The following is a 144,179-nucleotide window of genomic DNA, read 5'->3' as shown; positions in this document are numbered from 1 at the left end:
AACTTACCTCAACATAATAAAGGCCATATTTGACAAACCCTCAGCCAACATCGTTCTTAATGGTGAAAAACTGAAACCATTTCCACTAAGATCAGGAACAAGACAAGGTTGTCCACTCTCACCACTATTATTCAACATAGTATTGGAAGCTTTAGCTACAGCAATCAGAGAAGAAAAAGAAATAAATGGAATCCAAAATGGAAAAGAAGAAGTAAAGCTGTCACTGTTTGTAGATGACATGATACTATACATAGAGAATCCTGAAGATGCTACCAGAAAACTACTAGAGCTAATCAACGAATTTGGTAAAGTAGCAGGATACAATAGTAATGCACAGAAATCTCTTGCATGCTTATACGCTAATGATGAAAAATCTGAAAGCGATATTAAGGAAACACTCCCATTTACCACTGCAACAAAAAGAATAAAATACCTAGGAATAAACCTACCTAAGGAGACAAAAGACCTGTATGCAGAAAATTATAAAACCCTGATGAAAGAAATTAAAAATGATACAAATAGATGGAGAGATATACCATGTTCTTGGATTGGAAAAATCAACATTGTGAAAATGACTATACTACCCAAAGGAATCTACAGATTCAATGCAATCCCTATCAAACTACCAATGGCATTTTTCACAGAACTAGAACAAAAAATTTCACAATTTGTGTGGAAACGCAAAAGACCCTGAATAGCCAAAGCAGTCTTGAAAAAGAAAAACAATAAATAAATAAATAAATAAATAAATAAATAAATAATACAATCTATGTTAAAAAATAATAATACATTTTATTTAATCTAATATATTCAAAATATTATCATTTAATATATAATCAACATAACTTACTGATGAGATTGTTTTCATTTTTTTTTCTTACTAAATCTTCAAAATTAGTATGTGTTTTAAAATCACAGCACATGTCAATTAGGACTAGGCACATTTCAAAGCTAAATAGCCACGGGCAGTTAGTAGTAACTTATTGGTCACCACAGTCTAGAACATTAAACAGTTGTAAATACTAAAGCAAGATGCTACAGCACCTATGTGAGTTTTGAAAGTGATGTAGCCATCATATTAGCCCATTTTTCACCTCTAAGGTCTAAGAGATGTAAAAGGCTGGCAGGGAAGGAGTAATTTATCAGAAAATTGTCACTCTGCTGCTCTACACTTGCCATGAGGGTGGGGAGGGTTGTCCCCATTCACCCTTCACTTCAAACAAGGTGAAAGGGGCTTCAAGAGAGAGATTGAACTGCCTCTCCTGGAACTTGAGAGTCACAAGACCTGTTTTCTGAGCCTCATCTGCAAAAAAGCCTAAAGGTGAGAGATTGTGTTGATACTGCCCTGCCTCATGGAAGAATAAAGATACAACTTTGGAAGCAAGTTGCTGTTTCACTGATTTGAAGACTGGCCAGTCAGGAGGAGGTAGTACAAAAACAAAAGGTTCCACTCACACCTGTCCCAACTCCCTGCAATTTCCTAGTCTGAAATAATCCAAGGATGTCAAAGAAGATAGTTTTTAAAGGTAATGATATTTGAAGTTTTGATTATTACATTGGGCTGACCAATAGAAGTCCTGGGATGAGATTGTTCTTATGAATAAAATGTGCCAGAAAGCCATGACACTTGTTCATCCAAGAAACTGGTTACCTGAAAGGAGTTTCACTTCTTGTTCCTCTGCCAATTTTTAAATCAGATCATTTCTTCTTTTGATACTGAGTTGTGTGAGTTCTTTATATATTTTAGACTTCAACCCATTATCATATATATCATTTGCAAATATCCTCTCATTCAGTAGGTTGCCTTTCCATTTCCTTGATCGTTTCCTTCACTGTGCAAAAGCGTTTTAGTTTGATGAACTCCCATTTGTTTGTTTTTGTTGCCCTAGTCCGAGGAGACAGATCCAAAAACTATTGTCAAGACCAATGTCAAAGAGTGTACCACCTACATATTCTTCTAGAAATTTTATGGTTTCAGGCCTGACATTTAAGTCTTTAAAATATTTTGAGTTTATTTTTGTATATGGTGCAAGGAAGAGGTCCAGTTTCATTCTTTCCCATGTAGCTGTCCAGTTTTCTCAACACCATTTATTGAATAGACTGTATTTTCCCCAGTATACTCTTGGTTCCTTTGTAACAAATTGACCATATAAGTGTGGGTTTATTTCTGGGAAATAAATTGATGTTGAATTTTGTCAGATGCTTTTTTCTTCATTTATTGATATAATTTTTATCCTTCGTTTTGTTAATATGGAGTATCATGCATTTGTGAATATTGAACCATCTTTGCATTATCTGGAATAAATCTCACTTAATCATGGTTTATGATCCTTTTAATGTATTGTGAAATTTGGTTTGCTAATATTTTGTTGAGAATTTTTGCATTTATGTTCATGAGAGATATTAGCCTGTAATTTTCTTTTCCTGTAGTGTCTTCAGCTGGTTTTGGTATCAGGATAATGCTAACCTTGTAGAACGATTTTCAAAGCAGTCCTTTCCCTTCCATTTTTTGTAATAGTTTAAGAAGAATAGGTGTTAACCCTTCTTTAAATGTTTGGTAAAGTTTATCTGTGAAGCTGTTGAGTCCTGGACTTTTGTTTATTGGAAGTTTTTGATTACTGATTCAATTTCATTACTGATTCAATTTCATTGCTCTGTTCAGGTTTTCTATTTCTTCTTGATTCAGTGTTGAAAGATTGTATGTTCCTAGGAATTTATACTTTTCTTCTAGGTTGTCCAGATTTTAGTGTATAAATATTTGTAGTGATCTCTTATGATTCTTGGTATTTCTGTGCATCAGTTTTAGTTTCTTCTCTTTCATTTCTGATTTGATTAATTTGAGCTTTCTTTTTTCTTGATGAGTCTGGTTAAAGTTTTATCAATTTTGATATATTTTTATTTTGTGTATTGCTTAACTAATTATTTTTGAGATATATGATTTGATTACTTTGTCTCATAACCTTTATACTAGATTTATAGGTGGTTGATACACTACCTTTACTATGTGTCTGCCTTTAGGAGTGAGTTTTTTCTTTCATAATTTCCTTGTTTCTAGTTATGACCTTTTCTTTTCCATTAAAACAAGTTCCTTTAACATTTCTTGTAAGGCTGTTTTAGTGGTGATGAACTCTTTAGCTTTTACTTGTCTGAGAAACTTTTTATTTCTCCTTCAAATCTGAATGATAACCTTGCTAGGCAGAGTATTCTTGGTTGCAAAGTTTTTGTTTTTTGTTTGTTTGTTTTCCTTTCAGCACTTTGAAAACATCACTTCAGCCACTTCTGGTCTGTAAACTTTCTGCTGAAAAATCATCAGTAGTCTTCTGGGGGCTCTCATGTGGTTAACTAGCTTTTTTTTTTTTTTTTTCTTGCTGCTTTTAAGATTCTATCTTTACTTTTTTTTAATTATTTTTTATTGGAGTATAGTTGATTTACAATGTTGTGTTAGTTCCTCCTGCACAGGAAAGTGAATCAGATATACATATGCATATATCCATTCTTTTTTTAGATTCTATTCCTGTATAGGTCATTACAGAGTATTGAGTAGGGTTCCCTGTGCTATACAGTAGATTCTTATTAGTTATTTATTTTATATATAGTGTGTGTATATGTCATTCTCAATCTCCCAATTTATCCCTCCCCCCTTCCCCTTGGTAACCATAAATTTGTTTTCTACATTTGTAAGTCTATCTCTGTTTTGTAAATAGGTTCATTTATACCATTTTTCTTAGATTCCACATATTAGTGATATATGATATTTGTCTTTCTCTGTCTGACTTACTTCACTCAGTATGACAATATCTAGGTCCATTCATGTCACTGCAAATGGCATTATTTCATTATTTTTTATGGCTGGGTAATATTCCATTGTATATATGTACCACATCTTCTTTATCCATTCCTCTGTCGATGGACATTTAGGTTGCTTCCATGTCTGGGTTATTGTAAATAGTTCTGCAATGAACATTGGGATACATGCATCTTTTCAAATTATGGTTCTCTCTGGGTGTATGCCCAGGAGTGGGATTGCAGGATCATATGTTAGCTCTATTTTTAGTTTTTTAAGGAACCTCCATACTGTTCTCAATAGTGACTGTACCAATTTACATTCCCACCAACAGTGTAGTAGCATTCCATTTTCTCCATACCCTCTCCAGCATTTATTGTTTGTAGATTTCTTTTTTTTTAATGATGGCCATTCTGACAGGTGTGAGGTGATACCTCATTGTAGTTTTTATTTGCATTTCTCTAATAATGAGCAATATCAGGCATCTTTTCATCTGCCTCTTAGTCATCTGTGTATCTGTATGTCTTCTTTGGAGAAATGTCTATTTAGATCTTCCACCCATTTTTTGATTGGGTTATCTGTTTTTTTGATACTGAGCTGCATGAGCAGTTTGTATATTTTGGAGATTAAGCCCTTGTCAGTTGCATCTTTTGCAAATATTTTCTCCCATTCTGTAGGTTGTCTTTTCATTTTGTTTATGGTTTCCTTTGCTGTGCAAAAGCGTGTAAGTTCCTTATCTTAGAGGAAATGCTTTCAGTTTTTCACCATTGAGAATAATGTTTGCTGTGGGTTTGTTGTATATGACCTTTATTATGTTGAGGTATGTTCCCTCTATGCCCACTTTCTGCAGAGTTTTTATCATAAATGGTGCTGAATTTTGTTAAAAGCTTTTTCTGCATCTATTGAGATTATCATATGGTTTTTATTCTTCAGTTTGTTAATGTGGTGTATCACACTGATTGATTTAGATATGTTGAACCCTTGTATCCCTGGGATAAATCTCACCTGATCATGGTGTATTATCTTTTTAATGTGTTGTTGGATTCAGTTTGCTAGTATTTTTTTGAGCATTTTTACGTCTATGTTCATCAGTGATATTGGACTGTAATATTCTTTTATTGTGATATCTTTGTCTGGTTTTGGTATCAGGATGATGGTAGCTTCATAGAATGAGTTTGGGAGTGTTTCTTCCTCTGCAATTTTTTGGAATAGTTTGAGAAGGATAGATTTTGACTATTCTCAAAATATTTGATAGAATTCTCCTGTGAAGCCATCTAGTCCTGGACTTTTTTTTTTTTTTTTTTCAAATAAAGTCCTTCAATCAGTTCTTTATTTATTTATTTATTTATTTATGGCTGTGTTGGGTCTTCGTTTCTGTGCCAGGGCTGTCTCCATTTGCGGCAAGTGGGGGCCACTCCTCATTGCAGTGCGTGGGCCCTACACTATCGCGGCCTCTCCTGTTGCGGAGAACAGGCTCCAGACGCGTAGGCTCGGTAATTGTGGCTCATGGGCCCAGCCGCTCCGCGGCACATGGGATCCTCCCAGACCAGGGCTCGAACCCGTGTCCCCTGCATTAGCAGGCAGACCCCCAACCACTGCACCACCAGGGAAGCCCTAGTCCTGGACTTTTGTTTGTTGGAAGTTTTTTAATCACAGTTTCAATTTCAGTACTTGTGATTGGTCTGTTCATATTTTCTATTTCTTCCTACTTCAGTCTTGGAAGGTTGTACCTTTCTAAGAATTTGTCCATTTCTTCTAGGATGTCCATTTTATTGGCATATAGTTGCTTGTAGTCGTCTCTTATGATCCTTTGTGTTTCTGTGGTGTCAGCTATAACTTCTCCTTTTTCATTTTTGATTTTATTGGTTTAAGTCCTCTCCCTTTTTTTCTTGATGAATCTGGCTAAAGGTTTATTAATTTTGTTTATCTTCTCAAAGAACCAGCTTTTAGTTTCATTGATCTTTGCTATTGTTTTCTTCTCTATTTCATTTATTTCTGCTCTGATCTTCATGATTTCTTTCATTCTACTAACTTTAGGTTTTGTTTGTCTTTCTTTCTCTATTTGCTTTTAGTGTAAGGTTAGGTTATTTATTCTATCTTTAACTCCTGACATTTTAATTATAATGTGTCTCAGTGTGGGTCTCTTTGGGTTTATCTTATTTGGTACTCTGTGCCTTCTGGACTTGAATGTCTTTTTCCTTAGGTTAGGGAAATTTTCAGCCATTACCTCTTCAAAAAGAGTTTCTGTCCCGTTCTCTCTCTCTTTTCCTTCTCAGACCCCTATAACGTGAATATTAATATGCTTGATGTTTCCCCAGAGAGCCCTTAAGCTTTTCTCAATTTTTATATTCTTTTTTCTTTTCTGCTTGGGTGATTTTTAATACCCTGTGTTCCAGATTGTTGTTCCCATCTTCTGCATCCTGTAATCTGCTGTTGATTCCCTTTAGCGTATTTTTCATTTCAGTTATTGGGTTCTTCAGTTATGATTACTTCTTTTTATATTTTCTATCTCCTTGTCAAAGTTCTCACTGAATTATTTATTCTTTTCCTGAGTTGAGCATCTTTATGTCTATTGAAGTCTTTATCTGGTAAATAGCTTATTTCTGTTTCATTTAATTCTTTTTTTTTTTGCACGGTTTGATCATGTTTTTTCATTTGGAAGGTGTTCCTTTGTTGCCTCATTTTGCCTAATACTCTGTGTATGTTTCTCTGTATTAGGTATATCAGCTACATCTTCTGGTCTTGAAAGAGTGACCTATATAAATGTCCTGTGGGGCCCAGTGACGAAATCACTCCTTGTCAATAGAGTGCTTTAGGGGTATCCCTTGTGTGGGCTGCCTGTGCCTTCCTGCTGTACTTGGGTTGCAATTGCTTCAGGCACGCTAGTGGGTGGAGCTGGCTGCTGGTGGGCAGACACCCTAGTGGGAAGGGCTGGTTCCCGGCAGGTTCCCTGGATATCCACAGACCTGGTTGCAACTGTTCTGAGCATGCTGATACACAGTTCTAGCCCCTAGTATGACTGGCTGCAAGGCCTAGCTGCTATTGTTGTGGGTGTGTTGGTGTGTAAGGATTGCCTTCAGGAGCAGGAGCTGCTTTGGGGGGATGTTGGTGCTGGCTGAGTCTGCCTGCTAGGTGGAGAGGGGCTGGCCACCTGGAGCAGGAGCCATTTTGGAGGGTAGCTGATACCGGACAAGGCTGCCTGCCAAGAGGTGTGGGGTTGAAACTGCATTGGAGGGACCAACTGGGGTGGATGAGTTAAGCTGGGTGAGTTCTCAGGGGAACACTTGGGCAGGGCTCATGGCGTTAGGTAGGTTGATTGAGAGTGACAGAAATATCACCTGCCCATGCCAGGCCAGCTAGTTGAAGGGAAAGTAAAAAATAAATAAATATACAAATGTCTCTTGCTAGTTCCTCCATCCCCAGAGAAAGTTCTATCAGATTCCTGCCCCTTCAGTACCCACCTTAATATTAGTCAATGTATCTCCTCAAATGACTCAGATGCTTTTCAACTGTTGCTTCTGCCCTGGGACTTGGAGTGAGTAGGTTTGTGTGTGAGTCCTTCAAGGGTAGAGACTTGGTTTCCCACAGCTCTCCGACTCTCCCAGATATAAGCCTCACTGCTTTTCAAAGTCAGACATTATGGGGACTCATCTTCCCAGTGCAGGGCCCCTGGACTGGGAGTCCAATGTGGGGCTCAGATCCCTCACTCCTCAGGGAAACTCTGCAATTGTGAGTTATCACATCGAGGGTATGGGTTGTGACTAGACTGCATCTCTGTCCCTCCTACCCATCTCAATGTGGCCTTTCCTTTGTATCCTTAGTTGTAGAAAATCTGTTCTGCTAGTCTTCATGCTGTTCTCAGAGGCAGTTGGTCTCTATGGAGCTGTAGTTTTGGTATGTTCATAGAAGAAGGTGAGCTCAAGATTTTCCTACTCTGCCATCTTGAACTGTAGTCCACAATACAATACTGTAGTCCATGGAATACAATACTGTCGTCCACAGAATTTTATAAAAGTCAACATTTGCCCTGAAAATATGACATTTGGGTGTTACTGAAAAAAGGAGTAAATGTTAACCTTTGTGGCAGGAGGGATAGGAAGAAGCAAAGAATTAGAGGGATAAATAGCATGAGCTGTGAAAGAAGATTTTGGAGGTGGAAAATAATTAAGATACACACTTTGGAGATAGAGGGATTTTGGTAATTGTTTGAGAACCTTTTATTCCTTAGATGAAAAAATTTGGTCAGATGATTGCAGTGTATCTCATGATTACTTAGTAGTGGGCCCATTAGAAAACCAACGAATTTTGACTTCTTATTCAGAGGTTTGTTTTTTTTTTTTTTACCAGTTAAGGGAAGCTGTAAATTTTTCCCAAGGAAGTGTCTTTCATTGGCTACCATTTTTTTCTTTGGTCATTCAAAGCCATGTCAAAGCTATATGTTCTATGAGACTTTGGCTCTTTTTCCCTTTCTGTCTCACTGCACTGGCTGGGGAAGATTGTATTTTTCAAAGACAGACTCAACAACATTCTGTTATGAACTGAATGTGTCCCCCTAAAATTCATATTTTGAAGTCCTAAATCCCAGTGTGGCTGTTTTTTGAGATGTGGCCTGTAAGAAAGTAATTAAGATTAATGAGGTAGTAAGGGTGGGGCCCACTTTCAATGGGATTAGTGTCCTTATAAAAAGAGACACCTGAGAACTCTCTCTCCATGCACACATATTGAAGAAAGGCCATGTGAGGACACAGAGAGAAGGCAGCCATCTGCAAGCCAAAAAGAGAGTACTTGCCAGAAACTAAATCATCCAGAACCTTGATCTTGGACTTCCAACCTCCGGAACGGTGAGAAATAAATTCTAACTGTTTAAGCCAACCAGTCTGTGGGCTTTTGTTATGGCAGCTCAAGCAGACTGATATACGTCACATCCCACAATATTTTATATGTTGCAACCTTCCTATTTCCTCATTAAAGCAGGGTGTAATTGTCTCCCCCTGAAGCTGACTGGCCTTAGGAACTTGCTTGTAACCAATAGAATGTGGTAGTGAGAATGTACCAGAGACATTTGCAGTTATGTGCTGTGAGACTCCTGAGGCCTGGTCAGAAAAGGCCATGCACTTCAGACTGTTCTCTCAAAACACTGGCTCTTCAGATGCTTCCTCTTGAAGTGCTCCGTTTCAGAACCCAGCCTCCGTGCTGTGAGAAACCCAAGCCACATGTTGAGACCATGTGTGGGCACAAGGGCAGAGAGCCCCAGCTGAGTTCAGCCAATCTGGGAGCCAGATGGGCCCAGATGGTTCCAGCTTACAGCCAGTCAAGCCACCCCCAGTGTTTCAGATCCTCCCAGCTGAAGCCCCGGAGCTGTGAGCTCTAGAAAAATGTCTGAATTTCTAACTATAGAGTCTGTGAGCATAGTAAAATAGCTGATTTAAGTCATTAAGTTTGGGGTGGTTTTTGTGTGCAGCCATGGATAATTGGAACATGGAATTTCTTGCTGTAAAATTTCTTTAGTGGTGGTTGTCTGACTAGCCCTGTTAATTCTACTCCTTATGACTTGTGAGATTCAGGAAGAGCCAAGATGAACATGGGAGAGAAATCTTCCCATGGCTAAGCTAAAGACAACTTTTGAAATAGTCCATAATCTTTCTTACTTTTATTCCTTTGCCCAACTTTATACTTGACGATGAAAGATTCCGAATTGCTGACTTTAACTACAAGTGTCTGTGAGCTTCTGACATTTGGTTATTTATATTCAAGACTAGTTTAATCGTCCTAGCCATATTGAAAGTTGAAACTGTCAAAATGATCAAAGTGCTCCTTGCTAGGTTAAACCAGCCCAAGTTGTCATTGTCACCAGACAGAAATCAGAGTGCCTACTAGGGCGTGAACACATAAGGTAAAACAAGGGTAGATTTGGTCTCCCATTAGAAAAAGATAACCTGGGCTCAGAAACACTTTTGCAACTAACTCCTTGCCTGTTAATAAGTTGATTACAGTATAGTTAATTGCCCAGACTGGAAAGGTGGCACTATTCATAATTACACTGGAACAATAGATATGCATACTGTATCATTCCATTTATGCAAAATTCTACAAAATGCAAAATTTCCTGGTGACTGAAAGCACTAATGACAGTGACTGAAAGTATATTAGTGTTTGCATGGGGTTGGGGAGGGGGAATTACAAGGGGAACAAAGAGACATTTGAGGGTGATGCATGTGTTCATTATCTTGATGGGGTGATGGTTACACAGGTGTATATATATGTCAAAACTTTCCAGCTGTACACTTTAAATATATGCAATTTATTGTATGCCAATTTTCTCCATAAAGCTGTTTGAAAAAATCTCCATCATAGCCAAGATCATTGAACTTTTTGCTAGTTTTTTTTTGTAAAAGAAATAAAAGTATTGCAGAAATATTCCTACCTCTCATCTCTCCCCTTTTACTCCCTCCCCCTTTGTCGTTTTCATAAAGCAACCCCTGTCAAGATGTCAGTGTATTTCCCATGCAAGATTTTATACATTATCTCTGAGTGTGTACATTAAATTTATTTTCTTTCATGAGTTCAAAATATTTGCATAAATATGATCATATTGGGAAAAGTACCTATTTGTGATCATTGAGAGGGGAAAAGAAACTCTCCTTTTCCATCTTCTTTTCAGGCCTAGTGTACAAGCTGCCAGCCTTGTATTGCTTTACATGCACACTTTGCTTATGATCATTATTTCTTAAATGCCATGTATTCTCTTTTGTTGGATTCTTTTTATGTTTGTTTTTCTATAGTGTGTTCTCAAAGAATCTTATTTTATGAAAGGTACTTTGGTAGGAAGTAACATTTCCAATCCTTCTTTGCATGTCTAAAAGTGTCTTTTTTATTTTGTGCTCATGTTTGATGGATAGCTTGGCTGGGAATAGAATTTTAACTTAAAAATCATTTTCCCGAGAAAATTCAAGCATTGCTCCATCATATTCTAAAAACTAGTGTTATTGATGAAAACTCTTCTGGCAATCTTGATCTTCTTTCATTGTAGTTCATACACCTTTTGCTTTTAGAAGATTTTACTATCTTTGTTTTATTCTTAATTTTCTGAAATTGCTCTTATTTTTCTCTCATATTTCTCATCTCTTTGTACTTCATCAATTTTTTTCTTTCAATCAGTTCTATTAAACTGTTTTATTCAGGTAGCATGTTTTAATTCCATGAATTGATTCTATTTTCTGATTTTTTAATCTGTCTGAACAGTAATCCGTTCTTAGATTACGGATGTAATTTTTTTCTCCTCTTACTTGATTAGAAATTTAAAAATATCTCTTTTTTCTCTGGATTATCTTCGTTTCCCCTGGGGTCAGTTCTGCTTGGCAAATCCTGCCCTGCTCCACCTTTTTTCGTTCTTTTCCCCCTCTGATTTTTTTTCTTGAACTATGTATTTATAAATAAATCATAGGTTTGATTAACTTAGACAGTTCACAAGAATTTACTCTAATGTTACTCATTTATGACTTCTCCCCAGAACTTGAGGACTTCTTGCAAGCCTGAATATAAGTGAAGTATGTCACCTGGCAGGTTTCTTTAAGGATATAAATAATGGTGAGGGAAAATTGGCAGACATCCCCAAGCCTAAAATGTCAAAGAAAAAGAACGCTATCTTAAGCACCTATTATTTTAAGAGCCTTAACCCCTCCTACTCAGGTATTTCTGCCTTCACTCTGGGAGTAAATATAGGTTCTGGGAAAGAAAGTTGGGAAAAGCCTACCATGACCCCTACCTTATTCTCATCATTGCTATAAATTTATTCTACTTTATATGTTTCAATCTCAGGAGTACAACCCATGTAAACCACATACATTAAAATCTGTCATTGGATCTACTTTGAGATGAACCCAAATTAAGTTAATCTCCTGAGTTCAACACTTAATCCCAGAATCTGAAGATTTTCTTTCTTTGATTCATCATGTATGTGCTTGTAAAGATTTTACCCACAAATTTGTATTTTTACAGGAAAATAGATGTAAACTTTAGTGCTGCCAGAACCATTACTGTCTATTTTGTGATACTTTTTTAATGTAGCCATTTTTACTTAGCGTGAATTACAATCTTCCTTCTTAACCCTCCATGCACTAATCCTAAACCTTCTCTCCACAACAGATCCAGAAGAAATAATTTCATAACCTAATAGAGTCCAATTACCTTCGACTTCTGGACAGCTCTGGTTTTTGTGGAAGATTTTCCCTCTATCCTCCAAAAACCAACTAATGAAATGGCATACAGCATTTGCTCTCTCCATCAAATTAGTCCTTAATGAATGACTGAACATCTATTTGATGTCAAGCAGTTTAGGAGATATAAAAAAATCTATAATCACAGTGCATATTATCACAAAGTTTACAGTCTAATGAGAAATACACACAAAGAATAATTATGATTTGTGAGATAAAGGCTGTGAGAGAAGAGTACAGTGTGCCATGACAGCTCATGGGAGGACACTGGTCCCAGTCTACAGCAACTGGGAGAGTTCCTGAAAGGAAGTGATACTATTCTGAACCTTAAAGGGTGGGAAATAGAGTTTTGCTAGTCAAAGGGACCAGGTGTTTCAATCAGAGAGAAGAACATTTCTGAAATATCCCATCTCATCTGCTAGATCCGTGATTTTCAATAAATTTTTTAAAGGGGGCAGAACACTTACTTAAAGGAGAACCTTCTTGGGATACCAATTAGGTACAACCAAGATGCTCCGGGACTCTAAGAAGCAGAGCCGAGAGACACCATTCAGTTCTGCCAGCTCTGACATATCACCTTCTCCCCATCCCAGGCAGCCCCCACACAAGGGTGACCCATAGGTGACACATACAGTGAGTCCACAAGGGTGACCCAAGGGTGACTCATACAGTGACTCCATAGGATGCAGTTACGGCTTCATAAATTAAAGGAAATCATTCCTATTACAGACAATCACTAGATGGACCACTCTAAAATACTGTAGAAAGAACTTCAATGGCTGGTACTAAAATGCCCTTTTGAAGGGGGGCTTTCCTTGATTAGTCACATGCACAGCTAATGCGGGTCAGAGAGAGAATGGGTTGGCAAGAAATAGGAAAGCAAAGATTGTCAAATTATTTTCCTTAGGAAAATGAGATTTTGAAAACGTATTCTAAATTTTATTTACTATTCCTGAAATGATGGGGACAGAGAAGTCAGAAATGGGGAAGAAAGATGACTTGTTGATCTGGAGGCAAAAGTCACAGATGGCTAAAATGGCAAAGAAACAATATTTTTAAGGAGAACAGATGTGTAACATTTAGTTTTAAGTTATTTGTAAAGCATACTGGTGCCAGCAGTGGTGGCTGGAGTCTGCTCGTACTGGGTCACAAAAGCCAATTGTTAAATTGTCAGGAATTTCACAAGCTGGTCATTAAACTTAGCAATTATTAGATATTAAATAACAGAAACTCACAATAAGTAAAACACACTAAAATCAAAGGTAACATATACTCAAAACTTATCACTTCCTAATTAGTTTACTACATTGTACACCTGTGTTCCTGAGGTTGCCTATATCTATGGCATATGTACCATATAACACTGTAAAGTATCATGTGGTGACATAATACACAGTGATCTCTTCCTGACTGAGCCAGGGATGGCATGCTGGTGGCTTGAAGTATTTACACCACAGGATTTGGCAAATGCTTCACATCAGGGCGTTTCTGTTTGGAGAGCAGGTTGTTAAACTTTTACCAGAGCACCAGCTGGTCAAGGGCACATTTGCCTGAAAGCAGCCACTCAGAGTCCTTGCTCCATCATTAAAAAGCTGTGTGACCTGAGCAGTTACTTAATCTCCTTCTGCCTAACTTTTCTCTTGTGGTTATTTTGAGAAGTAAATGAATCAGAATGTAATTGTTATCCATTATTGGTGTTTTGTTGTTGTTGTTACTTTTATTTATGTAATAATATTAATAATATGCATATCCTATATAAATGCCTGCCATCTTCCTAAACCCTCAGAAACACACAAAATCCTGGCTTTCCCCTAGTATTCATTTACCCAGTCTTCATAGTTAAAGAACAAAGAGCTGTTAGCTGTGCATATAACCCCTATAACAACGACAACATTCCTCAGCTTCCTTTGTTTGTTCTAAGTAACGTTTTGAAACCCTAAGTGTCACAGAACAGCTGTTTATAGCCTTCCTTAAGACTTGCCTCTGCTTCTTCAACCCTTCCCCCTCTCTGCTGGTTGGATGTAGACACAATGGTAGGATCTGCAACAGGCATTTTGAACTCTAAGGAATGCAGGCTTCATGATGGAGCAGCAATATGGAAGTTGCCTGGGTCTCCTCACACTCCATGGAGCAGAATTTCCACATCAACCCTTTCCTGGGAAAGAAAACTAAGTGTATGTGCTATTAATGCCCTTCTACCGCAGAGTGTGTTCCTTGAAACAACAGATCTTGTCAGAAATTCCGAATCTCTACCTCAAGGCTGCTGATCTGCGTATTAATAAAATCTGCATTTAACACAATCGTTGGGTGATTCTTTTGCATATTAAAGTTTGAGAAGTGCTGGGGTAAGTCGTTTTATTTTGGCCATTCTTACTTTCAACTGAGTCCATCCTAACTGCTTTTATTCTTGTGGGATCAAATCTGTGTAGAACAACCAATGGGAAGCGTAGTGCGCATACTTGGGTCCTCAGGATGAAAAGGAACAACAAAACATGGTGTGGTAAGGAAAATGGATGAGCGGCAGGAAACTGGAGCCTCGTGCCACTAGCAGATACAAAGTTCTTCTTGGGGAAAATGGGGGATTACTCACTTTTACCCAGATCTTGAAATAAGATTGCAGTCTTATCCACCAGTCTGTCCCAGCTGATAGCTAAGTAATAGATTTAACATCTCACTCCTTTTTACTCAGCTAGCAGTTCTTCCGGGATCCTGGATCCTGGAAATCTGATTCCAAGGATTGAGCTATTTCATCTGGAACCATGTTTTAGGGCTATCAGATCAGAGTAAGTTCCTTATTCATTTTCTCTCTCCCCTCTCAAGTCTGTTATTTGGCCTTTCTTGGGAGTCTCTCACTATCTGTCTTTAGTACAATTTAAATTAGTTATTCTCACCTTCATATTTTTCATTTCTACCTAACAACAAACTGTGGCCCTCTCCATCATTTCTCTCTCTTCAAGCCTTCTCAGAAATAGTAATGCTGCCATCTTGGTTGATTGTCTTGTTTTCCCCACAGTTCTTTGCCTCCTCCAGTCAGTGTGCCTATCAGCTTCCTTTACTCTTTTGAATCCAAGGTTTCACAAGACATAAATGCCTGGGAAAGGAAAATCCCACTGGTTCCCATTACTGCTAAAGCTAGTTTGGAAAGTGTTTTAAAATGTAAGCTTTATTATTATTTAACTATAGTGAGGCCAATAAATGAGGAGATGGAGACAACTGCCATTGAAAAGAGAGTGTGTTACTTACAGTTCTCCAGAGGAGGTGTCATGCCATGCAGGGCCACGGGGGGAAGCATCAGGGTCCGTCAGGAGACGGAGGGAAAAGGCAAAATGTGGGCAAGAACCTGTATTGTGATTTTCATGGGAAGGAATGGGCAAGACAGAGTAAGCATGATAAACAGATTTAAGATTGGCTAGTTTGAATAATTTCATAGGGCTCTAGGGTGTAGAGGTTGCCCCGAATTGGCTGGTACCTGGTCCGAGGGTGATTAGGGCAGAGAAATATAGGCCTGGAGAGTGAAAGCGTTATAGAGGAGGTATGAGCTGGATTGGTTAGTTTGCATATGAATGGCACCCTTTTGAGTAAATTGTTTGCTATCTCTAGGAATTAACTAACCCTAGGAGGAGCAGTCCCTTCCTGGTCTGCAAGGTCCCGGTTGCCAGAGTATCAAGAATACAGAAAATGAGAAAATATAATAAATCCAGGGAGGCTTAGAGGAGACAATAATTTGGCCTCAAAGGAAGAAGATTTGGTTTAGAGATAGAGAATATTCTAAGTCAAGTAAAAACACAAAAGGCTGACCTTTGGGAAAGATGGCATTGAGGATGAGGAAGATGGTTCAAGACAAGAGCTGTCAGCTGCCTGCTAAGAGCTGCAGCAAAACCCTTGTACCTTTATGGTAGCGAAGGGAGGTGGGCAATGCTGGAGGGGTGGAGCCTGAGGCCTTCACGCCATTGCTGAGTGGCTGAAATAAACTTGGGATGGTCTAGCTCCAGATTCAGCTTCCATGACAGTGAGGTGTCACTCTTGCGTAAGGCACAGTTAGGTTTGTTCTCTGACACCTGTCCTGAAAGCTTGAAATCAGTAAAATGAAAGCAGGAGGCTGGGGGGATAATAAACAGTTTGGGACTGGTAAAATCTGACCCGAATACTAAAGGGTTGAGGGAAGAGCTATGATCATAATATTTTTATAAGATTATTGTGTCAGTCATGCATAAGAGAGGAAATAGAACAAAAGAAAAATATCCAAAAAAATAAAAAATATATAACACGAGCGGAGGAGGATCCAGACAGTGAAAATACAAAAGAATAAGGAAGTCTGAGAACGTTTCATAGCATGGCCACTGAAGTTGGTGACCCTGGGTAAGAAGGGAAACTGTTTTGGGCCCCTGTGAGCAGGACAGTGCTGGGGCCTCCCAAGGAGAGTCATCAGTAGAACAGGCTCGGGGAGCAAGGGCCCCACAATCAAGCAGACGCAGCCCAAGCCCAGGTCTCCAGGCAAGCCCACAAGCTCCTAGATGCATATCACATGCCACAAAAGACCATGCAAGTCTTTTCCTCATGATAAAAAGGAAGGCAATATTTTTGACCTTTGAGAACAAACATGTTTCTGGAGTAAAGGAAGGTTGCTAATTAATTGAGCACTGATTCTCTGCCTTCCCAGAGCGGGGATTACATCGTCTCATTTTTTCTTACCATAACCATGTTCAATTATTGTCATCGTTTTATTCACAGTTTAAATATGAAGAAATTGAGGCTCAGAAAGTGAAACTTACTTATAGTCACACAGCTGAAAGTGGGGGAGCTGGTAGCAAAGCAACTCAGTAGCCACGATACGCATTTGCTGTGTGACAAGCACGCATGATGCTCTAAGAGGATCTGAAAGTCTCTTTTTCAATCTGGCATTAAAATCTTTACCTACTGTTTTAATGGTCTTAAAGCACCTCCGGATTTAGCCAGAGACTCATTTTACTCCAGAATTTATAAATAGCACTGACAATTTTTACCAGGATGAAATATAGAACAGAACAGATAATCTCTGTAAACACAGGGATTAACTTTTTATTTTATCTTTATGGCAGGATCTGGATCAAAATTTTTATGAATTTAGGGTCCTACATTTCAGAGAAGAGTTGGGAAAGAATGCAGGGGAGAGTCAGTGGGAGTTTGTGGAAGATGGTGGGAGAGACAGGGCTGTTTATGGGCAGGATGGAGCATACATTTATTTATTTACCGTCTGTAGCCTTAAACCTTACAGACGGAGAAAGGAACCAACCCACACAGGTTCAGGTCAGAGAAGCTGGTTAATAGCATGCCAAGCAACTCAGGTCACCCATCTGTCTAGACTGAGGGTCCCCTATCACCCCGGCAAACACATTGAGTTTTCTCTCTGTGGATCTGTGCAGGAGAGGATGAGGAAGCTGGCATCCACCTCATCAAGACAAGTCTCTACTGGGGCTTGTTCTAGGTAAGCAGCTCACCTGGCTAGTCAAGACCAGGCAGCCCTCTTTGTTCCTCTCTGTGGTGCAAGGGACCTTTTGCCTGGGCAGAAGGCACTGTGTTTTTTTTTTTTTTTTTTTTTTTTTTTAAAAGGGGTGACAACGTTTTTATAGCTACTTTATTTATTTATTTATTTATTTTTGGCTGTGTTGGGTCTTCGGTTCGTGCGAGGGCTTTCTCTAGTTACGGCAAGCGGGGGCCACTCCTCATCGCGGTGCAGGGACCGCTCTTCATCGCGGTGCGCGGGCCTCTCACTATCGCAGCCCCCCCCGTTGCGGGGCACAGGCTCCAGACGCGCAGGCTCAGCAGCTGTGGCTCACGGGCCCAGCCGCTCCGCGGCACGTGGGATCCTCCCAGACCAGGGCTCGAACCCGTGTCCCCTGCATTAGCAGGCAGACCCTCAACCACTGCGCCACCAGGGAAGCCCCGGCACTGTGTTTTTATCGTGCGTTATTCATGAGCCCTTGCTCAAGCATCAGCCTGCGGTGAAAAACACAGGCAAACACATCCAGAGGCATCCTGTGATCCACACCCTCTGAGCACTGGCTTTGGCAACCAGTGGATGGCAACTTAAACCAAGAGCACTAAACACTGAGTGAAAACAGAAGGCAAAATGTCCTTTTATAAGGAAATATGAATCAAAGGCCCTATTGCTAGATGAGCTATGTGAATTGAGCATGGACTTCAGAATATAAAATGGATGACTCTGGATAGAGATTTTTAAATATCAGCCTGCAAACATCTCTCTAAGACCTTTGGCTTCAACTTTGCCTTGCTCCCTGACTTTGCAATGCTCTCATTCCTGAAGCCGCTCCCAGGCCCCAACCCCCTCACTCCCTGTCCATACCTGGCAGGCTGCTCCAGACCTTCCCAGAGCTGGCTCCTGCCATTCCCCCAGTGATTCCAGCCGAACCGCAGCATGTGACATTGCCTGATGCTTTTGGCCAGCAAGGCCATATAAGAATTCTCTCAAACCGCTACAGGACCCTGTGTTTTCCAGAACCCAGAGGAGTTTCCTGTTGCATGACCCAGATGGTTCTTGCTATCTCCTACCCAGCTTGTGGGTCAGCTCCTGCCAGGTTTAATGTATCTGAGTAAGAGCTTAATTCCCAGGTGGCTGTTATCAGATCTGCCAATTTTAGCCCTGTTTTCTAGGTCAGTTGGATAATGGACCTCATTTACTGGTTGATCATTACCGCTTTGTTTTTGAGGTGCTATTATTAGCTTCCTAGGGCTGTCATAACAAAGAACCACAAACTGGGTGGCTTAAAACAATAGAAATTTATTGTCTCCCTGTTCTGGAGGCCAGAAGTCTCAAATAAGGCTGTCAGCAAGGCCATGAGCCCTCTGAAGACCCTAGGGGAGAATACTTTCTGCCTTTTCCAGCTTCTGGAGAGCTCCGGTGTTCCTTGGTTTGTGACTGCATCACTTCAATCTCTGCTTGTCTTCACATAGCCATCTTTTTCCTGTGTGTCTGTGTCTTCAAATCATGTGTATATGTCTGTGTATATGTGTATACGTGTGTGTGCAGGTAAATGCATATGTGTATGTAGGTATGCATACATGTCTCTATGTGTATGTCTGTGTGCATGTGTGTATACATGTGTATTTGTGTGTATGTATGAATATGTGTGCATGTGAATGTGTCTATGTGCATGTGTATGTATGTATATGCATATGTGTGCCTGTGCATTGTGTGTTTAGTCATAACCCTAAGTAAGACAGAGCATGGGGAGAAGGTAAGGACTAGGACATAGGAAAGGTGAACCACAGGACAGTACTACCTGCAGCCTGCCGGGAAGAGGACGAGCCCAGGTGCAGACCACCTGGCCTCTTGCAAAGCAAAATAATGAGATAAATTATTTTAGGTGGGACTTGGAACCCCCAAGCCTGGTCTGGAAGGAAGAGACTGAGACGCCCGAGGGGTTAAGAAATTTAGGAACCACAAGGAGCCTAAGAGAAAGGTGATCACTGGATGTCCCATCAGTGGTCTGGCTGGAGGACTTTGAGAACAGAGACATCAAATCTCCATCCTAAGTGATGTTTATTTAAGTGGTGTGACTGGTGCTGGTACAAGTAGAGAAATCAGATCACTCTGCCTCCTGGGAGGGTGGCCTGATAAAATACAGGCTGCCCAGTTAAAATGTGAATCTGAGATAAATAATTAATTGATTAGTATATGTCCCAAGCATTATGAGACATACCTGTACTAAGACATTTTTCAATGTCTATCTGAAATTCCTGTTTAACTGGGCATCTTGTACTTTTATTTGCTAAATCTGGACACCCTACTTGGGAGGGCCCTCAAGGTTCAAGAAGACCACCAAGATGGGGTAGGAGCCAATTTCATTGGATTCTCCAGACATCCGGAGTTTTAACATATTTAGTACCAACACAGTGAGAATGAAAGAGGGAAAGAGACAACGAACCCCATCTGATACTAGGCATTCACTAAGGAGTATCCATGGAGTCCTCGCTCAGGGGAATCCTAAGTACAGATGGGGAAATGGGAAGCTGGTTAATGGGGTGTAGGGATTAAGTAATTTGTCAGTAATTAGTAAGTGAAGTGAAGGGACCATTAGAAAGTGAAGGTGAGGAAGGGACCAGGGTGTCTCTCCTAAAACCAACTTTACCTACCTATGTATCATTTTTCTCCTAGAGTCACATTAGCACCATCTATCTGCCCAGCCTCCAAATTTGCCCAGGTTGAAGCTCAGCCTAGTTCTTAGCTCCTGCCTTGCTCCTCCACCCATCAGTAATTCCCTGAACAATGCTACAGTCATAAACAGAATGCACAGAGTCTCGGCCTTCACTGGGGGAGGAGTGTATATGGGGCTGGATGCTCTAATGGGAAAATGCAGAATTACTTGATGGGAAAGGGGCAATTAACTTTAGTGGGGTGGGACAGCAAAATGGAAGGATTTTCTCAATACTCGACATTTAAGCTGAGCATCAAAATTGAATAGGAGTTGCTTGAGCAAAAGCCTGGGAGAAAGGGATTGGGGGAGTCCCAGGTATAAGGAACAGCAGGTACTAAGGAGGGAGGTGGGGAAGCCATGGTGTATTCCAAGAGCAAGAAGGCCACCCCCACAGCTGAGAGAAGGAGGAGGGTGAGGGGTTGGAATGAGACTGAGCAAAAGGCAGAGGCTCAGGACTGAGGTTGCTGAAGCCATATTTATCTAACCGGAACCTAGTCCAACAGTTCCTCTGGTTGCCTTTCTGGAGCCTCTGCATTTGCCCAGCCCCCAGCTGCTCAGTGTCCTCTTCCAGGGCCATCTGCTAGGGTCCCCCTGCAGACCTCTGCAGGGAGGGGCATGATGCTCCCAAATGGTTTGAGGATCCTGGATGAGGCCTTGTGACAGGGTCCCCTTGGCATCCCCTGCTGTTCTGTCCTGCTCCAGCAAGCGGGTTTCTATCCCACCTGGCCCACTGTCTCCTACAGTTTCCAATATGACCTCATTCCCTGCCTCATGCCTTATGCCTACATCAGACTCCCCATTCCACCCCTTAAAGGCCCACAGAATACCTGCTGATTTTGTATATTTCAGGGCAGAGAAGGAAAGAAACATAAAGAAAACTCCTGTCTTGTTCCATGTGATTCCTGGAAAAACAGTCTTTCTAAAGTGGGAGGATGGGGCCTCAGCCTACCTGGGTGCTTTTGGAAAGTCATTGCTCTGGTGGCTGATGGCAGGGTGGGCGTAAATTCCAGCAATGCCATTCACTGCTTGGGTGACCTCCTACAATTATTTAGCTTCTCTGTGACTCATTTCCCCACCTATAAGATAAGGTCAACCACAGTGACCAGTGCACAGGGTCATTTGAAGATTAAGTGCAGTGACCCATAAGGACCCGTAGCACAGTCCTGGCCTGTGGTCTTCACCCTCAGACAGTGAGCAGAAACAGTGGGGCTCCTGCCAGTACCAAGCCTTGAGTGAGGATGGGAGAGGTAGAGCTGGGGCTGAGACACTCCTAATCCACTCTGCTCACCAGAGAGGAGTTTGCATCCTTGAGCAGAAATCTGAAGGGTGGAACGGGACAGAGAGAAGCTGGGTCTTGCAGAGAAGAACAGGAGATGATAAATGTCTTTCAAGTTAAAGAAAATGGGAATGTTGAAGAGATGTTGGATGTGTGAAAACATATCCTTCGATTGAAAATGTACAAGAATCACAAAAGTGTGAAGGAAAGGGGCAAGGAGACTGAACACTGGATCACCAACAGTCAGTCCATGAGGTTGCAAGCAGAGATTAAACCCTTGCTCTCGGTGCCTTCCCTATGACCGACAGGTGTATGGGGTCTCAAATCTCCCAACACTCCTGAACAAACACCACTCAGACCCATGGTGCCCTTTTGTTTCTGTGGTTCACATCCAAAGTGGACCTTCTTCCTTAGGGAATACTGTCTATTGTTCACCTAGGTGTGGAGAAAGGGAAGGTAACAGACCAATTTACCATGGCTTGTCCTGCTGCATTTTTCTAGGGGTGGAATTTCTAGGCTGCACTGAAGATGCAAATGTTTATTGAGACATATTCTATGCCAGCACTTTAGCTGAGCAGCTAGGGATAAAAAGACAGCTAAGAACATAGACATGACCCTCATGCAGCTCACAGTATAGTGAAGGAGGCAAACTTCTAAACTTATCAGGAGGAAGACCACCCCAGGAATGACCAAGAATGAGGTGCATGCAGAAAAGTTGCTTGCCCACCTTTCCCCAGGACCCAGACTTGGCATGGACCTGACAGCAGAAGCTGATGCAGTTAACTCTGATAAGGAAAGGTAAATGTTGTGTGAGGTGGAAAAATGTTTGACTCCATGATACCACTGAGCCAAATGCAGAGTCAGGGGGCAGGAGATGGTGTGCAGGCAGCAATACATCCTGCTCTCTCCCGGCTGTAGCAGGACAAAGTGCACAGTGATGTCTGGCAGGAGAGGAGGAGAGAAGATGCAGGGAAGGCAGGCCACATGGACCCTGCAAAGTGAGATGGGGCCACAGACCATGTCAGGGAAAGGAGCCAAATGGACACATTAGCATCTTTAGAAAGCTCCTGTCTACAGTGGTAACAATGTATAAATTTTTTTAAATGATCTAAGCCATCTCTCATCTGGCAAAAATCAGAACTTGGAAAGGGTGAAGGGACCAAACATTTTGATGAGGAAATATACAGACACAGTGGGAATGCCAGAGGCAGACAAGGCTGGTGGAGCCCATGGTGAGCAAGAAAGTAATATGGGATGCAATGGTGGCCTCAAGTGGATTGACCCTCTTATGCACTAATTGTGTCCCCCCAAAATTCATATGTTGAAGTCCTAATCTCCACTACCTCAGAATATGACAGTATTTGGAAAAAGATCTTTACTGAGGTAATTAAACTAAAATGAATTCATTAGAGTGGGCCCTAATCCAACCTGACTGGTATCCTTAAAGAAGAGAAGATTAGAACACAGACATTCATGGAGGGAAGACCAAATGAAGACACAGGGAGGAGGTGGTCATCTGCAAGCCAAGGAGAGAGCTTTCTTGATCTCAGACTTTCAACCTCTAGAACTGTGAAAAAATATATTTTTTTTTGCTTAAGCCCCCCGGTCACTGATATTTTGTTATGTCAGCCCTAGCTGACTAATATAGACTTTCTCCTACTTGTGTCAAAAGCCAGCATGACACCAAGTTGAGTTCATAAAAGTGTATTTTTAAGATTTTATTTTGTCTCAGAATATCACTATTTTTATTTGACTAGTAAAACAGTTGTTCTATCCTTTGTTACATAACCAATGTATGATTGATTAAATAAAAGTATATTAATATGAACTCTCAGAACATATTTTCCAGATGAAATAAATAATAAAATTCCCCTTAAGGGGTTGGAGGAGAAATAGAAGCTGGTAAAATTCACTGTCATTTGAGGACATTACCTTGAACAGATCAAGCTCTCTTAACGATTGTAATCTCTTCTCCAACACAATTTAATTTGCTCTGTTGGCTTTACTAATCATACTTTAATAAATAGATTGCCCAGTTCCCAGTTTCACTCATTCCTTTTCATTTCTCCTATTGAGATATCCAGCCACAGAAACAAATACCCTAATGGAAATGTGTTTGTGTATCGGGTTTTGGTATTGGTATGTTGGAGAATTGTGCCATCTCCCAGTTTCTTCTGCTTTGTGACATCTTTTGAAACTCCTCCTTTGAGAAAATGTAGTCCCAGTGCTGTGTGTTTTTTTTTCCTTGGTTTCAAAGTAAGCTTATTTAACTTCTGCTTCCAAGAAGATGGAGTAGCTGTATGTTTCCCTGTTCCTCCCACCAGGTACAACTGAAAACCCTAGACATTATATAAACAACAACCTAAGAAGATTCTGAAAGGTGGAGAGAAGAAGGCAGGCCAGCTAAGGACCTTGGGACGAGGGAAGCAACATGGTAGTAGTTTCTGGGTTTTCTTTTTGCCTCATACAACTCCAATTTGAAGCTGAATAATATGCAGACAAAAATACCTCAACAAAATTATTCCTTCTCTAGCCAAAGGACAAGGGGACCCAGAATAGCAAGACAGAAGCTTTCAGATGAAATTCTCTCCTCTTAGTCAAATCGCACTTAAAACTGTGGCCTAACACTCACTCATGCCAGCAACAACCAAGTGGGAAGCCTTGACTTCCATGCCCTCCAGGCAGTAAAGAGGCATCCTAAAAGACCCTGCATCCCATTCCTCCACAGTGTCATGAAAGCCAACTGAAACGGAAAGCAAATAACATCCAAATTCTCATACCATAGTCCCCGAATTTCCAGGTTTCAATAAAAAATAACTCATCATTGATAGATTTCAAACTAAATGAAAAAAGATAATTAATAGATCCTAACACCAAGTTGTCAAATATGTTAGAACTCTCTGACAAAGACTATAAATGTATCAACATAAAAATGCTTCAATAAACAATTATGAACATGCTTCAAACTTATGAAACATTTGAAAGTCTAAGCAAAGAAATAGAAGATGCAAAGAAGACCCAAATGGAAATCTTAAAACTGGGAAATACAATAACAATAATAAAAAGTAAATGGAAAGACAACAGCAGAATGGAGGGTACAGAGGAAAGAATCAGTGAACTGGAAAAAAGCCCAATCCAAGCAATAGAGAGGAAAAAAAGACTTAAAAAATGAAAAGAGGCTCAGGGACCTGTGGGACTATAACAAAATATCTAATATTTGTACCATTGGAATACTGGAAGGAGAGGAAAAAGAGAGTGAAACTGTAAGAGTACTCAAAGAAATAATTGCAGAAAATTTCCTGTATTTAGAAAAAAATACCATCTATAAACCTACAGGTTTGAGATCTGAGAGAATCCTAACAGTAAAAACTCAAGGAAATCCACACCAAGACACATAATAATAAAACATCTGGAAAATGAAAATAAAGAACATGTATTGAAAGCAGTGAAAGAGAAATGACACCTTACCTATGGGTGAAAAATAATTCTCATGACAATGGATTTCTCATCAGAAACCATCAGAGAACAAAAAGAAGTGGCACAACGCTTTGCAAATGCTTAAAGAAAAGAACCGTCAACCCAGGATCCTGTATCCTGTATATGAACCCCTCATATAAACTAATCCTGTAAATGATTCCTATATCTATGAATAAAGAAAAAATAAAGACATTTTCAGATAAAAGAAACCAAGGTAATTTGTTGCAATCAGAATTACCCTAAAAGAATGGCTAAAAGAAGTTCTATAAACAGAAAGGAAACAAACAAAAAATGAATCTTTGGTACATCAGGAAAGAAGGAAGAACAGGATAAGCAAAAATATAGGTAAATATAATAGACTGTCCCTCTCTTTAGTTTTCTAAATGTTTGACAATTTAAGCAAAAATTATACCACAGTCTGATATGGTTCTAAATATATTTAAAGGAAATATTTAAGACATTCATGTTATATGAGGGGGAGAGGGTTTAAGGTTTCTACACTTCACTTGAACTGGTAAAATGACAGCACCAGTAGACTGATAAGAAATGTACGTATAATGTAATATCGAGAGCAATTATTTTTTAAAAAAAGCTATATCAAGAGGCACACTCAAAACGCAATTGTTAATTCAAAATGACATCCTAAAAAAATGTTTGAGTAACCCACAGAAAAGCAGGAAAGAAAAACAGAGAAAGGGACAACTGAGAGAACAAACAGAAAAACTAATAAAATGGAAGATTTAAGCCCTGACATACCAATAATTACATTAAATATAAATGATTTAAACACATCAATCAAAAGATGGAAATTAATAAAGTAAATTAAAAGAGATTATTTAACTATATGCGGCCACACTTCAAATAGCTGATGTAGACATGTTGAAAATAAAAGGATAGAAAAATTTTTATCATGCAAACATTAATGAAAGCAGTAGTGGCTATATTTATATCAGATAAAGCAGACTTCAGAGCAAGGGAAATTTCCAAACACAGAGAGAGTCATTACATGATGATAAAATTATCAGTATAGCAATCTTAACTTTCTATACAATCAACAACAGAGGTGAAAAATATGTGAAGCAAAAACTGACAGAATTGAAAGAATTCCACAATTATAGATACAAATTCAAACATCCATCTCTCAACAATCAATAGAACTAGACAAAACAAACCAGTAAGAACATAGAAGAAAAAACTCAATAACACCATTAACCAAGAGGTCTAATCCATATTTATAGACTCCTCTACCCAACAACAGTAGAAAACATATTCTTTTCAAGTGCCCACACGATATATAACAAGATAGCTAATATCCTGGGCCATAAAACAAATCTAAGAAAATTTAAAAGAATTTAAATCATGCAGAATATGTTCTGTGACAAAAATGAAGTCAAGCTAGAAATAAATAACAGAACAATAAGAAGTAAATCTCCAAACACAGACTAAAAACATACTTCTAAATAATCTATGGGTCAACAAAAAGTCTCAAGGAAAGTAAAAATGTACTGAATTGAAGGAAAATGAAAATACAACTTATCAAATTTTATGGACAACCACTAAAGCAATAGTGATAGGAAAAGTTATAGCATTAAATGTATACATTAGAAAAGATAAAAAGTATCATAGTAATAATCTAAGCTCCCATGTCAAGAACCTAGAAAAAGAAGAATAAAATAAACCCAAAACAAGCAGAAAGAACTGTTATGTAACTATAGTTACAGACTGTGTGGTATTGGTGGGGGGATAGATAGATCAATGGAACAGAGAGATAACCCAGAAATAGACCTGGGGAAATACATACAACTGATTTTTGACAAATGTGGAAAAAGAATTCAATGGAGGGAAGACAGCTTTTTCAATAAATTGTTCTGGGGCTTTTGGACATCCTTAACACAAAACATGAACCTTCAGTAAATTCTTACTTCATATATAAAACAACTCCAAATGGTTTATGAACATAAAGCTTTAAAATTTTTAGTTAAAAAAAAACAAAAAGGAAAAAAATACCTTCAGGATCTAGGGCTAGGCAAAATTTTCTTAGACTTTACACCAAAACATGTTGCAGAAAAGGAAAAATTGTTAACTTGGATTTCATCAAAATTTAAAACTTCTGTTCTGCAAAAGTTTTGCAAGAGGGTAAGAAGACAAACTATAGACTGGGAGAAGATATTTGCAAACCATGTACCTGACAAAGGGCTAATATCTAGAATATATAAAAAAATTATCAACACTGAACAGTTAAAAATAATCCTTAGAAAATGGGCAAAAGAAATGAAGAGACATTTCACCAAAGAAGGTATACAGGTGGCAAATAAGCATATGAAAAGATGTTCAACATTAGCTTTTGGGGAAATGTACATTAAAATCACATAAGATATCACTACACAACTGTCAGAATGACTAAAATTTAAAAAAAGAAAGTGGTGACAGCACCAAATGTAGGTGAAGATGCAGAGAAACTGGGTCACTCATACATTGCTGGTGGGAATATAAAATGGAACAGAACGCAGTTTCTTAAAAAAAAAATTACGTGACTACCTTATGACCCAGGAATTATACTTCTGGGCATTTATCCCAAAGAAATGAAGACTTAAGTTCACAGAAATACTTGTACATGAATGTTCATGCAGTTTTACCTCTAATAGTCAAAAACTGGAAATAACTCTGATGTCCTTCAATGGGTGAATGATTAAATAAACTGTGGTCCTTCCATACCGTGGAACACCACTCAGCAACAAAAAGGAAGAGATTATTGATACAGCAACAACTTGGATGAATCTCCAGGGAAATATGAGTGAAAAAAGATTGAAATCACTGTCTTTCTATAGCCCAATCTAAGAAGTGGCATCCTATCACTTTGGCTATAATTTATGGGTTAGAAGTGAATCATTAGGTCCAGCCAACACTCAAATGGAGGGGTTTTTACAGGGGTGTGAGTTCCAGGAGGCAAGACCATGTGGGACCACCCTGGAGGCTACCCACCAGAGCAGATAACCACACTTCCCTGCTGAGGCAGGTCAAAGGATCCGAGTGCTTCTGGTGGAATTGATGGGATGTTTGGGGGAGAGACAGCTTGTCTGGAGATGCCTTAAGTCTCCCTAGAAGGATCACCTGTCAGGGGTCCAGTTCCCTGAAGGCAAGAGTTAGCAAGTACAGTGGACAGCTGGCAAAACCAGGACCTGAGGGAGAGCAGCTGCCCTCTGAGAAGAGGCACCGCCCTACCCTGAAAACCACAGCTGCAGAGCCCAGCAGTGGAACATCGCTGCGAGAACCACAGAAAGTGCCTCAGAGAAAATCCCAACCGTACCTGTCCCAGAGGCTCCCTCAGCAGATGGAAAATGAACCCACACATCAGACTGAGTTTTCTTCCCTTTCTTTCCTTCCCCAGGCTCACCCTGGAGGATCCGAAACTGCAAAGTTGGATGGAGAAAAGAGAAAAATAAAAGGATGGGAAGGGGGGAATATATGGTTCCTTCTTCAAGCAATCAGCCCACAGTGCCAGGTGGGCAGGTGGAGGGGAAGATTGATTCCAGTCTGGGATTGGACACCTTAGGTGTGGATGAGACCCCGAGACAGTGCGCATGACTCCACCCACTCTAGGACCCTCCATTAGGTGAGAGGGAGCACAGAGGTCAGCGGGCCAGCTGGATTTTCATCCAGAGGTGGGGAAAGTATTCCCATCGTGTAAATTTCATAGGGACCACAGAAGATGAAAATAAAATCAATCGTGATTATATCCTGTAGGCAGAGTTTGAGCAATGTCCCAGTTACGATAAGGAATAGTCTGCCCCTGCTTGGCCATGCTTCACCACTGGGAATTGATAGCTACAAAAGAACACTTTCTATTGCATAAATGTAAGCCACAACTGTCCCTTAAATCTCCAGCAACCCTTTCTTGTAACACTGTATCCAGGTCACAAATGCACTTGCTTTGTGCGTTTCACATTTGTCCAGTCTGGTGGTGTGTTGAAGGATGTACCTACCAGAGCACGTGAAGGGGTGCTTCCACAGCCCTTAGAGCACTGTTGGGACCAACTAAGGATAAAAATGGGGCATAAGAGTCTTCCCAGAGGATGCCTTTCTGTGGAAACCCCTGGGATTCCAGGAAGGCCACTCTAGCCTGACACCTCTCACAGCCCTCAGAGAAGCTGGGAGGCTGCACATCAACCTACATTCACCTCTGACTCATATTAAGTGACATTCAGTTTCAGAAACAGCCGATGCGGTTACCTCTCTTGGACGTGCCTTGGAATTTTGTAAACAGAGAAGTGAAGACTTTGGATCCAGACGAGCCATGAAATCTGGGTTCTGCCACCTACTGGTCCCAAGTCCTCCAGTGGATGGCTCAATCCTGTAGCCTCAATTTTCCCAGATTTAACACTGGAGGTAAAACAGCACCCCCTCCATAAAGGTCTTATGAGGGGTGAGTGAGGTGACACAGGGAAAGCATTCAGTCTGTGCCTGGCTTGCAGGAGCATTCAGCAGCTGCCACCTCTTAATTAAAAAGCCAGGACAGGCAAGCCAGGTTCTGCTGGCCATGCTACCCGGTTACTGACCACAAGAAATTGGCTGCCTCTGTCCAGGAACCAGCCCTGGAGAAGGGTCTCTTCTCAACTCACCCCCCTCCATGCCCATTCCTTGAATCTTTTCCCCTGAAGCAATCCTGGGACACCCTTGGAAACCAGAGATACCAGCTTCTGATAGAGACAAAGACCTGCATTTGTCCCTGCTCTCAGTAGAGAGGACTTTGTCCTGGTCAGGTCAGTGTTCCCTCAGGAGGACCATGCTGATTGGAACCTAGATCTGCCCCTACCCACTACCTCCCCTTCACCCATTAAATAAGATGACGCATTCACGGGGCAGTTCCTTGTCAGAAAAGAGGGAAGCCAAGTCCTAAGGCATGTTCCAGCTGCTAAAACTCACTGTGAACATTTGTTTCCAAGGATGTTGGCTAACATCATTCTTTATCTTGATGCTGATAGGCAGCTTCTAAAAGGGACCCCAGGGCCTGCTGGAATCTACAGCTTTGTATCAACCCCCTCCTTGAGTGAGGGCTGGACTTAGTGACTTGCTTCTACAAAGTGATGGGATGTCACTTCCATGTTTAGGGTACAAAAGATCTTGCCTTCTGTCCCTGCATTCACACTCTCTTGCATTTTGGTAACTCACTCTGCAGGAAGCCAGCTGCCCTGATGTGATCTGCCTCACGAGAGGCCCCTTAGCCAAGAACTGATGATAGCTCCAGCCAGCGAAGAACAGAGGCCTTCAACCCAACATGTGCAAAGACCAGAATCCTGACCAGAACTATGGGAGTGAGCTTGGAGGAAGCGCCTCCCGTTTCCCTCCAGTTCTGAGAGAACTGCAGATTCTCCAACACCCAGATTGCAGCTTCTGCGACCCTGAACCAGAACCACTCATGGAAGACACACCTGGATTCCTGACCACCAGAAGCTGTGAGATAATAAAGATATGCCATTTTAAAGCCACTGAGGTTTGTTAGGCAGCAACAGACAACTAAGACCACTGTGTTAGGTTTTAAACCATCCTAAAATCTTCCTCAAGTTAATCCTTCATTCCCATTGAAATACTCCCATTAACATCAATAAATAACGCATGAGAAATTGACAGACAATTCTAATGCCTACACACCAATCATGAGTGAGTGTCTGACATTGTACCTTGGTTACAAAATGCTTACTGTTCACCTTTCATTCACAGCCCATGTGGCAACCTAATGCTTCCTTAATCTACTTTTCTACTTTATAAAATGTTTTTAATGGGGTTAGGCTTTTGAAAAAGAAATACTGAGTGGCGCCTCTTACAATACCGCCAACCATCAATGAATTAGAACTAGGTGTGTGGTTCCGGTGCCGATGTGTTTACATGCTTGTACCCACAGGACGCTGTAGAGTTTTTCTGGGTGAATCACCCCATTGCCTTTCTCCAAAGCTTTGGGGGATGATTGAAAGTGTCCTCTGCCTTCAGGCACATGGCAGAGGGAGGTCGTTGTCTCTGGGGACAAGTCATGGTTTTTCTTTCATTGTCTTCCCCAGACTTAGGTGTTCCAATTTATCCTTTTCATGAGTTTTTTATCCCATTATTGGTTGTCATTTCTGTCACTTCCTCCTTGTTGTCACAGCACAAATGGAAGCTCACCAGTCACCAGGGATCTTTTTGTGTCTCCTGTCACCTGGGGTCCGCACTTAACAGACTTTAAATGATTAATTTTCTGTTTTCAGTCACAAAGGAGGACAAGAGAGTGCTTAGTCACCTTGTAAACCAGGGTCCAAAGATTATTTTTACAGTCCCTTTTTTTTATTTGTGGTAAAATATGCATGACATAAAACTTACATTTTAACCATTTTCAAGTCTTCAGTTTGGTGACATTAAGTGCATTCACATCATTGTGGAACCATCAACCACCATCCATCTCCAGAACTTTTTCATCTTCCCAAACAGAAACTCTCTCCCCATTAAACATTAACTCCTTCCCCCAGCCCCTGGCACCCACCATTCTACTTTATGAATTTGACTATTCTGAGTCCGTCATATAAATGGAATCATACAGTCCTTTTGTGGCTGGCTTAGCTCACTTAGCATATTATCCTCAAGGTTCATCCATGTTGCAGCATGTGTTATTTGTATATACCATATTTTGTGTATTCATCCATTAATGGGCATTTAGGTTATTTCCATCTTTTGGCTAATGTAAATGATGCTATTATGAATATGGGTTATTTTCACAGGCATCTTGACCAGAAATAAAAGACGTTTGCTCCACCTACCATTCCCAGGACACAAAGTCCCCCTTCAGCCCTCATTGCTGACTGAGGAATAATAGCAACAAGGCAGAGGCCATGTGGAAGACGGACTTAATTTGACTTTTCTCTTCCTCCCTTTCTTCCTTCTTTCTGTCTATCACCCACTTATAGTCCAAGGCACTGAGTTGGGCACAGGGGTGCAGAAATAAACATGACAGCACCCTGTGTCATGCACTCCAGGCCAGGAGGAGAACCCCACATGTACTGTGGGGCTGTTGGGCCTATGGGGTGGGGCTGAGTCCTACAGAAAAGATACAGCCTGACTCAGAGCAGATCTGGGAAGACTTGGTCCAGGACCTTGACAGACAGATTTAGAAGCAATGTAAGGCAGAAAACAAGAATGTGGCATTGGCACAGTACAACTTGTCCCAAGTGGCTGAAGCACCAAGAAGGTATGTAGAAAGACTGACCCAGTTAGAAAGGGAGAATGAGGCGCATGAAGAACGACCTTGAAAAGAAACCTGACCAAGCATGATCAAATAATTAAAATACTTTTTACTTTATAGCAAACTTATATTGAAGTAAATGCTGAAGCCCTAAAGATAATAGAGAAGCAGCTATGACATCACAACACAATTAAGTTTAACAAAGCCATCATAACATGACAACAAATGCAGTGTGGTACCCTGAGTTGGACCCTGGAACTGAAAGAGGATATTAATAGAAAAACTGGTGAAATCCAAATAAAATCCACAGTCTAGTTAATAGTAATGTATCAATGTCAGTTTCTTAGGTTTGACAACTGTACCATGAGAACGAAAGATATTAATGATGATGGGAAGTCAGTGAAGGGTATATGAAAATTCTAATATTTTTGTAACTTTTCTGTTAAATCTAATATTTTTTCAAAATAAATTTTATTAAAAAATTGAAGTCCCAGAAGTTCACAATCCTATCCTTTAATTGAATCTCTTTTCCCTTTTCCTGTGCATATTCATTTTTTTATCTGTAAAGAAAGATACTAAATAGACTTACTATAATCAGCAGTTTTAGTTAACATTGCTCATGCTTATGTTTCTCCATTTTGTTTCAGTCTCTTTATTTCTTGTCTCTCTGTCCCTCATCCTTTTAACACCATCATGGAACAGGTGTTACACACTTTTCAGCATGCCCTGTACCTCATATACAAATGTGTAGACACATGTACATCAATGGCAAATGTCTTTGATGAGTTTTATCATAAAGGAATCATACGGTAGATGATAGAAAGATAGGTAGATAGATAGATAATCTGTGCATCTTCTTTCCTTACTTCACAGCATAGACATCCCTACAATTCAATAGATGTGGATCTAATTCAAAATGTTTAATAGCCAAATAACATTCCATGTAATGTATGTTGCCATTTTATCCAAACATTTTGCTTTAGGTTAACTTCTGGTTTTGTGCTGCGATATGTATCATTATACATGTTATATTAGAATGGATGTCCCGTCTTTCTTGAGTCAGGGTTTCCTAACCACGATGGTTCCAAGACTGACCCTCAAAACCCACCCTAGGGAAGGAGCAAGGCCTGACTGTTTCCCTCTGGCACGTTCCCTGTGTGGCTTAGGTCTCCCGGGGTGGGCAGGTTGGAGGGACAATGTCTTACCTTTTTCTTATCTCACTGGTGATGTTTTACTTGGACATTGGTGCCACTTAGGTGACATTAAGTATAGTCACATGGCTGTGCAAGCGTCACCACCACCCATCTGCAGAACTTTTTCATCTTCCCAAACTGAAACTATGTATCCATTAAACAACAAACAACTTTCCATTCCACCTACCCCAGCCCTGGCACCCTCCTTTCTCCCCTCTATTTCTGTTTATTTGATCTGAATCTTTATTTTTGGGAGTTCCCGTGGGTTCTCAGAAGAGGCCTTATGTCCCTAGGACACTAGTAGAGTCAAGGACAACATGGGGCTGTCCCTACCTGTTGGGCACCGTCTCCCAGGGTATGTCCCGTGGGCTCACTGCCTTGATTTCCGTCTGCTCTCACGAGCCACGCAACTCAGCCTCTACCCTTCTGCCCTCAGAACATCCTTAGCCAGTTCCTGACTCTCAGATTTCACCAAGCAGGGGTTAGACAACAGCTTGGGAGTGCACACACCCAGTTTTCTAGGGATTCTCTCAAATCACGCTGATTTGGCAGGTGCTGAGGAAAACAGCCCCTGCAAAGGCAAAGCACTCTGCAGCTTCTTCAAAGAGACTTTCCCTCACCCTCCTCACCACACTGGCCTTCCCTTCCGGCTCCATCCAAGGACACAGACAGGTTCTGATGCCTCCTTGGCAGGTGTCCCTGGAAAGTTTGCCCTCTTTTAGAAGGTATGAGCCCTCTGTTCTCAGGACAGCCTGAAATCGGAGGAGTCCCCATGACAGTCTGCTGCACAGGGCTACATCTTCCCTTACGGATATAAAATGAAGATTCCAAGAGTCAAGGCAGAGTGTGGGGCTGGGTGCACAGTGGGGAGGTGACAGATTCTCTCTTTGGCCAAATTTTACTCAGGATTTTCTGAGCTTCTTTTAAGCGAAGCCTCCACTTGGGGACTCTGCATTGTCCAATTTTAGCAAGCATTCTGAGAAGTCTGTTTAGCCATCCCTCCTCCCCATCCTCCATATCTGATCACACTCAATATCTGATCAGCTTCCTCATCCTCCACCACCTCCCCCCCAACCCCATGGTGATGTGCAATCACCCTGGCCTGCCTTCAGCAGGAATCCTGTTTAGGATGGTTTAGCCAGAATCCCCCCTCATCCCCAATGATTTTCATAGTGATTTTTCATCCACTGACCCCCATCCTCCTCCTTGACCATAAATCCCCCCTTGCCCATACTGTATTCAGAGTGGAACCTGATCTCTCTCCCACACTAGGAAACCCCATTGCAATAGCCCCTGCCTTGAATAAAATTGATCTTACAATTCTTTAACAAGTGTCAGGAATAAGATTTTATGTTTTTAATGAAATATAGTTGACATACAGTATTAAGTGAATCTCAGGTGTACTACAATAGGATTTGACATTTGCATAGGTTATGAGGTGATCACCACGATAAATCTAGTAACCATCTGTCCCCATACAAAGTTATTACATATTGTTGACCATATTCCTTACACTGTGTATTGTATCCCCATGACTTATTTATCATATAACTAGAGATTGGTACCTCTTAATCCCCTTCACCTACTGTGACCAAACCCCCACACCTCTCCCTCATGGTGACCATCTATTTGTTCTCTGTATCTATGAGTCTCTTTCTGTTGTTTTGTTTATTTTGTTTTTTAGATTCCATGTATAAGTGAGATCATGCAGTATTTGTCTTTCTCTGGCTGACATATTTCACTTAGCATAATACCAATTCGATCCATCAATTTTGTTGCAAAGGCAAGATTCCCTTTTTGTGGCTAATAGTCCATTACGTCTGTGTGTGTGTGTGTGTGTGTGTGTGTGTGTGTGTGTATGTATACACACAGCTAACATATTCTTTATCCATTCATCTGTTGATGGACACTTAGGTTGCTTCCATATCTTGGCTATTGTAAATAATGCTGCTCTGAACATTGGCATGCATATATCTTTTCAGATTAGTGCTTTTGTTTTCATCAGGTAAAAACCCAGAAGTGAAATTGCTGGATCATATGGTAGTTCTATGCTTAATTTTTTGAGGAAACTCCACACTGTTTTCCATAGTGTCTGCATGAATTTACTTTCCCACCAAGAGTACAAAAGCATTCCCTCTTCTCCTCATCCTTGACAACACTTGTTATTTGTTGATGATAGCCTTCCAACAGGTGTGAGGTGGTTTCTCATTGTGGTTTTCATTTGCATTTCCCTGATGATTAGCAATGTTGAGCATCTTTTCATGTGTCTGTTGGTCATCTATATGTCTTCTCTGGAAAAATGTCTGTTTAGCTCTTCTGCCTATTTTTAAATCAAATTATTTTGGTTTTTATTGATTTTGAGTTGTATGAGTTATTTATATATTTTGGATTTTAAACTCTTATTGAATATGTCATTTACAAATAGCTTATCCCATTCAGTAGGCTGCATTTACATTTTGTTGATAGTTTCCTCTACTGGGCAAAAGTGTTTTACTTTGATGTAGTCCTATTTATTTTTGCTTTAATTTCCCATGCCTGGCGAGACAGGTTCAAAGAAATATATTGCTAAGGTCAATATCAAATAGTATACTACTTATATTTTCTTCTAGGAGTTTTATGTCAGGAATTACAATTAAGTCTTTAATCGATTTTTAGTTTAGTTTTGTATATAGTGTGAGAAAGTAGACTTGTTTGATTATTTTGTATGTAGCTGTCCTTTTCCCCATTACATATTCTTGCCTCCATTGTTGTAGATTAATTGACCATGTAAGTGTGGGTTTATTTCTGGACTCTCTATTCTGTTCCATTGATCTATGTGCCTGTTTTTTATGCCAGTACCACACTGTTTTGATTATTGCAGCTTTGAGTATAGTTTGAAATCCAGGTGTGTGACACTTCCAGCTTTGTTCTTCTTTCTCAAGATTGTTCTGGCTATTTGAAGTCTTTTATTTCTATACAAATTTTAGAATTATTTGTTATACGTCTGTGAAAAAAATGCCACTGGTATTTTGATAGGAATTGCATTGAATCTGTAGATTGTGTTGGGTAGTATGCTCATTTTAACAATATTAATTCTTCCACTCCATGAGCATGGTAAATTTTTCCTTTTCCATGTGTCATCTTCAATCTCTTTCAACAATGTCTTATAGATTCTGAGTTCAAGTCTTTTACCTCCTTTGTTAGGTTTATTCCTAGGTATTTTTTCTTTTTGGTGCCATTGTAAACAATATTGTTTTCTTAATTTCTCTTTCTGATAGTTTATTGTTAGTGTATAGAAACACAACAGATTTCTATATATTAATTTTGAATCCTGAAACTTTTCTGAATTCATTTATCACTTCTAATAGTTTTTTTGGTGGCATCTTTAGAACTTTCTATATGTAGTATCATGTCATCTGCAAATAATGATAGTCTTACTTCTTTTCCAATTTAGATTCCTTTTATGTCTTTTTCTTGTCTGATTACTGTGGCTAGGACTTCCAATACTATGTAGAATAAAAGTGACAAGAGTAGGCCATCCTTGTCTTGTTCCTGACCTTAGAGGAATTGCTTTCAACTTTTCATCATCAAGTATAACATTGGCTGTTTGTATGACATAGGTTTGTCACATATGGCCTTTATTATGTCAGGGTATGTTCCCTCTATATTCATTTGGTTGAGAATTTTTGTCATAAGTGAATGTTGAATTTTGACAAATACTTTTTCTGCATCTATTGGGATGATCATATGATTATTATTTTTCAATTTTTTAACATGGTGTATCAAGTTTTGCAGATATTGAACCATCCTTATATCCCTAGGATAAATTCTACTTGATCATGGTATATGATCTTTTAATGTATTGTTGAATTTTGTTGGCTGACATTTTGTTAAGAATTTTTGCATCTATGTTTATTAGGGATATTGACCTATAATTTTCTTCTTTTTTTGTGGTGTTTTCATCTGGTTTTGGTATCATGGTGAATATGGTTTAGTGGGATGAGTCCATAAGCTCTCCCTTCTCTTCAATTTTTTGGAATAGTTTGAGAAGAATAGGTGTTAACTCTTTAAATGTTTGGTAGAATTCACCTGAGACCAATCTGGTCCTAGACTTTTGTTTGTTGAGGTTTTTTTCTAGTACTGATTCAGTTTCATTACTGGTAATCCATCTGTTCATATTTTCTGTTTCTTCTGATTCTGTCTTGGAATATTGCAGATTTCTAGGAATTTATCCATTTCTTCTAGGTTTTCTATTTTATTGGTATATAATTGTTTGTAATAATCTCTTATGAATCTTTGTATTTCTCTGGTGTTGTTGCTAATTTCTTTCTTTTAATTTCTGATTTTTATTGATTTGGGCCTTCTCTCTTTTTTTCTTGACGAGCCTGGCTAAAGATTTATCAGTTTTGTTTATCTTTTCAAGTAATCAGCTCTTAGTTTCATTGATTGTTTCTGTTGTTACTTTCATCTCTATTTCATTTATTTTCACTCTAATCTCCATTATTTCTTTCCTTCTACTAATTCAGGTTTATTTATTCTTCTTTTTCTGTTTCCCTTAGGTGTAAAATTAGGTTTTTATTTCAGTTTTTTTCTTGTTTCCCAAGATAGGCTTGTATCACTATAAACTTCCCTCTTAGAACTGTTTTTCTGCATCCCATAGACTTTTGAATCCTTGTGATTCCATTTTCATTTGTCTCCCAATATTTTTTTTATTTTCTCTTTGATTTCTTTAGTGACACATTGGTTGTTCAGTAGTATATTGTTTAGTCTCCACACGTTTGTGGTTTTTTGCCATTTTTTTTTTCCTTGTAGCTGATTTCTAGTCTTATACCATTGTGGTTAGAAAAGATGCTTGATATGATTTCAATTTCTTAAATTTATTGAGACTTGTTTCATGGTCTAGCATGGTCTAGCATGTGATCAATCCTGGAGAATGTTCCATGTGCACTGGAAAGGAATATGCATTCTGCTGCTTTTGGATAGAATGTTCTCTCTCTCTCTCTCTCTCTCTCTCTCTCTCTCTCTCCATATATATATATGTATATATATGTTGGGTTGGCCAAAAGATTCATTAGGTTTCTTCCATAAGATGGCTCTAATAGCACTTAGTTGTCTTTAATTTCATTCAAAAAATTTTGTTAGATTGTATGTGACAGCTGTCATATCAGTGTGCATTTTTTAAAAAATGACATCAAAATTGGTGAATTTTTGTGTAGCCATTTTAATATTGAAGATGGAAGAAGAAAAGCAACATTTTTGGCATATTATACTTTATTATTTCAAGAAAGGTAAAAACACAACTGGAATGCAAAAAAAAGATTTGTGCAGTGTATGGAGAAGGTGCTGTGACTGATCAAATGTGTCAAAAGTGGTTTGCAAAGTTTCGTGCTGGAGACTTCTCACTCCATGGTTGGATAGACCAGTTGAAGTTGATAGAGATCAAACCAAGACATTAATTGAGAACAATCAATGTTATACCACACGGGAGATAGCCAACATACTCAAACTATCCAAATCAAATGTTGAAAATTATTTGCACCAGCTTGGTTATGTTCATCACTTTGATGTTTGGGTTCACATAAGTGAAAAAAACCTTCTTGACCATATTTCTGCATGCGATTCCCTACTGAAATGTAATGAAAATGTTAAGTTTTTAAAACAAATTGTGATGGGCGATAAAACGTGGACACTGTACAATAATGTGGAACAGAAGAGCTCGTGGGACAAGCAAAATGAGCCACCATCAACCATACCAAAGGCCAGTTTTCATCCAAAGAAGGTGACGTTGTGTATATGGTGGGATTGGAAGGGAGTCCTCTATTATGAGCTCCTTTTGGAAAACCAAACGATTAAATCCAACAAGTACTGTTCCCAATTAGACCAACTGAAAGAAGCACTTGACAAAAAGCGTCCAGAATTAGTCATCAGAAAATGCAAAGTCTTCCATCAGGATAACGCAAGACCAACATGTTTCTTTGATCACCAGGTAAAAACTGTTACAGCTTGGCTGGGAAGTTCTGATTCATCTGCCATATTCATCAGACATTGCAACTTCAGATTTCCATTTATTTCTGTCTTTACAAAATTCTCTTAATGGAAATAATTTCAATTCCTTACAAGACTGTAAAAGGCACCTGGAACAATTCTTTGCTCAAAAAGATAAAAAGTTTTGAGAAGACGGAATTAAGAAGTTGTCTGAAAAATGGCAGAAGGTAGTGGAACAAAAGGGTGAATACATTGTTCAATAAAGTTCTTGGTGAAAATGAAAAATGTGTTTTTTATTTTTACTTAAAAACTGAAGGCACTTTTTGGCCAACCCTCTCCATATATTCCATTTGGTCTAATGTCTTGTTTAAGGTCAATTTTTCCTTATTAATTTTCTGTCTGGATGATCAGTCTATTGAAGTAATTGGGGTGTTAATGTCCCCTACTATTTTTGTGTTACTGTCAATTTCCCCCTTTATATTTGTTAATATTTGCTTTAAGTATTCAAGTACTCCTATATTGGGTGTGTATATATATTTATATGTTACAGTTATAAATTATAATAAGATATTACAATTGTTATACCTTCTTATTGGATTGACTCCTTGATCATTATGTAATGTCCTTCCTTGTCTCTTGTTACTACCTTTGTTTTAAAACTTACTTTGCCTGGTATAAGTATTGCTACCCAGCTTTTTTTTTCATTTGCATTTGCATTGAATACCTTTTTAGATCCCTTCACTTTCGGTCCGTGTATGTCTTTGTAACCAAAGTGGGTCTGCACAGACATAGAGAACAGATTTGTGGTTGCCAAGGGGGAGGGGTCAGGGAGGAATGGAGTGGGAGGTTGGAGTTAGCAGATGTAAGCTATTATATATGGAAAGGATAAACAACAAGGTCTTACTGTATAGTACAGAGAACTATATTCTGTATCCTATGATAAACCATAATGGAAAAGAATATACATATAAAGAATGTATAACTGAATCACTTTGCTGTACAGCAGAAATTAACACAATATTGTAAATCAACTATACTTCAATTTAAAAATGCTATAAATAAATAAATAAAGTGAATCTGTTATAGGCAGCATATATATGGGTCTTTTTTTTAATATACATTCAGCCATTCTGTCTTTTGATTGGAGCATTTAGTCCATTTACATCACAAGTAGTTATTGATAGGTATGTACTTACTGCTATTTTGTTTTCTAGTTGTTTTTGTAGTTCTTTTTTTGTTCCTTTCTTCTTCTTTTGCTCTCTTCCCTTATGATTTGATGACTATCTTTAGTGTTATGTTTGGATTCATTTTGTGTGTGTGTGTATCTATTATAGGTTTTTGGACTGTGGTGACCATAAGGTTCATATGTAACTGTTTCTATCTATCTATCTATCTATCATCTATCTATCTATCTATCTATCTAATGATTACATTAAGTTAATGATCTTTTAAGTTTGAATACATTCTAATAACCTTGCATTTTTTTACTTCTCCTCCTACATTTAATGTTTTTGACATCATATTTTGATCTTTTTGTTCTGTGTACCCCTTAACTACTTGTTGTCTGGTAGAAGATTTTACTACTTTTGTCTTTAAAAACTTCCTACTATCTTTATAAGTGGCTGACTACTACATTTGCTGTATGTTTGTCTTTACCAATGAGATTTTCCTTTAATAGTTTTTATATTTCTAGTTGTTTTCTTTTCTGCTCAGAGAAGTTCCTTTAATATTTCTTGTAACATTGGTTTACAGTTGCTGAACTCTTTGCTTTTGCTTATCTGTAAAACTCTCTCTCCTTCAAATGTAAATGATGGTCTTGCTGGGTAGACTATTTTTAGTTGCAAGTTTTTACCTTTCATCATTTGGAATACATCTTGTCTCTCCCTATGGCCTGCAAATTTTCTGCTGAAGAGTCAGCTGATAGTCTTATGGGAGTTCCTTTGTATGTAACTAGTTGCTTTTCTCTCACTGTTTCTTAAGATTTTCTCTTTATTTAATTTTTGCAATTTTAATTATAATGTGTCGTGGTGGATCTCTTTGAGTTCCTCTTGTGTAGGATTCTCTGTGTTTCCTGGACCTGGATGTCCATTTCCTTTCCCAGATTAGGGAAGTTTTCAGTTATTATTTTTTCAAATATATTTTCTGCCCCTTTCTCTCTTCTCCCTTTGGAACCACTATAATGTCAACGTTAGTATGCATGTTGTTGTCTTAGAGGTTTCTTAAACTATCTTCTTTTTTTTAATTCTTTTTTTTTTTTTCTGTTCAGCTTAGCTATTTCCACTACTCTGTCTTCTAGTTCATAGATCCATTTCTCAGTATCATTGAATTTACTGTTGTCCCTTCTAGTGTATTTTTATTTCAGTTATTGTATTCAACTTTGTTTGGTCCTTCTTTATATTTTCTAACTCTGTTAAAATTCTTGCCATGTTCAATTTTTCTTCCACTGAGTTCATTAAGCATCTTTATGACAATTACCTTGAACTCTTTATCAGGTAGATGGATTATCTCCATTTTAGTTCTTTTTCTGAGATTTTGTATTGTTCCTTCTTTTGGCCAAATCCCTGTGTTTATTTTTATGTATTATGTGTGTCAGTTACATTTCCTGATCTCAGAGAAGTGGTCTCCTGTAGGAGACATCCTATGAGGCCCAGCAGCACATTCCCCTCTGTTCACCGTAGCTATATGCTCTAGGGTTGCTCCCTTTGTGGGTCTTTCTGTTGTGGTGGGGCTGACTACTGTGGGTGCCTGGTAGGCAGGGCTGTCCTGACCTGCTTGGTTACCAGGTCCTGCCTCATGTGATAGCTGCTGGCCCATTGGTGAGAGGGGCCGGGTACCAGAGCAGCTGGTTTCATGGCCTGGTGGGTTCCCAGGACTGGTGCCAGTTTGCTGGTGGGCAGGGTTGGGTCAGGAACGCTGGCTGTGGGGCCTAGGGGAGCCAAGGCTGGTGCTAACCTACTGGTGGGAGGGCCTGCATTCCAGGTCAGCAGCCTGTGGGGTCCAGGGGGCCAGGGTCTGCTACTGGTCTGCTGGTGGATAGGTAAGCCCTTAGCACTAATAAGCTAGAGAGAGGACTCCGAAGTGGTGCTCACCAGAACCAATATCCGCATGGTAGAATGAGCTCCCAAAAATGGATGCCACCAGAGTCTATGCTCCCAGGGAGAGTCCCAGTTGCCTTCTGCCTCTTCAAGATGTTCCCCGAGATGAGCAGGTGGGTTTGATTCAGGGTCATCTCAAATTGCTGCCCATATGCTGGGTCTCAAAGTGTGTGAGATATTGCATGCATTTTTAAAAGCAGAGTCTGTTACTTACAGCCCTCCAGTTCTCCCATATGCAAGCCCTGCTTGCCTTCAAAGGCAGATGTTCTGGGGGCTCTTCTTCTTGATGCAGGACCTCTGGGCTGGGGTGTCTGATGTGAGGCTCAGACCCCTCACTCCTTGGAGAGAACCTCTGCAGTTGTGATTATTCTCCTGTCACCTACCTGAGTATGTGGATTTTGATCATACTACATCTCCACCCCTCCTACCTATCTCATTGTGATTTCTTCTTTATATCTTTAGCTGTGGAAACTCTTTTCTGCTAGTGTTCAGGCTGTTCTCATTGATAGTTGCTCTGTAAATACTTGTAATTTTGATGTGCCTGTGGGAGGAGGTGAGCTCAGGGTCTTCCTATTCCACTATCTTGACCACACTTCCAGGAATAGTATTTTCTTTAACAATGTCCCAGATGTCTCTTCTCTTGAACATGGTGGGCCGAGGGTGGGTTTCAGAGTGACTGGGCAGTGCAGGGAGGGCAGGCAGGATAGTGGCTAGGAGACTGTTGCAAATATCCAGGGCTTGTGGGAATTGCACAACCATATTCCGGGAGATCATTGTTTAATTTTTAAATTATACTATAGTTCCTTCAGAATAATTTTCTATTTCAAGAATCAATCTGGCAATCTTGGAAAATGCTAGTTATGAGGACATGGAAGATGAAGCCCCTGCCTGCTCTGGAAGAGACAGATAGATAGGGCAATATTGGTCTTGTGTTTTGGATTGACTTTACCGCAGGCAGAATCACTGGAAGATGTTCAGTACTAAGTCCCATTTCCGGAGGTGTTTCTAAAAACCAGTCTCTCGGTTTGGTGCATAGGTGGGTTCCCCAAACTGATTGTACCAGGCTCCTTTCAAGCACTAGGCCTGCAAGAAGGGTGAGTTAAGGCCAGTGTTTTAATTGAGAGATAATAAATGTCATTGAGGGGAAACATGTGAGCTGCACATGGCCTCCGACTCTACCAATTATCTGCTGAAGGCCATGCTGTGCTAGCACCTGGAATCTCACACACCTGTCAGACTGTCTCGACTATAATGCACACCCACTGAGAAGTGAGCTCAGCAGGCACCCAAGAGCCCTCATAAACCTTTAAGTAGTCTTTCCAAAAATCTCACTGACAGCTATCTTTAGCTTCATATGAAAGTAAAAGTAGAAAGTGTGTGTGTACATACATGTATGTGTGTTTGTGTATTTGTATGTAGATCTATCTGTCATCTATCTATCTATCTATCTATCTATCTATCTATATCTATCTATCTATCTATCTATCACTGATTTTTATTCTGCTACTGAAAGAAGCAAACTTCACCTCTCTTCACCCAGAAGCTGGCATAAAAGATCCTGTTCTACCAATCCCCACTGTGATCTCAAGTCGTCAATTTTACTGGCTCCTCAAAACTGATCTTATGAAATTTAGTCACACTTTGTATATTCCTATTTTTAATACCCAACAGGGTCAGATTATATATATATATATATATATATATATATATATATATATATATATATATATATATATATATACATACATACAGGGATAGAAGCATTCCATAGAGGGGAACATCCTCAGTTTTCATTTGCATATATCAGCCATAACTAAAAAAAAACTAAAGGAGAGATAGAACTTGTGAGTGGTTAGGAAATAGTTACTTTGCTCTCTCTTTAGCTGAGAGAGGCATCATACTCCCTTCCCACCCTTTACAGATGTGGAGCACAGAGATGCTATGTGACCACCTGGGTGTCACAGGGAGGGCACATGGCCCCATGGCCAGCCTGACTTCTCTCTGCATGGCAATGTCCTGCTTCTGCTGTCTCCTGAAACCAAGGGAGGGAAAGGGGAGAATATAGAGGAAGATCTATCCATTGTTCCCATTCATAAAACGCACAGTTAAAGTCCATGGGTTGCTATCTCTGGGGCAGGAGACCTGGAACCACCCCACCGGCACCGTGCTCTCTTTGATCAGCCTTCACATCCCTCCAGGTGTGCTCCTGGCTCTGCTCAGACTGATTCTCAGTCATCTCACCTCTGGAATTGAACCCCATCAGCTTAGTGTGGGACAAATGCTCTGACATTAACAAAATCTTTTGAGTACTCTGATGTTTTTGCACAATCAGTGATGCTTTCTTGCATCTCAGATGTCAACTCCACCATTATTCTCATATGTGCACAAAGGACTTTAACGAAACAGCAGATTGGCTGTGAAAATTCCATCTACCTTAACGCAGGGGGGAGTTCTGAACAGAGACAGAAAGAAAGAGCCAGAGCCAAGAACCTCACAGGGTCATCCCCTACAGATAGAAAACTCGGGTGAAGGGAAAGACTGGGGGACCCAGCTGGGGCCAGGCTTCTTCAGGGGGAGGATGAAGCATCTGCTTAGTGGCCTGAGGAATACATGAGCGGTCTGTGCCACTCGATGCTGGCAGCAGACAAGGAACACGTGAATTGAGACGCCGGTCTATTCCGTACATTGGAATCAGTCATCATCCTCAGGGAGTAAAGGATTTCTGGATCACAGTGGCAAACAGTCAATACAGAACTCGCCTCTTGCAAAGGTGACAGAACGGAGTAGGTAGTTCTCAACTTCCTGTTGCTTCAGTGCAGGCAAAGTGGCTCTGAAGTTTTAATGCCCTGAGGTTGGATCAGCAGTGCAAACAGAGCCTGCTTCTTTGAGAGGGCCTGAGGACCACACTGCTCTCGTGTTACTTATAATAGACCAGAGCTCAGGTTCCAGGCAAGTCCCTCAGGGATGTGTTCACCCATTTCCCTGTGGGCGGGCAAGAGAAGTTGTGGAGGCAGAACCCGTGGATTCACTGTCACTATTTACAAAATGGTCTGATTAAAGACCTGCTTCTATATTATGTCCATATTCAGAAACTTATCTGCTTACACCCAGGAGGTATATCAGCTCACACAGCTATAATCTTTATTCATAGTAGTAAACAAAACCACCAATGTCCAGTTTGCCATCAGTTAGAACAGGACCAGTTCCCCAGCCCCAGCATTGCAGCTCAGGGCTGATTGACTTACACAGTGTGTCCTAGTTTCCCTCTAGAAAAGCAGGAATAATAATGTCTGTTTTCTCCTCGGTAAAGCAACATGAGATGTGATCAACAGAAGTGTTTGTAGCTCTTCAAAAGAAAAATTATACAGTGCTCTACCAGTCCTCAACCCGGTACTTAGAGACTAACTTATCTGCGTCTGAAAACTCCACACAATTTAGGAGACCAAAACACCAGTCTTACTTGAGCATTTTAGATAAACTTCTACTTAAGAGCTTAAAAACAAGGTGCAAAAATTCTTTTATTGGTTCCAAGACTTGATTAAGATAAGCTAATCGGGTGTGTATATGCATCTCTGTGTGTTGCATGTGAGTCTGTCTGTGCATACATGTGTATGTGTATATGCACACATGTGTATGTTTGTGCATATATGTATGTGTTCCTGTGTGGGAATTTGCATATCTCTGTGCATGAGTGTATGTGTGTGTGAATGTGTGTCTGAGTGCCTGTGTGTGTACTTTCTCTAGTAGCAATCATTTCTGGTCGACATTCCTTACCTGTCCAAGTCAAGCACTGACTTCCAAGTCATCCTCTGAGACCTGATAATCTGTTGGCTCTAAGAGGTCTCTCTCTCTTCATTTTTTTTTTTTTTTTTGGAGGATATATCTTCAGCTTTCTTCCTGCTCTTTTTTAAAAATGTTTTATTGAATTATAGGTAATACAATGTTGTGTTAGTTTCAGGTGTACAGCAAAGTGATTCAGTTTATATATATATATATATATATATTCTTTTTCAGATTCTTTTCCATTTTAGGTTATTACAAGATGTTGAATATACTTTCCTGTTTTATACAGTAGGTCCTTGTTGTTTAGCTATCTTATATATAGTAGTGTATATCCCAAACTCCTAATTTATCCCTCCCCCACCCCTTTTCCCTTTGGTAACCATAAGTTTGTTTTCTATGTCTGTGACTCTATTTCTGTTTTGTAAATAAGTTCATTTGTATCATATTTTAGATTCCGCATAAAAGTGATATCATATGATATTAGTCTTTGTCTGACTTACTTCTCTTAATATGATAATCTCTAGATCCATTCATCTTGCTGCAAATGGCATTATTTCATTCTTTTTTACAACTGAGTAATATTCCATTATATATATATATCACATATCACATCTTTATCCATTCATCTGTTCATAGACATTTAGGTTGCTTCCATGTCTTGGCTATTGTAAATAGTGCTGCTGTGAACATTGGGGTGCATGTATCTTTTTGATTTAGAGTTTTCTTCAGATACTTTTTTTTTGGTATTTTTATTTCTCTCTTATAACTAAAATGTACATGAACACTTCATTTTTTCAGCTTTATTGAGGTATAATTGACAAATAAGGTTGTAAGATACTTAAAGTGTACATCCTGATGATTTGATATCTATCTACATTACTAAAGGATTCATCCTATCTGGTTAATTAACACACCCATCACCTTACATATTTATATAATATTTTTGTCTTTTGGTGAGAACATTTAAGCTCTACTCTCTCAGCAAATTTCAATTTTACAGCCAAGTGTTCTCAACTACAGTCACCATGTTATACATTGGATCCTCAGACCTTATTCATTGTATAACTGAAAGTATACCTTTTTCACTTTTACTTTTAACAAATGTATGCTTTTACTAACCTCTCCCTATTTCCTCCAACACCCAGCCCCTGGCAAACACTTTTTGCTCTGTTTCTATAAACTTGACAGTTTTTTAGATTCCACATATAAATATCATACAATATTTATCTTTCTTTGTCTGGCTTATTTCACTTAGTATAATTCCATCAAGTTCCATCCATGTTGTTGCAAATAACAAGATTTATTTCTTTCTGGTAGCTGAATAATATTACATTATATATGTTTGTGTGTGTGTGTGTGTGCCTGTGCATGTGTGTGTATGTGTAACATTTTCTTCATTCCTTTGTTAAGGGACACTTAGGTTGTTTCCATGCCTTGACTATTGTGAATAATGTTACAGTGAACATGGTGGTACATATATCATTTTTTGTGTTTTTTTTTTAAACAATAAATGCTGGAAAGGGTGTGGTGAAAAGGGAACCCTCCTGCACTGTTGATGGGAATGTAAACTGATACAACCACTATGGAGAACAGTATGGAGGTTCCTTAAAAAACTAAAAATAGAACTGCCATATGACCCAACAATCCCACTACTGGGCATATACCCTGAGAAAAGCATATATCATTTTGAGTTAGTGTTTTTGTTTCCTTTGGGTAAAAACCTACAAGTGGGTATTGCTGGATTATGTGATAATTCTAATTTAATCTTTTGATAAATCTCCATACTGTTTTCCATAGTGGCTGCAACAGTTTACATTCCCACCAGTAGCGCACCAAGGGTCCCCTTTACATCTCAAGGAACTAGAAAAAGAACACAGAAATTAAGCCCAAAGTTCGTAGAAGGAAGGAAATAACAAAGATGAGAGTGGAAATAAATGAAATAGAAACTAAAAAGACAATAGAAAGGATCAATGAAAATAAGAGCTGCTTTTTTGAAAAAATAAACAAAATAGACAAACTTTAGCCATTATTACCAAGAAAAGAAGATAGGACTCAAACAAATACAATTATAAAAATCTAGATCTCTTTTAATGGAGGTTTTGTGCCCTATGCAAAAATACCCTTCATTATTGATGATGCTGACCTAGTTCTGCAAAATGCTAGGACTATAGATCTTCAGTGGGAAGCTCCCCACTCCCTCGACTGTCTCTCCTGCAGGTAGCACAGGTAAGCATCCTGGGGCAGAATTATCAGAAACTTCACAAGTGATTGGCTGCCCACAAATGTTGCCAGTCCACTGAGTCTGCTATAACCCCATGCCTTGCCTGTTCTGCTTCATTTTTGAGTTCCAGCTATTGAAAAAAAGGGCCTTGGCTGATAAGGGCTTCTCACCCTGACCTTCAAATCTTCACTAAAGCCCAACTGGGAACACTGACCTGGACGACATGGGTGAGAGTTCTCCAGTGATAATCAGATTCCAAGGCATGGGGACAACACTCTCCTTATAGGCTTATAGCACTATAATGAGAGAAATGCAATTGTACTTGGAAACTGAGTGTTGCTCTATATCAACCAGATATATGGGATTAAATTACTAACCTTACCAACAGGTGCCATTTTGTATTGCAGAAGCAAAGTTAAGCTTTTTAATTAAAGTCAACCTCCATTAAAATCAGTCGGGGCGGGGGAGGGGTTAGTTGAATTTTAAAACAACTGATAAGGAGTTTTCTGAAAAGACATGAAACCTACTCTTTGTTATGTACAGTTCTTGAAGATGAGTCCAAGAAACCTTATTCCTTATGATTAATTAAGGGCATGTCAAATACTTGTTATAGAAGGAATTTGTTTAAAACACAAAATTTGCTCAAATGAATAACTGGCTATAGCTGACCTTCAGTAATCCACGGAACTGAAGACGAGGGCTAATACAGATTACAGAACAACAGTAACCATCTTTATTCACATGATAGTTTTAAATAAAAATGTTTTAATAGCTAATATTATAAAACTTTTAGTTTCAAATATTTAGACAACTGCTTTCTTTATTTCAACCTACTTGTTTGATTTGCCCCTTAAAACTGTTACAGATGTGCATTTCAAAGGCACACAACATGCCAGAGTGAGCAGGGACTTAAAAGTCTGAACACCTGAGTTATGAGCCTGAAAGCCGAGTGACCTTGGCCACCTGTGACCTTGAGAAAATCACTTCACTTCTCTGAGAATCAGGACCTCTTCAATAAACAAAAACATTCCCCCCCCCCATTGAGTTTTCAGGGTGATCCAGTGAGATAAGGCACGGGAAAATATTATGTGTTGTGAATATTATTAGTTGTGATGTTATTAGTCATGGTAATATTAATAATTACATTTTAAACATGATATATTTAACTCCCACTAAAAACATCCAGTCTTGGTGGTAAATACAGACATGTTAATGTCCCACCTTGCTAGTCCTGAAATGAAAACAAAACAAAGCCTGCATTTAGCTCTGAGTAACCACCTTCACTTGGAGCACTTGACATGTTGACAACAATCAGTTTAGTGAGTTTACGGGAGGAAAAAAAAATCAGTCATGCTGTTTGGATTCACCAAGATAAAGCAGCAGGTCGCCTGTCTGAACTATACACTTTCTAGTGGGGTATTTTGATGTCACAAAGGCACAGGTCTGAAAAATGTCTTCCTTTTAAAAATTCTTAAAGATCTGCGAAATGTGTTTGTTCAATGCATAGACCTAAATCAGGAGAAATTAACTGTGGACATTACTACAACTGAATGCAATAAAAACTGATTTGTATGATGTACAGTTGCCTGGAGGTTTTGATTCTTTTGATTACCTCCTGATGTTTTCTGTTCCTTTTTGAACTTTTGTGATTTTTTTGCAGGTTTCAACAGCTTAGGTGAGCATCAGAGGTACCACCCAGCAGTGGGATTTTAAGATGACCATCAGGAAGGACAACAAAGCAGACATAAGTGTGCTTTTCCAAGGATATAATATTTCCTTTTATGAAGATCCAGCAAAAGATATAAGATAGTAGCTGCTGACTAAGGAAATGTGAAGAAGGGAGGGTTTTCTCTTTCACCTTCATCTACTCTTTTAACCCAGGAGTGTGAATGGTATTTCTATGTGTTGAAAATTGATTCATCTCAGCAGTTTTATTAGTTCATGAGCTTTATACACTGTCCAAGAGGCTGGGCCTTACAAATTATGTGGGGCCATGTGCTCATTTTACAGATGATTAAACTGAGGCTGCAGGATCATGTAACTTAGAAACCTGAGGGCCAAAAAGGATCCAGGATCCATTCACCACTCTTAGCCCAGCACTGCTATGCTCTGAGTCTCTGACTGTGCATAGTCAAGTTCAGTCAATACAAAGTCAGTATTTGAATTTTAATGAGACAGAAGTAAACAAAGACAACAAAACCCTGGAAGATCTGAGTCATATAGACTCAAAAAGGAAGTGGCAGGTGTGGTAGAAGGCCCAAGGCTTACCGTGTAACCTTTGCTCTAACGCCACACCCTCCTGGAGCAGGCCATAGAACTAAGGACTGTTGTGCACATTCATACATTCAGACGCTGTGTCCTCCCAGCATCAGTGGCTCACCTGAAGAAGTCCAGGTGGAGATCTGGGCCGCTGACTGCTGGGTCAGCTGGAGTTCTCATGCAGTTTGCCAGAGGAGCTGCAGGGAGAATATTGGCAGCTCTACTTAGTGCCATGGAGGGCTGGATGGACGGGCAACTTAGAACCCACTGCCAGATGGCCCATTGCCTAGACTGACAACAACCTATATCCCTCAGAGGAAAATAATGCATATCTTGATTAGTTTCAAATCCGGTCTAACTGAGCCAAAAGCAACCTTCCATTGGTCTTGGGGGAGAACCTACATGATGGAGAATTGCATAATGATTTTGAGCAACCCAGCAGGCCAGTGTCATGGGAAAGCAGCTGGGCTGGCCAAAGCCAGAATACAACCCACAGTGCAAGGCCCAATTGCTCACTCACGACGATTTCCCTTGGCCTGATGCATTCTCTTTCTTACTCTGCAGGTTCAATGGCTCCCCCTTGTAGTTTTGTGGGTAAATGAGATAGTGGATTTCTTTGTATGAGTTAGGTTTGAATTTTTATGTTTTGGACAGGAAAGACTTTCTTTGCTCTTCTGACCAAAGAAAAGCTAGGTCTTCATCTATGAAAAGGTTGTATTCCTGAAAAGCTTACAGTCAATTACATTAAAAGGAAAGATTATTTTTAATCATACTGGCTGACTCCTTATAGGGACTTGGAGTAAGTCTCCAGGAAGCTCCATTCTCAGGGAGAGAATCAGTCCTAATCATTTAGGTTACTCAGTTAGCTTTCTGTCTATTGCGTTTTCTTGAAGCAGGACACCCCTGAAATATAACACTCTGAATCAGCAGTGACCTGCTCTAGGAGCCCTGCTCAGTTGTCCAGCAGAGGGAGGGCAAATGGACCAAAGCCGCTTCCAGGAACCAGACACATCCTCACATGGGGGAAGCTGGGGAGGGGGAGGCCTGGGGAGGGCAAGGCCAGTTGTATGAAGCAACATGACCTCAGCAACCCCAAACAGACTCGCAACTAAACAACACAAACACTGATCCGCATGGCAGAAAGGAGATTTCTATCTCCTGTGAAAACAGGCAAACAGCCAGTCATGCTCTGAGCTTTCTATTTGCAAGATCGCCATCCCAGCAAGTGGCTAATTGGCACTTGGTGGCAATTCTCAGCGTTCAACCCACCATAACACCAAGAATCCCACCCCTGGCTGAGACAAGTGGTGACCCAAGGGGAAGCCAGATGCCCTGAAGGGGAGAGAATGCACTTGGACTCCTTCTCACCTCAGAGGAGTGCCACTGGGTTTACTCCCTACAGAGGTTTTCATTGTTATTAAAAGAAAATAATGATTAAACATAAAAATAAAAACAAAGCCTGCAGCACCTCAGCTGTTATCGCAGCATCGTCGTACAGACATGCAGTGGTAGCAACCTAGCACTATTTACCCTGTGGTTCTTTCATTCTGTGGGCATTTAACAAATATTTACTACATGCCATGGAGACACAGATAAAAAGATGTAGTGTCCTTCCGCTGAGGAGTGTGCAGTCTAATGAGAAGAAAGGCATTGAAAAATTTCAACACAGTGTCAATGTGCTGTAATAAACACAAGGACAACAGGAATGCAAGGAGGGCAGGGGTGTCAGGAAAACTGCACAGGGGATGTGAGAGGGGACATGGTCTTGGGAAGACAAAAGGGGTCCCAGGAGCAGTAATGCTGGGAGCACACAGGGTTGCTCGGGAAACCATGGGCCTAGCATGTTTCAGAACTAGGGCATAAAGGTGTCTGGGAGGTGGGAAGGTGCAAAAGGCAAACAGATGTGGGTCCTGACAATGGAGTTTATGCAAGAGCTTTGAGCAGGCAATGCCAACACCATGCCAGCCAGAGCCCTCTGGTCCAGGGCTGGAAGGGGTGCAGGCAGCTACAGGGGAGGCAGAGTGCCCAGAAAGGAGGTTATTCTGAACAGGAAGGAAAGGTTTGGACCAGGGCCCTCATTCTGTCTAGAACTGCCCTGATCACCAGACAGGGTACAAGAGACACATCTGTAATTGTACATTTTCTAGAAGCCACATTTAAAATATAAAAAGAAACATGTGGAATTAATTTTTATGATAAAAGTCATTTTAGCCAATATAACCAGAATAGTATCATTTCAACATGTAATCAGTACCAAAAAAAAACCCATTAATGAATTACTGTTCATTATTTTTTCTACACTAAGTCTTCAAAACTTGGTATGTATTTTACTCATACAACACATCTCTATTGGCAGCGACCATATTTCAAGTGCTCAGTAACCACATGTGACTGGTGACAGCTTTGTGGGCCAGTTCTGGACTCTCCAACGTGCGTCAGAGATTCCCTATTTGGGCCATAATTGCTCTGAGTGCCATACTTGCTAATACTTCTTTCTCAAAAGATAGATCAAAATGAAAGAGTTTCCACTGCCAAAAGGCATATAGTACTCCAAGACTTCCACTGCAAGCCACAGGACAAGGTTGATGGGAAAAGTTGTCTTAAAATAAGTATGCACTCCATAATTCTCTTTGATTTCCAAAGCTTGAGGGGGAGAGGGTGCCTGGGACAATTTGCATTTTAATAAACACTGTCCCTTGCAAAATGATTCTCAACATCCTTAACGAATGCCTCCCAATAACAATAATTAACATCAGAAGGTGCTGTACCAGCATTCACTAATGAATGCCCTCCCAGGCAGACCCTGTTTTGATGGACTTAAAGCAAAGCTTTTAAGTAACTCAACTGGCATGGGGCCATACAAGGAGTTGGGTTTATGTAACTTGTTTCCCAGAAAGAAAGAAGCTTAAGGAACTCACATCTGGCCACAAGTGGGATTGTCATTAGAAGCAGGACTAGAGCACAGGGTATCTTTGGCCAAGTTTTCAGTACTTGAGATCTCAGGAGGGGCACTTAGGTGTCCTTGTTAAAAGTCCTAAGCAGGCAGTGGGGACACTAGCAGCCTCACATGGGTGTGTTGGCTCTGCCACATCAGTTTCCTTGTCCCATGACTAATGCTCCACCCAGCCCAGGACATGTAAGTTTAGTTGAGGATTTGGTCATATCCAAGGGGTTCCTCCTCCCCTCAAGTCTTGGACCTGGCTTGCAGAATTTCCATCCATAGCTCCCTAAAGTCCTTGGCTCCTTTCCAATACTCAGTTTTGACAACAGTGTAGTGGGATTTGCATGCATATGATAACCTTCTTACACATGCTGCCATGGCCCTGTAGTAACTTTGGAAATAACAGTTGTGAGAGAAGCTTAGTCATGTTGACTTAACATGTATGTGCCAAGCACTGAACCAAATGCTTTGTGTGAATGAGCGCAGTAAGTCTTCTCTACAACTCCATGAAGTCCACGTCCTCAATATCTGAATCATACAGAAAGGGAAACCAAGGAAGATGAGTAACTTGCTTTGGTAGTTCAGTAAAACTTGCTAAAGCTGGCTGATTCCAGGGGAGGATCTTTAGATTACTAGACAATTCAGCCTCCTTCATTTAGCTGTGGTAAATCTCTTGTCTTGTATTGTTATGGGAAACATACACTGTGGCAGGCAGAATTCTAAAATGACCCTCAAGATTCCCACTCACTCGTATGCACTTCCTGAATAATTCCCTCCTTGTAAGTGAGGGCAGAGCCTCTTAATATCATGGGGCAACATTCTCATGATTAGATTTCTGGTCAGCTGACTTTCAGTTAGTCAAAAGGGAAATTATTCAGGTGGAGCTGACTTAAACAAGTGAGCCTGAAAAGGACTGGGCCCATCCTGAAAGAAGAGAGATTCTGAGTATAAGAGAACCTATAGAAGGGACCACATGGAAAGGGCCTGAGGGCATCCTGTAGGAGCTGAAAAGACCCCCTAGCTGACAGTCAACAAGAGAACAGAGACCTCAGTCCTACAACCACAGGATCTGGATTCATCCAACAGCCACATGAGCATGAAAGAGGACCTTGAGCTCCAGAAGGAACACAGGCCAGGTGACAGCTTGAGAGCAGCCTTGGGAGACCCTGAACAGATGATCCAACCTGCATTCCTGACCTATGGAAACTGAGATAAATATATATTTTTTAATTATTTTATATTGGAGTATAGTTGATTAACAATGTTGTGTTAGTTTCAGGTGTATAGCAAAGTGATTCGGTTATACATATACATGTATCTATTCTTTTTTCAAGTTCTTTTCCAATTTAGGTTATTACAGAATATTGAGCAGTTGTTTTAAGCCTCTAGGTTTTCCTTTCCTTGTCTTGTATTAGCTAGGACTTCCAGTACAATATTGAAAATGAGTGGTGAGAGGGTTCATCCTTACCTTGTTCCTGATCTTAGCAGGAAGGATTGAAGGTTCTCACCATTAAGCATGATGTTAGGTGCAGGTTTTCTGTAGATGACAAGGAAGTTTCCCCTTTATTGCTATTTTGCTGAGAATTTTTAGCATGGATGGGTGTTGGATTTTGTCATCTGCTTTTTCTTCATCTACTGATGTGATTATGTGATTTTTCTTCTTTAGCCTGTTGATGTGATGGATTACATTAATTGATTTACAGCTGTTGAAACAGATTTGCACATATGGGATAAATTTCAGTTGGTCATGGTGTATATACCTTATACATCTCCTTATACATTGTTGGATACAATTTGCTAACATTTGTAGAAAATTTTTGCATCTATGTTCATGAGAGATAATGGTCTGTGGTTTTGTTGTAATGTCTGGTTTTGGTATTGGAGTAATGCTAGTCCCAAAGAATGAATTAGGACATATTACTTCTCCTTCTGTCTTCCGGAAGAGATGATAGAGAATTGGTATAATTTCTTCCTTAAATATTTAGTAGAACTCACATGTAAACTCATCTGGACCTGGTTCTTTCTGTTTAGGAAGGTTATTAATTGTAGATTCAATTTCTTTAATAGATATAGGACTCTTTAAATTGTCTATTTCTTCATATGTAAGTTTTGTGAAATTGTATCCTTCAAGGAATTTGTCCATTTTACCAAGGCTATCCAATTTGTGGGCATAGAGTTGCTCATAGTATTCTTTTATTATCCTTTTAAAGCCCATGGCATCTTAATGATTTTTGATAATAGTAATTTATATCCTCTGTCTTTTTTCTTAGTTAGCCTGATAAATTTTTCAGATATTTTCAAAGAACCATCCTTTGATTTTGTTGATTTTCTCTACTGATTTCCTATTTTCAATTTCATTGATTTCTCCTCCCATTTTTGTTATTTCTTTTATTCTGCTTACTTTGAATTTAGTTTGCTCTTCTTTTTCTAGTTTCCTAAAGTGGAAGCTTAGGTTGTTAATTTTAGAACTTCTTTTCTAATATATGCCTTCAATGCTATAAATTTCTCTATAGGCACTGCTTTTGCTACATCCCACAAGTTTTGATAAGTTGTATTTTTATTTTCATTTTGTCAAAATATTTTTAAATTCCTCTTGAGTTTGTTTGATCCATGTGTTATTTAGAAGTATGCTGTTTAGTCTCAACATATTATTGGATTTTCCAGCTATTTTTCTGTTATTAATTTCTAGTTTAATGCCATTGTGGTCTGAGAACATAAATTGTATGATTTCTATTCATTTAAATTTGTTAAGGTATGTTTTATGGCCCAGACTGTGGTCTTTTTTGGTGAATGTTCCATGTAAGCTTGAGAAGAATGTGTATTCTGCTGCTATGGGATGATGTAACTGATGTCTTCTTGCTGTATTAATCCCATTATGTAATGCCCCTCTTTATCTCTGACAACTTTCCTTGCTCTGAAGTCCGCTCTGTCTGAAATTAATACAGTCACTCACACTTTCTTTTGATTAGTGTTAGCATGATATCTCTTCCTCCATTCCTTTACTTTTAATCCGTATGTGTCTTTATCTTTAAAGTGAACTTCTTATAGACAAGGTATAGTTAGACCATGTATTTTTATCCACTCTGACAATCTCTCTTTTAATGGTTCATTTTGATTATTGAATTTCAGTGTTGTTATTGATATAGTTGGATTAATATTTACCATATTTATTACTATTATCTATTTGTTGCCCCGTTCTTTGTTCCTATTTTTGTCTTCCACTCTTTTTCTTCCTTTTATGGTTTTAATTGAGTATTTTATATGATTCCATTTTCTTTCCTTTCTTAGCATATCAGTTAAACTTTTTTTTAACTTCTTTTAGTGGTTGCTCTAGAGTTTGCAGTATATTTTTACAACTAATCCAAGTCCAGTTTCACTTCACTTCATGGGTAATGTGAGTATCTTATAACAACAAAATAATCTTAATTTCTTCTTCTTGTACTTGGTATCATTGCTGTCAGCTATTTCACTTATATATAAGCATACATATATATTTATAATATACATAATCAATTACATTATTGCTATTATTATCTTGAACAAACTGTCATCTGTTTGTTAACAAACTTTTATCAATGAAGAATAAGAAAAATAAAAGTTTTTATTTAACCTTTACATATTCCTTCTTTGATGTTCTTCCCTTATTTATGTAGGTCTGAGTTTCTGATCTAAATATTTTCCTTTTCTCTAAAGGACTTCTTTAAACATTTCTTGCAAGGCAGGTCTACTGGTAACAAATTCCCTCAATTTTTGTTTGTCTGAGAAAGTCTTTATTTCTCCTTACCTTTTGAAGAATAATTTCACCAGGTACAGAATTCTAGATGATTTTTTTCTCCCAAAACTTTAGATATTTTATGCCACTCTTTTCTTGCATGCATGGTTTCTGAGAAGTAAGATGTTATTCTTATATTTGCTCCTCAATAAGTGTAGCGATTTTCCCCCTCTGGCTTCTTTCAGGATATTTTTCCTGTAGTCTGAAAATAATACACCAAGGTATAATTTTTTTGGCATTTATCCTGATTGGTGTTTTCTGAGCTTCCTGTATCTGTGGTTTAGTGACTGACATTAATATTGGGAAATTCTCAGTCATTGCTTCAAATAATTCTTCTATTCTTTTCCCTCTTTCTTCTACTTCGAGTGTTCCCGTTACATGTATGTTCCAACTTTTGTAGTTATCCCAAAGTTCTTGTTCAGTAATTTTCAGTCATTTTTTTCTCTTTACTTTTTTGGTTTTGGAAGTTTCTATTGACATATCTTCAAGTTCAGAGATTTCTTTTCCTCAGCTGTGTCCAGTCTCCTAATAGATCCATCAAAGATATTCTTCATTTCTGTTAAAGTGTTTTTGATCTCTACATTTATTATTGATTCCTTCTAAAAATTTCCATGTCTCTGCTTTCAAAGTCATTTTTTGGATGAATAATTTTAGATTCACAGAAAAGTTTCAAAGAGAAACACCCTATTTTGTTTGTCAAAACTAAGAGACCAGCATTTATGCATTACCATTAACTACTTCCCAGACTGTGTTCAGTCTCTGTTCAGTATTCCTATTAATGTCCTTTTCTGTTCCAAGTTCCAAGACAGAGCACCACATCACATTTAGTCATCATGTCTCCTTACATCTGTGATTGTTTCTTACCCGTTCTTTATCTCTCACAACCTTGACAACTTTGAGAAGGTACTGGTCATATATTTTGTAGAATGGCCTTCAGTTGGGGTTTTTCTGATGTTTTTCTCATGACTAGACTACGTTTATGGGTTTGAGGAAAGAATATCACAGAGGTGAGGTGTCCTTCTCACCTCACTATATCAGGGGGTACATGACACCCATGTAATATCCCTGTTTATCTTAATCTCCATCATTTTCTTAGGGTATTTATAGAAAAGTTTTGTGCTAGATCAATTTTTATGAATTCTGTGATCACGTTCTCCTTTCTATGATTTTGGTGTCACTACAATTATTATGACTATTAAACTCATGAATCTAATTTCACCACTTGTCATTTCTATAAGGAAAACATTTAAAATAGGACCATGAAATGTACATAATCAACTGATCCACCAGTTGACTTTGGAGCTCAGCCCCACAGTATGTACATAGATTTGGGATAAATTGATACTACTAATGGGCATGGCTAGCCAGACCTTGAATGAGATGTAGTTGCAATAAGGGTACTCAGTGTTTGAGTTTCCACAGTGCCCCCACTGTGGCTACAGGGCTAGTGGACAGCCTGGTCCATGCATGAGCTGTCAGCAGTCAGCAGACCCTCAGCACATCTGACTATAGGTTTTACCCTTGATATAAGTTAGAAAAACACAGTGTTGGTCTCCAGAGAAACCCATATCTGCCATTTCTTGGCTCTTTTTTCTCATCTAAGAATTTCCTTACATTTTAACCTCCTGTCACCCAGAACAGCTGGGCTTTCTCCCCCTTTTGCCGAAAAAAAGGTGCCTAATATTAATCATTTACTCAGTCTCAACTGAAATCAGGTTTATCTCTCACAAAGCCACATCTTAAACTGGAAAGTGAGACAATTTCAAGTATCACAAAGCAGATGGGCATTTTAGGGGAACGAGGAGTCTTCTGGCTGACCTGTAGTCATCACTACGTTGGATGATACTAGAAGCTAATGTGTAAGAAGTTGACAAGGCTGGTGGAGAGCTCTGACCTCTCTTGGACCTTTGCATCTCCTGCAGGTGTCTCCTAGCAGGATACTGGGGGATCAGGGACCCCATGACCCTGCCCAGCACGCTGCATGGAATGGCACAAAACCCGAGATAACATTGGTCTCCTGCACTCATAGACCTGGGGGAGGGGGAATGAGGAGTTAGTGTTTACTGGGTCCAGAGTTTCAGCTTTGCAAGATGAAAAAATTCTGTAGATGGATGGTGATGATGGTTGCACAACAATGTGAATGTACTTAAGGCCATTGAACTGTACACTTAAAAAACGGTTAAAATGGTAAATTTTATGTATAATTTACTACCACAATTTTTAAGTAAATAATTTTAAAAATTAAACACAGAAAAAATAATGGAGAATTAAAACAATTACCAGAAAGTGTAGCAATTCATCTAATAAACTGAGAAGACCCCCAGCTTAGAGGATAATCAGACCAGGCGCCCACTCCCTCAGGCTGTGGCTGCAGCCCAGAGCCAGTCTGGGCGGCAGAGTTTAAAGCCTGGGTTGTCCATCAGAGAGACATGTCCAGACACAGAAAGGGCTCAGCTAACCCATCAAGAGTTCCCATGATCTCTGCACCCAGTTCAGAACCTCTGTGTGTACAAAACCATGGGGGGCCTTTAGTGGTGAGATCGTTGTGTGCTCACAAGGCTCAGTTCCATGTAATTGGTCTCAAAGGCACAGAAGCCCCCAGCAGAAGAGCTGAGGATGAATTTCTTGAGTGTTTATCATTTGAAAATTCACACACCCTTTTCTCCGTGCCCCTCATGCACGGCTCTCCAGCAGTTACCATTCTGTGAGCTCATGACCCCCAGGGGAGAGGCTACCACTGGGGCCAGCCCAGCCCTGGTGGTTGAGCAAAGGTCTTCAGGGGCACTTGTGGGCCCAGGGTGGGCACCAGCAGCATCAGTTACCCTGTGAGACGCATGTGCTGGGTTTCCTCACAGGCTGCTTCCCAGAACTCTTTTTTTAAAGATATTATAGAAAGATAGATAGGTATATCTATATATACAAAGATTTTATATATATATTTTATACTTTATAAATATATATATATATATATATATATATATCTTTGTTCCACTGCATTTGTTTAATTCTAATAAGAAAACTTTAAAAACTCACTAGCGCTCAAGTCTTTCTTCCACTTGCACTAGAGTCACATTTCTGAGCTCACAGTACTTGATAAAGACCTCGAGCATTCAGGTTCCCTAGTATTCACTATAGGAGCCTTTAGCATACAAGCAGAAGTAAGACACAGTTGTGATTTGCAGGATATGGAAGATGTTGGATCTCAAAGTCACTTGTTTCATTTACAAACTGCTCTTACATTTTGGATCCCCAAATGCCTTCTTCTGACTTCTGTTCATAAATATGGGACCAGGGGAAGCCCAAGTCAGGATGCGTGCCTGAGAGTAGTCCTCTCGCAGGGTCGGATGCTTCCTTTTCAAGCCTGCCAGATTCACATAGAACTGATTTGTCCTCTTAGCAGACACTGAATCATGGGGTATCATTTAGTGAGGAGAAAATTATGACCAGGTGCTATCACAAAGTTAAGTGATTATGAAATTCATGGGATGTGTTTCATGGACCCAGTGAGGGAGAATTTGCAAAAACAGGATGGCCAAGGAAAGCAGTGGAATCTACCTCTAGACATTTATAACTAGAAGAGTGAAATTGACTCTCACCTGCCCCACCCTTCCCCTACCCTCACTTTCCTAGACCACTGGAAGCTTACAGGGAAGAAAACCAGAATATTCTAGGTTGATCTAGATGGTTCCTTGAAGGAAAGATGCAGGTTCTCAGTAAAAGAAATGTTAACAGACTGTAGACCATATTTTTCCCACCCACATTTCCCTTTAAAAAGCATACATTTCTGAATCAGCCCTGGGTTCAAACCCTGCTGAGCAGCTGGGCAATTTGGACAAGTAATTTACACTTTCTGGGACTCTGTTTCCTCATCCATTAACTCAAGATAATATAGGATGAACTTGAGATTTGGAAATAAGTGCCTGACAAATGAGATACACTCAAATCATTTTTCTGATTCAGCTAATTTTTACTGAATTATTTAATTCAGTATCTACTTTGCACCTGACTTTATGCTTGGCACTTCCACACCATCATCTTCTGAGGTTAAAGAGCCCCAAAAACATAAAGAAAAAAAGGGAGCTATGTCTGTACCAAGAAAGCTAGGAGACGATTAAAAATGCCCTTAGTAAACAAATTACAGTCCTTGTAGTTTTTTGCTCATTTGTTTTGTTCTGGTTTGTTTTCATCAAGATAACACTGCACGGTGACTATGAATGAATGTGCTGCCCAACTGCCTCTCAGTCCACAGACCCGTTGTTACTGTGGCAGGATTCATGTCAGGCTTCTATTCTGCTTCCCGTTCACTTACAGTTTGAAGTGTGGATGCTGCCGTAACAGTCCTGGGCAGCCCAGGCAGACCCTTCCATCCCAGGCAACTCTGCTTGTCTTTCAGTTAATCAAAAGGACAAGGCCAACATTTTGGACAGTATATCAGGTGTCAACCACTGCCACCTAGATTCTGTTTTTCTGACTGGTGTTAGCACCCACCTTCCTCTTTTCAGACTTCGGACTGTCTTCTGGGCTTGGATTCACCCACAGGTCTAGATCAGATGGTGTCTCTAGGTCTCCCCCATCTGTGCTTTCCACCTGGGCACAGATACCCACCCTGTAGCATGCTGCGGTGTGAGACCCAGGCCACATGCACGGTGGCCCCCCATAGTCGGTGCCCACCCAAGGATAGCTGCCCCATCACCCCCTCCCAGAAGGTTCAGATCCCCTCATCAGTGTGAGCCGACAAGCCTTGATCGCCCTAAGAGATGTTTTTAAGCACACACAGATATAAGATACTAATGTTGGAACTCCGGGCACCTCGGGAGTCTAATGAAAAGGATATCTGATGGAAAGAGGGCTGTGTCAAGGCCTTTAAAACCATTCTATATGAGCTGTCAACTCCTTAGAAAGAAATCTCAATAGACACCCAAAGGATTACAGACTCCTTCTCTACTCTTGGCCTTTTTGGTCAGAAAGGACAGCAGAGTCTATGTTTGAAATGCCCCCCACCAGAGCTATCTGGGTACTGACACCCTCATCTGCTGCCACAACAGCTACTAGCCTCACCACAGGTTCCCTGCACACTTTCAGTTTCTTTGAACATGTCTCTAAACACAGCACTGGCCATGCCCTTCTCCTCTTAAAGTCCTTCCATGGCTCCACTGTCTCAGAGTCCAGACTTCTCAGTGGAAGAAACCAGGCCGTCAAGGCTTGACTTCTGCTTGTGTCTGCAGCTCTCCTTTCCTCTGCAGCCAACTGGACCCCCAGCTCCATTGTGAGAAACCACAGTGCTTCCCAAACACACCATGCTCTGGTCCATGTGTTTGTGCAAGCCCTTCCATGGGCTTGGGACACCCTGACCCCTCCTGACCCTTCACCCATCAGACTCCTCTTGGCTTGGAGACTTAACCCAGCTGCTCCTCCAGAGAAAGCCTAGGGGACACTCACAAGTCCTTCTCCCAGTGCTCCCAGTGCAAATTTCCATCTCAGCCTTTATCACCATTCACATATTAAATGGAGGTTCCCTGATAAGTCCTCGAGCTCCATGGGGACAGAAATTTGAGCTTTCATCTTTGTTTGAGACCTAGCATAATACTAGTACATAAGACATATTGATTGAATAAAAGAAGGAGGGAAGGAAGGAAGTAAGGAGGGGAGAATGGGGGAGGGAGGAAGAGAGGAAAAGAGGAATAGGGAGGGGGTATAGAGATAAAAGGAGAAATGGCAGATAGCATACGGATGGATAAAAGATGAATTTGGTACCTGAAGCTATAGTCGACAAATTTCCATTGTTAATAATACGTTTTGTAGCCATTCTTTTTGCACATGTTCTAGACACAATGTTTGAAGCCTGTCTAATTCTCCAATTCTCATCTAGGTACAAATCAAGACAGGAAAATCTACCAGTTCAGTTGCTGGTCCAATTTAACAAATTAGTCCCAAATTCTAGAATGGAACACAGATCTCTTTAGTATTATCTTAGGACCACTTATGGTTGGTAGGTTTGACTATTGAACTTGGTTTCTTAAATGAAGTGATGCTGACCTGCACAGGTGTCTTCCAGATAATCACACCCTCACTGAGACTATGTTCAGAAAAGAAAGGGAAAATTAGTGGCTTGTGCTCAGAGATTAAGCAAATTAACTCTACTTTGAAGATCAGGCCACATCTGTGAAAAATTTTGGCAGTGCTGGTGTCTGTCCAGGAGAACAACAGCCTACAACAGGTTTACCTTTTGTGTAGCAATGCTGCCCTGGAATGAGTAGTCCTAATGGGTCAGCTGCATGACATTGTAAAATGTGTTACCTGTGACCATGAAGTGGGAAATATGGTTCCCACAGCAGTGGACTCTGCTCTCTTGTTTCTGCTAAAACCCAGACCTCGAATTTAAGGTGTCAGAGTGAGAATGTGTGAGCCACCTTTTCTTATTTGACACTTCATCTTGGCAGTCAAGAAGGTTGGCTTGGCAACTTTGATCAATAAAATCCTTTTGGGGCCAAAATAGAGGCTTCATCTTCCTCCTCTTATTTAGCCAGAGGGTGTAATTGCTGAAATGAACTGCAACAGGAGGGCCATGAGAAGGGGGGAAATGTGGATTTGAAGCAGGGAGGAGGAATGGAGGGCTGTTTGAGGGCCATTTGAAAAGTACAATGAAAGGTATTTTCCAAATCTTAATCTTGCTTTAAGAGCCGATGGGGCAGGGTCCTGATGCCCCACCTCTCCTTTCCTCACTCTGAGTCCAGCTCCTGCCACCCTGTTTCTGTCTGGGCCCTGGTCCTGCGGCCCATATGGCAGCACCATGCCCAGCTACCATTCACTCAACTCCGCATCAGGATAAAAGAAGGTAGTGAATGAGGCAAGGCATCACCCACTCAAGGCAGAATCTTCTAGAATCTTCTAGGCTCAAATGAGTAAAGTGGTTAAGGAAAAAAGTGGTATCACTGGGAGAGAGATCTCCAGATGGGAATTTATTTCCTTCTGTTCCCTTAACTCCCATGGATTAAGTAAGTGGCCACGTTACACAACTTACCACTGGAACAGCCTTGTTCCAAACATGGAGTGGTCAGATATATGAACTCAGGAGATTCATGTGGTCAGCTTTTACCCAAAGGATTTTCACAAGCCCCCAATACTAGAATGAAATAGAAATATAATCTGTCAAAGTTATATGAATCCAAAGGGAAAGGCAGCAGCCTAGGTCTCTGTCACGGGCCTCAACAGGCGACACCATATCAGCTTGTCTGAACACAGCGTACTGTCCTCATGATGACATGTAAGATTCCCTACCGATTTTGACCCAGGCCTCACCAAGAACATGAAAGGACTGGTACCCACAACAAGAGGAAAAATGAATAAAAATGAATCAATGGTGATCAACAATGCCAGGCACACAGCAAGTGATCACTAAATGGGGAACTTATTATTAGAGTTATTATAATTATCATTAGTAATCCAGGCACCACATGGAGACGTATGCTTGCTCATGTATTGGGCTCCCATAACAAAATACCATAGACTGGGTGGCTTAAACAAAAGAAATTTATTTCTGTTTTTTCTGGAGGCTGGAAGGTAGGTTCCATTCTGAGGCCTCTTCCTTTGGCTTGTAGGCAACAGTCACTTCGCTGTGAGTTCCCATGACCACTTTTTTGTGTGCATGGAGAGAGCTCTCCAGGAGCTCTTCTTATATGTACATTAATCCTGTTGGATCAGGACCCCCCCCCCCATGACCTCATTTAATCTTAATTACTTCTATAAAGATTCCATCTCCAGATTCAGTTGCAATGGGAGTTGGCTTCATCGTATCAGTGGGGGCACACAAACATTCATTCCATACATGTAGGCACAGTCCAGGAGCACTAATCCAAGATTTTCTGATGATGGGTATCTTTGTCTATATGGTGATGTCTCATTCATGGCTTATCCCTGGGACTGAAGACCAACAAAGCATGCGTTGTTAAAGAAAATCTGTCTTGTTCAGTAAAATCTTGGATACAATGGGATTCTGTAAAGGCTATCAACTGGATTTTGATTACAGAGCCAACTTTTAAACTTGTAAAAAATATTAGGGAAAAACATGTGGGGAAAAATCTTTAGATGAACTCATGGGGTCCCTTTGGAGATCCAGATCACAGAGCATGTTTGTGGACATGACACTCAAGTCTCGTTCTACCTGTAGGTGCCCTTGGGAGAGGGGGTGTCTGGAGGACTGACTGCCCACACATCCCAGCACTGAGCCCTTGTGACACTCAGTACCTTGTCATCCAAGCCTCATGTCCCCCACTCGTTCAGTGTAACTAGAAATCTCCCAGACAAGACAGAGCTGAGTGAGATCTGCACTGGCTCTTTCTATAAATATATCTTCAGGTTCTCATGTCTGTCTTCTTGAAAACATTTCACCCTTGCTTCTTGGTTATTTCCATCAAGATTGTGTTTTTCTGGGAGTGAATGCCCAGAAACATTATGTACTTTGTGTTTTGTTGTGATTGTTTGTTTTGTAAGTATAGCTCTCCTCAGCCTTAGCACACAGAGACCTCAAATGTGGAACTCCCTGCATGTCTGCCACTGTGAGTTCCCTAAGCATGAGGAAGGGAGCAACTCACTCAATTTCCCTCCTGACGTGTGCCCTGTAGGCAGGTTTAGATCAGCTCTAGTGCCAGCAGGAAGCACAGCTGGGAGCACATGATACCAAGTGCTTCACCTCCAAGTCAGAATCCTTGACAGAAGAGTAACAGGACCACTTAGACCTTTCTGGAAATAATGTCCTTGGAGGAGATCCAGGAAGGACTCACAGTATATTCTACCACATGGTGTGTCCTCAGGTCATGAGATGTTTAGTCCGATCAGGTAGCCTTGTATGTTCTTAGAGGCTATTTCCACAACCTGATTAGGCCCTCAATGAGCAACTTCAATTGGAAACTGGATTTTTTCTTCCTCCAAAGTATTTTTGTCTCCAGATTACTCTGGACCTTGTTTTGATCCCACACGCCCATCATGACAGCCTGCTTCGTTGTCCTTCCCGATGGTCATCTTAAAATCCCACTGCTGGGCGTCACATCTGATGCCCAACTAAACTGCTGAAACCTGCAAAAATTCACAAAAATGCAAAATGAAACAGAAAACATCAGGAGGTAATGAAAAGAATCAACACCTCCAGACAACTGTACCTCATACAACTCAGTTTTTATTGCATTTAGTTGTACTAATGTCCACAGTTAATTTCTCCTGATTTAGGTCTATGCCTTGAATAGACACATTATCGCAGTTCTTTGAGAATTTTTAAGAGATGCTTGTTGTTGATTTTCTTAAGCACTCACCAGATAACTGTGGATAACCTGACTGAATATGTTGCCAAGGAACAAACAAGAAACATGCCTAAAATAGAGGCTCTGGCAAAGGTCTGGGGCGACGTGTACTGGTGAGAGGGGAGAGCTCACTTCTCAGAGGTGACTAACACCAAAGAGACAGCCAGTCCTGCCGCCTGGTGTGACCCAGTCACATTTCTCCTTTCCTGTGCAGAGAGCTCCAGTAGGCATATAATTTAACAAAAAAATCCTTTAATTCTGATTTTGGCAAGGAAAGAGAAACAAATTGCTAGAGCTGCAAACTTGTGAGGCAGGACGCACTCGGGCATGTTTATGTAACATTGGGATTCTCTGAGTCACATGGGACGTGAAAAACAGCCATGCTGTGCACTGCAGTGAGAATAACCTGAACAGCCCACACCAGGCGGGGTGCAAAGTTGCTGATGCAGCAGCACTTTCAAAATAAGAAGGAACACAGCTGTCACTGTGAGAGGTGCCCTGAGGTCACCAGCAGTGTCTCCCAGGACTGCCTGTGAGACTTGGGGAAAGCGCTGTAAGAAACCCCTTGGAAATGAAACCAAATTATCCTCATTACCCAGCATTATCAAACGTATTTGGCCACAGATTCTCTCCTTTTATTTTTCTAAAACTCCTATGACGTCTTCTGAACTACAGTCCCAGGGTACATACGTGAGAATTCTAGTTTTGTACCCTTGGAATCCTAATACAATAGTCAAGTTCTTACTGAGAAGGAACCCTGAGTTCTGAGTTCATCTGTGATTCTTTAAAAATGTAATTTAATTCCTTTAAAAAGGAAAGAACTTAACACTTGACGTTTATTTTGTTAGAAGGTGACAGTAGCACTTAGAAATGTGCATATTCCCCCACATATGTTTTGATGTGGATGAAACAGCGCCTGGCCAGTGCAAGCCTTGTATTAGACACTAACCATTCCAGCAGCTGGTCTGACCCTCTGACAGGCAAGTGCCAGGATGGCATGCAGCACATTCCCCTGCACAGAGCCACAAACAATCCAGAAGGGCAGCCATCCACCCCAGCTCTCTGATTACACAGCTCTGGAGGCATTTCTGGGGAGGTTCCAGTACTAGTCACTGACTCCCCAATATCCCATGGAGAGTGATCATTTTGTTGACCCTCTACATCCATTCCAGCCCCAAATGACTGATTTAATCATGGAAACCCAGTCTTCTTGTTGGTTACTGGTTGAGGAATGGACGTATGACCCAATTCTATCCAGTCAGATTGGGGAGATGTTCCCTTAAGGATATTTGTGGGTAGGATTTATGGCTTCTGTGGAATTCCCTGGAAAGAACTCAGAGATGGAGTTTTGCATGCATGTGATTTATTGAGGAATATTCTTGGGAACAACAACTATAAGAAAGTGAAGGATCCAGAACTGGGCTGAAAGAGAAGTTCACTCGGGGAATGGTCTGCATGAAGACTTCTGCCAACTCAATGGTCACTGTGGGACTGAGATGACCCCTCAGAGATCATCCCAAAAGGAAGTCAGGGACTGAGGCATTCTCCTCCTGCATCTGGTCCTACACGGGCACCACCTGCTATGAGACCCCTTTCCTAGAAGAATGCAGCTTTGAGCCATCAGCAGCAGGACCGCCAGCAGCCAGCGGAAGGAGCACCTGAGTCCTGAAGGGGTTGTCTGGGCACCACACTGCCATCTACTACAGTGTATCCCTGCTCAGCTCAGAGTCACCAGCTACGTGTCGTGAGTTCACTCCATGAGGAGCAGCTCCTCCAGTATTTTGCTTTGTCTTATTCCCAGGGAAACAACCAAAGAAAATAGGTGGAAGGGGCCATAGCCCCAGCCACTGCAGCTTGTCTCCAGGCCATAACCAATATGTATCATCTCCATCCCCCACTATCCATCCTAGCTTCTGCTCAATCTGGGCCATCACCTCTGCTGGTCCAGGGGTCACACCTCATGTGCTGACCCAGACCCTCCTTCTTGAGGGTCCAAGCTTCTGTTAACCAAGCCCTTCTTAGACTATGGTTGCAACAGTGTCTGTCTATTTACCATCAAAGTCAGGCAATTACCAACTGGACCACCTGGGTGTACACATCTTGCTCTCACCGTGTGAAACATCCCTACCTCTCAGACAATCAGGGTCAATGACCCTGCCAGGATGCCAACTCTTCATCTTGCTTCCTAGTTTCTTGGCATGAAGAAATCAAAGTGACCGGGCAATAAGCAAAGCTTAAGTTTAATAGGATCCTTGCTATGATCTCTGGTGAAAGCATCCCCTCTGGGAATAAGGTCCCTAGATTCACAGAACCTAAAGGTGTTGAGCAGAGAAACACAAACTATTCCCCAAGTGGGAGTGATGGTAAGCAGGTGTATACCTACTTCCACCCACTGGTTCCCAGACTTGTATTCCCAAGCACCATATTGGGGACCCAATACCATAAAGTGATCATGCATCCTAGAAGATAGTACCTATCCCTGCAGAGTATGTTTCCAAGTTGGCACTACTGCTGGGCCTTCTCAAATTTTTTTAATGATCCCATCAGGCCATAGGCTTCTGGTTGATATGGTAAGGATTAAGATCAGAGGATCCCATGTCCATATGCCCACTGCCACCATACCTCTTTTACTGTAAAGTGGATCCCTTTGTCTTAAAAGATGTAGGGCAATATTATCTGTAGGTCATCAGAGGCTGAGGCTTTACAAACAGAAAAGTCAAACCCTTAACTAGAATTTAAATCAATTTTAGTCAAGATAAATTCCTTCCCGTTTTGGGTGGAAGGGATCCAATGTAATCAACTCACCACTAAATGGCTGGTTGGCCTATTGAGGGCTGCAGTGTTTTCAAGTATCAGGTTGGTGTTTTGGCAGCGACAGAAGCTAGGTCAGCCTTGGTTAGTGGAAGCCAATTCCATGAGGCTCATGCAGGAGCTCATTCCCACCACCACTGCTACTCTCCCTATGCACCCAGGGTGCCAACACCAGGGTGGCCCATATCAGAGACTGGCTGATGCCAACTGGCAAATCCTCTGTCTAATTGGTCATTTATGCCCTTTATGTGACAAGTGCTCTTTGCTGGGTGTCAGCACACGACTGAGTTTTTCCACACTTTATGACCACACCCACAGATCTGTACACTTGTCTACCCTCCAGACCTCCTCATGCCCAGTGTTTGAAGCATTCTCTCAATGCTCCTCATCAAAAGCCAAGCCATACAACATGGCTCATGATTCCATATATATTCTTTTTTTTTTTTTAATTTATTTATTTTTGGCTGTGTTGGGTCTTCGTGTCTGTGCGAGGGCTTTCTCTAGTTGTGGCAAGTGAGGGCTACTCCTCATCACAGTGCGCGGGCCTCTCACTATCGCGGCCTCTCTTGTTGCGGAGCACAGGCTCCAAACGCGCAGGCTCAGTAGTTGTGGCTCATGGGCCTAGTTGCTCCACGGCATGTGGGATCTTCCCAGACCAGGGCTCGAAACCGTGTCCCCTGCATTGGCAGGCAGATTCTCAACCACTGCGCCACAAGGGAAGCCCCCATATATATTCTTATAAGCTACTTCTTTCTCTTCACAAGGTAAACTTCCAAGGAAACTACTCAAAATTCTGACCCCTGGGAGGATTGCCGATCACCACTATATCCCCGGGCTACCCCTGATGAGGTTGTAGTGTAGTAGCAGTCCATTCTGGGCTTGAATCCATAAGCCAATCTATTGGTTTCTATTCATGAATCAAATCTTCTTCCTCTACCAGCTGAATCTCCCATTTGTGGTGGGTGGGAGCTGAGGGAGAGGTGTGGGTTCAGCAGTTGGGATCATCATGGGGACCTGCAATGCATCTTCATGCTGCTTACTTAGCTCTCCATTCAAGCCTGTGTCCATTTCCAGAAACTCCACCTTCATCTCATGGTGGAATGCTGTTTGGCCCACCCAACCACTGATGTGGTGAATCGGACAGAACCAAGTACTTGGTAGGCACTGCTGACCATATGATAAGGCACTCGACATCTACCAGGGCCATGCAGCATCTTAGGAGCTGGTTTTTGAAAGGCATATCATTCTCTGCAGTAAATGGCATGATCTTGCTCCAGGACCCTAAGGGGTTTATTCCTTTCTCGCCACAAGATGTCTTTTCCCACCACAAATACACCTACATGGAGAGTTGTGTGGCACAAGTTTCAGGCCATTTGTACATCATCTTGGACCTGATGCAGAGCTCTTTCCTGCTTTGGAACTCACTCAAAACTGGCAGCCTTTTGTGTCACTCAGTATGTGGGTTAGAAAATCATTCCCATATATGGCATATGCTTCCACCAGAATCCCTTGAGGACTACCAGACATTGTGCTTCCTTCTTAGTGCTGTAAAGTTCAAGAATCAATGATTTGCCTACTTTAAAGAGATCTCTTGGCATATCCCAGTCTTTCAGAACCCTAAATATCTCACTCTGTGGTGAGCCTTTGAATCCTCACCAGGTTTATTTCCTCTTCTGTGGCACATGTGTCTCGCCAAGGTTTCCAGCATATTTGTCACTTCTTGCTCATTCAGGCTGGTTAACAGGATGGTACTAATATAGTAGATCAGTGGAAGGTCACAGAATGTTTTGTTGGTCTTAGTCCCTCTAGACCAGGGGTCCCCAACCCCCCCAACCCCGGGCCGCACAGCAGGAGGTGAGCGGCGGATGAGCAAGCAAAGTTTCATCTGCTGTTCCCCATCACTCACATTACCACCTGAACCATACCCCCACCTCATCTGTGGAAAAATTGTCTTCCACAAAACCGGTCCCTGGTGCCAAAAAGGTTGGGGACCGCTGCTCTAGACTATATTATGACTGAAGGAGGGAAAGCTAACGCAGCCACAGGGCAACATTGTTTACATGTCCTATTGTTCATCCCACTTGAATGGAAATCACTTCTGATCTTCCTTTGTAATAAGAATGGAAAAGAATGTATTCATCCTGACAGGCCTGAGTGAGCACCACATGACCAACTTGGGTTGTCTCACATTGGTGCATGTGATGCATGTGGCAACATGAACAAGTGGTCAGACTTGAAGGAGTGTGTTCTGAATGCTTACATTGATCAAAGCAGCACAAAAACATACATCTTTAGTCATTCACTTATCAGCATAACCTGGAAATGGTTCACTTTCATACCTCATGAAAGACTAGGGCAGGCTTAGAAAAAAAAAATTTCTCATCAAGTTCACAAAAATGAAAAGAGAAAGAAAGGATGTTAGTTGGATTTTATGAATGAACAGCTTTATTCTGCTTTAAAACTTTCATATTTTAAATATTTCAGTGAAACACAGTACTTTCTATGTTGTCAACTTTTTCTTTTGTGAATTAAAATGTATCCATCTCTCACTATTTTGCATTACTTGTGAATACTGAACTACAATAAAAATATTCTTTATTGTGAAAAAAGAAAAAAAAAAAAAGAATGCATTCATCCAAACAGTGGCTGCATACCCTGTACCTGAGTCCATTTTAATCTGCTCCAGAAAAGATACTAAACTTGGCACAGGAGTTTCAACTAAGGCTATTATTTGGTAGAGCTGGGGATATTCCCCTGGCATCCCCCAGGAGTCATCTGATGTTTGCAGGGCACAGATTGGTGAATTAATGAGGATGTGATGGTGATCACCACTTTTGCATCCTCTAGATCCTTCAGGGCGGCATCTGTCATTCTCCCCAGGATGCAATATTGTTTAAATTTACTATCTTCATCAAAATAGGGGGTGATTCTACTTGGCCTTCCCCAATATGATAGGTCTTATACCACAGGCCAAGGACCTAATATGATAATTCTGCCAACCATCCATTTCAAAATTATACCTTCAGGGGTTTGTGAAATGCCTACCAAATGGATTTGCCAACCCAGTGGACCCACCGTGAGACTGACTTGGGGCAGGAGTTCATTTATTTACCAGCTATTCCTAGTCTGATAGGAAGGTCATGAAGATGTTTCAGATTTTGGTTATTCAACTCAGGTACTGGGTCCAAAATTCTTTAAAATGGCAAGGTCTTCTCTTTTCCCCAGAAGAGGGTTAACTGAATAAATTATCACAAATCACTTTGGGGAAGGATTAGCACAGGGGTCAGCAAACTTTTTCTGTAAAGGTCTAGAGTGTACATATTTTTGGCTTTTCAGGACATGTGATCTCTGTTGCAACTATTCACCTCTGCTGTCATAGCACAAAACAGACATAAGCAATATGTAAATGATCGGGAGTGGCTGCGTTCTACTGTCATTTACGAAAACAGTCAGTGGGCTGGATTTGGCCCACAGGCCATATTTTCCCAACCCCATAGCTCTCTGCTGGCCCAGCCCCCTGGCTGCCATTCCAACCTCATTGTTCATTATGATAATTGCACCCACCTTGACTTTGGCAATTCAGCACCTCCACCTGGTTTCTGTTATTTCTGAATCCTGTCATTTCCATTACTATCAGAGAGCTTGGTTCTGTAACAGCATCTCCTCTCCTGAGCCCCAGATGACAAAAAAAAACAAAAACAAACAAAAAAAAAACAGTCTTTAAAATGTCATCTCTGAGCTCTTCAATGATGCCCTTTTCACAGGGCATTTCTTACTGCTTTTGAAAAGGAAGTTCTTTCCGGACTCTTCCATGGATCGCATTCGGCAGGTGGCATTCCCAGCCTTACTCATTTATATCCACTCCAGTATATGACTTCTCCCAGCCTCTTGGTCTCTTCTTCCACTTCCTGCCAAGGCAGGGCTGGCATTTCCACATCTCTTAGTGTGGGCACTTTTTCAACCTTCCAAGAGAACTCCAACAGAAGGTTAGCATCATATCCCAGAGTCCTCTGACAGGATGTTAGATCCTGGATCAGGGAGATTATTTCTATAACAATAAACTCTTCTTATCCAACATTGTGTTTCCCCTTCCTAAGCCAAGACCCTCAGGATCTACCCACTATATACTCTTTGTGTCCTGACGTTACATGTTGGTGAGATCCCCCAGGTCCTGCAGCTCACGATCTCTCTCGTCCTTTGCATCCCAGGACTTCCCAAGCCACATGACATTGTGACTTGGCCCTTCATTATTTGTCTGGTGGCCAGGAGGATAGGAGCAGTAGATCCTGAGAGGGCCATTTGTTGTCTTGCATTCTCTTCCCTGGTATCTCCATTCTACTTTGCCACTGATAAAATTTTTAACAATTGCACAGCTACAGATTGCCAAGGGCTACTACCAGTGATGGGGTCTTTCTCACCAGCTGGCTGGCAGTTAGTCTATATCCAAAATATCATTTTAAATCAGCTTCTTAGGACCACTTCTCATGTGAACTCTTTTGGAGTGAGTTCTATGGAAGAAAGATTCAGAAGCAGAGTTTTAAATACAAGAGATTTATCAGGGAGTGTTTTACAATCTGTAAAGGAGCGAGGAAAACAGCATTGGGAAGAGTGGAAAGTTGAACTCCACTTGGTTACAACAGGGTGTCAGCCTGTCTCATGGGGAACTGGTACTAGGCACTGGTTATGAGATGTTTTAGGGTTCATAGCCCAGGAAAGGGATATGCGCTTGTGCAAGGAAGCCTCCTTCAGACAAGTGCAATTCCTGAGGAGGGACACATCAGTGAGACACCATCAGCCAGTACTCCTGGAGACTGGAGAGTAAAGTCTTCATCCCAAAAGGAAGTGTTTGGATGGCATACCCCAGTGTCCGCTCCAGATTCCTCACTCTTTAGAGGAAGGTACAGCAAGAAAGGGTCCCTATCTTCCTCTGGAAATTGCTGTGTCTGGGTATGGTGCCTAGAATGACATGACCTGCATTGCCCCCATGAAGAAAGCTGCTGAGGGCAAAGCTGAGGATGTCAGAGACAGAGAAAACCTGAGCCCTGCAATTCTGTTGAGCTGCCCCAGCAACATTGCTGGAGCTGGAAGGCCCTCTTGTTTAAATCAGTTTGAATTGGTTTTCTCTTTCTTAAAGAGGCTAGCATTGTGACTGCTATACCCGGTTTCAAAATTGAATTTACAGAAAGTTCAAGTGATTGATGGAGGAAATGGAAGAGAGAATAGGCAGGATTGATTGAATTTCTTTTTGACTGTGGTCTTGCACTTCGAAAAAAAAAAAAAAAGACTATAATGAAATAGGGAACAATATTGTTGAAATATATTAATGTTCTTTTCTTTTTTGCATCTGTTTGTACTGATCTCACTTTACTCTGCCATAGGCATTAATTTGCTTCAGGGAATGAATATGAAAAAGGAGAATGAGTCAATATTGGACTCTAACATCCAGAAAAGAATTTTCAAATCCACAGCAAGACATTCATTCTGAAAGCCAAGGATTTGCTTTTTTTTTTTTTTTTTTTTTTTTTTTAAGTTTCCATTAAGAGCCAGACCTGGGCAATGTGACATTCAAGTTTAGCATTAGCCAGGGCTGGAGAAAGAAGGAATTGATAAGTAAAGTCTATTTTTTCAGGTCTTCATGGAGAGAAATGAGACAGAAAGAGAGAGGGAGAGAGAAGAGAAGTGGGCAGAGACAGATGCGTCCCATCATTTCTCCCGAGGTACTCAGGGATCTGAGGGGGGCATGGTAGGTGGATGAAAGAGAAAGTCAAATCAAAGACATATTCCCCATTTGGAATGCCGGGCCCTGCTCACTCATCTGTGCGCTAGTGCAGAAATGAAATAGCCTAAATGTAGTGAGATGAATGAGCCCAAACTAGTGTCCCTGCCTCCATATATGTGTCCCTTAAGGGACCCAGATATTCCCATGTGCTCTGGAGAAGAGATACAACTGGCCTCAGGAGGTTATGAGCCATAGACCCTAGAGATCAGCCAGACATGTTCAATGATGCCAAGGCCTGGGGACCAACAAAAAAGGCTGGAGCCAAGGACTCCAATGGGGGGTGTGGACACAACACCCCAGGAAGCCAGACGAAACCAGAGTTCACTGACAAGCCACATAAAAGAGAAATCAGATGGATTTCAAGGACATCAGGTCTAATGCTCTGTCTCTCCTATCACTAGGAGTCCTCAAAAACGTATTGCCCACTGTCAGATTCGAGAGAGGAACAAAAAAGAGGAAATCTGGAAGGTGAAACAGTTTTTAAAAGAGACTCTACTATCATCAAAATGATGCAATTTTAATCTCAAGAGGCAGTGATGTTTTAAACTTACATTGTACTGTCTGAGTGCAAAAGACTTGGGCAGCACCCTGCCCATATCCCCTCAGGCTGTATCCACACCCTATGGACATCCCCTCCAGCAGGAGCCCACCATGAGCACATAGGAGCAGGTGGGAAGTGTCAGAAAACCAATAGGAGCAGCCCTCATCAGAGACTGTCAGGAATCAGCATGTTAATACTCCAGCTCCTCCTTCAGGTTGGGGTAGTTCTTAGCACACATCTTATACAGGCTCCCTGATCTCCCCAGTGGGGCTAAGCTTCAGTCCCCATGATGGTCAAAGTGCTTATAACACATATCTCATGAGCTGCCTGCCCTTCTCAGCTTCTTGGGATTCCCCCTCTCATATAAACTACTTGCACTCATATTCTTTTTCTGAGTTTTCCTTTTGGGAACCTAGGCTAAGATGATTGAAACCTATCTCCCCTTTACCTATTGAAATGCGAGCCTATGAGGACCATTAGATCTGTTATTAAAAAAAGAAGCTATGTTGGCTTTACACACCCAAGGCAACGAGAATAAATTTTCACAGTATTTTCATAATGGCCATACTTAAAGCATTTTTTTGTATTGTGGAAGCATCATTCATTTAGGAAACAAAGGTTGATTTAGTTAAAATTAGGTGCAAGGAATTATGTAGGCCAATTTGGAATGTTCTGTAGTAACATGAAATTAGAAGACACAAAAATCTCATGACTATATTCAATCTTTTCCCCATCGCTGTCTTCTGACCTAATCATTCAAGCTCACTTCCTCTTGCCTTTCCTGTTCACCTCTGGTAAAGATTCCAACAAGATATTCAATCTTAAAACCCCAAAACAAAGTAAAAAGAAAAGTAAAAGTATGGAAGGTCATTAATTAATAATGCAATCATGCCGTACACAGTCATTTATCAAAGATCTATCCTGTGACAAATTTTCTGTGGTGAGTGAATGAATGAATGAATAAATAAATGGTAGGGTCTCTCCTCTCTGGACTCACATCTTTAGATAGATGTAAGCATTAACTGTAAATCAATTCAATGTGACAGGTGCTTTAATAGGTGGCCCACAGCAGAGAGAGAGACCTTCCCCTCAGAATTTAAAGGTTTGTTAAGGAAGAGGAGACTTCATTCAGCTATTTCCAAAATTTCATTGCAAATAATCATCCCAAACTCAGTGGCCTATGACAATAGGCATTTATTTTTCTCACTCACAGGTAAGTAGACAATGGTTTGCTGGCTTTGGTTCAGGCTATGGCTTCAGTCCAGGTCTGTTCTGTTTCTCATGATCAATGAAGCATCTTCTCACTGTGAAAAAGAGTACAGTACCCAAAAGAGAACACAGAAACCTGCAGTGCCTCTTCAGGCATCAGAGCTGGCAGAGTGTCACTTCTGCCCCCATTTCACCAGTCCCAGCACATGCATGGCAAATCCTAAAGTCCCTGAGATAGGAATGTGAACTCCACACCAAGGGTGGAAGGAGGTCTGGATATCTGTGTGCAATAATCCAATCTATCCCAAGGAGTGAAGAAGGGAAAGAACATTCCAGGCAGAGACAACAATGAAATGCAATTACCCTAAAATGTCCAGGTCAGTTGCTTAGTAAGCTCATGGGTATCTACAAATCAGCAAGGCTCAGTTATCCTTTAGCTTACTGCGAACCAATGGCTACCACATCAGTAGACCCTGAAAGACTTTGATGTAGCTTCAAAGGTCACCTGGAAAGTCAGAGTAGCAGAAATAGGGGCTCATCCCTACTGTCCTGCTAACTTAACAGTGGGAATTTGTATATCAGACCTTAAGAAACTCAGTATTTTCATAGAAGGTCACTGTGATACAATAAAAAATATACATGTGGTTGTTATCCTGGTTCCTGGAACACAGCTCCTAAAACACTTGGAATCTCCAGGGTGATAAGAGTGATGAGATAACTGGGGCCCCTGGATAGCTTCAGGATGGGGGCTATTTTCCAGAAAGACCAAGACATAATCAGAGGGTTAGAACTTTTAACTCCAACCCCTGACCCCACTCCAGGGAGGAGAGATTGAGTTCAATCACCAACGGTTGAAGATTTAATCAGTGCTGCCTAAATAATGAAATTTCCATAAAAACCCCTAAACAATTGGATTCAGGGAGCTTCCAAGTTAGTGAACACATTGAGGTGCTGAGAAGGCATGGGTGCCCTGTGCTCCTTCCCCATGCCCTGCCCTACACGTCTTCCATCTGGCCGTTCCTGAATTGTATTCTTTATAATAAATTAATAATACTAAGTAAAACACTTTCCTGAGTTCTGGGGGCTGTCTAGCAAATTATTAAACTGGAGAAGGGGGTCATAGGAACCCTCAATTTATAGCCGTTGGTCAGTACAGGTGATAACCTGGAACTTGCAACTGGCATCTGATAGGGAGCAGCCTTATTGGGCTGAGTGGTTAACCTGTGGGAGCTGCACTAACTCCAGGTAGTTAGTGTCATAATTGAATTGAATTGTTGGACACCTAATTGTGTCCATAGAGAATTGGATTTGTTTGGTGTGAGGAAAAAAAACTATACATTTTGGTGTCAGAAGTGTGAGTAAAAGCAACTCAGAGCCACTTTATGAAGGTGAAGACTTATGAATGGGGCCTAGGAGAGAAATGGGTGCAGCCAAACAGAAGGTGCCCATGATGGAGACAGCTCATGGCAGATGATCTTCTTGTTTTCCTGCACCAGCCAATGAAATGCCATCAGCCAAGCAGCCAAATCCTGGATATGGAACACAGTCAGAGGCACATTAGCCAGAACAGCAGACTTGAAAACTTTCAGTGAATGGGGCGTTTTCTCTAGAATTGTCTTAGGATCTGACATCTCAGTTTCCTGGCCCCTACCTCTGTGCCCCTGCAACCACCAGCCACCTCACAGGAGGGAAAAGGCTGCAGATTGAAAGTCGCCACAGGCTGAGCCCTTATGTCTCACTAGGAGCTGGTCTGTGACAGTGCTGGGAGCCCAGATGGCCTGATGGCTACTCCAGAGGATCTGGGATTTGTCCAATCCTTCCTTTAGCTTTGGGCCCTCTTCTGTGTTTTATCAGGCTTTCTCCCTCATTCCAGGCTTGCATTTTGCCCACCCCCTCTAGAGTGAAGCCTCGATGGGACCACCGGCTTGGTTTCCAATATGCATTTTTGTCCTTGGTGCCACTTCCTGGGTTGCCCTTCATCCACATGACCTTTATCCCCCTATCCCACCCTGCCGACTCCACCCCAGACTCCCAGCCTGCAGTTCACAATTCTCCATCCTCCTGGGAGCCTGTAGACGTAGGTTATTAATAGTGGTCACCAAAGGTGTTTCTTTAATCATCTTGTCTTCTGGAAGGACTGCCCACCTCAGCCTTCAGAGCAGAAAGCATGTTTTTTAGTTTGTATTCTTCAGTTTAATTTGTCCCCCCTTTAATAATTATAAAATTTCACGTCTTACTTTATAAATTTTTATTGGAGTATAGTTGATTTACAATGTTGTGTTAGTTTCAGCTGTACAACAAAGTGAATCAGTTATACATATACATATATTCACTCTTTTTTAGATTTTTCTCCCCTCTAGGCCATTACAGAGTGTTGAGTAGAATTCCCTGTGCTATACAGTAGGTCCTTATTAGTTATCTATTTTATATATAGTAGTGTGTATAAGTCAATCCCAATCTCCCAATTTATCCCTCCCTTCCTTTCCCCTCTGGTCTTTCAAAAATTATTTTTGAAACTTTTAAAGTTAATCAAATACCATGATTGAAAACAAACTAACTTATGCCTGCAACTTACTCTGAAATTTAACAACAAATAAGACAGATTGATGAATGGATAGTGGAACAGTTAGAGGATAAAGCAGACACTGTAGAGCAAAATGTTGTTTTAAGGTACGGGAAAATGGGTCCTCGCTGTAAGTATCCAAGGGATGCTTCTGGATCTGAAAGGAAAGGATCTATATGGAGGGAAGATTGGCTCCTAGGGGTTCTCCATGGCCAGAAAGTGTTGTGGTCCCGGGTGCTCTCCATCCTGGCCAAGGTGGTGATTGCCGACCACAGGAATCATGTTACCTGGCCTGGGAGTGCTTGTCCAGGGACAAATGGTAGGACAAGAAACCCAGAAACCAGTGTGGGAGAGTCAGCAGGGCCTGGTCTCGGAAGGGTCAGAGCATAAATCCCCATGGAACGAGAGAGACAAAAGGGAGGTTGCTCTGTTAGCTCCAGGATGATGTCATTAGCAGCAGGAGGTAGAGAAACAACTACTGGATCCAACAAAGCCCCACTTCAAACATCAAAGCCTCACACTAGTCAGAACAACTGCAAACCCCTGGCCGCCAGTGGGTGCTCAGGACATGTGAGCAGCACATATGATGCTCTACATGGGCGCTCCCTGCCCCCAATGAGGGACTGCAGATGGCTTACAAACACAGCATTTCCAGTGTGAATAAGATACAAATAAACAACATAAACACAGCTGAAGCAAAACAAGGGCAGGATGTGGGGGTAGAGGAGGAATGAAGGCAGTATTTAAAACTTCAGAAGCACCAGGACACTTGTTACAAACTCAGGTTCCCTGGGAAATGGAATTCCAGTGCCCAGACCCATCATTCTAAAACCCGAGAACCACTCCACTGGGAAAAGAACCAGGAATTTGCTCAGCTATATGATCTTAGTGTAGACTTTGAATCTTCTGAAATGATTTGGAAGTCTGTGTTTACATTCACTTTTATTTTCTAGTTAGAGAATTTAAATGATCATCTGATTATCAAAACACCCCAGGACAGAAAACCTGCTAACCTTTAGCACCATTGTTCACCTTTCTGCAAAGCCGTAGGAAAATGGAACCATGATCAGATGAGATCAGATTTGAAATTAACAATAGCTACTAAATACTTACAAAGGGCCAGTGTCTAGGCTAAGCCGGCCCCGTGGACGATCTCATTAGTCCTGGGGGCAGGCATTATAACCACTGACATTTTATAGATGAGAAAGCAAATCCTTGGAGATGAATTTCCCCAAGGTAATGCAACTGGTCAACTACAAAATTAATTCCCAGGCAGTCTGGCTCTAAAGTATTGATAGTAGGCGTAACGATCAAACACCCATCTCAGCCTCATTGCAGGAGAGAGTTTCCAGATGCAGAAACACTCCAGGATCTCAGAGGAAGCTCCACTGCTCTGCACTCTGAAACCAAAAAGGCAAGGTGAACCACTGCCAAAGAAAATTTTTCTCCTCTATTCTGATTTGTGTTGTATCTGCACAGTTCTTTGAATAAAATGGCTTTATTTATTTTATAGCAGCTGGCATATTTTTAACATTTCTTTAAAATCTTCTACAAGGAAAGGCTTATCTCCAGAACAACTCATTCAAAGAAATATCAAAGTTGCAGCTCTGTCAATCGCTGGCAGCATGACCCTGGGTAAGCTGCTCAGGTTTGCTGTTCCTTTTTGTATTCTTTATATTATTATTATTATACCAATGCTATAAGGGAAATCATATCACTTCATTTTATGAAGCATATAAAACCCAAAAACCAAACTATTTTTTTAAAATGGGAGGATAAATATAGATAGACCCCTTTAAATAAAAAGCATACATATAAGATTCATACCAAAATAAAAAGGAGATCAAATTATGTAGCTCATTATAAGAGTAATCCCTGGAGATTAAGTCAGATATATATATATATATATATATATATATATATATATATATATATATATATATATATATATATAATAGAAACACAAGATTAAGAAATGTGTTAATATAATGCCCCACATCAATAAGTAAAATGATATACTGATATGATAAATTCTGAAAAAAAATTTAATATCCAATCCTACATTTTAAAAAAAATGAATAAATTATGACTCTAGGAATCCTCCCTTAAAATAACAACAACAACAACAAAATTAGCTCAAACCCACAGCTTATCCATTTGTTCCATAAACATATTAAGCTCCAGGTATTGTTGTGGGTGCTTATGATACATCAGTGAGCAAAACGAAGATCTCAGCCCTGTGGAGATTGCATTCCAACTATGAGGAGAGTCAAGGGGAACAGATGATAAATAATAAGCATAATATGTACATAAATTACATAGTATCCCTATTAGTTATCTATTGTTATGCAAAAAACACCCTCAAACTGGGTGGCTTAAAAAAGCAACCACTCATGCTTCAATGGGTCAGCTAGGCTCAGCTGGGCACTTCTTCTTCTTCACACACCAACATTGGTACCATGAGTGTCTGGGAGCTCCTGGAACCTGATGTCCAAGGTGGGCCACTCTCGTGGCTGCAGGTGGATGTAAGCTGGAAGTCAGGAGCTCAGCTGGGGCTGTCAAGTAGAGGCATATATGGGGCTTTGCATGAGACTGGAGCTTCCCAGGGAAAGGAGGCTGAGTTCCAGTGGAGATCATCTCTCAGCAAGTTTTCCATGAGGAAGGAAGCCAAAGCTGCCAGTCCTCTTTAAGGCTTAGCCTGAAAGTTGCATAGCATCACTTCTGCCATACTTTACTGGTCAAAGAGCTCACAGACCTAAACCAGATTCAAGATGTAGAGAAATAGGCTGCCTCTGGATAGGACACATGACACCTATGGGATAAGTTGGTGGTGCTATGGAGAAAAGTGAAAAGAAAGCATAGTCAGAGGAATCAAGATGGAGAGGTGATTTTAAATAAGGTAGAGTAGGTCCCATTGAGAGGCAATGTTTGAGTAAAGACAGGAGGCAGGAATCTAGGAAGGGCAGGGCCCTTGTTATATTCTGGCGGTAGAGATGAAAGGATTTATCAATTATTGGCTGGGGATGGGGGTGGTGAGAGGGAAAACCTCCAGAAGGATGCAGCTGCCATCAACAAGAAGCAGATGGCAGAAGACAGAGGAGGTGGGTTGGTGTGGCAAGGAGACCCAGTGTTTAGCCTTGGTCATGTAGATAGGCACCAAAAGGAGATGACCAGAGTCATCTGCAGGCCTGAAGTGGAGCCAGGATGCAGCTGTAGAGCAGGAGTCTTTAAGCCATGAAGCTGGTGAACTCACCATGGGAGTTCGGGTCCCACCCCCACCCCCTGTGAGGAGGGCAAACCAGAAGTTCAGGGGAGCTTGCTCTCTGAAACCCGGGCTCCAAGGCCCCTCCCAGTCTATGACCCCCACCAGGCCACTGGTCATCAGTGGCCTTGCATCCACAGGGTACTCCAGCCAAGCCTTCCAGCTGCCCGGGGGGTGGATAGAGATGTCACTGTTCATCTCACGGATCCTCCTGCCTTTCCCGTCTCCACCTCACAAAATATGGAAGGATGCTGAGGGCAACCACTTGTTTCTTGTGGAATCCTGGGAGCTTTTGAGCTCCAAGGGGAAGGGTGGCCTCCAGGGGGGAGGGACCCTTCTGTGACCCCAGTCCAGAGTCCCCGTGGGTTTTCTCCTCAGTTCCCTGAGAAACAGATACTCTTCCCAGGCAAGGACTAAGGTTTGATTTTTTTTCTAGTTTACTCTGATAAAAACAGATTCTTCAAGCACTTGGTTTCACCAAGAGACCTCACCAATGGCCTCAGCCCTGCTGCTTGTGAAACACCCAGCCAAGCCGTCTTCTCTTTTCTCATTTTTGTTTTTTTGTTATGATATCCACTCTATTATACATTTTTAAAATTTTTATTTTATACTGGAATATAGTTGATTTACAATGTTGTGTTAGTTTCAGGTGTAGAGCAAAGTGATTCAGTTATGCACATACATGTATTTATCTATTCTTTTTCAGATTCTTTTCCCATATAGGTTATTACAGAGTACTGAATAGAGTTCCCTGTGCTGTACAGTAGGTTCTTGTTGATTATCTCTCTTTTTCTGACCCTGGCTGTCACCACAACTCAGCCAGGAGGTTTGTCATGATCCCTGAGTCTCTCCCCTGAGAGGAGTTAACACACCAAAATATGTAGAATCATCATTTTAGGTTGGGATAATATATATATCAATTATGCATATTCTTAGTTACTTTCCTATGCTTTCCTGGTTTTCCATGAATTTGTGGCATTTTTACATTTGAAGAAAGAAAACATATATTTCTGCATCACCCAAGTGGCATAAATAGCCCCTTGTCAAAAGCCCCAAGAACAAGAAAGCCTGGGTCACAAACAACATACGAGACTTTGTGGGAGAATCTGAGCTTTGAGTAGGTAGAAATATTATAAAATGCTGCTTTTTTGCTATTAAAACTTCCTTCTTGACTTAGCAGGATGAGTAGCACCCAAATGAAGTTTTTCTTCACCAGAAGTTTCTCCCAGAATAGAAACTGCCCACAGTATTTTTCTTGGGAATAGATGCGTATGGCAATGTTCACCGTTGACATTGTTAAGCTAACACACTCTGTTATGCAAAGTTAAATAGAAAAAGCAAGGTTCTATTTGCCACTTTCATTGTTACGCAAACTCTGCCAACTGGGGTAAACATACATTCACTAGTCAAATGCATTCAACACTTGTATTCTTAGTGTGTACATTCCTGAAATGCCAGCAGCTCACACGCTGGCCTGGTTAGCTTAGCATTTTGGTCTCAAAGCTGAGGCAAGTGGCCCAAATCCTTTTCTTATCCTTCTCTGTGGCACTTGAGGCCCACAGCAAAAGGAAAATTCTGGTAGTGTTCTTTAGGTGAAGGTAAGGTTTCAAATGTACCAATCTCCCCAGAGGGCCACCGTTCCATAGATGAAAAACAGCCAAACAAAAATTAAGCAGCTGGCCCCCTGTAAATCCAGGTTCTGGGGTTTGGGTCTTAAAACAGAGCACCTGTTGCAAGTAAGCAGGTGTTATGGGATGGCAGCTGTGAGATGCTGTTATGTAGCCGGCTTGTATCAACAAACACAGGGGGTCTTGTCAGTCTGACATGTGAAGATAGGGTGATAAATGAATTTTGTTACAGCTCCTTCCACCCCAGCAGAGAGAAACGGGAAGAATTTAACAGGGTCACTGCAAGCAGTAAGGAAAAACACTCATTTGCCTGGGTCGGCCAGACTCTTGGTTGTCTTTCTGCTGGGTTTCTATGGTAACGATGTTCATCGTAAGTGCAGAATGGTAACTAGTTCAATCTCTGGACCTCATGCCCATCAGAGGTTGAGAGTCCACCCTTCCCACTTTCCTTTGGCGTCAGTGATCACAAGGAAAGGAATGTGCCCTGGAATGAAATAGCTAAGTATTTAGGCACTTGGCCTTTGTAGTCCCTCCCAGAGAGAAGCACGCAAAGTGAGGGGTTCTGGGGGGCGGGATAGGGGAGGCGAGGAGGTTGGTATTGGACCCAAACCAATGGTAATAACCCAGATGTTCAGCTTGTCTCGGGATACAGAGTAATTATTTTTATCCTTTCCACCATTGTTGGAATTTTGGTTAGATTAATTTCCTAATAAAAAGTTTTACTAAAGAATTTCTTTTGTAACAGAATCTTGGAACCACCTCTGTGCATGTTCCAAACAAACACAGGGCAGTTTTGCAAAGACAGACCATGAATCTCTGTGAAGGATACGAGTGTGTATTATCAGTGTCTGATCTGTTACTTGAATGCAGACACAGAAAACCCTGCATAGTCGCCCCGGGGTCAGAAGGAACCACTAGGCACGACCCTGCAGAAAATGATCCTGACTGCAGCCCCCCAGGTTCACAGCTAATGCAAAACACCTGATGACACCCTGATATCCAGATGGCAGGGCTTCACTCTGCTGCCTGGGACCCTCCAGACAGGGCCCATTCCTTTGGCTTCTACATTGTCAGAAACGTGTCACCTGGAGCAAGTGAAAGGGCAGCCTCGTCGTTCTTACACAGGCCTATCCTCATTATTGTTACTATTATTTCATTAATATTAACACTAAAAGGGTTCTGACTTTTTATAATAATTAAATTGTTCCTTCTTCCCTGTGTATCTTTAGCTCCATATAGGAAAATGAAATATTTTATCATGTTTTTAAGCCTCTATTTGAGTTTACTTTGGTAAAGTCAAACTCAAGCAAAACTCAGAAGATCACACCGTCAGAATGTCCAGGGGGAAATGTGTTCTGCACCGCATCGCAGGGGTAGAATAACCTGGGCATTGCACCCAACCCTCTTCTGACATAACCCGTGGTTGGCCCAGGGCCTCTGGTGATAACAGGGACCTGTTGCAAGCAGGAGGATTATAAGATGAAGGGTGTATTTGCTGCAATGTTTGATCTTAGAAGGTCAGGCTGTGCGTATGAGGAGGCAGAGGTCAAGCTAATATTTCTGGTGCTTTTCTTGCCAGTTCTGAGCAAGCATGTTCTAAGAAGCCGGTTTGTTATTTTGGCCAGTGACTGTTTATCATGATGCATTTGGGGGACAGGCTTTTGGTTGCAGGGAGTCCTGACAGTCCCTGATATTTACATAAATAAGCCTTCAAATATTGACTAAAGGTGTAATGTGAGCAAGTGAATTTCAACGCACTGGGGTTGAAAGACAAAAAAAATAGTAATTATGAGGACACAAAGTTGAGGAGAATGCAGTTCATACTCTGTGACAATTCTTTGAATCCACACGTAAGAATTTGCCGTCTGGATTTTTCTTCCACACCAAATACTTAAAGTTCCAAAAGCCAGATAAAATGCTTAGAGATGACCTATCAATTCTAAAAACAAAATATCTGGCCAAATCGATGGTGAAATAGAAAATTATTCACCTGCAGAATTGCAGATGAAATTAACTAGCCAAAAAAAATAATTCAAAGAAAATTACTTGTAAATATTGTGGCCTATTAGAACACCAAAATGTTATTCACCTCACCTTCAAAAAATGTTGAAACAACACTATCTTACTCTTTACAGGAACCCTGAAAAGCTGGCAATACAGATACAATCCCTTTTACAGGAACAGTCAGGAAAAGGGAAACTGCCTTATTTAAGTTTACACGTGGCTTAAAATAGATCCATAATCCCTGGCGCTGTCCAGTCGGCCGGCACAGCTCTACCACGGCCTTTCTGCTGAGAGACCAGTACTGGGATGCCACCAATGGGCCATGCACCAGGCAGGACCTCCTGAGGGCACCCTGCCCACCCAAGTTGGTGTTGCCAAAGTTCTTCCCTTGGGGATCTAACAGGATCCCTTGATCTGATTCTTATTTGATTTTCCAGTGGCTCATAGCCCCTTCTCAATCATTTTTGGTTTCTGGGCAGGACAGCAGGAATGTTTTCCCAGCCCCCAAACACAGCTGTCCCAGCCAGGCCTAGAAAGCGAAAGCTTGCTCCTGAGAACTACTGCTTGCCTTACAGGAAGGAGCCGGAGGTTTCCCTGAGCCCAGACCCCTTTACTGGAAAGCAGCTGCAGACGCCAGTGTGTCTCTGGTGCACTCTTCCTCGGGTCCTTCCCCTGGGTAGGACCAGAAACACAGGCAGCCCATGGGGAGCTGCTGCTCCCACCCCCAGCCTGCTCCCGTGCACATTCTAGAAGAAGGTCCGCTTTCAGGCAGGGCAGTCTATTCTCAGATTTGCTAGGTCAGAAACCCAGCCAGACCCATGCTTGGTAATTCTGCAGGGAGGGAGGCGTAAGCTGATTCTGCTTCTGAGATGCCCGCTCTGGCTCTGCCCCAGCAGCGGCAGGGTGCCTTTTGAAAGGGGAGCACTGGGACCAGTGCTATTAGGCAGCACCCCATCAGGCATCCCAGGGCCCCTCATTCAAAGAAGGCACCTAGGCACAGCCTGGCAAGGCTACAAATCCCCTGGACAAACTGGTTACCCCAGCAGGTCCCTGCAGCAAAACCTTCTGCCAACTCAGATTAAATAGAGACAGTGTACTTATATAATGTGTGTGCATGTATGTCTGTGTATATACATACATACATACGTATATGCATACATACCTATATACACATATATAAGTATATATAATAGACACATATAAATATAACCATATATTTATACATATGAATGTATGTACAATTAACAATTTAACTATTGTTAACTATACCACAAGTACAGAAAGCTGCATAAAGCAAACATGAAGGCTAATAAAGTATTTTTATTTTTTTTAATCTCCTGGGGTTTTTTGTTTTGAATTTTAAAATTTTATTTTCTTTTATACAGCAGGTTCTTATTACTTATCTATTTTATACATATTAGTGTATATATGTCAATCCCAATCTCCCAATTCATCCCACCACCCCCACCACCCCCCTGCCGCTTTCCCCCCTTGGTGTCCATACATTCATTCTCTACATCTGTGTCTCTGTTTCTGCCCTGCAAACTGATTCATCTGTACCATTTTTCTAGGTTCTACATATATGCGTTAATATCCAATATTTGTTTTTCTCTTTCTGACTTACTTCACTCTGCATGACAGTCTCTAGATCCAACCACGTCTACAAATGACCCAATTTCATTCCTTTTTATGGCTGAGTAATAGTCCATTGTATATATATGTACCACATCTTCTTTATCCATTCGATTGTCGATGGGCATTTAGGTTGCTTCCATGACCTAGTTATTGTAAATAGTGCTGCAATGAACATTGGGGTGCATGTGTCTTTTTGATTTATGGTTTTCTCTGGGTATATGCCCAGTAGTGGGATTGCTGGATCATATGGTAATTCTATTTTTAGTTTTTTAAGAAACATCCATACTGTTCTCCATAGTGGCTGTATCAATTTACATTCCCACCAACAGTGCAAGAGGGTTCCCTTTTCTCCACACGCTCTCCAGCATTTGTTGTTTGCAGATTTTCTGATGATACCCATTCTAACTGGTGTGAGGTGATACCTCATTGTAGTTTTGAATTGCATTTCTCTAATAATTAGTAATGTTGAGCAGCTTTTCATGTGCTTCTTGCCCATCTGTATGTCTTCTTTGGAGAAATGTCTATTTAGGTCTTCTGCCCATTTTTGGATTGGATTCTTTGCTTTTTTAACATTGAGCTGCATGAGCTGTTTATATATTTTGGAGATTAATCCTTTGTCCGCTGATTCGTTTGCAAATATTTTCTCCCATTATGAGGGTTGTCTTTTCGTCTGGTTTATGGTTTCCTTTGCTGTGCAAAAGCTTTTAAGTTTCATTAGGTCCCATTTGTTTACTTTTGTTTTTATTTCCATTATTCTAGGAGGTGGATCAAAAATGACCTTGCTGTGCTTTATGTCACAGAGTGTTCTTCCTATGTTTTCCTCTAAGAGTTTTAGAGTCTCCAGTCTTACATTTAGGTCTCTAATCCATTTTGAGTTTATTTTTGTGTATGGTGTTAGGGAGTGTTCTAATTTCATTCTTTTACATGTTGCTGTCCAGTCTTCCCAACACCACTTACTGAAGAGGCTCTCTTTTCTCCATTGTATATCCTTGCCTCCTTTGTCATAGGTTAGTTGACCATAGGTGCATGGGTTTATCTCTGTGCTTCCTATCCTGTTCCATTGATCTATATTTCTGTCTTTGTTCCAGTACCATATTGTGTTGATTACTGTAGCTTTGTAGTATAGTCTGAAGTCAGGGAGTCTGATTCCTCCAGCTCCGTTTTTTTCCCTCAAGACTGCTTTGGCTATTCAGGGTCTTTTGTGTCTCCATACAAATTAAAAAAAATTTTGTTCTAGTTCTGTAAAAAATGCCATTGGTAATTTGATAGGGACTGCATTAAATCTGTAGATTGCTTTGGGTAATATAGTCATTTTTGCAATATTGATTCTTCCAATGCAAGAACATAGTATATCTCTCCATCTGTTTGTATGATCTTTAATTTCTTTCAACAGTGTCTTATAGTTTTCTGCATACAGGTCTTTTGTCTCCCTAGGTAGGTTTATTCCTAGGTATTTTATTCTTTTTGTTGCAATGGTAAATGGGAGTGTTTCTTTAATTTCTCTTTCAGATTTTTCATCATTAGTATATATACTAATCTCTTGCATATAGGAATGCAAGAGATTTCTGTGCATTAATTTTGTATCCTGAGACTTTACCTAATTCATTGATTAGCTCTAGTAGTTTTCTGGTGGCATCTTTAGGATTCTCTATGTATAGTATCATGTCATCTACAAACAGTGACAGTTTAACTTCTTCTTTTCCAATTTGTATTTCTTTTATTTCTTTTTCTTCTCTGATTGCTGTGGCTAGGACTTCCAAAACTATGTTGAATAATAGTGGCGAGAGTGGACATCTTTGTCTTGTTCCTGATCTTAGAGGAAATGCTTTCAATTTTTAAGCATTGAGAATGATGTTTGCTGTGGGTTTGTCGTATATGGCCTTTATTATGTTGAGGTAGGTTCCCTCTATGCCCACTTTCTGGAGAGTTTTTATCATAAATGGGTGCTGAATTTTCTCAAAAGCTTTTTCTGCACCTATTGAGATGATCATATGGTTTCTATTCTTCAGATTGTTACTATGATGTATCACGTTGATTGATTTTTGAGTATTGAAGAATACTTGTATCCCTGGGATAAATCCCATTTGATCATGGTGTATGATCCTTTTAGTGTGTTGTTGGATTCTGTTTGCTAGTATTTTGTTGAGAATTTTTGCATCTATATTCAACAGTGATTTTGTTCTGTAATTTTCTTTTTTTGTAGTATCTTTGTCTGGTTTTGGTATTAGGGTGATGGTAGCCTCATAGAATGAGTTTAGGAGTGTTTCTTCCTCTGCAATTTTTTGGAAGAGTTTCAGAAGGATGGGTGTTAGCTCTTCTCTAAATGTTTGATAGAATTCACCTGTGAAGCCATCTGGTCCTGGACTTTTGTTTGTTGGAAGATTTTTAATCACAGTTTCAATTGCATTACTTGTGATTGGACTGTTCATATGTTCTATTTCTTCCTGGTTCAGTCTTGGAAGGTTATATCTTTCTAAGAATTTGTCCATTTCTTCCAGGTTGTCCATTTTATTGGCATCGAGTTGCTGGTAGTAGTCTCTTAGGATGCTTTGTATTTCTGCAGTGTCTGTTGTAATTTCTCCATATTCATTTCGAATTTTATTGATTTGAGTCCTGTCCCTCTTTTTCCTGATGAGTCTGGCTGAAGGTTTATCAATTTTGTTTATCTTCTCAAAGAACCAGCTTTTAGTTTTATTGATCTTTGCTCTTGTTTTCTTTATTTCTATTTCATTTATTTCTGTTCTGATCTTTATGATTTCTTTCCTTCTCCTAATTTTGGGTTGTGTTTTTTCTTCTTTCTCTAGTTCCTTTAGGTGTAAGGTTAGATTCTTTGCTTGAGATTTTTCTTGTTTCTTGAAGCAGGCTTGTATAGCTATAAACTTCCCTCTTAGAACTGCTTTTGCTGCATCCCATAGGTTTTGGACCATTGTGTTTTTGTTGTAATTTGTCTCTAGGTATTTTTTTATTACCTCTTTGATTTCTTCAGTGATTTCTTGTTTATTTAGTAACGTGTTGTTTAGCCTCCATGTGTTTGTGTTTTTTACGTTTTTTTCCCTGTAATTGATTTCTAATCTCATAGTGTTGTGGTCAGAAAAGATGCTTGATATGATTTCAATTTTCTTAAATTTACTGAGGCTTGATTTGTGACCCAAGATGTGATCTATCCTGGAGAAAGCTCCGTTTACACTTGAGAAGAAAGTGTAATCTGCTGTTTTTGGATGGAATGCCCTATATATATCAATTAAATCTATCTGGTCTATTGTGTCATTTAAAGCTTGTGTTTCCTTATTTATTTTCATTTTGGATGATCTGTCCATTGGTGTAAGTGAGGTGTTAAAGCCCCCCACTATTATTGTGTTACTGTCGATTTCCTCTTTTATAGCTGTTAGCAGTTACCTTATTTATTGTGGTGTGCCTATGTTGGGTGCATGTATATTTATTATTGTTATATCTTCTTCTTGGATTGGTCCCTTGATCATTATGTAGTATCCTTCCTTGTGTCTTATAACATTCTTTATTTTCAAGTCTATTTTATCTGATATGAGTGTAGCTACTCCAGCTTTCTTTTGATTTCCATTTGCATGGAATATCTTTTTCCATTCCCTCACTTTCAGTCTGTATGTGTCCCTAGGTCTGAAGTGGGTCTCTTGTAGACAGAGTATATATTGGTCTTGTTTTTGTATCCATTCAGCAAGCCTGTGTCTTTTGGTTGGAGCGTTTAATCCATTCACACGTAAAGTAATTATCGACATGTATGTTCTTATTACCAAGCAATTTTCTTAATTGTTATGGGTTTGTTTTTGTAGGTCCTTTTCTTCTCTTGTGTTTCCCACTTAGAGAAGTTCCTTTAGCATTTGTTGTAGAGCTGGTTTGGTGGTGCTGAATTCTCTTAGCTTTTGCTTGTCTGTGAAGTTTTGATTTCTCCATTGAATCAGAATGAGATCCTTGCCCAATAGAGTAATCTTGGTTGTAGGTTCTTGTCTTTTATCAGTTTAAATATATCATGCCACTCCCTTCTGGGCTGTAGAGTTTCTGCTGAGAAATCAGCTGTTAACCTTATGCGAGTTCCCTTGTATGTTATTTATCGTTTTTCCCTTGTTGCTTTCAATAATTTTTCTTTTTCTTTAATTTTTGTCAGTTTGATTACTATGTGTCTCGGTGTGTTTCTCCTTGTGTTTATCCCTCCTGGGACTCTACGTGCTTCTTGGACTTGGGTGGCTATTTCCTTTCCCTTGTTAGGGAAGTTTTCGACCATAATCTCTTCAAATATTTTCTCAGGTCCTTTCTCTCTCTCTTCTCCCTCTGGGACCCCTATAATGAGAATGTTTTTGTGTTTAATGTTGTCCCAGAGGTCTCTTAGTCTGTCTTCATTTCTTTTCATTCTTTTTTCTTTATTCTGTTCCGTGGCAGTGAATTCCACCATTCTGTCTTCCAGGTCACTTTTCCATTCTTCTGCCTCAGTTATTCTGCTATTGATTCCTTCTAGTGTAGTTTTCATTTCAGTTATTGTATTGTTCACCTCTGTTTGTTTGTTCTTAAATTCTTATAGGTGTTTTTTCTATAATTCTTTTAGGTCTTTGTTAAACATTTCTTGCATCTTCTCAATCTTTGCCTCCATTCTTTTTCCGAGGTCCTGGATCATCTTCCCTATCATCATTCTGAATTCTTTTTCTGGAAGGTTTCCTATCTCCACTTCATTTAGTTGTTTTTCTGGGGTTTTATCTTGTTCCTTCATCTGGTACATAGCCGTCTGCCTTTTCATCTTGTCTATCTTTCTGTGACTGTGGTTTTTGTTCCACAGGCTGCAGGATTGTAGTTCTTCTTGCTTCTGTTCTCTGCCCTCTGGTGGATGTGGCTATCTAAGAGGCTTGTGCAAGTTTCCTGATGGGAGGGACTGGTGGTGGGTAGAGCTGGGTGTTGTTCTGCTGGGCAGAGCTCAGTAAAACTCTAATCTGCTTGTCTGCTGATGGGTGGGGCTGGGTTCCCTCCCTGTTGGTTGTTTGGCCTGAGATGACCCAACACTGGAGCCTACCCAGCTCTTTGGTGGGACTAATGGCAGACTCTGGGAGGGCTCATGCCAAGGAGTACTTCCCAGAACTTCTGCTGCCAGTGTCCTTGTCCTCATGTTGAGCCACAGCCACACCCTGACTCTGCAGAAGAGCTTCCAACACTAGCATGTAGGTCTGGTGCAGTCTCCTATGGGGTCACTGCTCCTTCCCCTGGGTCCTGATGAGCACACTACTTTGTACGTGTCCTCCAAGATTGGAGTCTCTGTTTGTCACAGTCCTGTCAGAGTCCTGCAATCAAATCCCGCTAGCCTCCAAAGTCTGATTCTCCAGGAATTCCTCCTCCCATTGCTGGACCCCCAGGTTGTGAAGCCTGACGTGGGGCTCATAACCTTTACTCCAGTGGGTGGACTTCTGTGGTATAAGTGTTCTCCAGTTTGTGAGTCTCCCACCCAGCATTTATAGGATTTGCTTTTATTGTGATTGTGCCCCTCCTACCATCTCATTGTGGCTTCTCCTTTGTCTTTGGATGTGGGGTATCTTTTTTGATGAGTTCCAATGTCTTCCTGTTGATGATCTTTCAGCAGTTAGTTGTGATTCTGTTGCTCTCGCAAGAGGGAGTGAGAGCATGTCCTTCTACTCTGACATCTTGAACCAATCTCCCTAATGAAGTATTGTAAGACAAACACTCTATAACCACCACCCATGACCTGTGATAAACCCTTCCCAGATAATCTATGGGCCTACCCCCCAAATCACATCCCCTTCCCTTCTACAGAACCCATGAGGCTGAGTTTTATGGTCATCACTTCTCTATTTTTCTTTGTAGTATTTTTACCCAGGTACATTTCTACACCATGAAATTTGGTTGCCAGCTTCCACACCAGATATAGGTATACATATACATGTATGTGTCTGTGTGTGAGTACACATACAGATGTCTGAACATGTTTAGAAAATAATTAAGGTTTCCCCTCTCACCATCATGTCAGTGTACTGCACCTTTTAATGCCATTAATGGGATAAACAATAAACAAGTATTAGATGTTAATACCACAGTTTTAAAAAATGAAACTGCACATGAGACCTCAAGTATAAGCCCCAGAGACCAATTCCTCCAATAAGTACTAAGCCACACCCAAAGCCACTAGGATCCTCATGTATGCCCCCAAACACTCTTTTGCAAATTTCACCTAGGGGGACCCTAGTGAAATAGTCTTCATCTCCAAAAAGCCTCTCATTTTCCTTAGGACAGAGGCCAGTGTCAGGGTGGAGGGGAGCTCACCATACTACACAGCATGGCCAGCCAGGGAGACCCTGTGGCAGCTTGGGCTGGCTTGTGTCCATTTGTTGGAGCTGATTGCCAAATGTTCATGAATTTGGGGACCAGTTGTTAGGCATGGCTATTATTAAATATTTAAATGTATATAATGATCATTAAATAAATGATATTAAAATCCAAGGTAATAAATACTGATAGCTCACCCCCGATATTTCACCATGCTGTATCATCTGTGATCTTCAGGTTATTTGCATCTGTGGCATCTGTCTGGTGGAAAGACTTCATAATGGTGACCCTTGCATATCTTGTTCCAGCTCTGTGTTTGGTGACATCATGCTGGTAGCTGGAACTCTGGCATGATGGAGGAAACTGGTAAATGCTACAAACTAGGAACCCATCACACACGCACACACACACATGCACACACACACACACACACACACACACTCACAGAGTCCCAGTTTGTCCTCCCAAGCCCCCAAATATTAAGAACTGGAAACCAAGCATCTTCCAAGGTAGCCTTCCCGATGTGAGACCTTGAGTGGTTTCCCATATTAGTGCCTCACCCACCACTCCAGAGAGAAAGTACAGGCAGGCCCAGAGCCTGAGGCAGGACTAGTGGAGGCCAAGATGTGACCAGACCTAAGCAAGGGCTGGTGGGGGGCTGAGGACCCCTCTGAGAGGGCCAGCTGCTCACCCTCAGGGTCTCTCAGGCAGGCAGCAGGGGCTCAAAGTCCTCTCGGACACTCCCTGCCCTTTGCAACATCTGTCTCCCCTGGAAATAAGGGTGGGTCTGCCCAGCCACCAGCCATGTAGCCCCCTCGATCACACTGGTAACAAGGGGGCTTACCTAGTGCTGGGGTGAAAATCAGGAAACTGTCTCCTGCTTATTGGGCTTCTGATCTCTTCTGGATATAGTGCTGTGGTATAATAAGAAATAAAATTAAGAGAGGGGCTCGATATTGAGTTATGTAACAATGCCTAATGATTTAATCAATCTTGTCCATGTGATAAAACCTCCATAAAAGCCCCTAAGCTAAAGGGTTCAACAAGCTCAGGGTTAGAGAACACATTGATGTGCTGGGACGGGGGTGGGCCTGCACAGGGCGTGGAGGCCCCACGCCACCGCCCACCCACACCTTGACCTATGCATCTCTTCCATAGAGCTCTTCCTAAGTTTTTCCTTTACAATGAACGAGTAATAGTAAGAAAAGCACTTTCCTGAATTTTGAGAGTAGTCCCTGTGAATTATTGAACCTGAGTAGAGTTTTGGGAGCCTCCAAATTTATAGCTGGCAGATTAGAAGTGTGAGTGATTCCTGGGACTTGTGTCCAACATCTGAAGTGAGCACAGGCTTGTGGCTCTGAGCCCTCAGACTGTAGAGTCTGTGTTAACTCTAATTAGTGTCAGAATTGAATTGAATTATTGAACACACAGTGGGTGTTGGAGAATGGAGAACTGTTGTTTGGAACGACACCAAACAAGCGCAAAGGCGGAGAAAGTGCTGTGTCCTCTCTGAGAATGCCAGTGTTCCTTGTCATTCTCTAAGCCTGTTTCCAAGGGAGTGCACAGTATCTTCTGCTTGACTTTGGAAGGCGATCTTGCCCGCCCCCCCCCCCACCCCGCTCCATTGCCTGGCAGGCTCCCGAAACTTCCCTCCCATCCATCATTATAGGGCTCAGCCATGTCCAGAAAGCTATATCCCACCTCTCCCAGCTTCTCACATGTGCTCCACCCACATCTCCAAGTCTCCAGGTCCAGAGCCTCTTCTGATGGTGCCCTGTGCCCCAGCCTTAGCACACCTCCTGCTGTGTCTCCCTGGCAGCCCTCCCTTCCATTTCTGTTCTGGGGCAATTCACTGCAAATTCATCCTGACCACAGGCATGGGCAGCAAGGGGACAGGCCTGGAGCAGAAATGAAACCCCAAGGCTGAAGTTGATCTGCAAAGGAAGTTCCATCTACAGGGAAGTCAACAGGAGCAGATTCCAGCCAGCTCCAATGAAAGAGAATGGAGAGATGGCTTACCCCCTCCCCTCTCCCTGAGCAAAATCACTCAGTGTTCCTTTGAAGAGCCCAAGGTCACATCCAAAGTGCTTCTGGTTATCAGTGTGTAACTCCCATTCCCAGCCCTTGGCAGGGACCTCAGTTTGCGTGGGAAGGGGGAAGAGACAAAGTAAATCAAAGAGTTTGAGGGGAAGGAGAATTGTAACAACATAAAAGCAAGATTGGAGCCAACATCATCTAGGGTAGAGGCTGAACTCGGCTACTAACTAACTGTGTAAACATAAGCAAGTCACTTACTTGATTTCACAGATTCTCCTTAAAATAGAGGCAACGTAAAATCCTTATTTTGAAGATAAAGTGAGGAGACCCCAAGAGAGACCCTTGTAAATGTGATAACACACAATGACAGGAAAGGCAAGATCAACAGGGGAAGGCTGAGGCCACCCAACACCTAGGGTCACCCCAGACACACAGGACTCCAGCTGGCCCTGCCCCCTCGTGGCAACCCCAGGGGTAGCCAAAGATGCCAGTCTGAAGCAGTGTCCAGAGGGAGCTGGGACCAGAAATTGGAAATGAAACAGAACAAAAATTGAAAACAACGCAAATAAAGACGTGAGACTACCGAGGCATCTTGTTTTCACTGAAGTGATGAGGCTTCAGCCAAAGAGAAAGGGATGCAGCCCAGTGATACTGAGACCTAGTGTCAGATGCCTGACCATCTGTAGAGCGGGGATAAAATGCACATTTAAAATGTGTTTTCTCCCCCATCAGCTATTCCCTTACACAGGGAAAGCAGGCTTGAAGACATGTTTTCAATCTTTTCAATCTCTTTCGGTTCAAGAGAATGGGACTTTGACAAACAGAAAGAGAGCAAAATAGTCCCTGGAACTCACAATCATCTAGTATTTGAATGTGTCAGAAACAGCTTGTTTTTGTCTGAAATGACGTAGCTGCCCCTACAGGTCTGTCCACCTGTATGTTCTGTTCCTTTCACTCTGGGAACAAAACAAATGGTGTGATCAACAGTTGACAGTTTTCTGCGGAGCATTCTGTGTGCCGGGTCCAAACACAGCGGCTCTCACAACTCACCCCAGGTTCTCTATAATTGATTCTGGACAACTGGAAACATGTTCAAGGGCATGCTGATTTCATCAAGGTTTTCTCACAACCAAGCAGCATGCGTGAGACAAACATTCAGAAAACAGACCCCAGGGAAGGCTGAAGAGGGCCAGCGAGCACCCCAAAGGTGCTGCAGGTGGGGGGCTCGGGGATGCCGCTGCCGAGTCAGGCGGCACTGGGTAGGATCCCAAAGGGTGCATCCCTTAGAAATCAGATGCAGACAACATATGTAAAAATGAAGGCAGGTTTCACAATACAGTGATGTCGCTCTCTAAAGAAAGCTGTGGTTCTCCAACTGAGGTACACAACCAACCCTCTGGGGTGGTGGTTAAAATGCAGTTTCCCATGCCCCTCCCCCAGAGGTGACTCTGGATTGGGACCACACTCAATTAATTCTTACCTCTCCCACTGACAAGCTTGTTACTTTGTCACCTTTGTGTGCCTGAGGTTACCTAAGTTAGGGGCCTCATCTAGACCCCTGGGACACTAATGGCTTTTTTATTAGTTTTTCAGGGGCTGTAATAGTTCAGTGATGTAGTGTCATGTGTCTGGCACACAGAAAGTGTTCAGAATACATTGCTTTTGATAATATGATAAGGCATCATGTGCTTCTCAGATTCCATGGAATTCTTTGCTCTAGGTATCCATCCTTCTCCATTGTCACCCTGGTTCTTGGATCAGTCCAATACACAGACTCGGGGAAGGAATCTTGTTGAGTCAATGTCCTTGCAGGTTCTGTCTCTTAGCAACAGCCCAGGCTCTTGCTCCTCCACCAGTTGCAGCTGAGTGACCGAGACCTAACCTGCCCTTTGCCTGCAGGCCACAGCCGGGGGGGTGTTCTATGATGGGACAACAGGGGCCCCTCTTCAATACAGTTATTTAATTGAGCCTGTATTTACAAACAACGCTTTTCACCCTCACTGAGTCAAGCAGGAAAGGCATTTGTAAAATGGCATTAGGAAGCATGCATCTCAGGAAGGGCCTGAGGACTAGATGGGATAGCTCTGAGCCATGACAGTACAGGTGGCACAGGTGGCTCAGGTATGGGATGGAAGGCTCCCCTCTGGCCTCTGCCACTACTGCCTTTCAAAGCTGCATGCCTCCCTGCAGCCTACCAGAGGGCAGGTACAGAGGATCCTTGCTCATGGCACCTGTGTCTTCCAAAGCCAGGCCGATGGACCAGGCATATCGGGGGGAGCCTGCCCCTCGTTGCAGGCAGCCATGAAACTAGCTTCCAGATCCCTTGGGGTCAGGGGTCCTGAGGTCCCCGGGAATTCTGAGCATGGACAGAGTATGGAATGCATCCGACGCCCCAAGGCAGAATGGCACGGGAGCATTGGGGAGGCACTCAGGATCTGGTTTCTCCTCAGTCCAATCTCATCTCTGCCGTGTCCCCCTCCCGAGGAGAGAAGTTAGCACCCATCCAGGGGCACAATTCGCTGCCCCTGAGCCCTCTCAGATGCTGACCACAACCATCTCTCACAGGGCAAGTAGCTGTATGAGCCCAGGTTCCTGGGAAAGCCCTGATGGCCTTGGGAAACAGCTGACACATCCTAATGCCCCTCCCCCTTTCTGCAGAACTGCTGCTCTCCCGACTCTGCCTAGCACAGTGTCACTGTTCTCTTTACCAGATAAACCGCTGCTAAGCAGCTCCTAACTATAGCCCCAATCTTCTCTCTCCTGAGCAGAAAATTCCACAAGGATATTCTGTGTCTTACAGCCCTCCATCTGAGACTCCATATCAGTCGGGGTAGGAGCCCTGTTCATGCCTCCTGTTTCCCCAAGTCAGCCACTGTGGCCACGGACAGAGGCACTGGTCAGCCATCCCAGCCCCAGGGCCCAACCCCAGCTCCCTTCTCTGCCCATGTGGGGTCAGGCCACCTTGACTGGCAGCTCTGCAGGAACGTGTAGGGTGTGAGGGTGGCACCCCCAAGGAAAACAGCAACAGGATGCTGTTGCTAGAGGTGCTGATACCACACACACACGTAAGCACTCACACACATTCACACACACACACACCTGCACTCACACTCACTCTGATACACGCACACAATACACAGTTATACACATGCACTCACACACATATACACCAATAGTCACACAAGCAGACATGTTTACATACACACATCCTCATACATACACATGCACTCACACACATATGCACAGATGGTTGCACAAATACATGTATACACATATACAGACTCCTATACACTCACACACAACCTACCCTCACAGATACACACACACATACACACTCACACATATACACTTGTGCACACACTTATGCTCACACATGCTCAAACACTTACACACTCATACACACTCACCCTCTGATATCTCCCAGATGCAGGGCCTCGTGGTAGCACTTGTGACTAGAAACGGGGGGAGGAGGGCCACAGAGTGGTACCCAGCCCATCAGGATGATGGAAGCTCCCCATATTTCTAAGAAACAGAAACAGAACCAGAGAGGAGGGATGGGTCCCACCTGCTTTGTCTCAGGAGATGAGAGGAGGCACACAAGGGACTATTGAATGTCCCAGTTGGAAGACAGCAGGAGTCAGGGGTCGAGGCCCAACTCTGAGGTCAGCTTGGTCTAAGTGTGGATGAAGTAGCCACGAGGGTTCGTTTTCTGCAGGGGGATTTCTTCTTCCCCATGGGGCAGGGTGCGAATGTGAATCATTCATTGAGGAAGCGGCCCCTGGAGGGGCAGGGGAGTGAAGACAGACAGGGAATGGGAAGAAAACAGGGAACAGGCTTGTTAAATTTTCAGGGTTTTGCAAGCCAGTTGTTAAGGTCAGCTATTATTAAAAATTGTGATATCAACATGCAATTACATAAACTGTATCAAAACAAAGGCACTGCTAACACTCCTGCTTCCCTATTTTAGCACGTTTTCCTATCAGCCAGCTCCCGAGGCTGCCGACCCCCTAGGGTGGCGCTGACACAGCTGCCACCTCCAATTCAGCCAGGGTGGGAGCATTTGCCTCGTGGGAACCAGCAAAGGCTACGAATGCAGATACTTGTGCTTTTCTGGAGAGCCAGTTGTTAAGGCTTTATCAGTACATGCCTGGTTGGACTGTGCATTATTGAGTAGGTTACCTGGGGAACCCTCTGGGGAACCCTCTAGAACACTTGCCTCTGAGTCATTCCAACCCAAGCAATTGTCCACCGGATCCTGTCACTCATTGGCTAAAGCCAGTTCCCAGGGTATTGGAAGGGGGGGGTGGGGCATGTGTGCCCTGTGGTCCCAGGAAAGGAAGACATCACATTGTGCAGGGGGGATGGGAAGAATAAAGCTCTGGATCCACCGAGTGGTTTACAGATCACAGTGGACCTCAGCACAGAAAAGCCAGTTCTTTCTACAACCTTCTATCCTTTCATGCTAAAATGCTCTACAGCTCAGCATGCTCCAGGAACTCTGCCTTTGAACACACTCCTGTAGTCAGGAGACAGCAGACACCACGAGGAAAGACTGTGTGAGAAGAGGAGGATGGGACATTCCTGGCAGCTCCTGGCCCTTCGCAGCCCATCCTGCCTCTTCTCACATCATCTCAGGACCTGGGGACCCAGCCGTCGGCCAAGTCTGACAACTCAGACTCAGTTAGTAGAGATCAAGTGTGCGCTCTTTGAATGTATTTCTCCCTCATCCAAAAGCACGAGTTTAAGATGATTTCCTGACTCATCCATGACTTCCCTTGCAATCTTCCAGTTTACTGTGTTAGCGAGCCGATTCGGTTGACTAATTTCCTTTTTTGTAAAGAAATACAGTACCCTGAAAAGAAAAGGATGAAGTGGTTGACTCAGAATGACCCCACTTGGGCTTTCTTTCAGTGTGACCCTAGGTAGCACTTAGAGAAAATAAAGCCGTTGGACATGTTTGCCGGGAACAAAAAAAAGCGATTCAAATTTCTTGTATTTCAGACTTGGTTCTCAGCTCTCCAGGCAGGGGAATGAGTCACAATGACAAATTAATCACATGTGAACTCCTAAAACCCAACTCCCAATTCAAAAACACAAGCTGCCGTGAAACTATCATTACCTGCTGCAAACCCAAACAAGCCTGAACTCCATAACCCATTCCCTGGGCAGGTGCAAGTGCCAGACAAAAAGTGTCAGGAAGCTAGCCTGTCAGAATGTGACCTCTGTGAGTTCACACATACCCAGGCCCCAGACAGTCCTCATTACTGTAACAGCGGCGACGACAGAGCCTGTCTCTGTGGCTCTCTTGCTCCACCACACCCAACGTGCATTAAATCACTGTTTGCTGATCAGGCCTCTATAGGTGTGGAGGTGAATGCCTCCATGGCCATTTTACAGATAGGAAAACAGAGGGAGAGTAATCTGAGCATCAATCGTTGATTGCATTAGAATGATTAGAAATTGGGACCGGTACACATCATGCCTAGACTTAGCAGTAGTTCAAAATATTTGGGGAGTAAAACTTGTTACTCAATTTCAAGTGAGAGGTCAGTGCTTGATTTGTATAAGGACTGTCATACATGGATCACTCCCATCAAACTCCTTTTCATCCCTGACTTCAGATTGCAAGAGGTCAGATATCTGTTTACGAGCTATGTGTACCTTTTTTTATATAACTGTGATATTGTGAAATCTATAATAATTTTTACTTACTTAAAAGACAGACAATCAGTAGCATAAGTTGTCTTTTCATTGAGACCATTTTTCTCATAAGTCATGCTACTGTTGTCAAATATATCAAGGCATTGTCTATACATCCATCTGGTAGGTTCTGATTTCCTTCTTTCTCCCACATCGAGATCAAAACCCTTCCATTTTAAACCTTTTTGTTTTTCCACTTTACCTTCCATTCTCTGGGCATGGTAGCAACCATCCTGATGAGCCAAATATCAGAAGCTTTCACCACATTTCCTGGGCATAACAGGAAGCCCAGAGATATGCATGATATTTCCCTGCTGAATTTCTTACCAATCAGCTTAGTGGCACTTGAAATTCATTTCTCATTGATTTAGAAAAATAATGTGATATTTCCTGCACTTGAGTGCAGTGGAGCATATCAGCTAGTATTAGATTGGACTCCATAAAACAGAAGTCATATGTCAGCAGCTTAAAGAAGATAGGGATTATTTTTATCCTGCATAAACAAGTTTAAAGAAGCAGTCCCAGGCTCCTTCTAAAGTTCCAATTCACCATCCTCGGTGAGTGGCTTCCAACTTCAAGGCTACCTCCTGGTCCAATATGACTGCTGGAGTGTAGCCATCATGTCTGCATTCCAAGCAGGAAGAAGGATAAAGGTGAAAGGGCCAGAAGTAGTATGCCAGTCACTCTTCCTTCTTTTAAGGTGCTTTCCTGGAAGCCCCACCCATCATTTCCTGCTTAAATCTCAGTGTCTAGAATTCAGGCACAGCCACACCATCTTACAGTGTAGGCTGAGAAATTTGGATTTTATAGCTGGACTTATTGTTATTCCCAGTAAAATAAGGGTTCTGTGGCTAAGGAAGAAAAGAGAGGTGAGTATTGACTGGGCAAATTGTAATCTGCCACATAAACTAAAATTAATGATTAATATGTGTTCCTACCCACAAATTTTTGCTTACAATTTCTTAGATACCTGAAAGTCTATTTTCCTCAGATTCAAAACTCTTGACTTAGAGACTGATAGTTCTTCATTAACTTTCTTGTATTGTTATTTCAAAACCCCTTACATTACGGTGGTATTATAAAAAATAATCATAACATTTACTTAGCAGTTGACTGGTGGAACTGACAAACAACTCTTCTAAAATAACCCCAGGACTCTATGTGCTTCTCAGTAAAATGAAGTTACATTTAACTAGCACAGAGCCAGCCACGGAGGACAAGATCAAGACATATTTTGTACCAAATATATGAAAGAAGATATTTTTCATTCCTAACATTCTTCAAAAGGGTGTGCTGCTCTTCTACTTAAACCATAATAGGAGTAAAATTTTGATCCACAAATAGAATAGAATAGAAAGAGAAAAAGAAGAAAGGTTTTGCTGAAGCATTTGAAAGAGATTTCGAAGCGAAAACAAGAGAGAAGAAAAGGGTGACAGAGGATGCTTTTGCCCAAATGAATTTTTGGAAGTGAAGTTAATTTAGCTGTGGCAGATGTACCACAAGGGGAAATAAGAACCAATTTATTATGCCCCTGAGGGGGAAGGGAGGACATGGGAGGACAACCTTCAGGCAGGATGCCTATGGAAACCAGAAGGTGGTGTGAACCACCAGGAAGACTTGGCTGCCCTCCCAGGCGAGAGGGCAGCATTAGGTCAGGAGAAAGGAAAAGCCAAGATGTGTTTATATCTGACCAAATGACTTTTGTTAATATATACCTTTTGCATTAATTTTCAGGCATCTCATCTACTTTTGAAAATTTCCAAATAGATTGAGGGTAGTGATATTACTGCCCATTGGGCAGTCCTCTCTCTACTCACAGAAGAGTGGCAATAGCTTCCTTGTCATTGGGGCCATGAGAGGCATTTCCTACCCATGCCCCATCACCATCAGATCTTTCAGTGAGAGTCATCTGTGAGAAGGCATGGGCATCTATTCCTACGCCAAACACAAGCAGGTGTGTGTGGGGAGACTGAAGCCTTGCCATGGAGAGACCCCATCAGCTCTCATCCCACTAAGCCCTTCGCCTGAACCCACACTTCCTCTTCCCTTGTCAGGAGATATTTTGACTATGAAAGTGTGTTTTGGGATCCATGATCCTTGTCCCACTGGCTCATTCTAAGTCTTTTTGTTGGGATAACTCTCTACTCCGATGGAAACACTTTATTATCATCAGCACAAGATAGGAAAGCAGAAGCATGATTATATCAAGACTAAACAGGAACATTTAAAAAAAATGCTGAAGGGTCAGGAAGGACAAACTTCAGCTTGCCCTCATTGTAAAAAGAACAGGTTGAAATTCACAATCAGACACAGGATGGAAAGGGTTACCTGGAGCACGCCCATCCCTAACTTTTGCTGGACCCCCTGAACAAAAGTACAAATGGAGGCCCATGTATAATAGGTTAAATATTTTAAAGTTATCAATTGAGCTTACAAACTGTTGAATAGAATATGCTCTATTCTTCCACCTTGACAAATATACCTCCATAATGACTTGGAAGGCCAGACTGGAATCTAGAATTCTCCTTTTCCTTGGAGGCATTGACGTGAGAAGACAGCTTCCAGCCCTAGAGCGCGATCATGGCCCTCCTTTCCCCTTGGCAGGCTCTGTCCCCCACCCTTAGGGCCTCTCATGCATGTCTACACAGCCTCACACCCATGCTCTGTCCACCCCCTCCAGCATCCCTTGACCACTTTTAGGTCTGGGTAGAGACCCTGGTGGTGAGGTTCACTCTCAAGAGGATGATGTAGGGTGGGACCTGGGGGCAGACTGAGGTCTGTTGGGGGCAGGAAGAATACTCTAGAAGGTGATGCAGTCTCTGGGCAGTCTTGTACCCTTGGCTCTGTGGACTTCTCATCCCATGGGGAGGACCCAGAGCAAAGGTTTTTCTTGCCCAGGTAAGGTGTGTTAGAGCCCTGCCAGATAGAAGAATTGCAAGAAAGTCTGCGGATAGTTCCCTGAACTGTAGTACATGCAAAAGCAAGTTCAGTAAGCTCACATATATTACCAAGGGTTGGGGGAATCCAGGAAAACCTCCATAAAAGCAATTTAGTTTGGTCTTAAAGGATGGGTAGACATGAGAAAGAAGACAGTCTCCCAGGCAAGATAGTATTTGAACAGTCTGTTCAGAATAGGCACGGTCAGAAAGGAACTCAAACTTTGGAGTACAAGATGGTAAAGAAAGGATGGAAAAGGTGCCTTGATTGCTCAACTAGGAGAGTGTTATGAGCTGAACCCTGTCCTCCCCAAAATATACGTTGAAGTCCTAACCCCCAATACGTCAGAACATGACCTTACTTGGAATTAGGGTCTTTGCCAATGTAGTCAATTTAAGATGAGGTCATTAGGGTGGGCCCTAATTCAACATTACTGGTGTCCTTATACAAAAGATAAATTTGGGCACAGAGACAGACACACACAGAAAGAGAAGCCTATGTGATACTGAAGGCAGAGATCAGGGTGATGCTGCTAAAACCAAAGAACAGCAAAGTTCACCAGCAAACCACCAGGAGCTGGGAGAGAGGCCTGGAAAGGATTTTCCCTCACAGCCTCAGAAGAAACCAAAACTGCTGACAACTTGATCTTGGACTTCCAGCCTCCATAACTGGGGGACAGTAAACCTCTGTTATTTAAGCCACACAGTCTGTGGTTACAGAGCCTGAGCGAACTCAGAGAGGGAGTTTGCCTATGTTCTGCAGAGGGTGGAGAGCCATGGAATATTTTGGAGCCAAGATGTAACATGATCAAAGCAATGTTATCGGAAGATTAATGTAGCAGGTGTGAAATGTGGCAGGTGATAGAAGGTGCATGATTGGTGTTCGCAATGGCGTTCGGCTGCTCTCTTAGCAGCCAGCTGTGGACAGGTTCTTCAGTCCTTGCAGGCTGATGAATGTGCATGCCAGCCGTGGACGGCATGGTTCCCGTCTGCTTGTTGTTCTCTACCACGACTGTAAGCTCCCTAGGACTGGCAGAGCTGGCATTGATGATTTGTACAGCAAGATGAGAAGGGCTCACCTCACCCAGGCAAGACAGCCATCCACCTGCTCTGCCTATACATCATCCTCTCTGTGGATTTGGTGATAAGGAGTGGTCCAAACCCACCCATTAAGCCAGCCACTGAAGAGGGGCCCATATCTTCAGCGGGGGGTCCCATGACTTTAATGGCACAGAATCTGGGGCTACTTTATTGCAAGGTTAATGAAATGAGAACAGACATAGGGACGAGGAGGGACTCATCCACAGTCATATTTTACCTGAATTTGCATTGTCACAGGCTTACCACAAGGGCTTAATTTAACTTGTCTCCATGCAATAACCAAATTACTTATGTTGACTCTAGGTTCGTATTGGAAAGTCAATTTTGTTTTCTGTCCTCACACGAGCTTGGATCTACCAGAGCCTTCAAGAGAGGAGTGTACCTAAGGGCAGATGGTAGTGTAAGGAGAGAGTTTGCAGCATTCTCTAAAAGATAGGAGATCAATTTCACAGCAAAAGCAACAGTAGCATGTGTGGCCTCCTCTCCTAAAAGCTCCCTGACCTCTTTGACTGTCTTATGCATCTGACACAGCAGAGATTAGGCTATGCCATGACAATGCACAACTGAAAATCTCAGTGCTTGGAACATCCAAGGTTTAGTTTCAGCCCATTGACATAGATAGCTCAGAGCAGCAAGGCTGTCTGCTCATCTCTGATGCTCAGAGGCCAGGCCCCTGGGGCAGCTACCAACTTAAAAACCGTCCGGTACCACGTGGGAGGTCAAAGAGCTCTGCGAGGCCTTGAATTGAAAATCAAGTATTCAGCATGGAGGTGATGTGGTTCACTCAGCTTCTAACTCATGGCCCACCTAGACCTAATGAAGCCAGAAGAAAGGGCTGTTCTATTCTTGGACATGGATTTGAGGACAGCAAGACTTGGTGATCAGCATTGGTAACTATCACATCCCCATAATCCTACAACTCAGTGTTATCCTCCCATTTCACAGATAAGGCTCAGAGAAGCTGCATGACTTGCCCAAGCTTACATAGTGAAGATTGGAACTCAAGCTAACGGATTCCAAAGATTATGTCTTTTCACTCTCATTTGCCTGTTTAGCATTCTCCTTCTCCCTGTCTCAATCTCTCCCTCTCCCCCACCATCACACACACACACACATACACTTCACACACATATCTCTTCACCTCTACCTCCTTTTATTTTTCAGCTTTTAAAAAAATGAGTGCTTGGTACAAACAGGATTCCTGAGCTATAGATAGCCCTCATTCAACTGGAGGTCGTTCTGCACTCAGATGTTCATCTTTACAATTTGAAACTGAATGCAAAATACTCAAAACTCAGTTCAAAGCTCTGTCAACATAAGAATAAATAAAAAGACTAATTTTTGCCCCGTGTCTAGGACTGCCATTATTTTGCGTAACATCAAAAAATTTAAGAGGGAAAGTAGGAAAAAGCTTAACTCTTGTAAGAATTCACTCCACAAACAGTGAGAATTTGGAGGTTTGTTCTTTGCCTTTGGAATTTAAAGGGCAATGTTCTCATTCCCTACATCACTGTGGTATTCCAGTGATGTATCAAAGCTAAGGCTTCCGTAGACGTGAGCAGCTTTAATTGCAAGGATTTCAACTGTTTTAACAAATAGTTACAAATGATAAAATGCCAGCTGGGGTATGAGATACTAGTAGCATTTGTGCTTTAATGTGTAAAACTAGTATAGCTCTATTGTCAAGGCACCAAAAGCAATGAGGGAGGATGACTCAGAAAATAAATATTCTGAATAATCCTGACATCAGAGACAGCTGACAGGAAAATGTCTTTGATTACAGGAGACACTTTGGGAAAGTATCAGTTGTTGTCAACTCTTGCCAGAATTGCAAGTGACCTTGAAAAGACCAATTTTGGTGGAGCTGTGTGAGGGGAAAGAAAATTGCAGTGAGTTGATGAGAGAAAGTCTCTTATGAAGTGGGGCTGTGAAATGACAAGGAGAATTGGAGAAATAATGAAAGGAATGGAGTATTGAGAAAGGAGTTTTATTGAATGGGTAACATTAGACCTTCTATTTTACCACTTCAAGTGAAATGTGGAAGTCTCACTCCCATTTAGATCCTTTTACGTTCTCTGTTTTTATCTTTGCCATGAGTATCAGATGGTGTTATAATGTTTGCTTCACTCATCAAATACGATTTTAAAAACTCATGAGCTCATGAACATGAGACCTGTCTCCATTTATTTAACATTGTTTAATAGAATTTTCTGGTTGTCTCCATAAAGTTCTTGCATATTTTTGCTAGATTTATTTTTCATTGCCACACGAAATGACATTTTTAAGTATATTTTATAATCATTTGTAGCTGAATATTAAAGGTAGATGATTTCTGGGTATTCATTTGTATCTAGCATCCTTGCTGAACTCTCTTATAAAAGTTATAAAAATGTGTCTCCAGATAGATTCTCTTCAGTTCATTTGTAATCACATCATCCATGAAAAGTGAGAGTTTTATTTTTTTTCTTTCCAATCCTGTACTCTGATCTATTCTTCCTGTCTTAATGAACTGAATAGAACCTCCAGGACCATAACAAATAAAAGCAATGATAATGGACATTCTTGTCTTATTTATGATTTTAAAGGAACTGTTGTTGGCATTTCACCCTTAAGTATATTTCCTAGAGATTTCTGATAGACACACTTTATCAAGTTAAGGAAGTTTCCTTTTATTCTTAGTTTGACAAGATTTATCGTAAATGAATGTTGAATTATATAGAAAAAAAGGGGAAAAGCTCATGAGCAAAAGTACAGTCTAGTTTGTGTGCCCATATGTCTGCTCTTTCCACTTTTCCTTCCACCATCCTGATGCTCCAAGATTCTTTCTTTTAGAGTCTCCTTTCTGTTTGAAGAAACTTTCAGGGTGGGTCCCCTAGAGACAAATTATTTCAGGTCTCTTTTATGATTAGGAAAAGGTCTTTATTTTTCTCTTCATTCCTAAATGATAGTTTTGTTGGATTTAGACTTCACAGTTGACAGTTCTTTTCTCTCAACCCTTGAAAAATGTTGTGGCTCATCCTTCTGGCCTCCCTGGTTTCTGATGAGAAACCCACTGTCATTTGAATCAGTGTTACCTTATAGGGAATGTGTCATTTTTCTGTGTGTGTGCGTTTAGATTTTAGAAGTTTAATTATGATGTGTCTTGGTATGGACTTCTTTGTGCTAATCCTATTTGGGATTTGTTCAGCTTCATGAATCTATAGGTGTGTGTCTTTTGCCAAATGTTGGGTGTTTTAAGCCACTATTTCTGAAAGTATCCTTTCACTTTCATGCTCTCCTCTCCTTCTTGGACTCCAATAATATGAATGTTGTATCTTTGTTATGTAGTCCTACAGGTCATTGAGGCTCTGTTCTTTTTTTCTCAATCTATTTTTTTTTTTCTGTTGTTCAGATGGGGTAAATTCTATTGATCTGTTTTCAAGCCAGTTGCCTGCACACTGGTAAACTGCTGATGAAAGAAACTAAATAAGATTGATTCATAGGATTAATGTCCATTTGGGGTCTGTGGCCATGATTTAAAATGAAACCAGTCAGTCCAGTTGAATAATAGTTTTTACAATCAAGTTCTGCTTGGACACAGATGGGAAGAAGAATGATATTTAAATTGAAGCAGATTAGGGTTTTGGCAGGTAACTGTAATGAGGGACAGAATATCAAGAGTTGATTGTAATGAGAACTCATGGAGGGAAGTGAAGAGATCAGTGAATGGATGGTCTTGGTGGAGGTCAACTGTTTTGCAACTAAAAAAATAGGAGTCATTGTTCATGTTTTGGGATGCTCAGAGTTAAGATTTTATGTAATGGTTAGCATACCTTTCAGGATATGATGGAGGATTGACTGGCTGAAGTGAGGGAGAAGAGAAAGTAGATGAAGGTGAAAAAGTAACAGAAGGGTGATATATGGTAATATATGGGTCATCCAGAAGATGATCTATTTATTGTCCAAACAAAACACTTTTGAGAACACTCTTGAGAGGTTGTCAATACTAATTATTCAAGAACAATAGATCTAAATTTAGGCTGTTCCAGAGAAACCAAGATATATGACCACCCTAGTCACCCACAAGGTTGGTGACCCCACTGTGAGTGGTCACTGGAATACAGTAGGGTACAAAGCTGTGGCTGGGTCTCATGTCTTCAATGACTAGGGAGATAGTGGCAATAAGCACTAGTAGAGGATGGCAGAAACAGATGGAGTACATCCTTAAGTATCAAGGAGTTTTGCTTAGGATGGAGGGAGAGGAAAAGTTTGGGAGAAGCAATAAGAAGGAAGAGGAATCAACTACTTCCTGGTCTTAAGGGAGGCAGTACATAAGGAAAAAAACAACATCATCTTGATATGTCTGTAGTGAGGATGGTGTACCTGGAAGACTGGCAAATGTCCAAAGGTGAGAGCAAAGGTCAAAGGAGAGCTTGAGGGCACAGGATCCAGCACATGGTGTGGTGGGAGAGGAGGATGTACCATAGGGTCACATTGGCTCTTGCAAGGCTGTTAGGGATGGGGAGGTAAAGGATCCTTAGACATTGGATCTTTGGACAGCTATCAGTGATAAAAGCAAACAAAGATAAAGCATGATGGGCAAAAGACAGGATCAATCTATTTTAAAGCTGAACTCGATCATAAGACCCCTCATTACAACTCATCACACTGAGAAGGGAGGGGTAAGGGCAGGGCAGGGGTGGAGAGGCGAAGTTCCCACCACAAGAGCCAGTGGTGGTGTGAAGACTTCAGATGGTGTGTGCGAAAATAATCCCTGCCTTGTTAGTGCTGTCTCTTGACTTGGCATTTCCCTTTATATTCTAAAGAAATGTTTCACTTCCCATTTTACCCTCTGGACTTATTTTGCTCTACATTTAAATGAGCTATTGTGTAAAACATATCCTCCTTTTCCTCAAGCTTCATTTTCCTAGAATTTGGAGATTTAAGAATCATGTTATAGCAATTGAACCAAAAAACAAAATTTAAATAAGCCTATTGGATGACAATTGTCTGGTTTACTCAATAATCAATAAGTGTTCTGAGAAACCTTTACATTACTCTCAGGCATAAGACCACTAGGAGAAATTGGGAAATGGGAAAGTGTTGACTAAAAAGAGTTTATCATCTTGGGCTGCATAATAAAAGGAATATTGATGTTCTCCATCTTAGTGCATTTTCCCAAGAGAAATCAGAAATTCTCTTACTGGTTAAAGGTAAAAATTCCCAAGTCAAGTTTAAAGGGCCAGTAAACAGGAAGCTAAGTTCTGCTGATCCATATAACGTGAACAGGACGTAGTGAGTGGTTTGAAAGAAGGGGGTGCAGTTTCCAGGAAGTGAATGTAAAATCCTTATCACCGATGTTCAGCCTATGTGTATGGCAGCCTCTCGTGCAGTGGTCACACATGAATTTAGTTTATGACCCCATGTTGGTCTCAAAATGAATTATCTTCTAGCTGCTGATCCTTCTGGGTCACTGACAACAGTTATTAATAGATAGTTTCCAATACTTCATCAGACTGTTTTTGCTCACAACACATCTGACACCAAATGTGTGAGGTTTTTTTCACACCAACAATCAGTTTTTTAGTCTCCAGTCATCCACTGGGTGTGGTAAAATTCAATTGAATTCTGACACTAACTACCCAGACTTAGCCTAGATCCCACAGGTGTAAGGGCCCACTCAGTCCTACAGGACTGTCCTCACTTCAGATGCCTGTCACAAGTATTGGATGCCCCATGTACGCACACTTCTGTCCAACTTGACTGCAATGTCAGGCGTTCCCACAACTGCTCTCCCTTCAGGTTTGGTGATTGGCTAGAGTGGCTCACAGAACTCAGGAAAATAGTTTATTATAAAGCATACAACTCAGGAGCAGCCTGGTGAAGAGATGTGTGTGACAAGGTATGGGGGAAGGGAGGCAGAGCTCCTATACCCTCTCTGGGTGTACCACCCTCCCAGCACTTCCACACTTTCACCAACCCAGGAGCTCCCAAAACCCCATCATATAGGGGTTTTAATGGAGGTTTCATTACATAGGCATGATTTGTTAAGTCATTGGCCATTGTTAATTAACTCAATCTCCACCTTCTCTACCATCTCTGGAGGGAGGCCAGGGATTGGGACTGAAAGTTCCAACTCACTAATCAAGGCTTGGTCTTTCTGGAGACGAGCCCTCATTTTTAAAGCTATCTTGGGGCCCCCAGCCACCAGTCTTCTCATTAGCAAGTAAGACACTCATCACTCTGGAGATTCCAAGGGTTTTAGGAACCATGTACCAGGAAGCAGAGGTAACAACCAAATATGTATTTCTTATTATGCCACAATTTCCTAAACCCTGAGTGTTCTTCTGCTAACTATGTTTAAAAAAATTCAGAGAAACTGGAAAATGTGCATAGTTAAATTTAAAAAGTTACTTTGGGAATTCCCTGGAAGTCTAGTGGATAAGATTCTGCACTTCCACTGCAGGGGCCACGGGTTCAATCCCTGGTTGAGAAACTAAGATACCACAAGCCACACAGTGTGGCCAAAAAATAAATAAATAAATAAATAAAAATAGAAAAAAAATTTTAAGTTATTTTGGTTAACTTTTATTTTTCTTTATGTTTATTTGATTTAAAAGACCCTCCATTATTGTTTTCACTTCCAGTCAACTCCAGGATGCAAACTGTTGAGACTGGTTTAGCCCATTCAGTAAGAATCTCTATAGTATTTTTAAAATACAAGAGTTACAAAGTTAGTTGCCAACTTTTAAGAGCCAGAAAAATCTCACATTTAAAATATCCCAGCATCTTTTTTTCTCTTGGAAAGCTGTATAATTTGACAACTCTGTGCTTCCCGTTCACAGAAGGCATGGACTCTCCTTGTCACCAGAGGCCTGCCAGTGCCTCATACCTCCTACCCCTGATCAGTCTTACTAATTTCTGTTGAAGATTGTCCCTGTAGACAGCTGAGTTAGTGACTACAGCTTGCAGATAACACTCATCCCTCCAAATGATTCAGTGAGTCTAACATATGTACCATTTTCATTCTAAAGTACATGAGTGAGGTTGCGATTCCTAAAGGTGACTAATATCTTGAGTATCCGCTCCAACATCCACCTGTACCAAGGAGGTCCCAGGCCCTGGGGCTGTAGAGGTGAAATATACAGCCCCTACCCACACTGTTTGCTGGAGAAGAAACTAACCTTCTTTGTGGTCTCTGATTCTCAGTGTCTACCTGGGGCCCAATTTTAATGACCACATGAAATCCCATAGCCTGCATATCTAATTTCCAGCATTCCCCTCTTTATCATATAGTCTAACTACACTTTGCTTTATTCTGATTTTTATCTACTTACAGCTCTATTTCTATTGTATTTTATCTATACAACCCCTTTGCATAAGAAGGCAGGATCAGAATAATTAAAATGTAAATAGACACTTCTATCATAGCCTGATAGCTGCCATGATAAATGTACAACCAGAGTGATTTCAGAATGCTGGGGACGTGAACTGAACTTAGGCTGGGGATGAGGGAATGATCTCCTAAAGGATTTGATTTAAATGAAAAATCACATGTAAAGGGCCAGATCTTGATGAGAACTGTTGTGTTTCAGTAGCTGCAAGCACTTCTGTGTGGGTGACTGATAGAGTCGAGGTGTGCAAATGGCAGAACTGGAGTCTGGAGAGGTGGGCAGAGGTCTGACCACAATGTCATTGTTAGATAATTTAGATGTTGTCTAAGACCAAGAGGAGCCATGGAAAAATGCTAAGTAGAAGAGGGGCATCACCAGATCTGCTTCTTGAAAATTCCTTGGTATGAAAGGCAAAAGGAAGGAAGTCATTTGGAAAAAGAGAGAAATTGATCAGCTCTTGCAAAATCACTTCCAAATTCATGTCATACTTCCACTCCAGGTAATGATGAACTGCTTAATTGGGACCAGTACCCACCCCACCCCAAGGAAGATACCCTGGGACCCTTGGGCATGCACACCAAGGGAGGGGCACTGAGTGTGTCTGCAGGGAGGGCACTATGATCAGGTCAAAACTAGGACCCTCCAAGTGTCCACCAAGTGAACAATGGGGAAAAGCGCTCCCTATGTATGTCGTGGAGCACCACACAGCACTGCACATGACCAACAACATAGGTGAACCTCAAACTCATATTGGTAAATGAAAAAGTAAAATAAAATAAAATAAAAATCACAGAATAGAAAAGTACACACAGCTCACCCACAGGCAAGTCACACTCCATAGCTTAGAGATGTAGGTATTGGTGATAAAACTGAGGAGAAAAGCAAAGAGTGATCCCCCTAACATGAGCTTAGTGGTTACCCCACAAGGAAGTAGGAAAGAAGATGTGGATGTTATCCCAAAAAGACAATTCAGGGGCTTCTGGAATTCTAGAATGTTCTTTTCCTTGACCCAAATACTGGTTACATGGCTTTTTAAAAATATACTGTATATTTGAGTTTTATGCTATTTTCTTGTGTGTTGTATTTCACAGTTATTGTAAATGGTTTCTAAACATGGGTGGAGGCATGAACTAAGGTAGTGATTTACGAGGTAGAACTTGAGGGTTGGATGATTGATGGAAGGGGGAAACCAGGAGCAGGTAGCATCCAGGATGATCCTTAGATATCAGGTTAGATGTGACACCACTCGCCAACATGGGTTCCAGAAGGAACAGATCTAGTGGGCTTGGAAGAGAGGAGGCAACTTAAATTTTAGACTCATTTAAATGAAGATGCTCAGATCCACCAATAAAGTGGATATTGGGCTAGGGCTCAAAATAAAAGTATAGTTTGGAGTTTCCGATTCCAGAATCATCAGCATCAGCAATTAACTTAGGATGTCAAGTAATGTAAATGTGTAAAATTGTGTGTGTGTGTAGATTAAGCAGAAAATAAAATAGGCCTTTGGAGAGCTTCTTGAATCTAAACTTCTAGTTTTAGTGAAATGGTGGGGATGGAAGCCTTGTATAAGAGCTAGAAATAAATGATAAAAATGAAAGAGGAAAGTGAAGCAGGTTGGCTTCTTTCGAAGAAAGTTTATAAAGGGAAAAAGGGAGCTCAGTTGTTTTCCATGGAGAGGCTTGTACTCACAGGGGGGTTTCTTCCTTCGTGTCTGTTTGTCACTATAGTGGGCGCTCTTTCTGTGAAGCAGAGGAGGTACTGACACAGCAATGTCTGCAAAAAGAGATGGGGTACAGCACTCAAATGCTGGAACCTGTCTGGAATAGGAAGAGAAATACCCTCCTGCAGCGAAGGGAGGGACAACCAGCCATGAAACGGTGGATGTAAGGCAGGAAATGGAATCCAAAAGATTTCTGGTTTATTTTAGACTGCTATAAAAGCCCAGAACTTAGACGTTCCAGGAGGTAAAGTAAGTGACTTAAATGACGTCTCTCGACTTTACTCCCAATCTCAGGTCTGTGAGCTTCCAGCATTATAATTTATTCAGAATTTATGTTTTGTAAGGGGACCGAGTATCTGGGGAAAGAAACAGTGCAGCATCAACTGACCTCTTAGCTAGTGTTTCTGTAATTCAGCTTAAGATTTGCAAAAGACCACAGTTTGGTCAAAGAGCAAATATCCCTTGTAAAAGGCAGCAAGGTTCATGTTAAAAGATGAAACACTAAAGGAAGGAATGCCCAGAACTATACCTTCTTCTCTTTTTTTTTTTAGAAAGTGGTCATGGTTCCAAGTTTTCCCTTGGAGACTATCCTCTGGCTAGTAGTTGGAACATACAGAAAAGGAATAAATAAACTGATGAGACTACAGAAAAAGAAAATAGATGCTTACTACTGTCTTATAACCACTGCTGTGCCAAACCCATTAGACTAGGTGAGTTGTAGTCACACAGCGTATCTACCTTTCAACTCTGACTGGGACAAAAATAAAATTCCGTTGTATCAACGTTGCTACAGGTACTAGAATTCCTCTCAGAAAACATGAGCAAGCATACCATGGAACAAATTTCTTATAACCTACCATTTAATGTTACCAAAAGCACCTTGCAATATTTGATTGGCCTCAGATGAAGTGTGTTGCAAATAGGATACATAAATTTAACTATTAAAATCTCTATGGGATTTGGGGCTAATATTTCATTGATCATCTGACATGATTTGGAAAAACAAAAATAAAATACTCTAGTTCCAAATACAATTTAAAAGTCAAAATGGATCACATTTTCAAAAAGCAAATCCGTTGGTAGAATTAAAGGTAATTTTAACTTTCTTCTTTATGCCCTTCTTTAATATTTGATTTTATTGTACAAGTCATGTTTTACATGTATAATGCAAAGAAAGAAAATGAAACAGCTACAATAGACGTGCTCTCGATTGCCTTCCAGTCAACCAGTCTTGGAGATAAACTACACGGATGCTCCAAAATGACCACACACTTGTGTTCTAACCATCTGGGATGTTGACATGTATCCAAATTGTTGGGCTCACACACACACATGAATTTAAGCAGCTAAATGGTTTGCTTGGTGTGAAGGATATCGGTACAGAGGTATAATGGTTGCCAGGGAGAGCCATAGTCACAGATAGAACCTCCTGCCAGCTGATGACACCAGATGAGTTGGCAGTAAAGGCAAAGTCACACCAAAAGTCCCGATGGTCCTAGGATGATATTCTCCAGGACATACCACCTGCCTTTCAAACATCTGGCTGGGGTATAGAGAACACGTATCTCACCAGAGATCACGTCTGAACACATACAGCTTATATCTGTAAAGGACTATTCTAAGAGGGTTCACAGTCTGGCCACATTTCCACATCAGCACCCCATAAGCGCTCATTTTAGCCCTTACCATGAGTCAGCTGTGTTTTTGCCAAGTCTGTTTACGCCAGTTTTATTTGTTATCTTTATTAATTCAGATAAGCCAATCATAATGATAATATCAGTTGAGAGCTTACTGTGTGCCAAGCATAACAAAACTCACTTAACGCTCTTAACAATTCAATCATTAAAATACTATTATTTTACTAATAGTAAAATATACTAATAGAGGGATAATTTAGGAGTTTGGGATTAGCAGATACAAACTGCTATATATAAAATAAACAACTGTATAACACAGGGAACTATACTCAATGTCTTGTAGTAACCTATAATGAAAAAGAATATAAAAAGAATATATATATGTATAACTGAATCACTGTGCTGTACACCAGAATCTAGCACATTGTAAATCAACTATACTTCAATTTTTTTTTAATGTAAAAGATTAACATCAAAGAGATGACATGTCATGTTGATAGTATGTATCCTTGGTGTGATGTGATGAGACTATCTCTTTACCTCTGTGGTTTTCTTTCCCCAAAACCATAATTCAAGTCTAATTATGAGAAAAAGATCAGACAAGTCAAAATTGAGGGATATTCCCCCAAATACCTGATCACTACTCTTCAAAACTGTTAAGTCATAAAAAAACAAGTTGAAAGTCTGAGAAACTGCCACAGCCTATAGGAGCCTAAGAAAATATGCTGACCAAATGTAAGGTGGTAACTTGGATGGGATCCTGGAACAGAAAAAGAACATTTGGTATAAACAAATACAATTGGAAAAATGTACAGACTTGGGTAAATAATAATATATCAATATTGGTTTGAGTATTGTGAAAAATGTACCATAATAATGTGAGATGTTAATAAGAGCAGACACTTGAGTATGGGCATACTGGAACCCTCTGTACTATCCTCAAAATTGTTCTGTAAATCTAAAACTATTCTAAAATTAAAAGTTTATTTAAAAAATACTATTATTACTTCAATTTTTTTCAGAAATAGCACAGATAGATTCAGCCCAAATTCCAGTTTAGAACCCAAGCGGTCTGGTTTTGAGTTTTCTCACTTAAACATCAGGGAGAAAGGAGTCAAAATAGTTGGCCTGTGATGCATTTTTCTTTCAGTTACTGTGGGTGGAAGTGTGTTCCTAGAGGAAAGATAATAAAGCAAAACTCTGGACTTTCAGGTAAACACTCTCCAGACAGTCCCCGGCTTATAATGTTTCCAACTACAATTTTTCAGCTTTACAAGTGATATGTATTCATTAGAAACCTTATTTTGAATTTTGAAGTTTGATCTTTTCCAGGACTAGCGATATGCAGGAAAATACTCTCCAGTGATGCTGGGCAGTGGCAGCCAACACAGCTCCCAGTCAGCCACGCGATCACAAGGGGAAACAACGAATCCACTCGCAATCATTCTGTACCCAGACTTCCATTGTTTTTCACTTTCAGTACAGTGTTCAATAAATCACATGAGCTATTCAACACTTTGTTATTAAATAGGCTTTGTGGTGGATGATTTTGCCCAACAGTAGGCTAATGTGTTCTGAGCATATTGAAGGTAGGTGAGGCTAAGCTTGGATGCTCGGTAGGTTAGGAGTATTAAATGCATCTTCCACTTACGATATTTTCAACTTACAGTGGGTCTATCAGGACGTAACCCCATCATAAGTAGAGGAAGATAATATTTTTATGGAGGAAAATCCCTGTGGATGGACCACTTTGAGCAAGATGTCCATGGATTACAATTGCTTGCCTGTGTAAACTATTTACATTTGGGAAGCATGTTGCTGGGGAGATGTCACATAGGTATCTGACTCAAGACCATCACATGGAGTTGGTTTGTATCGACGCCTCCTGCTATGTGCCCTCTGTTTTACTTCTCAGCAGCTTCCTGCTATTTATCTTAGTCTTCTTCCTGTTCAGTTTAACAGTTTAGGAAACACTGTACTTCGCCATACACTGTACCTTCCCACACTGCTGCCTCCTCAAACCTCGACTGCCTTCACAGTCCTTACGTCCAATGCTTATATCTCAGGTCTGTGAGATTTCTAAACTCTCTGCTGGTTTCTCCCATGCCATACCAAGAGTTGGAAGATGCTCCAGGGTAACAATCAGTGGAAAATTGGCTCACTTAACTGCATTTGTCTTCTGGCCAGGATTTTGTCCCTAGAATACGGTTCCCTTGAGGTGCCTTCCTGACTCTCCCATGCGTTCAACAGACTTACATTTTATCTGGCTTTTCAGTGATTCTTAGCAAGAACACTGGTGTACTCCAAACTATCCCATTGTATCCAGAAGTTGAACTTCTATGTTTCAATTTTGAAAAGAAAAGAAATGCCTTATAACTACTGTGATATTTCTATACTCATTATAAGTTCCATACATGCAAAGATACTTAAATTTCAGTTTCAGATTTTTGTTGGTAAAGGGGTGTTATTCGTGTTTTGAAAAACTGATGTTACTTTATTGTCCCCAAAAGTAGATAATTACTGTAAGAAGTCCAAAATTGGTGGGGCTAAAAGGGACTTGGAAAATTGAATAAAATCTTCTATTTTCAAGGTAAGGAATTAGGGCCCCCAAAAGAAATATAGCTGTAGGAAGGACTAGAACTTTTCTTTTACTTCTCTAGTTTTTACTTTGTTTCTCTCTCTTCATATCTTATGACTTAAAACATTTGAAAAAAATATTTCATGTGGATAATAGCTTGTGATACAGCTTAGAAAAAAGGGAAGAAATACAAGTGCAAGTTCCCCACACTTCTTGGCTGTTGTCCACATGCTGTTATCAAAGCAGTTTTTTGCTGGTCAAGCAGAGCTGCCACTGAGCCCACCAGCCCAGACACAGCTGCTTAAACAAGAGAGCAGGTTAGGGGAAATTAAAGGTGCTGAAGCAGGCCTGCGTTCTGCAGCTGTTGAAAGCAGCAGCAAGAGGAGGGCTCCGTTCCAGAAAAAAAACACATTGTCAAATGCACTGAGGAGGCTGGGTCTACCAAGCCCACTAGACTCAGGGATACTGACCAAGCATTCAGGATCGAAGAAACTGAAAAGAAAAGCATTATCTTCATTTTTTCTCTCTCTCATCTCCTACATCTAATCCACCTGCGATCCCCATTGATTTAACTCCAAAATATATGTCAAAGTCATCACATTTCCCTAATCCCACAACTGCCACCCCAGGTCTAGCTTCCTTTATCTTATGCTTGCACTACTGTAGTAGCCACCTTCATGGCCTTCCTACTTCCCGTCCTGTTCTCCTTTAACTATTCTTCTCCCACAAGTGGTCACTTTACAATTTTTTGTATGTAACTATGGTCATGCCACATCCTGGCTTAAAACCTTCAAAGGTTTCCCTTTGCACATATATTCCAAAATCACACCTGGGCTCATTCAGTTCTTTCCATTCTCATCTCCTGCCACCTTCCCTCCAGCTCACCGTATACCTTCCCTAGCTGCCTCCTCACTGTGCCATCTCATACCAAACTCTTTTCTGCTACAGGGCACTTTCTAATGATAAGCCTCCTTTTGCCTCAGTTCATTCATTTGCAGGTCTGGCTCTGAATCCCAGCGGTCTTAGCTTAACCATCAATTTGTCAGACATGCCACCCTGACCTTCATAGTTGGCCCCTCCCTTGGTCTCTATCATTGACTTGGCTTGTTATTTTCATAACATATTTCACAGTTTTATTCATTTCCTTCCTTTTCTGTCTGAGCCATTCAATCATGTGCTCCATGAGAGCAATCTCATTTCCATTTTATCTCTGCCTGTGTAACCAGCACCTGATGGGATTGCCTGGCAGACTCTAAGAACTTAGTAAAAGAATGCATATATGGATAAATAAATTCATGAATTTACAGAGAATACGTTCTTCATTTCCTGAGTTAAACGGACTGGGTAGAAGTTTTCTTCCAGAAATACTGTTCAAGGTGGAAGCAACCCAAGTGTCCATCAATGGATGGGTGGATGAACAAAATGTGGTGTATGCATGCAATGGAATACTATTCAGCCTTAAAAAGAAATGTTACAATATAGATGAACCTTGAGGAAATTATACTAAAGGAAATAAGCCAGTAAGAAAAAGACAAATAGTGTATGATTCCACTTATATGAGGTCCCTGGAGTAGTCAAATTCCTAGGGTCAGAAAGTAGAACGGTGGTTTCTAGGGACTGTGGGGTGGTAATGGTGAGTTAGTATTTAATGGAGACAGAGTTTCACTTTTGCAAGATGAACCTCCAAAAGGTTCTGGAGCTGGATGGTGGTGATGGTCGTAAAACAGTGTGAATGTACTTAACACTACTGAACTCTACATTTAAAAATTTTATGATATATATATTTTACTATAATTAAAAATAAAAGTTTTTAAAGTACTGAATGGGATAGGAAGATACATTCTATATATGATATGTTTGTACAAACAAAGATAAAAACATTGATCTAATTTCCTGGAGAGGAGTAGGGGAAATCTTCCACTTTTTTTATAGCTGTCTATATTGTCAGACTGATTACGATTTTTTTACATTACTTTTATAGTAAGGAAAAATTTCACTAAGAGTTTTAAAAAGAAGCAGCAATTTGACCTAAATCCTTCTGTAAAGCTCTCTGTGAATGAGGAGAGCAGACAAATCTTCAGGGAAATCTGACAGGGCTTACATGAAGTGCTGGGTACCTCTTCCTGACACTGTTATAGGATCATATACGTACGGTTCTTGTTGTTCTAAAAAAGTCCTCAATGTGGGGGGGAGTGAGAGGAGGGATAAATTAGGAGTTTGGGATTAACATATACACACTACTATATATAAAATAGATAACCAACAAGGACCTACTGTATAGCACAGTGAACTATACTCAACATTTTGTAATAACCTATTGTATAATGGAAAAAATCTGAAAAAGAATAGATATAGATATATATGTATAAATGAATGCTGTACACCTGAATGTGACATGATGTTGTAAATCAACTATACTTCAATTTTTTAAAAAAGTATTATATTTGTATCCCCCCACAAAGTCCTCGCTGAAGACACAGATCCCACGAGTAGGTGGGAGAGCCACAGAGGGAGTGAAAATGTAGGAGTTTAAACATGTTCCTTTAACCCCCTCACCAACAGAACTCCTCAAAACTAATTTTTCGTAACGGGAGCATCTCACAACTCTAAATGAGATTCCTTGGCCGAAAAATGCCTATTTTGACCATATATTACAAGAGGCCCTCTAGTAAAGAAGAGGGACCACTCATCCCTGTAGGAAGAAGCACCTGCACAAGACCATTGGGTGTCAGTCCCCATTCTGAAAAGTCATCCTGAGCAGGAATTTCGGCTGCAGACTATTTTTGCCCCACTTCCTGATTAGAACCCAACGCCCACGAAAGATGCACAGACGCCACTCCACCAAATGAATGAATCTCATACCTCCAGAGAGCAATGTTACCTTAAATGCAGAGGCTCTGGAACAAATGGACAGCGGGATTTTTCAGCCTGCCAGATGAGTTTATAAGTGTATTTCCTTGACCAGCAGTTGGCAAATGCACATCCCACACTACCGTTTCAAAGGCAGTTTCAGGATGGGTGGATTCTCCTGTTAAACCACTAGATGCAATCTGCATACAGGCTGCTGCCTGCCTGCACGTAGCTCCAACGTAGAGATGACAGCTGTGGGTCTGCCTGAGGCAGCACTCACCTCGTGATTAGGGAGAAAGATTCCCAAACTGGCAGGCATCCATCTCGTTTACCAGAGGGTGTCACTTTTGATAGTGTGTGGGGTGGCAGTGGGGCTCTGAATTAACCAGGGACAAGAGGTATAAACTGGGACACTACAGGGCAGAGTGGCCTATATGGTCATTTTTATGTATGGGGTTGCATCATTTTCCACATGAAAGAGAGAGAGACAGAGAGAGAGAGAGAATGAGAGAGAGAGCTAAAGTAACATAAGCTAAAGTAAGTAGCTTGTGCTACCAAACCACATGTACCAAGTAAGGATGCTAGGGAAAGGGTGTGCTTCTGTACTGACAATTATTAAGATCTTCTAAGAAATCTAGTACTAGAAAATAATTACTGTCTACCATAAGAAATGTGGTAGAAGAGAAAATAAATTAAACGAGAGCTTTAGATCCATGCAGTACACATGAAGTACAGATTTGGTGGAAACAATTTGTTTTGAAAATGGCAAAAGAACAATTTGTAAAAATTAGGCAAATAAAAGCAATTTGGAGTCTGAACTTTGAATCAGCAATTGTTTTATATAATTAGGTAAAATTAGAAATTTTAAGTAATTTTTTTATTCACAGATATTTAGGTCCTCAGGCATCTGTTCATTCTTATATCAATATTGAGAATTTGATTTTTTCAAGAAATGTGTTTGACTTTGTCCATTTTCAAGATAGATTGTATTTTATTTATTTTTTCTACAAAGTTTTTATTTATGAAATTTAAAATATAATAATAATAATGAGTACAATTTTTTTCCAGTTTTATTGAGATATAATTAACATAAAGTATTGTGTTAGTTTAAGGTGTACAAACTAACAATTTGATATATGTATATATTGCAAAATGATTACCACAATAAGTTTAGTTTACATGCAGTATCTCACATACTTAAATTTCTTTCTTGTGATGAGAAATTTTAAGATCTACTGTCTTAGCAATTTTCAAATATACAATACAATATCGTTAACTATAGTCATCGTACTGTATGTTACATGCCCAGAACTTATTTATCTTTTAATAAATAATGACGGAAGTTTGTATCTTTTGACTACCTTCACCCATTTCCCCCATCCTCCACACCCTGTATCTGGTAACCACCAATCCGTTCTCTGTTTCTAAGAGTTCATTCTTTTTCGATTCCACATATAAGTGAGATCATACAATTTTTCAGTATTTGTCTTTCTCTGTCTGGTTTATTTTATTAAACACAATGCCCTCCAGGTTCACACGTGGCAGGAGTTCCTTCTTTCTCATAGCTAAATAATGTTCTATTGTATACACATACCACATTTTCTTTACCCATTCATCCACGGATGGACACTTAAGTTGTTTCCATGTCTTGGCTATTGTGAATAACGCTACAATTAACATGGAGGTGCTGATATCTCTTTGAGATAGTGATTTTGTTTCCTTTGTATAAATACCCAGAAGAAGAATTGTTGGATCTTATGGTAGTTGTATCTTTAATTTTTTGAGGACCCTCCCATACTGTTTTCCACAGTGGCCACCCCAATTTACTTTCCCACCAACAGTGAAAAAGGATTCCTTTTTTTCCACCTCCTTGCCAACACTTGTTATCTCTTGTCTTTTTGATGATAGCCATTCTAACAGATGTGAGGTAATATCTCAATGTGGTTTTGATTTACATTTCTCTGATGATCAGTGATGTTGAGCACCTTTTCCTTTACCTGTTGGCCATTTGTAAGTCTTCTTTGGAAAAATGTCTATTCAGTACTTCTGACCACTTTTAAATTGGATTATTTTTATTTTGGTATTGAGTTTTATGAATTCTTTATACATTTTGGATATTAACCTCTTATCAAATAGATGGTTTGGAAATATTTTCTCCAATTTCAAAGGTTGCCTTTTCATTTTGTTGATTTTTTTTTCCTGTCAGATGCTTTTTAGTTTCATGCATCTCACTTGTTCATTTTGATTTTGTTGCCTTTGTTTTTGGTGTCAAGTCCAAAAAAATCATTGCCAAGATTGGATGTCAAGGAGCTCACCCCACTATGTTTTCTTCTTGGAGTTTTATGGTTTCAGTTTTATGATTTCAAGTTTATTTTTGTATAAGGTATAAGATAGGGGTCTAGTTTTATTCTTCTGCTTGTGGCTGTCCAGTTTTCCAAGCATGAGTTATTAAAGAGACTGTCCTTTTCCCATTATATATCTTTAGCTCCTTTGTCAAAAATTAATTGACCATATAAGCAAGGATATTTTTTCTGGGCTCTATTTTGTTCCATTGATCTATGTGTCTGTTTTTATGTCACTGGCATACTGTTTTGATTACTATAGTTTTGTAATATAGCTTGAAATCAGGAAATGTGGTGTCTCCAGCTTTGTTCTTTCTCAAGATTACTTTTGCAATTCTGAATCTTCTGTGGTTTCCTACAAATTTTAAGATTATTTTTCATATTTCTGTGAAAAATGTCACTAGTATTTTGATAGGGGTTGTATTCAATCTGTAGATTGCTTTGGTTAGTATGGACACCTTATCAATATTAAGTCTTCCAACCCATGACCATGAATATCTGCTCCAATCTTCGGTATTTCCTTCATTCTACTAACATTGGGCTTAGTTTGTTCTTTTTCTAGTTCCTTGAGTTATGACTGGTTTATTTGAGGTCTTTCATTTTTCTTAATGTAGGTGTTTATCCCTATGCAATTCTTTCATATAACTGCCTTTGCTGCATCACTTAAGTTATGGTATGTTGTATTTCTATTTTTATTCACGTGATTTTTTTTTTTAATTTCTCTTCTGGTTTCTTCTTTGATCCATTGGTTATTCAATAGCTTGTTGTTTAATCTCTACATATTTGTAAAATTTCTGGTCTTCTTCAATTGAATTTTAGTTTTATAGCATTGTGGTCAGAAAGGATGCCTGATATGATTTCAGTTTTCTTAAATTTATAAAGACTTGTTTTGTGGCCTAACATATATTCTATTCTGGAGAATTTTGAATATGCACTTGCTAATAATGTGTATTTTGCTGGTATTGGGTGGAATGTTCTGTAAAAGTTAAGTCCATCTGGTCTAACATGTAGTTTAACTCCAATGTCTATTGATTTTCTGTCTGGATGATCTATCTAATCTTGAAAATGGTGTATTGAAGTCTCCTAATATTATTGTATTGCTATCTATTTCTCCTTTCAGGTCTGTTAATATTTGTTTTATATATTGAGGTGCTCTTATGGTAGATGCCTATATATTTACAAATATTATATCATTTTGTTGAACTGACCCCTTTATCATCAATGCAATGACCTTTTCTGTCTCTTATTAAAGTCCTTGGTATAAAGTCTATTTTGTCTGATATAAGTATATAAATAAGGCAGGCAAGCTATGCCTGCCTTCCTCAGGTTTCCATTTGCATGGAATATCTTTTCCATCCCTTCAATTTCTGCCTGTGTGGTCTCAAAGCTTAAATGAGTCTCTTGTAGGCAGCATATAGTTGGGCCTTGGTTTTTTTGTTCATTCAACCACCCTATGTCTTTTGATTAGAGAATATAGTCCATTACATTTAAAGTAATTATTGAGAAGTATGGACTTACTATTGATATTTGTTCATTGTTTTATGGCTGCTTTGTAATTCCTTTGTTCCTTTCTTCTGTTTGTCTCTTCCTTTAAGATTTAATGATTTTCTGTAGTGGTTATTTTAGATAACTTTATCTTTTGTGTAGCTACTGTGTGTTTTTTCTTGTGGTTACCACAAGGTTTATATAAAACATCTTAGAGTTAATAATAGTCTGTTTTAAGCTGACAACAATTTAAGTTCAAACACATACTAAAGGCATCCATTTTTACTCTCTCCCAACATGTTTTACATTTTTGATGTTACTATTTACATCTTTTTAATTTGTATATCCATTAATAAATTATTGTAGTTATATTTACCTTTATTAATTCTATCTTTTAACCTTCCTACTATACTTATAAGTGGTTTACCCACCACCATTCTGAATTTAACTATATATTTACCTTTATCAGTGAGATTTATACTTTCATGTGTTTTCCTGTTACTAATTAGCATGCTTTTATTACAGCTGGATTAAATCCCTTTAACATTTCTTGTAAGGCCAATCCTGTGGTGATCAACTTTTTCTGCTTTTGTTTGTCTGGAAAATTCTTATCTCTCCTCCAATTCTGAAGAACAACTTTTCGGGGTGGAGTATTCTTGGTCAGCATTTTTTTTTCCTCTTTCAGCACTTTGAATATATCATGCCACTCCCTTCTGGCCTGCAAAGTTCTGCTGAAAAATCTTCTGATTGTCTTATGGGGTTCCCTTGTATGCAATAAGTTGTTTTTCTTTGCTGTTTTTAAGGTTCTCTCCTTGTCTTTAACTATTGACTATGTGCTTCCTAGATCTGGATGTCTGTTTCTTTCCCAAAGTTAAGGAAATTTTCAGCCTCTATTTCTTTAAGTAAACTTTCTGCCTCTCTCTCTCTCTCTTCTTCTGAGATCCCTATAATGAATACATTGGTGTAGTCAATGGTGTCCCTTAAGTCCCTTAAGCTATCTTCATTCTTGAATTATTTTTTTTCTTTTTGCTCCCATGATTGGATGAATTCCATTGCCTTGTCTTTGAGTTTGTTGATTGTTTCTTCTGCATGATTTAGTCTGCCATTGAATCTCTCTAATTGAATTTTTCAGTTCAGCTACTGTATTATTCAGCTCTGTGATTTGTGTTTGATACTTTCTTATATTTTCTATTTTTTTGTTGAAATTCTTATTTTGTTCATGCATTGGTCTTCTGACCTCAGTAAACATCTTTAAGACCATTATTTTGGGCTCTTTATCAGATAAATCACTTATCTCTATTTCATTAAGGTCTATTTCTGGAGTTTTACTTGTTCTTTTATTTGAAACATATTTCTCTGTTTCTTCTTTTGCCTTTATTCTCTGTATTGGCTTCTGTGCATTAGCTAAAATAGCTACCTCTGTTAGTCTAGATGGAGCTACCTTGTGTAGAAGATTAATCTTATCATTCATCCCAGTCCTCCTCTTGGTTGTCGCAAACCTTTGTGATTGCCCAAGTAGCAATCTCTTTTTTTCATTGGCTCCCAGTAGTTGAGAGTGTGCTCCTTTTCAATGAGTTTTGTTTTGTTTTTTTCCCCTCATTTTCCTATTGTGTAGGAGTTGCTCAACTAGTTTCTGGATTTCTTTCAGAGGAAATTGTTTCATGTGTAACTGTAGATTTGATACCAGAGGAGGTGAGTTCAGGAGTTTCCTATGTTGCCTTTGTGAAAATTAATAAACAGAAACCTCATTTAAAATGGAGTTGGGAGGTCAGAAGGAGGAGCTCTCATGCCCTACCACTTCATATCAACTGCAGACCCAATATGAAAAGATGAACCTTATATCTCCAACAGAAAGGAGGTTACTGCTTTACTACCCAGCAGAAGGAAGGAAGGTAAGTTTTCTCCTTGCCTGGCAACAGCCCAGCCAATGAGACACTGTCACAACTCAGACAAGGAAAAGCCACTATACTTCAAACTCCCAGTTTCCTCCAATGGACTCTCTCATTACAACAGCCACTCACAATTCCCCAATCTCCTCTATAAATGAACGTTCCTCTCCTTCATTCTCAAAACTTGCCTAGGATTTGTCATTGATTGCATATCCTATATTGCAATTCTTTACTGTTCCCAAATAAACCCATTTTGCTGATATAATAAACTAGCTGTTCTATTGTTTTAGGTCAACATCATCTTGGACTGGAAACCTGATTGTATTTTAAAAACCTCCATCAGTAGTTATATTTGCTTTTCCTTTCTACTATTGTTTGTGACTTTCCCCTTTATAAATCCCGTCTTGCTAGAGTTTGGCCCAGTGAGGTTTTCAGCAATAATCTTTAATATTTCCCTCCTCCTACTTTTCCTAGATTTGCTCATTTGTTCTTTTTCTGATTTTCTCAGTTAAATCTTGGCCTGGTAATTTTCCACCTATTTTTGCTATGCATCTCTTATAAATACATAACTTTATTTGCACCCCATATGCTCTGACATAGTAGCATTTTCAGTGTTATTCAGTTCTAACATTTTGCTCTCTTCAGTTATTGCATTGCATTTCTAGTTTTATTTTAATAAAATCTATATCTGAGAATGTAGACTTAATGATGTCAAATTTTGGTATCTGTGGAGACTTCCGCTTGTTTCCTGTGTGCTTGAAGGAAGACATATTCTTTAAGAGTTCAGCCTATCATTCTTACTTAGTCCTAGCCTTTTCCTTTAGCATTGTGCTATTTTCCCACTCAGATGCCTCATCAGAACCAAGAATTTATGTGATATCCCTGGCCCACTGGGCAGAGGTTTTCACTTCCCATCACTGAGATGGCAGCCATCCATTGCCCTTTGTTTAGGGGGATGCATCTCCCCTTACTAGACAAGGTGGCTCTCTCCCTCCTTGAAGTCTTTGCTCACATGACCCATACCCAACTCTGTGTCCTAGAGCATCTGCTCTAGTTTTCCACTCTAGCTCTGAGTTCCCTTTCTACTTCTAGAACTAGGATCTTAAACATGTTTTTTAAATCCTTACATTTTACCCACCTCTTGATACATTTACAATGGGAAGAAAGAAAGCCCATGTGAGTTCCACATGCCCTATTCTCCTGGAAACCAAAGTCCTAATGATCAACTTCCTCTGCCTGTCTGCTTGAGATTTCAATGAGTTTGATACTATCTCCTTACTGGGAACAGAATTTCCAAATTATTGATGTTTTTGATAGATGAAGAGAAAAGAAACAATCATAATGTATGTGTGTGTGTGCTTGTGTGTATGAGAGAGAGACACTAAATCCCAATATGTGTCTAGAGAGAAGGAACACTGGAGACATAGAGTAATGGGGCTTCATTCTGTATCCCTCTCTCTTTTTTAAACAGTTTTATTGATACATAATTGACATACCATAAAATTTACCCATTTAAAATATACGGTTCAAAGAGTTTTAGTATATTTACAAAGCTATACAACAATTGCCACACTCTAATTTTAGAACATTTTCATCATCCCCAAAAGAAACCTTGTACCCATTAGGAGTCCTTCCCTCTAATTCCCTACTTGTGCCCACCTCTCAGCCCCTGACAACCACTAATCCACTTTCTGTCTCTATAAATTTGCCTAGTCTTGACAACCATATAAATGGAATCATACAATAAGTGACTTTGGGGACTGGCTTTCTGGCTATAATAAATAATGTTTCTATTAATATTCATTCACAGCCTCTTGTGTGAATGTATGTTTTCATTTCTCTTGCATATACATTTAGAAGTGGAATTGCTGGGTCATATAGTAGCTGTTTAACATCTGAAGGGTCTGCCACACTGGTAGACTCATACACTGCTGGTGGGAATATAAAAGGATGCAGCTGCTTTAGAAAACAGTCTGGTAATTTCTCAAATGATTAAACACAAAGTTACTACAAGACCCAGCAATTCCACTCCTCTGTCTATACCCCAAAGAAATGAAAACATATGTCCACACAAAAATGTGTACATTAATTTTTATAGCAGCATTATTCATAATAGCTGAAAAGTGCAAACAACTCAAATACCCATTAGCTGATGAATAGATAAATAAAATGTGTTATATCCACACAACAGATTATTATTTGGCATAAAAAGAAATGAAGTACTGATGTATAAGGACAAATCTTGAAAACATTACGCTAAGTGAAAGAAGCCACACACGAAGGACCACATATTGTGTGAGTCCACTTATGTGAAATCTCCAAAATTGGCAAATATATAGAGACAGAAAGTAGATTAATAATTGCCTATGACTGGGCAGGGGTTGTAAATGAGGGGTGAGGACTGAGGGGAACAGGGTTTCATTTTGAGTTAATGTAAATGTCCTAAAATTAATTGCAGGGATGGATGCCCAGCTCTGAGTATACTAAAAGCCATTGAATTGCACACTTTAAATAGGTGAATTTATGATGTGTGAATTATATCTCAAAACCACAGTTAAAAACAAAGAACTTTGCCATTAAGTACACTAAGTCCTGAGTGCTGTTACCCTTCTGTGGGTAAACTGGTCTGGGTGGGACATCCTTTCTTCCTCTTCCTTCTCTCACACAGGTAAACAGAATTTTCTTTCTTTACCCCCCGCTTTTTTCCAGTATTTACTTGCCTTGCTGGCTAACTATGAAGGTAAATCCAGTTTATCCTGCAGGAAAGAAAAATTGACTCTAACCAAGGCCAAGTTAAAGAAAATAAATCTATGTGTAACTGAACCCCTCTCAGCAATTGGTAACAGTCTTGCTCTAACAGGGGGCCTGCCTTGATTTCCCCGCACAGTGAAGTGTGACAGTGTGTGCCTATGTGTGCCCTTGAAACATGTGGCTTCTTCTTGGTGCCTTGGTGGAAACTGGTGCAGATGAAATGGCCTGAAAGTGCCCCAACTACCTAATCTGGCAGATTCACACTGGGGGCGGGGAGGTGAGCTGGCGTCCACTCACTGCTGACGGCTCAGGTATCAAGTACCTGTCATCCTTTGGCATGAAGGAATGAAAGACGAATGGAAGAGCTGATAGAGGGAAATGGATGGCCAGGGTCACCCAGGTTCTCTGCTAACTCCTACAACAAACAATCATGGGCCGCAGACCCCTCTTTCCAGCCTCTAACTTTTCTGAAGAAGAAACTGAGGCCCTGAGAGTTGACCTGAGGTACTAGACACGCTTTTCACTTAGCTCTGTATCCCAAAGAGTGGTGGCAAAGGCCAGCTCTGAAATGCTAGCGAGGTTACCAGGCATTCCTTTTTAACTCTGAACATGAGTGTAAGGCTTTCTCTTTTTTTCACCATTTCCAGGGGAATGATCATTTTACACTAAGTAGCTCTGCAAAATTATGAAATCTGAAATGATTGAGGGTAGCTAGGCCAGATCAACAATAATCTTTTAAACAACTTTATTGAAATATAATTTACATACCATACAATATATCCATTTAAAGTGTAAAATTCAGTGGTTTGGAGTGCATTAAATTATTGTTATTTTTCACATTGTGAGAACATAAAATTTGCCATTTTGACCATTTTAAGTGTACAATTCAGCAGGATTAATTACATTCACAGTGTTGTGCAAACATCACCACTATCTATTTCCAAACTTTTTCATCACCCCAAACAGTAAGTCTGTAACCATTAAGCAATAATTCCCCATTCCCTCCTCTTCCCAAGTCCTAGTAACCTATAATCTATTTTCTGTCACTATGAGTTTGCTTATTCTAGATATTCCATTTAAGTAGAATAATATATTATTTTTTCTTTTCTGTCTGGCTTACTTCACTTAACATTAGGTCTTCAAGATTCATCCATGTTGTCGAATATATCAGAACTTCATTCTTTTTATGACAGAATCATATTCCATGGTATGTATAGAGCACATTTTGTTTATCCCTCATCCAACCACATATACTTGGGTTGTCTCCTCCATTTTGGGCTATTATAAATAGTGCTGCAATGGTCATTGGTATACAAGTATCTGTTTAAGTCCCTGCCTTTAATTCCTTTGTGTATATTCTTAAAAGTGGCATTTATGCATGATATGGTAATTCTATGTTTAACTTTTGAGGAACTGCCAAATTGTTTTCCTAGCAGCTACATTATTTTACAATCCCACAAGCAGTGAACCTTCATAGCCATCATAGTAGGTGTGAAATTGTTTCTCACTGTGATTTGATTTGAATTTCCTCTATGTCTAATGATGTTGAGTGTTTTTTCATGTATTTATTTGCTATTCATATATCTTCTTTGGAAAAATGCCTGTTTGCATCCTTTGTCATTTTTTTTTTTTTTTTAAGGATTTTCTTTTTAATTAATTAATTAATTAATTTTTGTCTGTATTGGGTCTTCGGTTCGTGCGAGGGCTTTCTCCAGTTGCGGCAAGCGGGGGCCACTCTTCATCGCGGTGCGGGGACCGCTCTTCATCGCGGTGCGCGGGCCTTTCTCCATCGCGGCCCCTCCCGTTGCGGGGCACAGGCTCCAGACGCGCAGGCTCAGCAATTGTGGCTCACGGGCCCAGCTGCTCCGTGGCATGTGGGATCTTCCCAGACCAGGGCTCGAACCCGTGTCCCCTGCATTAGCAGGCAGATTCTCAACCACTGCGCCACCAGGGAAGCCCCCTTTGTCATTTTTTAATTGGGTTGTTTGTCTTTTTGCTGTTGAGTTTTAGAAGTTCTTTATAAATTCTAGATGGTAATCCCTTATTAGTTATACGATTTCCAAATATTTTCCTATCCTATGGGTTATCTTTTTACTTTCTTGATAATGTTCTTTGATGCACAAAAGTTTTTAATTTTGATGAAGTCCAGTTTATTTTTTTTCTTTTGCTGCTTATGCTTTTGGCATCCTATCTAAGAATCTATTGCTAAATCCAAGGTCATGAAGATTTATCCCTATGTTTTCTTCTAAGAATTTTATGATTTTTGTTCATATTTAGGACACTGATCCATTGTTAGTGAATTTTTGTACATGGTGTGAGGTAGGGGTCCAACTCCATTCTTTTACATGTGTATATGCAGTTGTCTCAGCACGATCTTTTTTTTTTTTTTAACATCTTTATTGAAGTATAATTGCTTTACAATGGGTGTTAGTTTCTGCTTTATAACAAAGTGAATTGGCTATACACATACATATATCCCCATATCTCCTCCCTCTTGTGTCTCCCTCCCACCCTCTCTATCCCACCCCTCTAAGTGGTCACAAAGCACCGAGCTGATCTCTCTGTGCTATGTGGCTGCTTCCCACCATCTTTTGAAGAGAATACTGTTTTCCCCTTGAATGGACTTGGTACCCTTTTTGAAAATTAATTGACCATAGTTGTGTCTGTTTATTTCTGAACCCACAATTCTATTGCATTGGTTTCTATGTCTCTCTTCATGCCAGTACCACAATATTTTTATTACTATACCTTTGCACTAAATTTTGAAATCTTGAAATGTGAGTCCTCCAACTTTGTTTTTTTCTTTTTAAGATTGTTTTGGCTATCCAGGGACCACTTGTCATTCCATATTAATTTTAGGATCAGCTTTTCCACTTCTGCAAAAAGGGCCATTGGAACTTTGAGGAGGATTGCATTGAGTCTGTAGATAGTATTGACATCTTAACAATATTGAGTCTTCCTATCCATTAGCATGGAATGTCTTTACATCTGTTTAGGTCTTCTTTAACTTCTAACAATTATTTTTAAACACATTCTGTGCATTTTGAAATCAGAACATTTTCTCTAATATAGAATTTGAAGCCATTGTTTGTCTCAATTATTTTTTGTTTCTGTTTTTTAAGCTTCTTATTTTAGATCAGTAGTCAGTAATCATTAAAGAGTAGAGTATTGAAGTGTTAACTGAAGATAGCTTTTCTGGCATTGGAAGAGGATTAATTAGACAAACAATGAGCCTAAAAACAAGTTCTCCCATCATTAAAATCAGCAGCCCTAAGCAAAAGCCAATATGGAAAAGATTTTTTAAAACTTAGACTATGTGAAAAAATTAAATTCTGTGTAGAGAAACAAAGTTTTGAAAAATGATGATCTGGAAAGAAATATCTGTCATATTTGACAAGTGACTAATTCTTTTCCAAGGGGCTTACATGGATCCCTATGACAAAGATGAACCGTCATACAGAAAATTGAGCAGAAGCATTTTGCAAACAAGAAGTAAAACTGGGTAATAAACAAATGAGAGATTGTAAACCTCATTCATGATTTAATACAAGCACATCTTAACCACAGAGTACCTTGTTTTAACTATCAGATGGGCCTTGATTAAAAATTTGAATAACGCCCAATATGTGGGTGAGGCTGTAGGCAATTAAGGAGACTCATAACCTGAATATGGGGATATAAATTAGTGTGATTCTTTGGAAGGTGATTTGGCAATATCCATTGAAGTTTTAAAACAAAATCTCCTCTGACTCAGCAATTTCCCTGTTAGGAATTTTTCCTACAAGTATGGTCACAAAAATTATGACTAGATAGATGTGGAAGGATAGTCTTTTCATTATTGTCTATAAGAGCAAAAATAAAGCAAAGCAGAGAAACAACCTAAAGAGCCATCAATCAGGAATCATTAACAGTTATGCTATCCATTCCAGAAAACATTCCACATTTTTATATGATAACAATTAAGCCATTTATCAACATATTTATTAAACACTTTGGTCAATCTGTATATGGGAATGTAATAGACGGAGATGAATGATATATTTAGTGAAAAAAAGCAAGGGCCTAGGGTGTGTGAATAATGGTATAAAATGATTCCATGTGTACAGATTTTAAAGGCATCTATACACAGCCATGTGCATAGCATTCTTCTGGAAGTTTTCATAGGAGACTGCCTAATAGTGGCCCCTTCCAAGTGGAGGGCTTAAAACTGAGGGTGGAGGGAAGTGTGTGAGGGAAACGTACATACTTTGTTTCATTTCCTGCCATACACTCTGGAGTTTCGCCATATTCACTTATGATACTTTTACAAAACAAAACTTTGTTTTGAAAAGTCAGAAATCTAGCTTAAAATGAATACTTTTTAAACTTTTTGCCAAATAAATAGAACTTTGGGTTAATTAGCTCACTTCTTTATATGCAAAATGTCTTAAAATAATTAAGCCCTTTTAGTATGAATTATTTCAATTATTAAAAGACACATACATGCCTGCATACACACACACACCCCTGTATTGTTTTCTGGTTGTGTTTGATCTGTGGCAAGAAAGAGGTCACATGTGTGTGTGTGTGTGTGTGTGTGTGTGCGTGTGCGTGCACACGTGTCGCTGTGCTTATAGCTGGGGATGACCAGGGGTCAAGTCAGACCCACTGGGGAGGGGCTTGAGGGACCCAGGTAGGATTACTAGGATCACTAGCAATCCAGGGAAGAGGGCTCCCAGCAGAAAGAGAGTACCCAGGGAGGGAGGAGGGTGTCTGGGAACATGCCCCTACTGTCCAGGTTGGCCTGGGGACCCTGGCACAGCTGCCACTGTGCTTACCACTAAAGTTGATATCTGTGTCATCCCTGGACATCTGGTGGGGATGCTAGATGCACAGGAAGGCAGTGTAACGGGAGTGTTGTGAGATGATGCATGGCCGGCCATAAAAGATGAGTAAGTTATCTACCAGATCTTTCTTCTGCCAAAACAAAGAAGTGGAGCACAAGAATGGGGGCCTTTGTAGAGGACATCTTACCCAGGGCAGACTCATGGTAAAAGTCACATATTGGTTTCCAATCCTTTTATTAAAGGAGAAGTCAGACTAGATGGTTTCTAAAGTCCCTTTAAACACTAAGGACAGACAGACACACAGACAACACCTGGAACTTTCTAAGGAGTACAGTGACCATTCTACAGTCAGTGGATGGGTGGAGAAGGGACGATGGAGGATGTCCTGGGCCACCTGTGTTTGTTTGGCAACAACTTGGCCCCGGGGCCCAACGAGAGCCCTGATAGAAGCTACAGCATCCCAGAGCCCACTACTCCAGGAGATCCCAGTATTTCTCACTCTGGTAGTCACCTCACCCAGAGTCCACATGGTACAGAAACTGATTCCCCTGAAGTAAGGGAGTGTATGAGTTTGCTATGGTTGCTGTAACAAAGTACCACAGTCTGGGGAGTGAAACAACAGAGGTATATTCTCTCACAGTTCTGAAGGCTGGAAGATCAAAGTATGGGCAGAGCTGATTCCTCCTGAATCCTCTATCCTTGGCCGGCAGAAGGTCATATTCTCCCTATCTTCACTTGGTGCTCCCTCTGTGTGAGTGTCTCTGTGTCTTAATTTCCTCTTTATATAAGGACTTCATATTAGACTAGGGTCCACCCCAATGACCTCATTTTAACTAAATTACCTCTGTAAAGAAACTGTCTCCAGGGCTTCCCTGGTGGCGCAGTGGTTGAGAATCTGCCTGCCAATACAGGGGACACGAGTTCGAGCCCTGGTCTGGGAAGATCCCACATGCCGCGGAGCACCTGGGCCCGTGAGCCACAACTACTGAGCCTGCGCATCTGGAGCCTGTGCTCCGCAACAAGAGAGGCCGCGATAGTGAGAGGCCCGCGCACCGCGATAAAGAGTGGCCCCCGCTTGCCGCAACTAGAGAAAGCCCTCGCACAGAAACAAAGACCCAACACAGCCAAAAATAAATAAATAATTTTTTTAAAAAAGAAACTGTCTCCAAATAAGGTCACATTCTGAGGTGCTGGGGGTCAGAACTCCCACAAGCCCTTTTATGGAGACAGTTCAACTGTGATGGGGAGACAGATTCATCTAGAAGCAATTAACATTGTAGAATGCATGTAGATAGCACAGAGGAAAGGAGACTTCCTGCAGATTAAATAACCTGCTCATACCCATCCCAGGGATAAAGCCAGGGGTGTGTGGGCCTGAGCTCCTCCATCACTGCAGCTCTGTGGGCCTGAGCCCAGGGACAGGAAGGAGTGAAGCTGACTCAGCCAGGGGAGCTATAGGAAGAGGACGGGGACCATGCTAGAACTCAACAAGCCAATGTCTCTGAGTTCCAGCAGCCCCAAGAGCACAGGAGCACAGGTTGCCAGGAGCCCCGCCAGGTGGAATTGATGATTTCAGACTAACCTGGGTGTCTCAGCCCTTCTCTTCATCTTCAAACTGAAGGGTTGATCTGGATTTTCTCCAATACTCCTTCCAGTCAGGTCTGCTGCATATCTATGAATTGGTGTCATTGTCCCCACAACATGGCTTAACATGTCACCCAATGGGGTGGGCACGGCCATGGGCTTTGACATGGTGCAGCTGGTGCCCCTTTATACCCTATAGGCCCCTCACTGTGAAACCAGCCATTCCAAATACTAGTGAGAAATGTCCCATTTTTAGGCTGCTAATATTTTCAGCAAGAAATTACTGGAAAATGTGAGATGACAAATTTCTTTTACCTTCAGATATCCATGGAGACAGAGCCATTACATCACCCTCTTTTTGTAAACTCCCAGCAGCTGGATAGTGCTGGAAACACAATTAGTCATGAAAGTGAAATTGTATTTCAGCTCAGCTGCTTGGCACTGAACATTTGTTCTTTAAGATATTTTCCCCTTATAATTTCCAATCGAGTTGCCTGTTTTAGAAAAAAATCAGATCTAGAATGTTATCCAAGGAATACCTTCAGTTAAATTTGTGGTTTAGTCAATTAACTTTAAATGAAATATGACCACAAAGTATTCAAACAGATGCGAGGCAGGTCAGATCCTGGATATGTGAGGTCCTGGTCAAAGCCCACATCCAGTCCTGAGTCTAGACACACAGGCCTGGGGGCTCAGAGCTCAGAGCATGTCCTTTTAGACTTTGACACCTCAACAGCAGCTTTTTGTATTTTAATTAATTTTTATTGGCATATCTTTGCTTTACCATGTTGTGTTAGTTTCTGCTGTACAGCAAAGTGAATCAGCTATACATATACATATATCCCCTCTTTTTTTGGATTTCCTTCCCATTTAAGTCACCACAGAGCATTGAGTAGAGTCCCCTGTGCTATACAAATACAGTAGGTTCTCAATAGACCTAGAGAATGTCATAAAGAGTGAAGTAAGTCAGAAAGAGAAAAATATCGTATAATATCGCTTATATGTGGAATCTAGAAAAACGATACAGATGAACTTATTTGCAAAGCAGAAATAGAGACACAGACATAGAGAATAAATGTATGGATACCAAGGGGGGGAAGGGGGATGAGATGAACTGGAGATTGGGATTGACATATATATACGACTGTGTATAAAACAGCAGCCTTTCTTAACCTTTGGTAGCCCTGGCCCTTCGAGAATCCAAAGCTTAATGCAAATGTATACATACTCACTTCATATCCTACTTTAGTAAAGGATGTTCTGTTGGAGACGGCGTTACACCCACATGTGCCAAACAAATCGGGAATTCTTGATTTAAAGATGACTTTCACTCCCTCTCCTTCTCCCTCCCTCCTCTCTACCCTCCGTGGGGACCAGTCTCAGTCCAAAGTCAACCAGGATCCGAGACTGACACTGCTTGCAGTGGCACAAATGTGCCTTTGCCTCGGGATTGCAGAAAACACAAAAAAAAGCTCCCTGGTCCTTTCTAGAGCCATAGGCAGCCAGCGTTGAGGGACATTGGAGAACTAAAGCAGTCAGGAGTCTGATGCACACACACAGCCTGGTCAAAGCTTGGGAGTGTTCATTTTATGTTGACGCCCTCCACATTCAGGCACAGATGGGCTGGGAGCTATGTTGGAGCATCACAGATGTGCTTCGCCCTCTTGCCTGAGTCCTCCATGGTCCCTGAACTCAGGTCGAGGGTCCACTGTGTCCTGCATGACCTCCTACCACAGCCCCGTACAGAATGCTGCAGGCACTCTGGGGTAGGGGCAGAGCATAGGTGTTGTTAAGCTCTCTAGCTGACTACAGTGGAAGCCAAGTGTGAAAGCCAGCGTTCTGAAGGGTTACTTACCATCCCCCCACTCCGAAGAGAGTCACTCAGGCATTATTGAAAATAGTGGGAATTTGGAAACATCATAAATATCCCTCAATAAAGGAAATGATAGATAACGTTTGTATTGTTGCATAATAGAATATTTGCATCAGTCAAAATAAAAAATCATATGCCAATATGGAGAAATCTCTAAAGCATTGTGCTTAGTGGAAAGAGCAAGTTGAAGAATGATACATACACTTAAGTGTCATTTGTGTAACGTTCAAACCACATGCTACAGTTCTCTTACATGTTGGGGATAAAAACATGGGAAGAGACACATCATACCCATGGAGCAGAGGTGGAGTCATGTATCAGGGACTTACCAAGGGAGCATCAATTCTGCCAGCCACACTTCATTTCTCAAAAGGAAAACATCTGAAAGCAAAAATGGCAAAATATGAATTCATGTGAAACTGGATGGTGGGCACACGAGTGCTGATTATATTCTCTCTACATTTTCACGATAATCTTTTCAAGAGACAGTGACATTTACGGGTGGAATCTGGGTGGAGGAACAGCTGTGAGTTTCCAGATCCATGGAAATAAGGGACCCCACCTGACCCCAGGGGCTCATCCTATATGTCTTTGCACAGCCTTTACCCCCGGGCCCACCCATGGGATCCAGCAATCACAACAGCATGCTTCCTGAATGCTGTGATTTAATTGGGAATTGGAATAAACTCAGAACTCTCTATAGGCATGCACTGTTTCAGCATCCTGAATTTGGTAATACCCACATCTCCTTCTGACCCTCTGCCTTGGATCCAGGGACTTCGCCTTCTCCCTCCCCCCTTTCCTTCTGAGCCCTTCTCCACCTGGCCCTCATTAATTCTTCTTGGAAATGGCCAAAGTCAAATATCATTTCCTCTGTGAAGGCTGTGTGATCCAAAAGTCAGGTCCATCCTGAGTGGTTTCCCCATAGTTGATAATGACCTATTTAGGTATCTATCACCATTGTACCCAAGCCCTCAGCAGAGCACATTCAGTGCATATGTGTTAAATGTAAGGACTGCCCCACTCTTCAACTCCTGTTGAATGTGTGTCCATCTGTCAGATGTATTTCAAATACATCTGTGGTCTGTACTGAGTGAGAGCTGACACCATTACCCATTTTCTACAAAACGCCGCCTTCTCCTCCAAGGAACAGGCTTCAGGAGCTGCTGTTTGCTAGGACCCAACAGACCCTTCTAACTGCAAGCAACCTCACATTACAAGCCCCCATTTGGCCTGGGAAGCTGCAGCCCTGCCATTATTTCTTGTCATTTCAGATTCTGCTCAGCAAATGGTAGAAGTCCTTCTGTGCTTGCAGCCCCCAGGAGTCCCACACTTTTCTGCTAGTCTACACAATTCATCCACACGTCTACTTTAATGTTTCTACTGGCTTCTTTGGTGGTTTCTACCTGAGACAAGCAATGTCTAGCTGCCGTGTCTCCCTGCAGACACCTGTCTGTCTTCACAGTGGCATTTGTCCTGTGACCTTAGTTCTCTGATGGTTTCACAGAAAGGTGTTTCTACATGTCCAGATTCTGTCTTGTTGTAAGGAAGGAGCTCACTATATGTGACATCAAAACTCTACCTAGATACAATCATGATTTCAGATCACATTAAATAATCTATGTGAAAGCTCTTTGAACAGCACACTGCTCCATATACTATCATATTAATGATAGTATTCTGTGTAAAAGCAACAAAAATCCCGTTTGGCTCTCCAGGCATTCACCCTTCTCGTCTGTGCTCACAGCTTTGTCACACCAACTATTAAACAAATCACGGGCGGCAAATGCAAATGTCAGCAGGTGCCTGCCATGTACATGCAATCCACCTACTTTGGAAAACAATTTGGCAGTTTTTTTAAAAAAATTAAATATACCTACCATATGATTCAGCCATTCTTCTCCTATATATTTACCCAGGAGACCTGGAAGCTTGTGCTCACACAAAGAATTGCGCACAGATGTTCACAGCAGCTTGATTTGAAATAGTCCCAAACTGGAAGCCACCAGGATGTCCAGCCACAGAGAAATGGATAAACAGACTGTGGTATGTCCATACAATGGAATACAGCTTCACAACCAAAAGGAATAGAAGGGAACAAAATGGGTACATCCTAAAGCAGTGATGCTGAGTGAAAGAAGCCAGATAAAAGGGTATATACTATGTGGTTTTATTTACGTAAAATTCTAGAAAAGGTGAAATAAACTACAGTGACAGAAAGTAGACCAGTAGTTGCCTCGGGGTGGGAGGGAAGGATGCAAAAGGGTGCAGGAAAGTTTGGGGATGATGGATATGTTCATTATCTTGATTGGTTTTACAGATGTATGCATATATCAAAACCCGCCAAACTGTATCCTTAAAAATGTGTGATTATTTGTATGTCAATTGTATCTCTAAAAAGCTGTAAAAAAGAGCAGGAGAAATGTGTGAGTGGCTGAGGGTAGGGAGGAAGGGGGTACACTGTTTAAATGTAGCCTCGAGTCTCAATTCCACCACGTAAAAAAATGTGCATAGGGTTGCCAGAGACTCCCATCTTTCAAGAAAACCTGGAAGTGAGAAAATACTACTTTTCCCCAAAAAATTCTTTAGGCCAAAAAAATGAAAAGAAAAAAAAAAAGAAAAAGAAGACAACAGGCCACTAGTTTATGACTTCTGATATACACATGAAAGCACATAAAACATACTAGTATTATAAATACTGCTCACCAACCAGGGAAGCATCCGTCTATCAACATACCTCTCAGAGAAGGTGAGAGGTAGGTGATCCCAGGTCTCTGGGATCATCTCCCAGACATTCTGAGGGGCAGAATATTAAAATTCCGGCAACAGAGCAGGTGGACAAGTCTTCAAACTTTGGAGTCCACACCTACATTTGAATCCAGTTCTGTTTCTTAGTGGCTGTGTGATCTTGAGCAAATCACCTAACTTGTCTGCTTCAGTTTCCCCATCTGTAAAACAAGGATAATAGCCGCACCTACCCCAGGGAGTTGCCATCAGCTTTTAATGCATAAATACACACCTATTATTTGGAAATGGGCCTGAAATATTTAACATGCTTCGTGATTATGATCTGCTTTTGCTATATTATTATTGTTACTACTGCTGTCCTTTCTCCCTGCCAGCCTCACTCCTCTATTCCTCCTCAAGAAAATGCTATGCTCCCCTTTCTCTCTACATCAGTAGGAGGTAACATTTTCAGATATCGGGAATTTGTGTCATTGTGCAAAATCTGCAATACTAAATGAACTGTAAATTGCCTTTCTGATCAATTTAAGCCCTGTTTTTCATTTGTCGTTGGGAAGTGTGGGGCGGGAGCTGTTTGCTTTTTGGTGGTGACTTTACATTTTGACCCACACTTGTAAGCTAAATTCCAGCAACACAAAGCAGCCCCTGAGACAGACTTGCTCTGGGTCTGAGGATCCACCTCACTTCTCAGGCCTGGTTCCTTCTTCCCATGGCCAGTACTGTTGCATGTCGGCTGGCTCCCCACTGCGCTCCCTGAAATTGGCTCAAACATTGGCAAGGGCACATCAAGCATCCGTCATGGCAGTCAAGCATCTGTCTCTGATTTGTTGGAGTTTAGGGGTTCCTCCCCATCTGTGACCATGTGGTAGACCCGCCCCACAGGGTACCTGATGAGTTCTAGAAATGCTCCTACCTGACTCAGGTGGGCAGGCAGGTAAGCAACACCTCCCTGTCCATTTGCTTCTGTCTAGATCAGAGCTCTCCAACAGAGCTTTCTGCAAAGATGGAAATGTTCTGTATTGGTGACGGCCAGCATAGTAGCCACTAGCCACATGTGACTATTGAGCATGGAGGAACTCAATTTTCGGGCTAATTTCACTTTAACAAATTTAAATTTAATATAAGTGGCCACATGTGGATAGAGACTGCAATGTTGGACAGCATAGGTCTAGGTGAGCATGTGAGAGCAGCTCACACAGAGGGAGCACTGGGGTGTCCGGGCACAGCAGGTTGTGCATGAGGTCTCACCCAGTAAGTAACAACAGCTGATGAACATCCATTAACACCCACATGGGTAAGGTCGTCGGTCCAAGCATTTCACATAGTTCACTTAGTCCTCCTAACAATCTGGGTAGTTATCTCCATTCGATGGGGGAAGAAACTGAGGCAGAGTGAGATCAGCCACTTTCTCAGCATCACACAGCTTATCAAGGTGGAGTGGGAAATTCCAGTCTAGCCAGTCCCATCTCAGCATTGTAACCACTGCTGTCTGCCACTCATCTGGAGTGAAGCCAGCCAGCCTCATGTTTTCTTTTACAGCCTCCTGCCTCATATGCAAAGCTGTCACTCTCTCTGAGCTGTCCTCCCCTGAGCATGGCCCAGGCTTATCTGGGCATCATCTGGACACATCTTTTGCAGGTCACTTTGTCCCCTTGGAAACCATGGCTTCCACCCAGAGAGTCCCGGCAGAGCTTTCAGAGGGCAGGCATTCAGCTCCCAACTCAGCCTCAGGGGTGTCTGTGGCTCTCAAAGAGAGACAGCCTGGCTGTGGCAGCCAGAAGTGTCTGAAAGCAGGGAGGGGGAAGGGTGAGCTGGGACGAAGTGAGAGAGTGGCATGGACTTACATATACTACCAAATGTAAAACAGATTGCTACTGGGAAGCAGCCGCATGGCACAGGTAGATCAGCTCGGTGCTTTGCGACCACCTGGGGGTTGGGATAGGGAGGGTGGGAGGGAGACACAAGAGGGAGGAGATATGGGGATATATGTATATGTATGGCTGATTCACTTTGTTATAAAGCAGAAACTAACACACCATTGTAAAGCAATTATACTCCAATAAAGATGTTAAATTTTTTTTTTTTTAATTAAAAAAAGAAGAAGTGTCTGGAAGCATCCTTTCTTCTATTGTTGGGAAAAGCAAGGAGGGAAGGTCTGCCGGGGCTGTGGGCCCGACCAAAAGGACTTCTCAAAAGAGCAGATGTCCAATCTGGGACTTCCCAATCAGCTCCCTTTGGCTTGACACCTGTCCCCCCATGGGGGGCCTGATTATGTGGTGGTCATGTCCATCAAGGGGCAGATGGACATGACTCAAGGCAGGCCAGCAACTGCAATTTGTGACTAAGTGCA

At 41.0% G+C, this 144,179-nt stretch overlaps 1 long non-coding RNA gene across 1 annotated transcript; it reads right to left on the bottom strand.

Annotated features, from left to right (window-relative positions):
• Nucleotides 1-77,029: 77,029 nt before the first annotated feature.
• LOC103012951 (uncharacterized) lies at nt 77,030-139,449 on the bottom strand. The gene is made up of 4 exons (XR_452078.2): nt 139,414-139,449; nt 95,247-95,316; nt 94,600-94,747; nt 77,030-77,111 (listed from the first exon to the last, which is right to left on the bottom strand). It is a non-coding gene; the product is annotated as an uncharacterized LOC103012951 (long non-coding RNA).
• Nucleotides 139,450-144,179: the final 4,730 nt, after the last annotated feature.

This window comes from Balaenoptera acutorostrata, chromosome 6, assembly GCF_949987535.1.
Source record: "Balaenoptera acutorostrata chromosome 6, mBalAcu1.1, whole genome shotgun sequence".
In the NCBI taxonomy this organism is placed as follows: Eukaryota; Metazoa; Chordata; class Mammalia; order Artiodactyla; family Balaenopteridae; genus Balaenoptera; species Balaenoptera acutorostrata.
The sequence above is the reverse complement of the archived record's forward strand: the minus strand, read 5'-3'. Positions and strand labels throughout refer to the sequence as shown.